This window comes from Lissotriton helveticus, chromosome 5_1, assembly GCF_964261635.1.
Source record: "Lissotriton helveticus chromosome 5_1, aLisHel1.1, whole genome shotgun sequence".
In the NCBI taxonomy this organism is placed as follows: domain Eukaryota; kingdom Metazoa; phylum Chordata; class Amphibia; order Caudata; family Salamandridae; genus Lissotriton; species Lissotriton helveticus.
In genome coordinates this window covers 131,086,156-131,230,334 of record NC_136065.1, presented here as the reverse complement: position 1 = coordinate 131,230,334, position 144,179 = coordinate 131,086,156, and the positions used below count along the sequence as shown (strand labels likewise).

Genomic DNA, 144,179 nt, shown 5'->3' with positions numbered 1-144,179 from the left:
GGAAAGAAGGGTGGTCACCTTCAACCTTGCTGACGATCTCCAACCTATGTTCTCTATTGAAAACTCCCCCCAGTCAATATATGATTTTCAATCCACCATGACGTTCATTTGTCAGTGGATGGACAACAATCACTTAAAATTAAATCCAGGCAAAACCAAACTGGTTCTGACATGTGACGCCCATAATCAATGGGGTCACAATAATGGCCAAGCAAATTAGCCCCCTTCCCCGATCCCTCACCCTCAGTGAAAAGTTTAGGGGTCACCATACGCAACAACCTTTCCCTAAAATCACATGTAGGGGGGGTGATTTCCACATGTTTCCTTCAACTGTGCTCAAAATCAGGAAGATAAAAAGACTTTTGACCCAGGCAGCTCTGGTACAGGTCCTGATAGCCTTGGTAATGTCACGTCTAGATTATGGCAATGCAACGTACCTTGGTCTACCACTCGGCCTTACAAAATGGTTACAAATGGTACAGAACCATGTGGCTAGATTGGTATACAAACAACCCAGGTGGCAACACGCCTCCCTCTTTTTATAAAGCTGCACTGGCTCCCCATCCCCGAGCGTTGCGCTTTCAAAGTTGGTTGCCTGGAGTTCAAATCCCTGAATGGCCAAAGCCCTAAAGTCATAAACAACCTCATTCCCCACTACACTCCTTCACGCAGCATCCACTCAACCCAGCTCCAACTTCTAACAGTCCCTACCTTCAAGCTGAAGCGCCAAGGGGGCTCCGGGTTTTCAACTCTAACCCCCCTCTATGGAACTCTATCCCCATGGAAATCAGGTCTAGCGATAACTTACTGAATTTTAGAAAGTCTCTCAAAACCTGGCTATTTATCCAATCTTACGAATGAACTGTTTCCGGGTCGGCAACACCCTAGTACTCAGTGCCAAGAAACCAACCAGTGTACGAGCACTTTACAAATCCTTCATAACATAACATAACTGTACTAGAGTGCAGTATACAAAAACAACAACTTCAGTTAAGACACAATCAACCCAAAGCATAAATAATAAGGATTACCCATTTTTAAAAATGGTTACCCACAATGTCCTGAATAAGGAAATACCAATTTCTCCATCCCATGTCTCCATTAACTTATGATTACATACATCTATATTATTCTTTATTTATCTCCTTTAGAAATTGGGTAAATAATTTGGAAGGGTGTCACTTCTACCAGCTTAGTGAACTCAATGTGGTTAGATCAAAACACAGTTAAGAGAGAAACCCTGCTCAACTCCTGGTAGCTATGGCACAAGCAGCAGGCAGTATCCAGGGAAATGTATATTAAGTTCAAGCAGGACCAACTATTTGCATCTGAATTCCGGGTCACAAACATTTGTCATGCCAGAAAGGGGATCCGATTTCTAAAACATTTGGGAAGCACTGAATCACAAACATCCACGTTGGTAGGCTACTTGTGCTCAAATTCATCCAATGGAAATGTGACTTTGAGTGCTTCCTTATATTTCAATAGATCAGAAAAACCAAAACCAACAAGAACATGTGATCCAAGTCAGCCAGGAGAATCCAGGTTTCTTACTGGTACCCCACAAAAATACAAATAGCAGCTCAATTAAAATACTCCAATTCCAAAGAGCAGGAAATTCTGATTTTTCAATGGATTTTGTTTCCAGCTATATCCTTGCCAATGCGAGCTAATGCAATTCGTGCATGACTAAGGGCCTGATTTAGAGTTTGGCGGCCTGAATACCCGGTTTCTGGAGAAAACCTCGAAACAAGCTGGGTGCTTTACCAAGTTCACATAGCTCAAGAGCTTGTAGACTTCTTGAGCTTAACCTCTGAAGAAAGATGGCATCTATTTTCCTTATAAAGCATTGGTAAAGACCGGTTAGACAAGAGAGTAGAAATATTGTGTTAATAGCACCATTGCTTCAGAATGTATAAAAGTTGTCAAAGCTTAACTAATATCTCCATGGCCCAATAAATTGACCTGCTTAATAGAATTCATTACCTACAATGCCTGAGCATTTTTTAGCCTGTAGGATAGAAGCTTACGAGCCCTTTCTCCAGTGGGGTCAGACACTAAATTAACCCTCACGTCTGCACTGTGCACTTTATTCAGAAGATACATACAAACTAGGAATACATCTATCCTTAAATAGAAATTGTGCACATTTGGAAAAATATGCAATCATATTTGTCATTGGGTTTTAATTGAAAGACCTAGGACACATCCAAACAGCACTACAATTGCTCTACCTCTATTGTATCTATTAACCCAGAAACGATCATTTCCTGATCTGAAAATGTCAGGTTAAAGTGTAAATATGAAATCACCCAATTGATGCTTTACAACTGTTATTCTTTGCAAAGAATCCAGCAAAATAAACAACATGGCCTGCATTGGGGCATATACAAAACCCAACACAGAAACAAGTTTTCCAACTATGTTTCGAAGCAAATATCTTCAAAAGTGCACCTTGTTTTTAATTGAGACAGACACCACTGTTTTCTTAGCGGCATAGGTACTAGAGTATTCCCTATCATAGTGGACATTTGTTAAATATTTCAAATAATTTAGCAAACTTTTGTACCTGGTGTAATATTTCATTGTGGGTGTTTCCTCTGTTCAACATACTAAATATGTTTTCCTACCTAATAAGAGCATTGAGACCTCTAACATGCCAAGAAATTACATTAAAAGGAGAATTGATACCAAAAAGATGGTATTAAAAGTAATTTTGTGTGTACATCAAATTATGCATGGCCCAAAATACCGCCATCCTTTTTAAGGAATAAGCATAAGGCAAAACATGTAAAAGTGCATGAGGAAAAAGTATAGGACGACGATAAACACAGACCTCCACCTATCACACAGAATAAACCACAAACTTGAGCTAGGGAATAAAAAAAAACAAAGTTATGCATCACATTTCCACCTTAAATGCAAAACTGTAACACAGGCCAAATGGGCAGTTCCGAAAAACAACAAATAAACATGAATGTAGACAACACCAACACCCCAGCGCATGACTACAATATGCTGACGAACTCCTCACAGCATGACATCAGTTAAAGCTAAGCATAATGGCTATGAGTGTAAACAAATGCAACGCATAAGATGTCGAGAACAAAGAGCCTCGGAGAATAACTCAGGAAATTAAAGGTACCCATTTTAAATGGTAAATGCCCTTTCTTTAACTAATCTAATACACCAAGAGCCCAGACAAAATAAAAAAAAGAGAAACTCTTGACCCATTAAGGCCAATCCCCCAAAAAACGTGAATACATAAACATATCCCAAATAATATACTATTTGCAACATAAATTTGTGCTCCATGAAATTAGGACAAAATGAGAGAGAAATGTCATGAACTTGGACTCAGCTCTTCATTTGTCAAAAAGTGCACACGTTGTGATGCTTTTCCTCCATCCTACCATCATTCTTAGGGGCATAGTGGTATCAGGCCAGTGGGATCCACACCTTCCCTGGGTGGAATGGCGCACATGGATGGACAGTGTGTGATGCTGTAGGGCACATGGGCAGATATTGTGAGGGTCTGTCCAAGTGCCACAAGCCTTTCGTGCTGTTTAGTATGTGCATCTCAAAATTTGTCTCATGGTGCCTCCAGATGTGCCTCCTCACAATGTCTAACAATATGCCCCATGAAATCACACACTGTCCATCCTGGTGCCACAAACTCCTCATGATGTCTGGCCACTTGGCCAACAGCTCTTCCTACAGTCCATCACGTGACCACGAATATCTCACCCTGTATGTCCACATGCCTTGGTCACTAGACAGTCTCTGTCCATGTAACTCAAAATATCTCACATTGTCCAAGGACCCTAAGATATCACACGCTGTTTGTACTTCAAACTCCTTGTACTGTCTTTAACCCCTTGGCCGCGGGGGTAATTCCCCCGCTGTGCTGGGGGGGGCTCGCACAACGCCCGGTGCTCATGATGAGCTCGGCTCGTCAATCATGCAGCACGGTGACGCTGTGCTCACGATGAGCTGAGCTTGTCATGACCACACCCATTTTCGTGGAACGTTCAGCACAGCAGGGGAATTATCACCGCATGTGAGCGCCACGGCGTTTATGACGAGCTCAGCTCGTCATGAGCACAGCGCAACCATGCCTCATGACGAACTGAGCTCGCCATGAGCATAGGAGGGGTTAATGTTTCCCCAAACTACCCACTATCTGTCCATGTGCAAGAAGCTTCTCATAATATGTGTCCATGAGCTCTAAACTTCACAACCTGGCCAAGAGAAAATAGTAAAAGCCCCCCATTCACAATTCACATTGGAGAGTGTTGGGTGATATGAAATAGTAACCGTAGTCCCTGAACATTCACTTATGATGCACAAGTTCTATTGACTTCAAGATATCTATTGATTTCCTCATTGTTCCTCATTTCAGACCTCTCATCAAAATCTCAAGTGCTCGGCTCTGGAATGGAAACTCAGTTGCCATTGTTGAAATCTCATCAAGCCCTCCATGAAGGTGAGGCCAGACCAGAGGATGCGCTTCACCCTCAGAGCCAAAAAGTGAAATATGCTGACAAAATTTACCCTAGTGATTTGGAAAACGTGGGGAAAACAAATCAACTGAATGAAAAGCGACTCCATGGGGATGGCAGCCAGGTTTCTACGACAAATATTAGAAAGAGAATGAAAAAGAAGAGAGCTCCCAGGGAAGACTCCGACTCTGAACAAGAGAATCGCTTGAGTAAGAAGGATCGCCACTTCAGGAGATCTGCACGTAGATCGAAGGCAAGAAATGTGAGTACGGGTGAGTATCTCAGCAGTACCTCAAAAAAGGGTCCAGGATTTTAGTAGTGCCGATACAAAGAGAACCAGTTCACGGCAGTGAAACCTGGTCTGACTTGGCTTCAATGCTCAGGAAAAAGCTTTCCCAGCTAGACATCATTGTTGGATTCAACATTGTCTTTCATCAGGCAAAGTGCTTGATGGCTCCACTTCATGGAGGGAGCATTCCTAAGTTTTATATTTAGGGTCTGGTGTTCATGTAATATTTCTGCTATGGTGAATTGGTCTTGTACCCAAGTGGAGTTCTTGCATTGCTTCGTTGAGCGATTTTTTTCTCCGCACGTGGGGACCATTAATGATTTTCCATGCCTAGATGTACCATGCCTTGTGTGGTGGTTCCAGGCAAGGAACAACTGTGCTGTAATAGTGCAAGCCATCTGATGTGTAAAATTGGAGCCGTGTGGTGGATTGACTAGCTTCTGGTGTTGAAAAAAGGCTGAGGCCAATTTGTTGTAAACCAGGCACTTGCCCCATCTCTATATGAGATGTGGGTGCCACAATTAGTGGACGGAGCATATACCGATATGTGGTTGATGCTTGATATCCACCAAACACTAAATGCCCCCCTAAGCACTCTTACGTGCAAAGTGCTTTAAGTAAAGTACTTTATAGCAACATCTTGAATTTATCTATGCAGTGATGTTTAGTATTAGCTTTTTAAGTTTGTAACAGCAAAGAAATCATTCTTATTATGCGAAAAGAAGAGGGGCACGTTATAAAGAGCTAATCGTGTATTTTCAGCGAGGGGAAGCTCAAGTTCAGATAAGATTTCAGTTAATCAAACTTACTTAGTAGTGACTAATTCATGAGCAGGAAACTTAAGAACTTTAAATCAGTTTTAAGTATAATGTAAAGGACATTCTTATGGGGTTTTCTTTTACCTAAGGTTTACTTGTTGTGTTCATTTTCATTGTCAACACTAGATAATACCAAGGACATCTCAGCAGCAGAGTCTTACCTTGAATCAGTTACAACCAGAACAACAGAGTATGACTCCACGTCCCAGAGCAGCAAAGACCCCAGTCTGCCAACCCAGACTACAGAGATTGAAAAGAGAGAAAACCCAGGCCTTTATTCAGCTACTTCCCAGGACGTGATTAATGAAGAGACTTTGCTTCCCCATGCAGATGCAGGGAAGAAGCTATCTGGAAATAACAAAGGCCACAAAACGGAAGTCCACCAAAGTGGCCAACTTCAAGGAGCCAAAACATTACTAAGAAGACACCGCCATGGTCCTATGAACACCCAACAGAGAACTGCAGAAAACATTACTTCTGAATTAAGGAGCCCATCCGATTGCGGCCGACCAAAGAATGAAGCAAGATCTCAAAGTATATCTAATGAAGGAGGAGGTAAGCCATTACTGTGTTGAGTGTGATGGGCATATTGGAAAGTGACATTTATTACAAAACGTATTGGAACCGAATCATGGGGGAGTGCTGTGCTTGGAGTTAAACAATTCCATGGGTGGATTTATTATAGTTGGACAAATACACGTTGTCAATTAATTTTTGTTTTACTTATTGTTTTAAATTGCAGTCACAAAGCCATGTAGGTGTTCCAAAGTGTTCAGGAAGTGAGGGAAGGGAGCATGTAGATGTTATAAGCAAAAGACTTTTCATCCACCTTATTAAATATTTGTGGAGCGGAATCCTTGCCATAAATTGAGACCACATCCATCTCCCCAAACCTGCGGTTCGTCTGCCTCTGATAGAGGTGGTGCGGCAACTAGGCTTTTAATGGCAGAGCTTCAGCAGGTTCTAGTGTTGGAACCCCATTCCAGGCCACCCATCTGTCAGTGGGCTCCTGGATCAGTGGTTCGAAGACTGATCCTTTTTTGCGTATTTTTCCTGCTTGGGACCGTCATGAGAGCCATGCTTCACCAGAGTATGAAAAATTATAAATGATCATTTCGCATTTGGTGACAGGCACTGAACAGCATGGGCAAAAAAATCCCCAATCTACCAGCTTAGCAGCAGTCCACCCATCATATTGAGATTTCCATACTGCTAGAGCATTTTCAGCTTAACTATAATTCGTGGCAGGCAGGTGTTTTTTAGTGTTTCTGAAACAAACCTCCAAATTTGGGCTATAATTATGAAAATAATGTTGACCTACAGGGAGGATTTTTATTCTGTGCATTAGGGACACTGCTGCATTTTTAATGTTTATAGCGGCCATGGTGGATGTAAATATGCCCGGAGATTTGGCCAATTGGTGGACGCTCTCGTTCAGTTGATCCCCTTCCAGAGCAATAAACTGTTCTGAAGGAGTGTATACCTGGCTATATACACCAGACTGGTCTACTGTGTCCTTGGTCTTGTTGTCTGTATATGGCCTGGTGCACAAAGGCCCCCAGGACTCTAACACGCACTACTTGAAATGAGATGCTTCGCTTGTCAAGATATCAAATTTTTATCCATTGAAATTATTCATAGTTCATTACATTACAATCATTAATAAAAGAAATACACTTATTGAATTTATCAAATTCATAATACAATTGGATAACATCAGTGAGTTTTTATCCATGAAAACAAAATTCGCAAAAACACCCAATGCATTTCGGGGCTTCGGCCCCTTCGTCAGGGGTCTGTAGAAAAAACAAACAAAGGAAACCTTATTACTTCTGGTGTCTAGAGGGGAAATTGACGCTAACGTATATTAGTTCCTGAACTGTGCTTACCTCGTAATTACGAATACTCAATGCTACAGTGTAGTGTGAAGCATTAAGCGAAAACTGGTCTTCATTTGAATACGCAGAGTCTGTGAAAAAAAGTCACAGGCTCTCAATATTCGGGCTCAAAGAAAGCTCAAGAAAATATAAATCATAAATCATGACTCTTAGCGTCATTGGTATTGTTTAAAGCTCACCTCTTGTTTTCTCAAGTACAACTTTATTCAGTCATATCTGCAATAGGCAAATGAACAAAACTAAATGTCTCGAATTGCGTTTTTGAAAAGAAATAACCTAGGTTTTAATGTTAAAAGAGTTCGTGTTACCTGCAAGGCTTCAATTAGAGCTGGACCTCGCTTTTTCCATGCGGACAGTACTACCTACAAAACAGTGAGGTCGAGTAAATGAATGTCCTGCTGTTGCACCAAGCTTTACAAAGCTATAACCTCCTAAACTATTTTCAAGCAGCTTACCTGCGGGTTTCCGTATTTAAAGCAGGTCCGCTTCGTATTTTGAAAGGCGCTTCGTATTTTAATGGCTCTGCGCGGAACAAAGAGATCCACGCGTCAGTTAAACGACTTTACGTGCACTCGGCGATGAGAATCGCCGTGTAAATGCCTAGGAGAAGAAGGTTTGACTTACCTAGTGAAACACTATCGCCCAACTCTCTACACTACCGGAGACTCAAACAGCATTGTTCTGTGCGTGTTGTGCTGCTAATAAAGAGACAGTACAGAAGAGAAGGGACTTTTATTAGCAGCACAACACGCACAGGGATCTTCTCCTAGGCATTTACACGGCGATTCTCATCGCCGAGTGCACGTAAAGTCGTTTGACTGACGCGTGGATCTCTTTGTTCCGCGCAGAGCCATTAAAATACGAAGCGCCTTTCAAAATACGAAGCGGACCTGCTTTAAATACGGAAACCCGCAGGTAAGCCGCTTGAAAATAGTTTAGGAGGTTATAGCTTTGTAAAGCTTGGTGCAACAGCAGGACATTCATTTACTCGACCTCACTGTTTTGTAGGTAGTACTGTCCGCATGGAAAAAGCGAGGTCAAGCTCTAATTGAAGCCTTGCAGGTAACACGAACTCTTTTAACATTAAAACCTAGGTTATTTCTTTTCAAAAACGCAATTCGAGACATTTAGTTTTGTTCATTTGCCTATTGCAGATATAACTGAATAAAGTTGTACTTGAGAAAACAACAGGTGAGCTTTAAACAATACCAATGACGCTAAGAGTCATGATTTATGATTTATATTTTCTTGAGCTTTCTTTGAGCCCGATTATTGAGAGCCTGTGACTTTTTTTCACAGACTCTGCGTATTCAAATGAAGACCAGTTTTCGCTTAATGCTTCACACTACACTGTAGCATTGAGTATTCGTAATTACGAGGTAAGCACAGTTCAGGAACTAATATACGTTAGCGTCAATTTCCCCTCTAGACACCAGAAGTAATAAGGTTTCCTTTGTTTGTTTTTTCTACAGACCCCTGACGAAGGGGCCGAAGCCCCGAAATGCATTGGGTGTTTTTGCGAATTTTGTTTTCATGGATAAAAACTCACTGATGTTATCCAATTGTATTATGAATTTGATAAATTCAATAAGTGTATTTCTTTTATTAATGATTGTAATGTAATGAACTATGAATAATTTCAATGGAAAAAAATTTGATATCTTGACAAGCGAAGCATCTCATTTCAAGTAGTGCGTGTTAGAGTCCTGGGGGCCTTTGTGCACCAGGCCATATACAGATATACGTCAGTGTGCAGACACTAGTCTAACACAGCACACACATATCGAACAAACTCATAAAAATTGATTATTTTGAGTGCTGCACCCGATCTCATACACTTGGTCTTGTTGTGGCAAATGTTCCTGCAGGACTTACGAACTCGAATGTGTCTCGTGGGCCTTACGTACTCTGGCAGACCAAAGTCCCCATGAATTTAATAACATTGCTATGGCAGAGGCACTATGTAAGGACAACTCCAGCCTCTATCTTTCCCAGTAAGGTCTTGCCCTCTCCTTCCTGACTCTTCATACTATAGAAGGGTGTCCGCTCTCTCCCATGCTGTGTTTTGTTTCTGTAGAGCCCCCACTCATTTTAAGAAGAAAGAATATCTTAGTGGGATACAGGTAGGTCAATATATAGCTAAACTATCAACGTAAACAGATGATGGCCTACTGGCTGGTTTTGTTGCCAAACTGGTGGCCTTTCTCGGGCTAAAGTTTATGCTCCCATACTGGTAATTCCACCGACCACATCATAAATTAAATGTTGGTATAATTTAACTAGCTCCTTCTTTCTTTCAGCTTTCATAGTGCTCCTGAATGCAGATATGTTTTAACTGTACCTTGTGTGGAGTGAAGGGGCACTTCCAAAGATACTAAGGACCAAGGAGACACGTTAAAATATTTAGGAATCAAGAGAATAGTCTGCCACATCATTTGCTGTCTCTACCCTCACTTCAAAATGGGCATTAGTCGTTAACACAGTTTCCTGAACTGATAATATATTTTGCTTTATTTATTTGAAGTTGTATATAGTAAAAGCCAGTCCTGAGAAGGTGATGAAGCACTTTGCACAACTTAATGCTGAGCTAAGTTTACATATTTTGCAGTCTACAGAAACAGAATGTACATTTTAGGAATAACCAGCTTTTAATAATTATATATCAAATTGAAGTTTATTTGGAGATATATCAGAGACTAATTAAGTAGCAGCTTCCAGATTCAATCACTGTTAACTTTCTTGCAATGCCCGACTTGTTTCCATGTGGGTACGTGTACAAAAGGTATTTAGTTGAAGTCTCCAAATGCTAGTCCAAACCAATCAAAAGGTTAGTCATTGTTCCAGGTGATGTTGCTCAATATTTTGAATGTGGACTATCAAAATGGGGCAAACTCATACTGGTAAGGATTTTTTTGTATAGCAAGTGTTACCCAAAGTAAAATACAAAGAATTGGTAAGACTTCAGCTCTAACTTTGTGAAGTCCAACTGAGGAAAAAAACATTTTACCAACTTTTACATAAAAAAGAAGTTCCATGAAACATAGTCAAGAATGTTTATGCATTCACAATTTATTGTTTTTTTGTACTTTTTATACTGAAGCTTTCCGCTTTTAACAGAGTGATATTGTTACACCTGTTTTAACCAGAAACCGTGTAAAGTTGAACATTTTCCAACTTTGTTCTGTCACACCTATTCATGATAGCAAGAGGTGTATATGAGTTTATACTAGTTATGGTTGCAATGATATATGTAATTTATTTTACAAAAACACATAGATAAGAGTGGTGCACTGCAAAAAACATGAGCAAAGTTAATATTAATTACAAATGCATACAATCAGCGTCATCCACACACAAAAATGCACATGTAAGCTTTTCTGGAAAGACTGGAGGTTTGAATCAAGTTTTGGTTTGATAATCAGTGAGAGAACATAATGAGATATTGTTTTGTGCTGTTGAGCAATATAATCTGTGTTGTATGTAGACCACCCGTGTTTCAATAGATCATGTGTTTCCTTTTAAACTAGAATGGTCATTTCAGGAAAAGCTGGTCACTGCTCTACATTGCAAGAATGGCACGCGATCTGATGTGGAACTCAGTGACTCAAGCGACACTAGTGACATCCGTGGAACGGCGATGGTGCCGCCAGGTCAGGATGTCAACCTTGGGCGGTCCCTGGTAGAGCCAGGTAAAATATCACAAATGTATATTCTGCACATACTGTGGCTGCTTCAATCAGGCAGGGGTGTGCAAACAAATGTCCTGATGTCTTCATGTGAAATACCAATAGGGCATATGTTCAGTATAAATTTTACCTTTTGGAACCAACTGAGGGTCATTCTTCTGAGGGTACATGGAAATCAGAACTCAGACCAACGCAAAATATCTGGTCTATTTTAAGGCTGTTAATGTGATTTTGTTTCAGCACAAAAACAGGTCAAAGGAGACCGCTCCTGAGGTTGAAGACAAAGGGTACACAAAGGATATGGGCTTTCAACATGAAATCTCCAGCAGTATTCCCCCATGTGGTTATTTTAGCAAGCTCTTAAAATACAATGCTGATGCTTCTTGAAGGGTCTGTGAAATAAAAATCAAGTGGCAAACATCTAAAAACAAAGATGATGAGCTTTAGAAAAACAACAAAGGTATGGGTTCCTTTCTGATCAATGGGGAAAAGAAAATGTTGGTAGTTTAAAGTACCAGAGGTCCTTTGTACCGAGAAGTGTGATTGGCCTTCACAGCTGCCTAGAAGCTCCCTGATCCTTGTAAAAGTAGCTTTAAAATGTCATTTAATGCTTTCTTTAACTGATCATTTATATTTTGGGAAAAATGAAACACAACTTCTACATAAATACGCACATAAAATATATCAAGCCTATGTCAAATTTACTGTAGGTAAGTTCATTGTAGAATTACATCACAAGGCTATTGTGAAACATTAAATAAGGATTCTAAGGATTGATTTACTGTAATATTACATGGTTTGGTCTCACTCCTGGCCTGCTTATATTATGTCAATAAGCTCAACTCTAAGGGCCTTATTATGATGGCGGTCAGTCAGACTGCCTACCGGCATCGTATCGGGCAGGAAACCGTCCGACATTGAGCAGCCGTTGAGTCAGCCAGCACAGCAGTTGGAAAGCGCTTTTTACAACTGTGGCATGCACTACGGCCCAGAAAAAGGGCTTCTGCACAAGCGGCAGTAGAAAAAAGTACTTTGGGCACATCCATGCACCGTGTGCCAGGCACCATGTGGTGCTGGCACTTGGTGAATGGATGTGTGGGGACACTACATGTGCCTCCAGTGCTTAGCAGTGGCACACAGGGTACAGAGGCCCTGCTTGGGAAACCCAAAGTTAGTTACCATTAAAAGGCAGCCAGAAAGGTACATACTAATTCCTACGGCCTGCCCAGGCACCGCCACAATTGTAGGGATAGAAGTCTGACCTCATTCCAATGGGACCTTAGATCCTGTCGGAGGTGGCGGTTCTACCCCCGACCTCTACGGTCCGACCGGCTGCATCGAAATGCGGCAGTCAGACCTATGCCCTGGATGTCAGGCAGACCGTCACCGACCGTCTGTCGTTGACGGTCCACCCAGCATTGTAATGAGGGCCTAAGTCGTGGTGAAATATTCCAGTCTTCAGAGCGAATAATAAAATCATTGGTAAAGAATGGAAGTGGGCCTGAAATAGTTATAATTTAGTATTAGAAAGATGCTAGGTTTCGCACAAAATCCATTTGCTGTTTAGAGAAGAAACTGCATTTTGCCTCTTTTTCTATGAATTGGAGAGTACCCACAATACAATTTGAAAAGAAGGGGGACCCCTACTAACGGTGCATTCACTACTTGTAGGGAAACATATAAGAACTTATTTGCAAAACAATAAGTAGTGAGATATATTATTAAGCCAATCAACCCAAGAAGAGAAATAAGTAACTACATAATTATTGTGACATGTCATGAAGGACTGATGAGGACAACACTTGTTATTATAGTATAAATTGATATTTTTGTTTTATTTCAATCTTTTTAAACATTTTTGTAGAACATATTTAGTTTATAAAAATATACATTTCTAAGTTAAAAAGTATGTAATAAACATTTTTGTTTTCAAAGTGAAAAAATGAAAAGAATGAAAATAAAAAGTGAACAACACAAATGACTCCAATGTTAAATAGAGCTTGAATGGAATGAGCAAAGCGGTAGATGGAACTCTACGCGCGTTTCGGCATTAGCCTTCTTCAGGAGTCCGTCATTTGCAGTGAAATATTTTAGACACAACAATAGAAAATTGAAGGCACACTATTGTTCTGTTGATACGTTTTAGACTGCTCTGTCGAGGAATATCTTTTTCTTTGCTTCTTATTATGTGGTTAACTCTAATATATTACTCGGGGGACTTGCTGGCATCGCATTGTTACTTAAAAAAGTACTGCGCACTGAGACCGATTGGAGAACGATTCTACCTTATCCTACTATACTATCTCTGCAGAAAGAGGTGTGCACTTAGTTAGAAGCTGATGCAGTCGTATTGTCCAGTAGTAGATAAAATGCAGCCTACTATTGTAAATAAATATCGAGCTTGATACGTGTCTGGGGGGTTCCAATGATGCCCAGCTTTCTAAATAACTAAAAGTAAAGAACCGGTGTACATGATATAGGTGTGTTGATAAATAGATCACAGACGCTGGTAGTCTTGTTATTTGCAAGTTGCCTTATCTAAACGGGAGTCAGAGCTAGTCCATCGTGATGGTCGTGTCGAAGGAAAATACCCACAATACACTACATATCACAAAACTGTCCCCAAGTGAAAAGGTGTTTCGGGTACATCTGGAGGTTTGTGAAATTAGACAAAGTATTATTAAAAGTCTATGAGAGGTATTTTTCACACACAATTGCACTTAAATTGACCTGCTGCTCCACACCCTTGTGAGGTGTTGAGATGCACCTTCAGGATAAAGTGAGGAGGTCTCTTATAGGGTCTTCTGGGATGCACAGGCCCACAATCAGAGCTCTTCTTTCACCTGTCTGAAACCAGAAATGGACCTGCAGTTTATGACCTCGGCTACGAGGCTCAATTCCAGCCTTGCACAAGTTTCTTCTACAGGGGATCTATAAAGGAATTAAAAAGCACAGACTACTCCTGTATATTGCTTGGAGCATATGACACATGAGAGACATGCACTACCTAGCACCAGGAGACTCCGTTAGGAGTGGCAGTTCGCGCTTTATAAATTCTCATTTCACTTCATTTCACCTTATGGCTCAGTGACCTAATGCTGAATAATGACATATGTTGTGATTTGCTGGTAGCAAGATTAAAGAAAAACAAACAGGTGATATTAGGAGTGTCTGCAAAAATTTCAGTAACAAACAATCACTCAGTGGAACATTCCAATCCATATTTTTTTGCCCACTGCAGCACTCCAGGAGGGGAGCAGCCATTTTCAAATCTGTTTGGCCCTACGTTAATATTGATATTGATATATTTTCAAGAGTGCATGAATGCCAATGGCGTCTTGGCACTGGCGTACCCTACTGACTCATGTAATCCTGCAGATGTGCGGGTTTTTTGTGTGGTTTTTATTACCTCTCGATTTTAGGACAGGTAAAAGGCAGGTTTTAAGGTGTTTTCTGAAAGTCAGACCTAGTTATTACAGTAGGTTGTTCCAGAGATAGGCTGTAGTGTGGAAGAAGTTTCCCCCCCAGTTGGATGTCCTAATTTTAGGGACATTGATTGTTCTGGAGTTAGCGGATTTTAGTGACCTGCTGGGATTGTACCATGTGAAATTTTTCTTGCAGTAGCCTGGGGCAGCTCCGTATAGAGCTTTGTGGACCAGGCAGAGGTCCTTGAATGGGACTCTTTTCTTCACCGACAACCAGTCAAGTTCTTATAAGGTTCCAGAAACTTAAGAATGAGAACAATCGGGGGAGGAGCTTAGCGCGCACCCAAGATGGTTGCGTGAGCTCAGAGCTCCCGGACCTTCGCCACCTCCACCAATCATCCTGTATCTTATCCTGATTTAGACGACGGGCTTTTGTGGCCGTGACCTGGCTGATCATTTATCCGTTTTCAGATTGCGATTTGGTCCCCGGGAACCGAAGATAAGGACTTTTGAACATTTCTGGCCTGCTCCATGGTACTGCCCCGGGCTTGCTTTCTCTGCCAGCCGGGTGGTAATCGAATAACAACGGCCCAGGCGAGGCTCCCATGCCCGGTCTTCTACTTTCAGTTTCGATTCCTGTGGTCTGGCCTCATTGACTTTGCCTTGGTTGCCCCGGTCGCTTGTTTCTCTCACTACCACGTCATCGTTTGGTGATCTGGACTTTCGCTGCTCTGATCAGTGGCTGGCCCTCCACCTATTCTCCGAATTGCTCCGGGCGTATAGAGTGTCGCCATTTTTACTAGGTCTCAGAATACCCTCCGGGGCGCACGACCTAAAATGACCACCAAGCCCGAGGCGGAGAGGCGCAAGACCAGACCGGCAACTCGGGGAGGTCCTGTGCAGTCCAACGTCATGGATCGCTATACCCTCACTAAGGGCTCTCCGAGTGGCATGACTAAACCCCCGGCCACCTTTGGGGATGACTCCCTGTTGGGTGAAGAACCGTCGTTGAAAGACGTCATGGGCGCCATTGCTGGGATGAAGGCCGCGTTGGGACAACAATATGAGGCCCTGACTCACAAGCTGGACACGGTTGCTATAGATGTTACTCTGATCAGGGCAGACCTCGGAAAGACTAACGAGAAGGTCAAATCCCTTGACCTGAAGACATCCAGTCTTGTCGCCGACGTCTCTGAGTTACAGACTCGTCGACGGATTCGTCAGCGGTAGACCTACTGGTGGAGGACCTTGTCCTGAATCACCTAGCGCCCAAGGGCCTGAGCAAGTTTTTTGCAGTGGAACGGGCCCACCGGATCCCGAGTGGCCCGCCCAAGCTGGGAGCTTCTCCACGCCCCATCATTGCGCGGATCTTTAACTTTCGTGACAGAGATGCGATCCTGCAGGCGTCCCGCACATCGGGCCCTACGAAATATGAAAACGCCGCGATCAGCTTCTACCCGGACTTCACCCAACAGGTTCAGAGGCAGCGACTGGGATTTCAAGGGGTGAAGAAGAGAATGAGAGACAGAGCCATGAAATATGCCATGCTTTTCCCGGCTCGTCTGCGTGTGGTTCACAATGATAGAACATTTTTCTTTGACCATCCTGGAGCTGCTAGTGACTGGTTGGACTCGTTGCCCCCTGGACAAGAACAATTTGATCGTTCGGAGCACTCCGGTGGAGCAGAGGGCGGCCTGATGGAGCAGGAATAGGGAGTGACTCGGCTCCTGGACCAACGTATTGACTTTCGGAAGTGGTTTGATGCTATGCTACTATTGTCCGCTACTGTGTTGTCTTAATGGGGTGTGGGAGGGGGTCGGGTGTGTCTCCCTCCTCTGGGGTTCTTTTCGTAGATTAGTTGTATGTTAGGGCGACAGGCACACTGCAAGTTGGGGTGGCTTTTGAGTCTCACGCAGGGGTGCGGGGTGGGGGGTTTGATGTTGGTTTGGGGGGTTGGGGGGTTCGAGTTTAGTTTTTTTTGTTTTACTCAAGGCATAGTACTGATGATCTCCTGTGTTGCAGTGTCGCGGCTGGTGTGGGGGGGGACCTGGGGTGGATTCTGGGATGGGGGATAGGGGACTACGCATTCTGTGTTGGAACGTAAATGGGTTGGGAGACAGAATTAAACGGGGGTGGTTTTACAGTTGCTGCGACGCTTGTCTCCTGATGTGGTTTTGCTTCAAGAAACGCACTTGCTGGGTAATACGTGCCACGCCATGAATAGGCGTGGATACCGTCTCATGGCCCACTCGGGTTTCACTTCCGGCTCCAGAGGTGTGGGCATTCTGGTTCGGACCTCCCTCCCCCTTGCTGTTGATGACGTTATACTTGATGATAGGGGGCGTTATGCCGCTATTGTAGGGCGCTGGGAAGGGAGGGTGATTACTTTACTCTCGGTTTACATACCCCCAGGCCTTCAAACTACAACCTATGCTGATTTGGGAAAAGTGATCCTGGGAGTACCCGAGGGTGTTCTTGTAGTAGGGGGGGATTTTAACTCAGTAGTGTCTGGAATGTATGATCGTTACCCTCCCCGTGTCCTCGCTAAATCTCAATCCTGGCTGGGGGATTTTCTGGAGGCAATGGGGCTAACCGATTGCTGGCGTTTACATCATCCTGGGCAACAGCAGTATACTTTTCACTCCGGGGCCCATGGCAGCCTTTCGAGATTAGATTATGTTTTGATGCCCTCCTCCCAGGCTTCCCTCATAGGGGAGGTGAAACATCTTGCCAGGGGTATTTCGGATCACTCCCCGCTGTGGTTAGTTGTGAACGCTCGTCTGGGGTCGGGAGGTCGGGTTGCCCCGATTAACCCATGGTACCTCCGTGATCCTAAGATTAGAGTGGAATTGCTTAAAGCGATCAATCGTTACTTTGCTGAAAATGTGGGTTCAGTGTCCTCTGCTGTCTCCTTGTGGGAGGCGTATAAAACTGTTATTCGGGGACAAGCCCTCTCATCGATTGGCAATGTTAAGAGATGTAAGCGGGAAGAGGTTGTCCGTCTTGAGACTGAACTTACCATCCTTGAGGGAGAGTTGGAATCTGGAGCCTCCCCTGAGAAGCTGCACTTGTTAGACCTAAAACAGCACGAATATAGAGCACTTGTGACTAACGCTGCGAAAGAGATGGGTCGTGAACAGCAAGGGCGTCTGTATTATGTGGGAGATAAGGCGGGGAAGTTGCTTGCTTGGTTGGATAGGAGAGAATGCGCGAGTCGAGTTATCCCTGTCATAGTTGATGTGAATGGTGAAAGTATCACTGACCCTGCTGGGATCGTTGCGCGGTTCGCCGATTATTTTCGAGTAGTGTACTCCCCTGTGTCCGATAGACTAGAGCAGGACTCCCGCTTGCTTCTACGCGATATCTCGCTGCCATGCTTGTCTGACCCGGAGCGGGACCTGCTGGAAGCTCCGCTCACGGTTGATGAAATTGCGACCGCTATCCGATCGATTCGCTCCGGGAAGGCCTCGGGCCCTAATGGACTCCCCATCGAGCTTTACAAGCTCCGTCCCGACGTACTGGCGCCGTATTTGCGATCGATGTTCTTGGAATCCCTAGAGAAAGGGTCTCTTCCTCCTGATCAAAGGCTGGCCTCCATAGTGGTTATCCATAAGGAGGGAAAGCCACGTGACCGCTACGAATCCTTCAGACCTATTTCCCTGATTAATGTTGAACCTAAGATCCTGGCCAAAGTTCTTGCTACTCATTTGATATCTGTTATAGGAGATCTTGTTCACCCGGACCAATCCGGCTTTATACCACACCGTAATACGGCACTTAATCTTCGGCGCCTCCATGGAGTCCTAACGCGAGCCGGGACTCTGCGGGAGTCGGCCATCTTGGCATCCCTAGACGCCACTATGGCGTTTGATACGCTTGAGTGGCCTTATCTTTGGGCGGTCCTTTCTAAATTCGGTTTTGGGCCTGCCTTTATCCGTTGGGTGCAGCTGTTTTATGCTGGCCCTTTAGCCCAGGTAGTGGTGAATGGGCGTGTTTCGGCCTCCTTTGCGCTTGGTAGGGGTACGCGCCAGGGCTGTCCTCTGTCCCCACTTCTGTTTGCTCTTGCTTTAGAGCCATTGGCGGCTTGGTTGAGATGGGAACCATCCTTGAAGGGCATTAGATGGTCTCCGGAATTTGAAGACCGTATATCTCTGTACGCGGATGATATACTCTTATACCTTACGTCGCCCCGGAAGTCGTTGATCGTCCTTTTCGACGTTTTGACTTCTTTCAGTAAAAATTCCGGTCTTGTCATCAATTGGTCAAAATCTTGCATTTATGTTCTTTCTGGCGATGCTCCCCTCTTGCCACGTGGATGTCCTATTTCGGTGGTGCTCGAGGGATTCAAATATCTGGGAATCTTTGTTACCCTAGACACTACGCTTCGTTACGAGCGCAATTTGTTGCCCCCTCTCCGACGTCTTCGAGCGGATATAGAAACGTGGAACAGACTCCCTCTCTCTCCCCTGGGACGAGCGGCGTTGTTTAAGATGATGTCGCTCCCCCGATTTCTTTATGTGCTTCAAAACACGCTTGACGTAGTACCAGCCGGGTATTTCCGGGAGATTGAATGTCTACAGCGACAGTTGATATGGGGGGGCCGTTCTCGTATTGCCCTTTCGAAGCTCACGCTCCCTTGGTATGATGGCGGCATTGCACTCCCGGACATCCGTCGCTATTATTGGGCCTCTCAGTTAGGGGCCATCAACCACGGTACCTATGCTCATTCACTAAACCCGGCCTTTGCGATGGATAAATGGTTGCTGCCCGGCGGCGATTACAACAGGGCTTTATACGCGAAGTCAGCCGGTGGATCTCTTACGGGTCCTACTAAAACAGCGGTGCAGGTGTGGTATCGGGCTACGGCGGCCACGGGATGGGCTGACAGACCGACCCGGGCTACTCCACTCTATGCCTTGGATAAACTTGGCTCCCTTTGGCAATCGAAGGGATTTGATCGGTGGGACATGATAGGGATCAGCAGGGTCGATGATGTGTGGATCAAGGGTAGGATCAAAACTTTTGAGGAATTGAAAGTTGAATATGGATTGAATGATAGGGAATCCTTTCGGTATGCGCAAGTCCGGCACGCAATCTTGTCTGTTTTTCCCCGAGGCTCGGACGTGCCGGAAGCTTCCCCGCTTGAAGATAGGATACTGGATGGGCATGTCCCTGATAGCACTATCTCGCTCATTTATAAAAAACTGATTAATACTAGGATTGACTTATTGGAAGGCCTCCGAGGGTTGTGGACCAGTGATGGTCTGGAGCTCGATGATGAAGATTGGCAGGCCGCGATCTCTTCCCCGAAAGAGGTGGCTATCCCGGCACGCCTTCGGTTTGTCCAACTCAAAATTCTACATAGGGTGTATGTGACTGGTCCGCGTCTGGTGCGAATGGGATTCTCGACGGATGGATTATGCAGACGTGGATGCGGCATGGTGGCCACGTTTCTCCATATGATTTGGGAATGTCCGGCCGTGTTGAACTATTGGAATCGCGTGCATGCGGTAATGAGTGAGGTTACGGGTGTACGGCTGATGCCTGAAGCGCGGAGGTGCTTGCTGAACGTCTGGGAACCGAATGATTACAATCTGGCGCAGCTTCGATGGGCGACCTTGGGTAACATGATCGCCAAGCGTGACATTGCCCAGCTATGGGGCGCCCAGAGGCCTCCGACAGTCCTAGTGTGGAAACAAAACATGGATTGGTGCATGTTTCGAGAAAAAACGGTTTATGTTTCCCGTGGCACACCTGGCAAATGGGGGAAAATCTGGACTCAGTGGAACACATACCGTGGTGATATATGTGCTCCCCCCATATCGGAATGTGATATTGACTTGTCTTCCTCCCAACCTGATGTTTCCTCCGCAGGATTATAGATGTTTTGTATACTTCTGGTCTCCTTTTCCCCCCCCCCTCCCCCCGATTTACTGTTTGCAACGATATCTGATTTACGTTTGTACCCCCCCACGGGCCGAATGGTGACACAATACTAATGTAATGCCTTGCCATGTTTTGTTTTTCTGTTTTCTTGTTTTTACTTTCAATAAAAAGTTTCAACAAAAAAAAAAAGAATGAGAACAATCCAGCCTGAGGTCCAGCCCAAAACAGCCAAACCCAGACCACCTTATCTTATTAGAAACAGTTCCAAAAAGACACTGTAGTAGTAGCATGATCAGAAGTACTGTATCCATTAAGCCCACGTAGAGAATTGGCCACAGAAGTAGAGACCGAGGGACTTTGATTAGATCGAAGAATGAAGAGTACCCTCTCATAAGCGAGCATCACAAGAAGTCATGCGATGACTTTGGCTTGGTATGGCTGAGGAACTCGCTGGTGGTTTGAGACAAGCATCCTAGGTGCATTGCCATGACTTTTCCCCCTATTCTTGACAATCATCTTGAGAGGTGCAATTTAAGTATGGCGAGGTACCCACCCTTTCGTGTGCTTGCTGTGTAGTAGAAGGTGCCTGTTTGCATGAGGCTGCTGAATGTGAATGTTGAGAAGTGACTACTAGATCCATTCAATTGAACTGAAGTAGAAACAACAACCGGGACAAACAGAAGCAGTCCCAACCTTGCATCTTCCTCAAAAGTTGGAGTAAGAAGTGATGCAAACACATAACACTTTCATGGACATTGTTATGCTGCATGGAAAATTAACTTTAAAATCCTTTAAAATGTGGGGTACAAATTATTTCATCTCTGCTCTTACAATCCATCGAGCTGGGAGATTATCTTCGAGTTCCCTTCGAAATTCACACGCTGCTTCATACCCAAATGTGAGGACATGTGCCGAGAGTGCCTGGTGCTGAGACCATCATTCTAGTTTTGAGAAGACCTTGGTATTGAGATGCTGTCAGACACTTAGTGGTCAAAATAGGATGCACGTTTTTCAGCTACTACAATTTCGATTTTTCTTGAGCTGTGCTACTCAGAGGAGGAGGCAAGAATCCAAAGATACCATCAAAGACCTCTACCCTTTAATGTTTGTAGAATAATTTGTGCCCCTGCTAAGAACTGGATAATCAGTGATAAGAGAGTGGGTTTCACAAGCAAAGCATGGCTTCCTGCAGGTCAAACAGGGAAGGATGTCCAGAACAGGTCTGGAAGACACCAGCATTTGAACCATCCCATGGATGTCTATAGACCTTGTCAAATCCTACAAATCACATATTGCCCACATCTCCGGGTAACATGCCTTTTGATATTTCTGGTAGCATTCTTCTTGACTGTGTACACTTTCCTCCTTTTTTCTATTTCGTTCTCTCCCTCCACCTCCATTCCTTCTTTACTGTTCTCTTCTCCACTAGGTGGGAGCAGTGGTCATTGAATTTTCCTTATTTAGGGTTACATTACAGTCAAATATAGGGGTGACATTTATGGAGTTAAACATGCAATTTCCTTTTTATCTGCTTCTGACAATTGCGTTCATGTTGTTTTGCCCAATAAACAGATTTAAAACTAAAGGATAAAGACCAAGAGGAACACATAGAAGAAAAGATAGACAAAGGATCTGCTCTGCAAACCCAGGTATAATTAAAAAAAGCTGCATATATATTGTGTATGTGTGTGTTTTAAAGACTGTGTCTATGAAATCCAGACTCATTGTGAGCTCACCTCTGTTGTTAAAATATCGATATTTCAAGAGCCCAATGCAGGTTCTCAAAAGTCTGTATATCCACATGAGATCAATTTACATAAAATGAATTTCATTAAGAATTATTCATATTGTTAGTTACATTCCAGAAAATCTGGCGTGGGTCCAGCTATTGGTTACGCAAGTTACCCAGGTTAATGCTATTGCTGCGTCATTTTCACCCAGTCTTGCGACTGCCATCATCCTGGAATAGGCGTATTTTAAGAGTTTGCTTATTTACCAGCTGTAGGAATAACACTTCTATTTGTAATCAGCAAGGTATTACCTTAATTTATGAGATTAGGTAGAGTGGTCAGTACATGAGCTTGTTTTCTGTCTACCAGCAAGTGATCCCAAACCACCAGATTCTTGAATAATGATCAAAGACAGCAAGATAATATAAAGAAGCACCTTATCCTTCCAAGACAGATAGTTATTTAACAAAATAACAAGAAACATTTTAACTGCCAGTCTACAAAATGGAAAACCTTACGCTACGACTACACAAAATGCAAAATATTAATATCAGAAACCACACAAACCATGGCGTTGCTGTCAATCATAACTTTGATTCTTTACATTCCTATATTGTATTGTAAATATCTCTAACACATCATTTAAGACAAATGTATATATATATATATATATAAATACATTAATAATGCTGTTCCTGAATATTTGCTTTCTTCGCTGAGGACTTATTATGTATACCAATAATATTGAAATTCGGTGTCTATGAATTTGTGGGACAGTTATTCTTAGAATTATGGACAAATATTTGACATACTTCCCAAATTTCTTATGGTTGTTTTAATTGCTTGGAAGCACATGTGCAAAAATAGAGTTGCCTCGTTTCACAAAAATGATTTACTAAAATTGACATCAACAAAAATTAATTTTGAACAATATTTTCTAGCATAATATTCTGCTGAAACAACATTTGGCAGGAACTGTTCCCAGCAAAATAGCAGAATTTTACTAGAGGCTAAATTAAAAAACAAAGTTCTTGAAATTTCAAATTATCAAATGCACCCTTTTCCAATAGCAGCTAAGCATTTTTGCGGTATACTAATTAAGAATGGTACTATTAAGGCACTGCCTTTTGTTCCCTATTGCCAAATAAAGGACGTCTGAGCCCTCTTTGTCTCAGCAACATCATACCCTGCTGTAGGTCCAGATGTTTGTAGTAAGACTACCACCATCCAGCACATTCGTATGTGGGTGTGTGATATGTGGATTTGTAGTTTCTTTTCTGCAATACCTATGATGGGTGATGAGTAGTGTGCTTTCTCTCCTAACAGATTGCCGACTTGCTGGCTGTCCTGCGAGAATGTGACGAGGTGGACCAGTTGGTTCTCAGGAACACTGGCATGACCGATGAATTACTGGAGGTTCTGACGAAGGCCTTGATCGAAAGCCAATCAGAAATCGAAACGATAAACCTTAATCTGAACAACCTCAGCTCAGCTGCAGCTCACGATATTGTACTACTTCTGAAAGCAAAGCCTTCACTTAAAAGACTCCTGTAAGTAAGGAAGTACTGTATAGGGTACCTCACATTCTGAAAAAGAAATGAACATAGTGGGTCAAAGAATTAATACATTAATTAAGTCTGGGAGGATAATTGCAACATAATGATGTATCGTGATTGGAAATTACAGCATTACTCCCCCAATGTCTTACCAAAAGGTACATATATTTTTTAAGTAGCCCTTGTTCCTTTAAGAGACTTACTTGGCCTGATTTAAATTTTAAAAAGTTTTTCCTGTTTGGGAATGGAAATTGAGGTAGGATGGTTTGCTGTTCCTTGCCTCAGATAGTTTTGTTATTTTGGGGGTATTGATTGCCCATGAAATCATGGACAATAAATACCCCCAAAACAGCAAAAGTATCTGAGGCTAGGGTTAAAGCTCTGAAACATCTGCAGCTGCATTGTTGCAAGCTGCGTAGTCAAAGGGTAAAACAACCAAAAATAGATTTCTTGTCCAATGGCAGGGTTGACACCCTTTTTGTGACTAGGGCCTAATTGTGTTTAATATTGAGGTGCAATAACTCTTTATACTCATACAACTACTAAACTACAGAAGGAGATAAACGCATGACGTCTTCATTTGCAGGAAACCTCAATAATGCTGCTTGTCTACAACTGTTTAAACAATGTACAACTTCATCACTTGTAGATCTATGTGCCTGTAGCAAACAAATAAATGCACTTCCTTCCTAAAACCATAAATATCTTCAAACAATGTAACTTTTTTTTCAATACCAGATAGCCCTAGTAATTATCATGAGAGGCATACTGCAGAGGTCGGAAGAGAAATCATAGAAGAAGGGCACATTATAATATAATATATATATATATATATATATATATATATATATATATATATATATATATATATATATATATACTAAATGACCGTAATTGCTACAAACTCAGCAGTGCCTTAGCAATAAAAGAGACTTTCAATTCATTTCATTTAAAACTTCTGGCCTGGAAGAGTGCTGGCCTAATTACAAAGGATGAACATTTGTACATGAAGAAGGACTATCCCATCATTCCGAACATTTACTTTATCCCTAAAGTTCACAAGGACGCTGTGCACCCCCCCGGAAGGCCCATCATTTCTGGTAGGAACAGTTTGTTGGAACATACCTCGAATTACATTGACTTTTTTTTGCAGGACTATGTCATTGGATTAGCTTCTGTGAGAAGTTGGCCTGATGTGCAGTGTTCACTATTCTAGTGATCACTATATATCAGTCCAAACAACCCTTATTGATGATTGGTTGTAAGTCAACCTTATAGACCAGCTATCCTAGTAGCATGGATACGAGCAGTCTAAGGCTAAGACTCTAGAGGGCGTGTTAAGCCAGCTGTTTTACCATCACATTACCCCTTGAACACCCAGTGAAAGGACACCACACAAGTGTTATGAAAATAAACAGTGTATTTATTAGAATCACAACAACCCTGTACTCTTTATGAGGACAGGGTGCTAGGCACACAACAAAACTCTTACGAAAATACTTAAGTTAGCACGTTATACACAAATGCCCGAGGGGCACGAAAAACCATACACTCTAAAAGTGGAATGCGAAATTACTAGCAGGTAAGTACAGTACTAATAGGCTTTGGAATCGCTAGGACTTGACTAGGGAATCGTTAGATTACTTCTAGGAGACCTAGGGGACTCGGGTGCAGAGTGTGCACTCTCACGCGGGATGCGGGACAAAGTCTATGGAAGCTAGTAAAGGCAAAGTTAGTGTTCACGGGCGAACCCGACCTGGTAGGGAGAAAACGACAGTGGATCCTGACCCTAGGATAGTGAGGCTGTGCTGGGACACCGAAGTGCCGAAGTTACCTAGCCCAGGGGCTGCAGCTGCATAGGTCTGAAAAGACGTCGGGAATCTCGTTGCCGGACCAGGAGCCTGGAAGAAGGAAGTTGCTGGCAGGCGACCAGTGAAGGAAAGTTCGATGGATCCAAGCCTGGATCAAGGAAGAAGAAAACCTGAAAGCAGAGGGGACCAAGTTCTTGAATCACTAGCCAGTGATTAAGTGGGCACCAGGATGGCACCGGGCGAAGTCACCGCAGTCAGGTGAGTGGGCGCTGCTGGGCTCTGCAGTCTCTCGGACCAGGAGGCGTTGTCGGCGACCAGGATGGAGGTGCGAGCTGTCCCACGAAGGTTCTTGCTGTCGACGTCGCTGGACCCAGGATTGGGCAACAAGTCTTGGCAAATGCAAGGCCCACGCGGTGGACCTAAAATGGCGTCTTAGCCGGGCCAGGAGGGTCCAGGGTACTTCTCCGATGGAGGGAAGCAAGGGCCAGTCTGGAGCAACCAGACTAGCAGCAGTGATGTCGTCGGGCGTCGTTCAGAAGGCCACAAGCCAGCGGGCTAGTAGCCAAACAACGCGGTGAGCAGCAAAAAGCAGAAGGGCCCCACGCAGATCGTGGAGATGCTGGGAGGCTGCACTTCGGTGCTGGAGCTGCTCAGGGTCGGGGCTTCTCGGACCCCAAAGCACTCACCAGGAAATTACTCGGCGGGCTTGCTGTGCAGAAGTCGTGCAGTCTTGAAGATGGCCGGTCCCTCGAGGTCTCGTCACACCCACGAATCTCAGCGTGACTGATGATGTAGGTAGAGGTCGGAGGTGCCAGGGAAGCCGGTTCTCGTCGAGCTGGGCAGTCTTGATCCGGAGGAGAGACTTGCAGCAGACCGCAGTGTTCTTAAGATGGTGCCTGCGGATGCAGGGTGACTACTCCTTAGTCACAAGGGAGAAATCTTAGGAAGAAGTCTTGAGTTCCTTTCGTGGAAAGTAGTTTCAGGATTGAAAGATGATCTGATCTGGAAGGGGGCGAGTTCCTACCTTTATCCTGTAAAAAGGGGCTGGCACGCGACTAAGTCCTGCCCTAGGGGTGGGACTAGGAGGGGGGTGGTTACACCCACTTCCTTGGCGGGCTTTTCCCCAGCACAGGGTCTGGAGTGACCCTGGAACTGGTTCCAGCCAGCCTATGCACAGTGAGCACCGGGGTGCCACGTGCAGTCACCTTCCTCTGAAGCCCTGCCTACCTACAATACACAAACCCTGTCTGGGACGGTGCTGGCACCGCCCCTGGCAGGAAACCCTTTGTCCTTATCTCCTGCTCTGGGAGGACTCCCAGCAGCAGGAGGGCAGACTTGTGTCTCGGTGGCAGCATCCATTTTGTGGATGCTAAGGCTCTGTCTGATTTTAACCGGGGTTAGGGGTTACATACATGTCGTGTCCCTCTAGAAGGGTGGAATGCTAACCCCGTCGCCAGAATTGGCGAGGGGTTAGTATTCCAATTCGTATGACACCTTACTCGACATGTTTTGATAAAGCGATACCAGAGTTGGCATATAACCGCGAGGATTATAATGCACCTAAGAGTATATGGTATGCGATATCATGGAAACGGCTAAGGGATAGATCCCGAAAGCCGCAGACAGGCTCAGCTCATGCCAGAGAACCATCTCACACGATTCCAAGCACTCTGCCTTCAGGATTGTTAAGGCCTGCCATAGGAGTGACTGATAGGAGATCTGTGTGTCCATTTTAGGGTTAGATATAGGTATACTATATCTAAAGCAAAGGGTGAGTACACCACCTTGCCCCAGCTGTCGTGCAGCCAGTTGTGTCAGATTTGGATGGCCAGCCAGGGGTGGCATAATACATGCTGCAGCCCCTGGTAGGCCCTGGGTACACCTATGCCCTGGGTACGTAAGGTACACTGTACAGGGACTGATAAGGTGACTCAGTATCCAATTTAGATATGTACCTAAGGTACATGGAATCCATTTTACAGAGAGAGCAGTAGGCCTGGGGCCCTGAATAGCAGGGTCCCAGGTCAACTAAGTCAGAAAACCAGCAAAACACCAGGCAAAAAGTTGGGGGTAACCATAGTCAGGGATCTACCTTCCTACATAACCCCCCCCCCCCAAACGAAAGGAGATAAGGCTAGCCTTGCCAGGTAAGCCTATATTGCCTGAGTGGCCATATAAGGAAGTACCAGCACTGGCATGGTTACCCCCTATCTCATGGTCCACTAAGCAATCCCTCACCCTAAGGGTGTCTGAGGGTCTCCACCATAGGGAATCTCTACCTGTGGTGTGTTTTGGCAAAGTAAAAGGCTGGTGCTGAAATGGAGTACTGAAGTGAGGCTCCACTAATTTTGGGCTCAGCTTCCTCCAATCATTTTCCACCATAGAGGCCTTTCTTTCCAAGACTGGGTTGTTTTGGGCTCTCAGGGTCAACCTCTGGCTACCTACAGCTGGAGGTTGGGTCCCTCTGTTTGGCTTACTGGAGGGACAGGTCAGGTCTGGGGCCCTCAGGTCCCAAGTTTGGCTGTGCCCAACAGTGTCCATCTGTGGGAGGTCCCTAACTAAATTTAAGGGGGATCCCTCAGGAGTCTGTTTTATTTTCACTTGGCTAGGATGACTAGCTTCAGTGCCCTTAATCTGCTGATTGGGGGATTCTTTTGGACAGGGGGCCCTTTGGGGTCCAACACTGGCCTCCCTGACCTCTACAGCCCTGGGCTGACTGAGGCAGGGTAGAGAGGGGCAGGTTACCTGCTCCAGACTGGGTCCCACCTTGGAAGGGTCCACTGACATCAGGGGTTCTGCCAGGCTAGGCCTGACTACCTCTGTGGCAGTTTCTTCACAAGGGGTCAGATCAGTTCCCTGAGGAGGCTGATCTTTTCCTAAAGTCTGGTGGGAGGGAGATTTCTCTTCCTCCTCAATGCTCTCTGTCTGAGTGGAGTGATCCATAGTTTCAGGCTTCACAACACTATCATCTGTCTGAGTTTGAGCTGTGGCCATCACAACTTTCCCAACCTTTTCAGGAGGGGGCTCAGTTTGGGTGTGTTATGTTATGTTATGTTATGTTATTTATTGATTTCTATAGCGCACGGCTACTCAAAAAGAGTGTCCCGGCGCTTTAATGGAGAAAGAAACAATGCTGCCACATAAAAAACATAACACCAAGATAAAAACTAACAGAAGAATAGGCCGGAAGTTAGCGGGAGACCAGCTACTGAGTAAACAGCCACGTTTTGAGGCCCTTCCTGAAAGCCAGTAGGCTGGTCGCTCCCCGTAGGGCCAGTGGTAAAGAGTTCCAGAGCTGAGATGCCAGCAGTCCGAAAGAGCGGCCTCCAAGGCGCGCTTTCTTTACCCGGGGAACAACTGCAAGGTGCAAGGCTTCCGACCTTAGAGACCTGGTCGGATGATAAAAGACCAGTCTCTTTTGGAGGTACTTGGCTCCCTCCTTGTGAAGGGCTTTATAGGCCAAGGTCAGCGCCTTAAAGGCAATCCTCTTGCGGATAGGAAGCCAGTGTAACGTTGCCAACAAACCCGAGGCCCTGGAACACCTGCTAAGGCCAAAGACTGCCCTGGCAGCGGCATTCTGTGCCACTTGTAGCCGCTGCAACAAGTACTCTGGGAGGCCCAGGTAAAGAACGTTGGAATAATCCAACCTGGACCCGATCAGAGCCTGGACAGTCAGCGTCCTATGTTCCACGGATAACAGAGGAAGAAACCTCCGCAACATCCGGAGGATGCCAAAGCACATGCCCGACACCCCCAGGATCTGGGATTTTAAGGAAAGCCTGTTATCCATCTTCACCCCCAGATTCTTAGCGACCTGAGAGGAGCAGGACGGAGGGAACATATCCCGTGGCCACCAGGTCTGCCAGTCTGGTTCTGTATCGCACCCAAAGAAAAGAACTTCGGACTTGTCGGAATTGCACTTAAGGCTGTTTAGATGGAACCAGTGAAAAACAGCCCCAAGGCAATCCCGAATGCTCTCCCCATCAAAGTCGCCTCCTCTCTTACAAGAGAAGAGGAGCTGGGTGTCATCCGCATAGGATACGATCTGGGCACCATGCGACTCCACCAGCGCCGCCAATGGGGTCATAATGATGTTAAAGAGGGTCGGGCTCAAAATAGAACCCTGAGGGACCCCGACTCCCAGAGGCGGCATCGCGGCGGAATCCGGCGGGGCCCAGATCGACTGCCGGCGGCCGGCTAGGAAAGAAGAAAACCAGTCGAGCACCGTCCCCCGTAGGCCAATCTCGAAAAGTCTGGCGAGAAGACCATCATGGGGAACGGTGTCGAACGCCGCCGACAGATCTAACATCACCAGCATGACTTTGCCCCCCCGAGTCCAGAACCCCTTTAATGGTTTCCGAGACCTCCAGGAGCGCTGTCTCAGTACTGAGATGGGGACGAAAGCCCGATTGGGTGGCGTGCAGAATCTCATGAGATTCAAGAAAGTTGGAGAGCACGCCTTGGACGTGCTTTTCCAGAATCTTCGTGAGGGCCGGCAGCAAAGAAATAGGCCTATAATTAACCGGGGCCTTCGGATCTAGGCCAGATTTTTTAAGCAATGGAATCACCATCGCCTGCTTCCAGGCCTGCGGGACCACGCCGAGCCTCAGCGAAAGATTTAAAAGCGGATTAGCCAACGGGTTGATCACCTCCGCGACTTTCGCCAGAAATTTGGCAGGGCATGGGTCAAGAGGAGAGCCCGATTTTAAATTGCCCATAAGAGCCAGAGAGTCCGGAGCAGAGATAGAAGGAAACACACTCAACGTCGCCCCTGGCCCAGCCTGTGGCAGTGTGGTAATGTCGGGTTCAGTCTGGCCCGCAGACACTGGTGCCAGGAATGACTCCTGAATGCGTTGGATCTTGCTTGTAAAAAAACAGCAAGGTCCGTGGCCCAGGAGCTAGATGGTTTTTGGTTCGAGGTGTTGGACCAAGGTGTGGTGAATTCTCTTACAATGGAGAAAATCTCCTTGCAAGAGTTGGACGCAGCATCAATCCTCCTTGCTAGATAGGCTCTTTTTTCCAAACGGATATCCCGGTGATAAGCCTTAACCACCGTTTTGTATGTCAACTTGGCGCCAGTGTCATATTGCGCCCGCCAGGCTCTTTCGGCTACCTTGCACTGCTGCCGCGTAGCCGACAGTGCAGCGGTAAACCAAGGTGCAGAGACCCGTTTCGGTGTCGGGCGAGATGTTACTTCCGGGGCAAGATCGTTTAGCCTATCCAATAGCCAGTCTTGCATGGTCTGTAGATCCCTGTCTAGATCACCCACAAGAAGGCAGGGATGGGCCTCAGCTGCCTGGGCCAACATCTCCGGGGTAACACGATGGAAAGCCCTGTGGACACGACCCTGTTGGTGTACCGGGAAAGGCACAGATTTAACTATGCCCTTGATGACAAATTTTGCGAGAAAGTGGTCCGACCACAGGACAGGAGTGATCTCTATATCCTCAAGGGGAACAGACGAGAAGACCTGGTCAAGGGTATGCCCCTTCTCATGCGTAGGCTCCTGAAAATAGGGGGTGAGCCCCAGCGGGGTCAGCGCCTCCGAAAGTTTAGCGGCTGCCGGATCGGATGAATCATCCATCCGGAAGTGTGGGCTGTTACCATGACAGCCTTGACAACCTGTTCTGGGAAAGAAGTTGTCTGAGATTGGGTTGTGACTGGCACAACCCTCCTGACCTGTTCAGGGAGGACATCTTGGACTGGGGCTGTGACTAACACTGCCCCACTAACCTTACCATGGGGGTTTACCATTCTAGAATGGGTTTCTTGCTCTACCTCAGCCCAGGCTGAGGTCTCTAAATCATTCCCCAGTAGGCAATCTACAGGCAAGTTGGTTGACACTGCCACTCTCTTGGGGCCAGTGACACTTCCCCAGCTGAGATTTACTACTGCCATGGGATGAGTTTTCTTCACTCCATCAATGTTTACCACCTGGTATGTGGCACCAGGTAAAAGTTGCCTTGAGGGGACTAGACTCTCAGTCACCATGGTGATGCTAGCCCCTGTATCTCTATAGGCCTCAACTTTCATTCCATTGATGAGGGGCTCCTGTCTGTACTTGCCCAAAGTGTTGGGACAAGTTGTGAAGTTGGCAAACCCCATGCCAGTCTCACAGACAAGAGTATCTAAGTTTGGGGACCTAGTTAGGCCAGAGTCCCCAGGAACTCCCAAAGTAAATGCACCCACATTCTTGGGGGCACTCCCACCACCTGGGGGATTACTACTAGTAGTAACAGGAGGTTTGGGAATGTTACTTGGGGGTATGTTTTCCTTATTGTTATTCTTTGGGCAACTGCTGTCAGTTTTTAAATGACCCACCTGTTTACAGGGATAACAATAAGGTTTCTTCTGGTTGTTGGAAGGATTCTGGGACCCACCCCCCTCAGAGGATTTTTGGGGCCCTGATGTGGTTTGATCTGTAGATTTATTCCCACCCTTCTCTTGAGGCTTGGTTGATTCCTTTTTCTGGTCACCACCTTGGTTCTTGGGCCTAATCCTGGTTCTGACCCATTTGTCTGCCCTCTTACCCAATTCTTGTGGAGAGGTCAGATCAGAGTCTACCAGGTGCTGGTGTAATAACTGGTTCTGACAATTATTTAAGACTTGCTCTCTCATAATAAGATTATACAATCCTGTGAAGTCAGTAACCTTGCTACCCAGTAGCCAGCCTTCCAAAGCCTTAGTGGCACAATCAACAAAGTCAGACCAGTCCTGAGACTGAGTTTTCTGGGTGTCTCTGAACAGCAACCTGTACTGCTCAGTGGTTAAACCAAACCCATCAACCAGTGCATTTTTCAGGACCTGGTAATCATTAGCATCCTCCACTCTTGTAGTGAGGAGCTTATCTCTACCTTTACCATCAAAGGAGAGCCACAGTATAGCTGCCCACTGACTCTGGGGAATGCACTGCACAGTGCAGGCCCTCTCCAGAGCAGCCATCCATTTCTGGATGTCATCCCCTTGCTTAAAGGGGGGCACTATCTTAGTCAGGTGTTTAGTATCTAAACCCTTCTCTCTATCTCTTGGGAGATTGCTGCCACCAGTGGGAGCTAACCCACTCATCTGCTGCTCTCTTGCCAGGGCAAGCTTCTCTTTGGCCAGGGCAATTTCTTCCCTTTCAATCCTTAGTTCAGCTTGTCTCATCCTAGCTTCATGCTCCCTTCTCTGAGGGGAAGTAAATCTCCTCTGTGGAGGATTCCTTCTCCCCTGAGAAGAGGCATTAGAGTGCAGAGATCTATTGGAGTCCCTAGAAAGAGATCTATCTCTCCTAACTCCAAGGTTAGGCCCACTTCGGGTTAGTACTGGGGGTCCCCCAGATCCTAGCCCAAGTAAGTCTAAGTTGGTCCTGGTTAGCCTTCTGACTACCTCAAGACCTTTGTCTACCTCATCCCCAGAGAGTTCCTCCTGATCCTCCTCCTCCTCAACTGCATTGGCAATGTTGGGGAGGTCTGGATCCCCAGAGGTACCCTCTAAGGCTGGCATATTGCCATCTAGCTGAGAAAGCTTTCTCGCATCATAAGTCTCTAAGAGACCTATTAAAAAGGGAATGGTGGGGTTAGACCCCTGCTTCAGTTTTCTGGAGACACAGATCTGTCTCATCTCCTTGAAACTGAGAGCTGCATATCTTGAAGTGACCTGTGGAGGGTCAACACTGACCAGGGGAGTCTCAGTAGATTCTCCCTGGGTAGACATGCTTTTCTAGTGAGGTGTAAGTGGTGCACTTACCTACACTATATGTTTGCCTACTGATCCCTTGCTAGAGTTGTAGTTTAGGGTGTGCTAGGCCCTAGGAGCTACAACAGCTGGTTCAGTAGAACTCAGAGTATTCTAAGCTAAGTTATATGTACCTTTAGTACTTATGTGATCTTTCACAAGATATTCTTAGGGCATGTGTGGTAAAACAACAGCAAGCTCAAATCCCAACCGCTGCTCACCAATGTGAGAAGTTGGCCTGATGTGCAGTGTTCACTATTCTAGTGATCACTATATATCAGTCCAAACAACCCTTATTGATGATTGGTTGTAAGTCAACCTTATAGACCAGCTATCCTAGTAGCATGGATACGAGCAGTCTAAGGCTAAGACTCTAGAGGGCGTGTTAAGCCTGCTGTTTTACCATCACATTACCCCTTGAACACCCAGTGAAAGGACACCACACAAGTGTTATGAAAATAAACAGTGTATTTATTAGAATCACAACAACCCTGTACTCTTTATGAGGACAGGGTGCTAGGCACACAACAAAACTCTTACGAAAATACTTAAGTTAGCACGTTATACACAAATGCCCGAGGGGCACGAAAAACCATACACTCTAAAAGTGGAATGCGAAATTACTAGCAGGTAAGTACAGTACTAATAGGCTTTGGAATCGCTAGGACTTGACTAGGGAATCGTTAGATTACTTCTAGGAGACCTAGGGGACTCGGGTGCAGAGTGTGCACTCTCACGCGGGATGCGGGACAAAGTCTATGGAAGCTAGTAAAGGCAAAGTTAGTGTTCACGGGCGAACCCGACCTGGTAGGGAGAAAACGACAGTGGATCCTGACCCTAGGATAGTGAGGCTGTGCTGGGACACCGAAGTGCCGAAGTTACCTAGCCCAGGGGCTGCAGCTGCATAGGTCTGAAAAGACGTCGGGAATCTCGTTGCCGGACCAGGAGCCTGGAAGAAGGAAGTTGCTGGCAGGCGACCAGTGAAGGAAAGTTCGATGGATCCAAGCCTGGATCAAGGAAGAAGAAAACCTGAAAGCAGAGGGGACCAAGTTCTTGAATCACTAGCCAGTGATTAAGTGGGCACCAGGATGGCACCGGGCGAAGTCACCGCAGTCAGGTGAGTGGGCGCTGCTGGGCTCTGCAGTCTCTCGGACCAGGAGGCGTTGTCGGCGACCAGGATGGAGGTGCGAGCTGTCCCATGAAGGTTCTTGCTGTCGACGTCGCTGGACCCAGGATTGGGCAACAAGTCTTGGCAAATGCAAGGCCCACGCGGTGGACCTAAAATGGCGTCTTAGCCGGACCAGGAGGGTCCAGGGTACTTCTCCGATGGAGGGAAGCAAGGGCCAGTCTGGAGCAACCAGACTAGCAGCAGTGATGTCGTCGGGCGTCGTTCAGAAGGCCACAAGCCAGCGGGCTAGTAGCCAAACAACGCGGTGAGCAGCAAAAAGCAGAAGGGCCCCACGCAGATCGTGGAGATGCTGGGAGGCTGCACTTCGGTGCTGGAGCTGCTCAGGGTCGGGGCTTCTCGGACCCCAAAGCACTCACCAGGAAATTACTCGGCGGGCTTGCTGTGCAGAAGTCGTGCAGTCTTGAAGATGGCCGGTCCCTCGAGGTCTCGTCACACCCACGAATCTCAGCGTGACTGATGATGTAGGTAGAGGTCGGAGGTGCCAGGGAAGCCGGTTCTCGTCGAGCTGGGCAGTCTTGATCCGGAGGAGAGACTTGCAGCAGACCGCAGTGTTCTTAAGATGGTGCCTGCGGATGCAGGGTGACTACTCCTTAGTCACAAGGGAGAAATCTTAGGAAGAAGTCTTGAGTTCCTTTCGTGGAAAGTAGTTTCAGGATTCAAAGATGATCTGATCTGGAAGGGGGCGAGTTCCTACCTTTATCCTGTAAAAAGGGGCTGGCACGCGACTAAGTCCTGCCCTAGGGGTGGGACTAGGAGGGGGGTGGTTACACCCACTTCCTTGGCGGGCTTTTCCCCAGCACAGGGTCTGGAGTGACCCTGGAACTGGTTCCAGCCAGCCTATGCACAGTGAGCACCGGGGTGCCACGTGCAGTCACCTTCCTCTGAAGCCCTGCCTACCTACAATACACAAACCCTGTCTGGGACGGTGCTGGCACCGCCCCTGGCAGGAAACCCTTTGTCCTTATCTCCTGCTCTGGGAGGACTCCCAGCAGCAGGAGGGCAGACTTGTGTCTCGGTGGCAGCATCCATTTTGTGGATGCTAAGGCTCTGTCTGATTTTAACCGGGGTTAGGGGTTACATACATGTCGTGTCCCTCTAGAAGGGTGGAATGCTAACCCCGTCGCCAGAATTGGCGAGGGGTTAGTATTCCAATTCGTATGACACCTTACTCGACATGTTTTGATAATGCGATACCAGAGTTGGCATATAACCGCGAGGATTATAATGCACCTAAGAGTATATGGTATGCGATATTATGGAAACGGCTAAGGGATAGATCCCGAAAGCCGCAGACAGGCTCAGCTCATGCCAGAGCACCATCTCACACGATTCCAAGCACTCTGCCTTCAGGATTGTTAAGGCCTGCCATAGGAGTGACTGATAGGAGATCTGTGTGTCCATTTTAGGGTTAGATATAGGTATACTATATCTAAAGCAAAGGGTGAGTACACCACCTTGCCCCAGCTGTCGTGCAGCCAGTTGTGTCAGATTTGGATGGCCAGCCAGGGGTGGCATAATACATGCTGCAGCCCCTGGTAGGCCCTGGGTACACCTATGCCCTGGGTACCTAAGGTACACTGTACAGGGACTGATAAGGTGACTCAGTATCCAATTTAGATATGTACCTAAGGTACATGGAATCCATTTTACAGAGAGAGCAGTAGGCCTGGGGCCCTGAATAGCAGGGTCCCAGGTCAACTAAGTCAGAAAACCAGCAAAACACCAGGCAAAAAGTTGGGGGTAACCATAGTCAGGGATCTACCTTCCTACAGCTTCCTACTTAAGAGACACTAGTGATTTTCTTGATAAAATCAAGGATTTTCTCTGGGACCCTGAATATCTACTGCTTACTCTGGATGTTTCATCTCTTTATACTTGTATAGACCACAAGGACGGTTTAAGAGCCTTAAGTTACTTTTTTTCCAAAAATAGACCAACCTCCCCCGAGCATAATCAAATGCTATTAGACATGGTGACTTTCTGTTTACATCATAATATGTTCACCTTTAACCAAGTCTATTATCAACAAATGAGGGGGGTGGCAATGGGAGCCAGCTTCTCCCCCAGTTACGCCTGTATTTTTATGGGCTGGTGGGAGGAGCTGGTTCTAAAGGGCACCTTAGGTGAACTTTACCATAAACATGTCAAAATGTATTACAGGTATATCGATGACCTTATTTTTGTTTGGAAAGGTACCGGGGAGGAGGCCCAGGAGTGGGTTAATCTTTTGAATATCAACAATGTCAACTTGGAATTTACCTGCACCATGAGCAATACCAACATTCACTTTCTAGACATAGAGATATACATTCATGATAACATACTGGAAACTAAGTTGTATAGAAAGGAGACAGCGGGTAATTCCATTTTGCATTACACCAGCTTCCATCCCAAACATCTTATTCGCAGTATCCCTTACGGGGAAATGCTGCGAATAAAACGTATCTGCAGTAATCCAACTGATTTGAAGATGGCTCAAAATGAATGTAGGGACAGATTCCTCGCTAGAGGTTATCCTACTCATATCATTCAAACAGCCATCAACAAAACTGCCGAACTGGATAGAAACCTTCTCCTAGTCCCTAAGACTAACAAATTGCCTACATCGGAATCCAGAGTAACACCAAATACTGGTACGGTTAGACTTATTGTGCCCCACAGTGCACAAAAAGGTGCCATAAACAAAATCATCAACCAAAATTGGGCCTTAATTCGTTCAGACCCGATTATAGGTCAAGTCATGCCGATTAAGCCTAGTATTACTTATAAAAGGGCTATCTCCCTTCACAATAGTCTTGTATCCAATTGTCCCGAGGTGACCCCTTCCAAGGATTGGTTAAAAAATTCTAGAGGTTTTACCAAATGCCATTCATGCAAGGCATGCACTTACGGTATCAATAAAACTAGTTACCGCACAGCCTTCAGTAGTAAAGAGTTCAAAATTACTAAGTCCCTTCACTGCAAAACTGAGTACGCTATCTACATCTTAGAGTGTACATGTCCCTTACGGTACGTGGGAAGTACCAAGTTACCAGCTAACGTTAGGATATTACAGCACATTAGGGCCATTACTAACTCTGACCCCACCTACCCTGTGGCAAGACATTTTCGCGAGATCCACAATAACAATCTAGTGGATCTCAAATATTATGTCATTGACACCATTCCGAAAACTAAACAAGGGGGTGACCGTGAACATCTTATGCGTAAGTTGGAGACGAGGTATATTTTGAACTTCAATAGTAAGAGCCCGGGAGGGCTAAACAATACTGAAGACTTACATACATGTCTATAAGTATAAAAATTGTCAGCAAACCCCAAAAGTGATGTTTTGGATTTACTTTCTTGAATGCAACTGAACCTTTGGCCATTTTTTGACTTCGTTGTCCCAGCCCCAAACTGTATAGAGAAACTGTCCCTTGTGTCCTTCCCCTTCTTGTTTTCATTGTAACCTATTGTTTATTGACTAAACCCTGAAACCCTTTTTAGTCATATCGTCACTTTAAGTGGTTTAACAACATAGTTTTTTGTAAACCACACATAGGCTTTTTTGGACTCTGTCCCTATCGGCTGCATTTCTTCTCCCTGTTCATTACCAAAATCCTCATACTGAGGTTTTTTAATCATCAAGCACACAATCACTTTATGCACTTAGTGACGGTTCTTTTTTGGATACTATCCTTCGAGTAATATTATCTATGGGTTCTGAATCAAATCTCCGTTAAGGGGAAAAGGAGGGCTTCCTCCGCAATTATGGGCACACTCAGACAAATTATCATTCAAGCATTATGCTTTAAATCATGTCATGACCAACTCGATGTTACTTAGGGCAGTATATTTGTATATTTGTGTATATATATGAAATGATTAAGTTTTTTTATACGGAACTATTTTTTGTATGATTGATAAAGCTTTTCTTAAATATACTGATGTATTCTTAAACATATGGATACATGTTTTTAAGCACTTTGCACTTTTTCCAAAATACAATAACTATTAACATTGCACACAAATGTGATGTGCGCATTTTTAATTCGATTTGCCCATGCACACATTTACTAAGATCTACGTTGGTCAAAAGCAGCAATTAATTACATATAAATTGTTGTGCTGAGTTATTTCCTAAAAAATTGCAAAAAAATGTGCATGTATTAGACAGTAAATGTACTTTTCTTTCCCAGTATTATTCTTGAACTTTTGTGAATTCATGTATATATTTCATATACTTATCTTTACTCGAAGGAGAACTTTCAAAATGTATTTCACGTTTTTCTTTTATGTCTATTGTAATCACAGTCACGTGCTTTGGGTGCTAGCTGCCTTAATGGTCCGTTCAAGGTTTGAACGTTGTCATGTGATCAAGCCACGTTTGTGGTGAAACGCGTTATGGCTGACTAGCGAGGAATAAACGCTACTTTTGCACTTACTCTGGGTTCGTGTCTGCTTTCGTGGTATGCTGAGGAACTACTATCGGCGTCCGAGTCTTTCAAGCGGCGCTTGGGATATATATATAGATATATATATATATATATATATATATATATATATATATACATATATATGTAGGATTTCAATAGATTTGACCTACATTCATAGCAAACCCATTCAAAGCCTTCTCTGACAAGCATTTAGAGAAGCACTCGATTGGGGAGAGAAAGAAGAAAACAATGTTGAAGCATGAGGTGGTAAGAGAGTGCATAGGCACAATAGTAGAATATCAGTAGTGCTAAGAACCGAGGCACCTGATGTACTAACAGACCGGTAGCAAAAAGTGGTTGCAAATTGCACAGCAACTTTGTGATCTATTTCTAATTTTGCACTTCAACTGATGTGCTAATAGATCACATCTCCAGTCGCAAGGTGTCACAGAAAAATGGGCCTATTGAATATTAATTAGGTAAGTCACTGTTTCCAATTGCCTACAGGCATGGGGCTGGGTGCCTGAAAGAAACAGCAGACCACCATCCCTGTGTTTTCAATGCCAAACTACAAACTTTTTTTAAGCAGCCCATGATCTTTAAAGAAAAGCTGCTTTAAAAACAAAATCCCATTTAGGAATACATCGGGAAGAGCAGTCAGTGGACCACTGCCTGCTATTCCTGAGGTTGCCTGGAAGTATTTACAAAGGGTCTCTCTCTGCGAATCAGTTACCTCCTCTGAATTTATCAATCATTTGCAATTGCGGTCAAAAAGGTTCGATGAATATCATGTCAACTTTCAATCAGGAAGGGATGACCCTTTCATCCCCTCCTCCTAATTATGATTTGGAATGGATCACAAAACCCATTTTGCAAAGCTTTTGCATGTTGCAAAATGGGGTTAGTAATTAGGAAAAGCCATGTTGTAGTCACAAACCCTGTACATTTTGGAAATGTAGACTTTGTAATGTTGCTTGTACATAAAATAGAGATATGAGGCACTTGGCAAAACAGGAACAGTTTGTTTAATTAAACAGTATGGCCGGGAGCACAGTCACAGGCATAGGGTCTGAGGACTGTCGCAATTTATAATTGGTCTAACATAGACTTTTATACAGTTCATAGGATGCAATAAAATGGTTCCGTCAGTCCTTTTTCGCAAAGGAATGTGGAGCGCTGTCTTTGGAACAAAAAATTAATCTTTTGGATGAGAAATCCAGGTGGGCCTCAACTTTGCATGTTCACAATTTGGCCAGTAGATAACGTGTCCAGATGTCCGGCATGTGGCGCGAGTAATCACTGCATGAGGTGTGTGCGGTACGTCCTGATTGGCTAAGTGTTCCCAACTTCATATGGCATCTGACTTTATGGTGTTTTGGGAATGTGCACACCCTTTGAACCATGTGTGCTTTAATGGGGCCAATCTTCCTGGACTATTGTGGTGTCGCTGCACACATCTGTGGGATTGATGTGGGATTGATCTGGGATTTCCTGTTCGCACGTTTGTCTGCTGGCTACATGCTACCCGACCTGTGATCTGTCAGTCAGCGACCTCGGACTTGTCTCAGGGCCTGCATAACTAAGTATTTCTGAGTTGGTGTTGACATGAAGTTCACAATAGGTGAATTCATCAATAAAGATGCAATTTTGTTTTAGTACATGAATGTATCATTATTCACATTGCCATCGACTTTTACAATGTTAACTCTAATAGCAAAATAGATTTGTACATCGGATACGAAGTATGACAAGCTCACAATAATTTAATGACTAAAAAACAATCAGAGAATCTTAAAAATATATTTATTTTCTTTCTCTTTTTTTTTCCACTTGCAGATTATTTGGAAATGAAATGGGTGATGAAGGTATCACAGAACTAATGAGTGGACTGTCAGACTTGCTTAAAAGAGATAAAGATAACAGCAAAATGCAAACCTCTCCGACAACAGAGAACAACCCATCAAAATCTTTAAATCTTATTGAATTGGATATTGGCGGCAACAAACTCACAAGCAAAGGGCTATGGAGTGTGGCCTCCTTTGTTCGAATGAACCCTCCCATCCAGTACCTTGGCTTGGCCCAAAACAACATTGAAAGCTTAGAAGGGTGGATGGAATTTTTTGACAGCATGAAGATCAACACCAATATCACCCACATGCTCTTAGATGAGAATAATCTTGGTGATGAAGGGACAAGACTTCTGGCAGACATGCTCAAAGTAAACCAGAGCCTTACCAAAATTGATCTCGACTCAAACAACATTGGAGAGGACGGAGCTGCTGCGATCATTGAAAGCCTAACCACCAACACGCATAGTTTTCTGGTTCAAGTAAGCTTAGATGAGAATCGTCTTTGCGCAGATACACGAGACAAAATTAATGAATTACTGACACAGAACTTTTGAGTGGTACAGATATTTGCAAAGAAACACTGTATTCAAACCCATCATTAGGATACATTTTTTTTTAAAGAATATTTTTTTTCTTTTTATTAATTGAGATTATTTTTTAATTTTAAGTTTGTGGTAAACATTATTTTACAATGCAAACATTTGAAGTGAATGTGTGCAATTGTAAAACAGAAAAACATGGTCTTTAACAAGAGTTCTACAGTATTCTGATGATTACTCCATCAATAGAGAAAATAAAAATGTATGATGTTCCACAATTTAGTAACTCTTTGGGTCGCTGGGAGAGGATTAATAGTCTTAAATACTTTCAACATTAACTGTGGGACCCATAATGCCTTCATTTCCAGAGTTGAGGAAATCCTGATTCAGTTGGTGACAGGAGCTGTGAAACTTGTGGGTTTACAGAAAATGCAGTAATACTGCTCTCTCGGGACATTTCTAGTGGAATATGTCTGCAGATCTTGAAATGAGTGAAAAATCAGACTAGAAACTCTGGTTTATGTAATAATTCCCTAATCATATTGGTCTTTCCCACATAAGTGTGGTAATACCACACACAGAAATTACCACACCTTGCAATGTCAAGATTGCTGGGTGAAGTATTACCACTTTGGGTGTCCGGTTGATGCATCTTAAGAAGGCCTAAGTGCTGGGAATCTCACCATTTCTTGTTGACTAGTTAAGAACATGGGTGTTGTACTGTCCAAAAATATTAACTCATTTTAGAGAATAGGAAGGAGATATTATAGGGTAAGTAAGACAGCGTTTAATACTCAGACACTGATGTACAATCACCTGTTTTCTTGTTTATGCAATCCTCCAACAGAAAGAACATTGTGGACTTCTCATCTTTGTAGGGACACCTCTGAGACTCCAGTTTGTTGGCAGAAATCCACTTAAAATGGGTTCCATATCATGTGGTTGATCACTACTCGTGTTCATCACTATGGAGAAAACCCATCAGTCGGAGCAAAGAGGAAGTATTTGAGGTTTCCACATTCAAACTGCATTTTTGAATGTGTTGTTATCTCTTCCAATGTAGCTTTCAAAAACAATACAATAATAGAAATTTCTACACAACAATGATGCCTTCTCTGTCCTTATCAGATTAATATGGAAGCAGCAGCTCCTTGATGAATAAGAACCTTTGCTTGCTGTTATGTCTGTGGATAAAAATGCTTTGAATTTGCACAGATGGCATGATGGCGCCATTTTCTAAACAGAGGGTTCTCCTGTCAATTAATTTCAGTTCCTGTCGAATGTTTAATACGTCATAGGGTTATCATATAATCAGTCAAAAAAGTCCCTACATTTTTCAAAGCCTGAATTAAAGATTTTTAAAATCTTGTCCAATAAAGACTGAAGTGTGCAGGTACAAAATATCAACCCAACAATAGGAGTCTAATTTAAACACTGCAATCAGCTGAAAGATCATGATTGCAAACAGAATTTTTGTTGTTTGCTACAGCGCTATTACTTTAAAGTTCAATTACAGGTTTAAAAAAATTGCCTGGTTCCTTTCAGAAAAAGGCCACCAGATGACTGTTCTCTTGGGGACAATTACAAAGGAAAATGTTGATACAAGAAACATTTCCTAGTATTTGACACTAAATGTAATGCCTTAGTTCTGAAACACATAGGACATTGTTTTACCGCAGGCTCAAGTAATCACTCGAGCCTCAAGTAATCAATTACAATTTTTCCATAAATAAGACATACCATGCAATTAGAGCCTCCCCTACAATACTACCATTAATGTATATTTGTTCAGAGTGCATTCATACTATTACTGAAAATATATGTGTCGTTCGCCCCGGTCTTAAAGTTGAAAGAAAAATAATTTGAAGGGAAACATGGAATATTTTGGAGCTCATAAAATGTAATCAGGTTTTATGACAGGGTGGTTGGGTCCTTTATAAATATCAAATATGTAATTTCATACTGATAGTTAATCTACTGAGGTATAATCTTATTTATGAACCACTTCAATAATTTAACAAAGAAGAAAGATTTTACCCTGCTTGTATACAGTGAATCAAAGTTCGAATTAATTACAAAGTCTGAGGTTATCCTAAAAATCTGTTGGATGTTTTAGACATATGTTGGACTCCTCTGAACAAGTCAGATTTCGTATAAACTTCATGAAGTTAATCCAGATGTGTCTCACAGGTTTCACGAAATGAGATTCATAAAATCCTCATTGTCAAACAAAGAATACTCAAAATTGTGCTCTTTTCTCAAAGTACTCGAACAAGCTCTAAGGTATGTGCACCACCCAATGTTATTCAGTTGATTATTCACACTATCAGTAAAATTACAAAAATAAACATTGACAAATGATAATTCCTGTTGGCTTGTCCTGCGGCGTGTGCAGGCAGGAGTAGTCCCACATGGCAGTAGCAGACCATCATTTAGGTAAATTAAATTATGTGCCTTTCACTACTAGTGACCTATCAATGCTTTGCAAAGGGCAAACAATAGGCATAGGGATGTCTGATCTCTTTCTAAGATTAAAAAACAAACTTCTTGCAATAGGTAAACAATACATAAAAATAAAGCAATTTGGTCTCACTTCTTGTTCTGGTATTCCTACATAGTTATGAATTCTGCTGTTCTTAATATGTACTGCATTTTCCTTTCAATTATCTTCCTAGCAAGCATCTGATTTAAAAGATAGTAATCAGTCCTCACACTCATATCATCTTAAAGTTCACTATAAGCTCTGGACAGGAATCAAGTGACACCTAGTTGAATATGCTTCTTTTTAAAGCATTATTTTTCCCCACAGGGAATTACCACGCGGTTGTTACAATGACCGCGTTGTAACTACACATACCATTACCCCGCAATAACGACTTGCAGAGGGGAGGGGGGGGGGGGGCGCTGGAGGTTGGAATAGTATAATTTACTATTCCAACTCCAGTCTGTGCGGATAGTAGGGAAGGTGTTGGATTTTAAATCCAACACCGCCTGCCCCCTCCACAATTCGTTGTTCTGACTTGTGGAGTAATGGTATACGTGGTTACAACGTTGTTGTTTGTAATGATCGTGTTGTAATTCCCTGCGGGGAAAGCTTTTTGTTGTAAACGTTGTTTGCCACCTAGTTACATGGTGATAATATTATTAATCAGTGTAGTCTGGCCAGCAAAAAGAAAAAAGATGCCCATACTGCGCAAAGAGCAATATGACTGCCTTCTCTTTAAACGGAGTCCCCCGGGTACAGCTAATAAGTACGGTAATTGATGCACATCTGTTTGTGTCTGGTTTGTCTCTTTCATAAAGTTGTACTTCTAGAATAATTACCTGACATCAAGCACATTTTGTTCTATTTATTCTGAACTAGATTTGCAGGTTCCAGAATTATATTTTGTTATGATGCCCTTGTTCACTTAAGACATTTTATGATGTATTTCTGATTTATCCCTCATTAAAATCATACAATATTTCAACTATGAATAGTTGTGCAGTTCCTGAAGGATGTGTGATGGGGGTCCACCTATTTGTCTCTGTTACAAATAGTATCTATAAATTGTACAAATCAAGGGATGCAAACAAGTCCATTGCTGGTTTATTTCCCAAATGACTGCCTTTAAGGTATCTGTTTAAAAAGGTTATAGCTGCACCTGCTCGGAGTTAATTCGGACCCAAAGGTCCAGGTAAGGACACAGTTGAATATGTGCCCTACATACAAATATTACTAAACACGAGGATTTGGTCAAAACTCTGGTTCATATTTCAGATAAAAGGGAAGACCTTTCTGGCATTTTCCTATAGTAATACAGACGTACATTCAGTTTCTACTTCGAGACCTAAAATCACTACAATGTAAGTGATCCTGATGGCAAAATGCGGCCGCCCGAGGCCACTCAGGAGGGCGGCCCTCTAGTAACATTGGGCTTTCCCCACCCAGTTACATCCCACCCGCTCTCTGTCCCGAACGGGGAGGGTGGGGGAAAGGAGGAGACATGTGAGAGGCCGCGGGCGAAGCATCACGTCCGGTGCACCAGGTAGGCAGGGCTAGGGGTACTTAAGTCCCCACCGCCATTTCTCTGTCTTTTTGTTGTACCGGACGTGCTATGGTCGCCTCGCTAGGGGACACACAATCTCCCTGCCTACCGCTTACCCAGAGTGTGGGAAATGGGGATGGCCAGAACCTTTTAATATTTTCTTTATCGTTGCAGGCGGAGTTACAGGGCGATCTGGAAGGAGATGGGTACAGAAGGGTACCTCAGCGTGGCACATAGGGGTGCCAGAGCCTAACACCGGGGGCCTGATGGGAGGTTCCTGGAACCTATGTCGGCGCCCCAGTAGTCCTTCGGGCGGATGTGGGCCTGAGCAACCGGGGGCTTGCCTAGCTACGCTCCGCCCCGTATGGGGTGTGAGGCATAAAGACCAATGGTCAGGTGATCCTTGAAGGATTACCAGAAGGGGCAGCACAGATGTGGGTCGCCACGGTGCTGCTTGGCTCCTCAGGCGGGCAGGTGGGTAGAATGCTCTTTGCCCTTTGAATCGCCCGTAAGCTAACCCACAAGGATTACATAACGTGTATGTAATAAACCTGCAGCAGCTTTTCCCAAGTTAATACTTGTGTGGTGTGTATTATTTGCGGGATGCATGCTATGAGGGATGGGGGCCTGTTGCCATGATGTTACTATGTGCACAGCATCTGCAAAAGGATCCCCGAAGGGCTGCGCTGCCAGAGTCCATGGTACATTGCACTATTCCTACAAGCCAATAAAAAACTGCAATAAGATTTTTCTAAGGACTATAGTTCATCTTTTGTCGTCACGAAGCTGCACTCATTGGCAACACATAGAATACTGCCGACAAAAAAACGGTCTGGTGACAGTGGGAGACAGGACAAGAAGCAAGTAAAGCAGACAGGACAGCATCAAGGCCACCAGAGGTTCATTATCGCTGGCCGGTCTGCAGCAGCAAAAGAAAGAATTGAGAGTAGTAGGCCTGTTAAAAACATACTGCATAAAACACAGACGCAGCTGAGTCCCAACGAACATTCAGACTCTTAACAATTGTAGGGAGCTCTCGTAGATAAGTAGCTTGTACCTGCTGGCAAAAATACGAAGCTACGAAGAGCTAAACAGGGAATTTCTTTTTGTGTGCAACACCCCCTGCTTCCAGATGCGCCTCTGGAACCAGTGATGTGCTGTAGGACCAGTGTACACATATAGGGTCAAGGTCCCCTAGAGGTGCCACCGTGGCTCAGCTGCCACAAAGGGGTGTAATGTCCCAGGCTCTGTACTTTCAGGACCCCGCTATCCTTGAGCAACATTTATAGATTTTAAATTGCAAGCATACCTGCTTTCTTAATTCATAAGCGCAGCTTGAGTGGCCACACCAGTAGATGGGGGCCATGTTTTCTCTTTCCCTGATGCACATGGGTTGTATTGTTCATCACACCTGGCTGAAACTGAAGCATCTAGGGGGCTCCACTTTTGACCCCAGGCCCTGCACTAGATTCTGACAAGCCTATTTCGGGGTGTCTGTTGCCTCGTTGTGATTTGAAGCTGTGAAACTGTCGAAGGACTATCCAGATGTAGCTAAACCTTATTTGGATATTATATTGTATTTTGAAATTGTAAGGCGCACAGCTACCCCAAGGGGTTTCCAGGCGCCGCCAGATAGGAGAGCTGAGAAGACTGGCAGAAGAACCAAGAGTTGAAGAACCAAATCTTCAGACTTTTACGGAATAAATCGTGAACGGTTTCCTCACGAAGTAAGACCGGTAAAGAGTTCCACATGGTAGGTCCTAAATAAGAAAAGGACCGACCACGCATGGGGGAGAGTTTGAATTTGGGGACAGAGAACCTCATCTGATGGGTAGACCTAAGAGACCTAAGTGGTTGGTAACGCTGAGCAAATTTCTGTAAATATTTGGGGGCCAATTCAGCTTTGATTTTAAACATGTAGCAGAGGGCCTTAAATTTAATACAAAACAATTTCTTAAGACGTGCACAATACAGCGGGATGTTCTAGTAGATGTTTGTTAAGCTAAGAACCATACATCATGCATGATGTGGCATGAAAAATTAGTAAATATAGCAAACGGTGCAGAGAAGAAAAGCAGAACTGGCTGCATAGGAGTAGGGCCCTGGTCAGGTTCATGATCAAAAACAACTGTTTAAAAAGTATCATGTTCAACGAATGGTAAGGTACAACCAGAAAAGTTGCAGCAGGTGCATTAAGAAGACAGAGGTGCTGCGATTCGTTTAGACATACTTTTGATGCAGGGATGTGGAGAGTAAAGCATAAAGCACACGCGTTGTCTGTACGTCTGAAAGAGGAGCTGCTTTCATGAGCAGCTGGGCCGCCATGTTTGCGCTGGTGCATTGCTATCATCAATCGGTTGCACGCTCTATTGAGTTCGCATGTTGCATTCTTTGCAGTTAGGAACCGAAGTTGTAATTTACTGGATTGTTGCTGCTTGCCTTGCTGGATTGAGATGACACACTCTACTTGTGTCTAGTATTGTGGCGCCAAGAAGGTCTCAATACAAAAAGTGCTAAAGGTACCCCCAGAGTATTTATTTTAGGTCTAGAGGAGGGGGAAAAACTAGAGTAAATGCTATAAAGGAACCTCTATACTGACCTATCTTATTTCACAAGATACGAGATGTGGCCACATCCAGACATCTGAGAATCCCACTGAGAAGGACCCCCAAAAGAAGGATTACTAATAAGAAATTGGGGTTGGTGCCCATGGACAATATTTGAACAATATCTCGTATCTGGGCCCATATAACTCAGTTTTGGTCTGTTGTTTCTAGATCTTTTGTCAGTAGAATGAGAGAGAGCGTGTGTATGAGTAGATTGAATGGTGAGATTGATATGAATGAGTGCATAAAGCTGTTTTTCTAGCTTTTTTTACCAATTGTGTCTGTGGGGTTTGGTTTTGAACACATAGATAAATAATATTATGTCATGTATTTTCCTGATCAATTAATTTTCTCAAATATGGAAATGATGATTTGTCAATCACTGTTTTGTATGGGAAAAATGTCAAAAAATATTTTAAAAATTGATTTTTGAAAAAATAAATATCAAGAGAAACAAAAAATAAATAAAACACAATTTAAATGAAAATTACTGCTTCCTGCACACTTGGCTATGGTTTTGCGTTGTCCCTTAAGTAAAAATGTTTTTTGAGTTACACCAACTTGTGAAATAAGATAGGTCAGTATAGAGGTTCCTTTATAGCATTTACTCTAGCCAAGAAGGTCTCTTACATATACATATTACATCTCCGTACAATAAGCTGTCTTTGTTCTGGGCTCAGTCTGCAGGGTTTTACTTGCCCCTGTCACTGTGCTTCTCTCTGACACCTCATCCCATTTTACATAAAAAAAGAAAATCATAGGGGCAAAGAGAAAAGGAAATTTAAAAAATGGAAAGTGCGTAGAATGAGAAAACGAGAGCAAGACTCAGTGCAATCTTTTTGCATTTTCTGCTGGGACGTCGCATCAATAGGTCGTTTAGATTTGTGTGATATTGTAGACAACCTGTAGAGTTCTGCTTGTTCAGCTAGTGTTGTGATATCTTCTTCCGACAATCCTGGGATCAGATCACTTTCATCCACTTCTTTAGGTTCGTTACATTCACTAGTACATTTCTTAAAGAGGGACACATTTTTGGTGATGGTGTTTCTAGACCCGTAGGCTGTTGCAATGCTGCCTTTTATTACGGTCACTTGTAATAGTTGAGCATCAAACGGCATGCCTGTCTTCCCCTTCTGTTGCTGGAACACCAGAACCCAGATCCGGTTCCTGGTTTTGATGTCACTAGCTCTATTATTGTAGTCCGCTTGCTCCACATCTTCTCCTTGCTGGCTGTATCGACATTTCAGTTCTTGGTCATCCAATCAGGGACCCCACCTTGAGATTCCTGTTTGTACATTTTATCCAAACATGAAATCTAATGGGCACTGACAATTTTCTATGTTGTGTAGTGTGATAAGTCCTCAGAACCACGTAGAGTGCCGATCCTAAGAAGGACCTTTGCGTCTCCACCTTTTGGGACGCTCGCTTGAGTGTACCCATGAAGCTCTCCACCGCGATGTTGGCTTAGGGTGATAAGAGTGCTCTTCCTATGCTTAACGTCCATGTACTCTCTAAACCTCTTGAGATCATGCCTGGTGAATGGGGGGGGGGGGGGTCAGTAGTACACCTTTAGATTCTGTGATCCCCAGACGTAGGAAATCTCTTACTGTGCTTCTTTGTTGTGATCTCTTGTAAGATGGGACCAGCCATCCATCACATCATCACTAGCAGATATTTTGCAGAAGTTAATGGTCCAAAACAATCAAATGCCACTATTTCCCATACACCTCGTCATGTCAGACATTTGCAGAGGAGCTCCTGTTTTGACTTTTTACACAGCAAACCAGAGTTTATCTCTGTATCCCCAGAGCATCAAATTAAGGGAACTGCCTTCTTTGTAGCCTCTATTTCTTTGTAACTTGCATGAGCAATGTCGACCAGCTATTGACGCAAGAGTATTAGCATGATAATGTGAGTATCCATCAGCATTACTCCCGTAGGTGCTCTGGTCATCTACCCCTGAATGTGCTTGAAACTGATCACATCATCACCATCTATTCTTAGCTTCATCGTTCTGGCATCCAATGCGTTTCTCCAGGTCTGTGCATCGATTAGATGCTCAATGGTTTTTGTCAGGCTCGGTTTCTTGAATGCTACAGCTCAGGTGCACTGCAAGTGTCTTAATCACTTGCAGGGTGGCATTCAAGGGTCCCTTGGCTCCAGATTGTTATTCATGTGCCATCTCATGTGGGTGCAGGGAGATGTCATATAATAATTTGTGTTCACTCTGTGTTTGGTGGATTATTGCCTAGTCGATCTGATGCAAATTATTTTCCCATCTCTAAAATCGTAGCATAAAATTAGCGTAGGTATTTCCAAAGATTGTTAGCAGGGCCCAGTGATCCGCGACAATCGTGAAATGCTTCCCACACCAAATTAAATGACAGTGCTCACATGCCCAAACCACTGCCATGCTTCCCTTCTCTGGTTGTGCGTATGTGCACTATATATCAGACATCTGCTGGTGTATGAGAGGATGTGTCCCGATTCTGCCGACACCAATCCGACTGGCATTTGGAAGAACGTATACAATCCCCTGGCTGTTATGGATGCAATGTGATTTTATGACAACCTGTGTAGACTGATCTAATGATAGGCTAAGGCAAATATAAATGTGGTGAAGTATTTTGCACTCTACAGCAATGCTGACATTTATGAAATGTTTGACTACAGGAATTTGTCTACTATGACGTGTTTATTGTGAGATCTCAAGACCATGCACAAGCAAATTTCCCCACTAGCATTCGTCGTCACTACAACAGGAGCCAACCATTCCATGGAGGCCACAAAACTATGACTCCTGCCTCAAATGTTGTTCACCTCCCTACTCATGCACTCATTGGTAATCTTTTCACCTGGTAGATCACCAAAACTTCCCCAACTTGATCTTATGTCCATATGATTTTAGACAACCTAACTTAGAGATAAATACCTCCAAGAAGCCTTTTTGCAAGTTGCTCGCTCACCTGATATACATATACTTGGGGTTGAGCACTCGGATCAAGATACAGCCCCAACTCAGTTTTATGAGATCAACCAATTATGTTGTCTCTTTTCCTCCACAATCACCATATTATTGAACTCTAGGACATCATGAAAATAACCTTTCACCCTGATAATCTAGCCAGTCACCTTTACGGTTTAAGTCCATCTTGCACAACTTCTCAAAATATTGTAGCTGTACACCTCCTGACACAATGGTTAAGCAAAATTCAGACATCATTTGCAGCTCTCTTCCTTCAACTTTCACCAAATTACTGGGATTCTCTTCCCATTTTCCACACAAATGTAGCACAATAACTTGATCTACCTCTTTCACATTCTGCTTGAGCTAACTCCTATAACACTTCACGTAATGCCCTCTTTTGCCATGTGTTACAAGTGACTTTAATTACCAAATTTTTGCTATGTGCCATATGACCTTGTGTGCCATAGCATTTCCCTTTAGAATTAGTTTCCTTGTTGACTCTCACTTTTTCTAGAATTCATCATATTCACATCCACTTTCATCTGACCATTTCTCCTGATCGCCCCAACGAACGACATATGTTCAACTCTCTAAGCCATGGGCAGTACTTCAGACAAGCGTGGTTCATTTATTTTAAAGAAAGCTCTTATCAGTTAGTGCTCCAAACTTCAAAATTGAAGCCAGTCCTCTGCTTTCATAAATAACCGGTCACCCTCTTGTTGTGGATTGTGGAGTGGTCCGTTGGCAGCTTACTATAGTCGCCTAAATGCAGAAGTGGCCCGACTTTGATAAATTCATGTGCCTCTGTGATTTTGTCCCTACAGTGACCTTTCTCCCCCTCCACTGTTCAATATTCTGATCACCTCTGTCTCACAGCATCTGCAGCTTACTGGTTAGAAGCTGCAAATGTCATAACATTTGGGATATATAGATAGATATACACACACACATTTTTCATTGTGGGTGCCATAATACCCTGCAAGGACACCCCTATGGTATCTCCGAAGCAAAATTGGGACTGCTGTACTGAAAAACATGTCTATTCTGAAATGTTTGACCTTTAAAAAATAATGCAATAATAATAATGAAAATAATGGAAAAAAAATCACGCAATAATAATAATGAAAATTAGGGCAGAAGAATGGCGAGTCTGTGGTAAGTGGCAAAATGCACAGAACCTTGGATACCCAAGTGGTCGCCCATCCAAGTACTAACCAGGCCTGGCCTGCTTAGCTTCTGAGATCAGGAACATTGAGGGTGGTGAGGCCGCTGCAAAGGAAGAATACCTTTTCAGGTATCTTATACCGACATATGCACCTACGCTCTGCCTACTGCATCTATCATCCTTGAGCACTCCTCTTTATCAAATGCACTTCTTTCTACACTCTTACACATCTCTCTGTCAATCAATCAATCAGGGGCTTGTAAAGCACGGCTACTCACCCGGGAGGGTCTTTCATTCTCATACAGTTACTGAGGACAGCCAAAGCCAGGGACAGCCCCTACATTGCACATGCTTTATACTTACTTTTTTTTTTTTGTAGAGTTTTATATAGCACGAACTAGACCCGAACCGAATCAGGTATCAGAGCGCTTTACATAGCACAAGTTACATTTTACATGAGGACACACACTTTCATTTTTAGGCACGGGGAGATTAAGTGATTTCCTTTGAACGTTCACATAGGCTCAGCTAGCTACATTTTTTAGGCCCTTCACTAGCAGCAGTAAATCAGCTCGATAACAGCTGCCTGCCAGCCATGCTGCCCTGTGCTTGTAACAAAAAACATAGTGACTTTCCCAAGTTACCAATAGATTCTAGGTACTCAATGCCATGACAATATGCCATTAGAGGGCTGAAGTCCCAGGAATATTCTGAAATGTTTGGCCATTAAAAAATAACGCTAAAATAATAATGAAAATTGAACTGTAAATGTGGAGGAAGGACTAGAAGTCTGCAGCAAGGTGCAAAATGCCTACAGAGTCTGGTATTCTGAGGCAGTAGCCCATCAAAGTACTAATCAGGCCCCACCATGAAAAAAGTGTTAAACATGCTAAATTTAGAATATAATCAAAACTCCCAAAAATTCAATGGAGGAAAAAAAGGTTTAAGTGACGTTATAGTTAGGTCTTGCAATTACACCAGAACTTGCTTTGAAAAAACGGAAAACCACGTACATTTGCCAGGTATCCTTCAGTATGCTAACTATAAATTGCACCCTTGTCATGTACTGCTTATGACCGCACATGTTACATCACTCATGACATGTTAAATGTCACTGATGACGACAGCTTAAATGACATCACCAATCACATCATCCAATGAATGTGACAGTGTGCTACTGGTTTTACGGACTAGATGTAGTTCGACAAACTACACTTGAGGCCAATTGCCTATCACCACTCAAGTGGAAATGTACATAACCTTTCATAATATGTAGGACACATAGCCTTTCTGTCAACTCACCCGTAATTAGTATAAGCGATACTTTGTTTACTGGTATTCAGCTGCCTAAGAAAGACAACTGCCCTATTGACACGAATGTGGTCAGCAACTTATTAAACCTGAATATCCTCCAAAAAGTTTATTATTTATCTTAAAGTGATCAGCCTGTAAAACACCTCATCCAACACACAATTCTAAGTCAATAACTTCACATTCATACAAAAGCCACTGAAAAGGCATGTACAGCCATGCCCTCTGGGCAACCCTCCGAAGTTTGTTAAAATACACTCCACACATTGATGCAAAGAGAAGAATGTACTGCAACCTAAAACCGTGCTTACAAGCATACTGTGAGATAAACCACGTATAAGCGGGTCAACCATACATTCTGCATTCTTCAACTATGTATTATGTCTCAAAATATACAGGAATTTCTGGAAATATCAGCACTTTATTGGTCTCCAATTTATATATAAATTGTCTAGAGCAAAGAATGACAACTATTTAAAACATTAAGAGAACAGTGGTTCTGCCACTTAGTGGCTTCAAGAGAGCGTACAACCTGTATTTAATTTGTGTCCCTCTATTCTGATAGGACTCACATTTAATGAAAATCTATGTATCTTAATTACATCCAAACCAAATCAAAGTCAAAAACTCATACGTTTCTCAGATATGATTTTATAATAAATTCATGTGAAACATGTATTCAAAAGGAATAGGTAAATACACACACAGATAAACACTATACAATAACATTCAAAATAAATGACAATGAGTGCAAGTGCTATCTGCAATTGTAACTGACATTGCACATCGGTTCGATAATTTGAGAGACAAAAATACCCTTGCAGACGAGCGTCTGCTCTATTAGATCAATATAGGATAATGGGGTAACCCGGTTATGTGCAGAACCTGGGGATTTGTGCATTAAGAGAACAGTGGTTCTGCCACCACAGAGTGTGAGGACAAACGTCTGATTAAGGTACAGTCCCTGCAAAGGCGCTTTTAAATTAAGTTTCTGCAGGAGTATGTCTTCTGTAGATAGGCGGTGACAGCCCCAATTTATTTATTTTTTGATAGGTCATCCTTTGTGAACAAGCTGTTGTGCTGTCATAAGAAATTCAGAAACTGAGCAGAGACACACGTCTATCCACTTCAGACCTTTTTATCCAAACGTTCTCAAAACACTAAGTACCTTTGTTTTTCCTAAAAAGGCCACACACAGACTCGTTTTAGTCCTGAGGAAGACCCCCCAACAGGCAAATACATTTTCGCATTATTTCCAGGGGTCGAACGTCGACGCTAAATATCAAGTGCAAAGGATCACCCAGACTAATACAGATTAACAAGATTTATTTCACACTGGGTTGATACATTCCCAGCAATATTTCACACTTTGTCTAAATGTGTTTCTTTCAATTTATGTTGATGTGTCTTTTATATATGGTGTTATGACATATAGATTCATAGTTTTGTGTTCAATTCATGTCATTTATTTTGAATGTTATTGTATAGTGTTTATCTGTGTGTATTTACTCATTCCTTTTGAATACGTTTCACATGAATTTATTCTAAAATCATATCTGAGAAAAGCATGAGTTTTTGACTTTGGTTTGGATGTAATTAAGATACATAGATTTTCATTAAATGTGAGTCCTATCAGAACAGAGGGACACACATTAAATACAGGATGTACGCTCTCTTGAAGCTACTAAGTGGCAGAACCACTGTTCTCTTAATGCACAAATCCAGAGGTTCTGCACATAACCAGGTGCCCCCATTATCCTATATTGAACTATTTAAAACAGGGATGTATCCAGACACTCACAAGTGGGTAACAAATTGTAAACATAAGCTTTAGCTTCTCTGACACTTTTCTAGGCTTAAGCCACATCCTACTTGAAACAAGGCTCTACAACTCACACCAGTTGCTCTTAGTCTCTACCTTGTTTAAAATGGATTGATTGGTGGCTAGCACTCAAAACTTTAAACGTGAACCATATAACTTTTGGCACACTTTTAGCACGCTGAACTAGACTTGATTCCTGGGCCACACTGTTTCATTTGCTCACATGTACACACAGTAATACTTTGCTGTAAATGATTGTAGGTCCTTCACTACCAATTTTTTTTAAAATTATTTTTAAATGATCTGTTTATGGAGTAATGTGAATTGATGCTTCATGGATGATGTCATTTAACACATCATGAGTGACTGATGTAATATTTAAGATCATAAGTGGAGCATGACAGGACGCAAGACATATACATATTCACTGAAATAAACAAAGGTTAAACAGATGTTATAGTTTGGTGAAAATGTCAGTTTAAACACAACGGTAAAAAAAACCACTGAAATCTAAGTTACAGTTATTTCAAGTAACTATAACTCATTCTCCTGCCATGCACAGTATTGTCAATGATGTCAGCTCAGATGTCATCGGTAATGTTATCAAGATTAAACACAGATCATGCAACGAGTGCTGTAATATGTGATGTCAAAAGCAGTGCATGGCGAAGGTGTAAGTTAGTAACTTGAAATATTTGTTGAATTTCAGTTTAAGTTTAAAAAAAAATATGATTAAACTAACATTTTCACACAACTATGACGTCAATTTAAACGTAGTTTTTTTTGGTGAGTTTCTATTTTTTTTTAAATTAACGCAAGTAATATTTTTATTATCTTACGTCCCAGCAACCCCACATAGACCACGGGCGTGGGGTTGATTACAGAGACTGATTCTGACTACATAGCCTGCTTCCAACTTCTGCAAGCAGCCAACCAAAATACCATGCATGGCCAACTTAGGGTTGGCAGCAGGGCCTGGCACCTGCAGGCATCCAACCTCCGCTTCAGCATGGGGGTTAGCTGGGACCTGTGTCCAACCCCCTACAAGTAGCCAACCCCCCAGGCCTGTATGGGCAGGGTGGCCCTCAGAATATGGTCTAGGGGCTTAGACTACTCATACCATGACTCATTATACTTTATTTTTATTTTAACATTTTCATGGTTAAAGATACTGAGTCCCTGTGTCCTGAAATGGCAGCCACAACATTTTTCTTCATGCTGCAGTCAGCCTATCGGAGCGCGAGCTCGCAAAGCAAAAATTGCATTTTGGTATCCTTCCCCTTTTTTGTCTACCCCCACTTGACAGATCACCCCAAAACTTTCAAGGAAGGAGCTGTAGTGAATAAACCTTCTTTTGTAAATGTTTCATGAACATTTATCAGACGGAGCCAAAACGAGGTCCCAACTACAACCTACAGGGTGGCGAACGCCACACTGTAATACATACCTACATTTATTTTATTTTCATTTTATTCACTAAAAAAAAGTTAAAGTGACGTTATAGTTGGATGAAAAGGTCAGTTAAAAATAAGATTTTATGCAAAAAAAACCACTCAAATTCACTATAGTTCATTGAGCTAACATATGCCCCCCGCCATGCATTTCTTATGATCTCAACTATCACATCAATCATGACTGATGACATCACTGATACACTGATGACATCATCCACTAATTTTCTGTTCTCCTTACTCTACAAACAAATACAGCCTTTGAAATATGTTTTTTTTAAAGTACTAAATGGTCCATATTCATGTAAAGCATGAATTACTTAAATACATGTACTTGTATAAAATATTTACATCATAGCTTACTTTAACATTGCAATTCGCTGACAGGTGGCGTCCTTCTACCTCGTTCCGCTTTGTGCCATGTGACGTCAGGACCAGTATATAAATGCAACCTGCTTACGCCAGTTTCTTTCTGTACTCTGTCAGTGCTAGCAGACATGGAGCCTTAAAAACCAGTAATATACAGTTTGCAGAACTTAAATATTGGCATCTCATTACCTATGTCCTGTATGAGTCTATTCTACAAAACAGGGAGGTGGGAGGGCAGGTGAGGAATATGAAGTTAGATAGACTTTCTATTACCAAAAGGTAAGTAGCTTGTTCTTCTTTAAACTGCAGATTCCTCACCTTTTCAAGAGATACCAAAGCAGTACCCTTCGGGCGGTGGGTCTGTGAAATGGCTCAGACCGGAAAACCCTGTAGGACCAAACAGGCAAAACGTTGATCCTGCCAGACTAAACTATTCAGGCAGTAGTGCTTAACGAGCATATGGAGGGATGCCAGGCAGCAGATGTTCAAGACTGGCACACCACATGCTACCACTGTCGTAGCAGCCTTTGCTCTGGTAGAATGAGCATACACGATTTCTGTAGGCTACTTCTTGGCAAGCTAATAATAGAACTTAATGCATAGGACAATCCATCTAGAGATGGTTCTCTTCTACACCCCTTTTTGCTCCAGGGAAACTCCAGAGAAGCTTTTTATCTTCACTGAATTGCCTGGTTCTCTTGATATAACAAGCATTTACAATGCAATGGTTTCGCCTTTGGAAAAGTTAGAGCTATTGGCATTGTAAATGACAAAATCTGTATTTATGCGTTGGTTTTGAAAACAGATAAATAAATGGCATTGTCATTTACATTGCCATTAGCTTAATCTCTGCAGTCACTCTGCAGTCCTTAGCACTCCATAGCACTCCCTAGCCCTCCCTCGTCACTCTGCACTCCCTAGCACTCTGCACTCCCTAGCACTCCCTAGTCACTCAGCCCCCCCTAGCACTCCCTAGTCACTCTGCACTCCCTAGTCACTCTGCACTCCCTCGCACTCCCTAGCACTTCCTCGCACTCCCTTGCACTCTGCACTCCCTTGCACTCTCTTGCACTCCCTTGCACTCTGCACTCCCTAGTCACTCTGCACTCCCTAGTCACTCTGCACTCCCTAGTCACTCTGCACTTCCTAGCACTCCCTAGTCACTCTGCACTCCCTAGTCACTCTGCACTCCCTAGCACGCCCCAACACTCTGCAGTCACTCTGCACTCCCTAGCACTCCCTAGTCACTCTGCACTCCCTAACACTCTGCAGTCACTCTGCACTCCCTAGTCACTATGCACTCCCTAGTCACTCTGCACTCCCTAACACTCTGCAGTCACTCTGCACTCCCTAGTCACTATGCACTCCCTAGTCACTCTGCACTCCCTAACACTCTGCAGTCACGCTGCACTCCCTAGTCACTCTGCACTCCCTAACACTCTGCAGTCACTCCGCACTCCCTAGCACTCCCTAGTCACTCTGCACTCCCTAGTCACTCTGCACTCCCTAGCACTCCCTAACACTCTGCAGTCACTCTGCACTCCCTAGTCACTCTGCACTCCCTAGCACTCCCTAACACTCTGCAGTCACTCTGCACTCCATAGTCACTCTGCACTCCCTAACACTCTGCAGTCACTCCGCACTCCCTAGCACTCCCTAGTCACTCTGCACTCCCTAGTCACTCTGCACTCCCTAACACTCTGCAGTCACTCTGCACTCCCTAGTCACTCTGCACTCCCTAGCACTCTCTAGTCACTCTGCTCTCCCTAGCACTCTGCAGTCACTCTGCACTCCCTAGTCACTCTGCACTCACTACTCTGCACTCCCGCCTTGAACAGGGCCAGCACGTACTCTCCCATGAGGGCCGCCTTACCATCTGACAAACGTTAAGAGTCAAGCAGGGTTAACCGTGACTGTTGGCCTGCTCGGAGACATTATCTCCTGTTCCCAGATACTTGCGGATGGATAACTTGGTTGACCATCTCTGCCAAACAAAAGTGTATGTTTTAGAATTAAAGACATACAGGCCTGTCAGCAGACATTTACCGGAACTGTCGTACACTCTTAGAATACCCCCTTCTTTCCCACTGAGGCAGCGTCAAGCACCCTTTGTCACAGAAGTTCTCCCTTAAACCGTGTTAGAAACCGTGTTAGAAGATGCCTGCGAGGCATAGCTTACAACATCTGTATGCCCAGGTGCTTAGATAATGCACTGACTCTCCATCCTCCTTCTGCAACACCACCACTAAGCCCCATATCTCTTTAACAAATTGAGCGAACAGTGAGCCCATCGGAGTGGTTACATCCTTTTGCCTTTTTTTCTCCCCCCCCCCTGAAAAACCTATCCTGATGCAATAGATTTCAAGCAGTTGGAATCGATCTTCATTGGCTCTAGAGCTGAGTGAGTGAATGGGAGTAGGAGTGGGGTCTTCATCCGCCAAAGGTCGATAGCATTAGTTATTTGTTTTTGTGGGAGTTTTACATAGCACAAACTCGACCTGAAGGTATCGGAGTGCTTTAGTGAGCATCAGTTGCGTTACAGGCGGACACATTCATTTTGCTAGGCACGGTAATCACGTGATTTGCCCAGAATCACAGGATGCTGAGCGTCCCTGCCAAGACTGGATCCCTGTTCCCTAGCTTCGAGGTCGATTGCTCTAGCCGTTATGCCACATCCTTGCAATCGCAATCCCATTCACTTGCCAAACAAATTAACGCAGTAATAATGTTAGCATAGTACTTATAACTGTAAAAAAAAAAAAAAAATGCCCCGAGTTCCAAAAAGGGGCTTGGTCTCTACTCTCTCCTTACCTGGATCCACTCGTGAAGGTCACTCGGCGGTCCTCTGCGGTGTAATAGTGCCCCAGGAGGAGGGTGGGGAGGGTGACAATGACCATCCACAAGAGACCGTAGCTGTTCAGCCGGGGAGCCCGGGGGCAAAAGACTCATTCCTGGAGGCTTCGTTCGGGGGTCCTGCCCCTCCCCTTAACAGTTACTTCAGGCTCTGCAGGATCGTGCGCAGCTTTCGACGAGGTGAAACCTAAAAACGGGGTGAGTTACTAGGAGGTCCCTGGTAAACGTCAACATGTTTCGAGCCTCCCCAGAGCTCTTCTTCAGGACAACACAGGGGCCAGCCCTGTGTGTACCACTCCAAAAGGTGACCTAAAGTGAGGTAAATAGTGAATATATTCAAGAAAATCAAGAAAAACGCTGCAACTAATAAGCAAGCGTTAGTAATACATAGATAAACTGTTAGTCACATAGTATTCATTATGAAGCAAAATTGTGCATCATGGTCTTGAGGGGGTGAGGGGGTTCGTGCTCGAACTTTGATATGCTCTCCTCAATGGCACACTACCTAATTGTTCCCCTCGAGACCGCAAGGCCTCTTTTATGACGTGGAAACTGGTGCCACAGCCAATACTTGAGGAAGCTTTCACCCAGTAACAGTTAAGTCCGAAAGCAAATCAGATTGAAACTTAAGACTGAATCCACTGTGTCCAAACAGAGGTATGAAATGCAATTTGCCCCAGTAATAACATTCTCACTGGTCCGATATCAAACAAGATGCCTCTTGAGATCATATTCCATGAGGAAGGAGGGCCTGGAAACTATCCTGGTAACTGACGTGAGGCTAGCTATCCTAACCAGGCAACAACAGGACAACGACAGGTTCCAGAAGGAACTGAATACCATTCTCAGCCACTATGCGTTTCGTCCTGGTGTTCGAGAGCCAGGTTGCAACTAAAGCAGATGCTACTGTATCTGAAAGAATTTTACAGTAATTGTACGATCACTAATAGTGGCTGCTAGATTGAATCACCGTACCTTCTAGGCGCCCTACTTACAAAAGAACTAAAATGTAAATGTGTTGCAGCAAAAGTACCTCAAAGATGTTTTTCCCCTGACTTCACCAACGATCTCTCTCTTTGCCATTTTGTATTAGTCAAACTTAAGGTTGACGATAAATAAATTGTATGAAGTGGCTGAAAATAGGGTGTCTTTTCCTATTTGGGTGCCAAATGGATTTGCGGGGTTTTTCTTGTATTTTCTCTACTCCACAGCAGGATGGAGTACTTGGGGCGCTCAGTAAGTAGTGTTTTTTTGTGTTCACTACTCGGTGCGATTAATGCACGTGTGCAAATCGTGTTAGAGGACAGCACACTAGGGTGCGGCAGGGACTGACTGGGAGGAAAGAGTTTACAACAGGGTATTTCCGCATGTGTACATTTGTCGAGTCTTTAACAGTAGCTGTACAAAGAATCCTCTGCAAGACAAATTTAAATGAAGTTGAGAATTGCTTTGGGCTGGCTTTAGCACTGTGGCATTTACATGAAAATCTTTTTCATTTATTGGAGCTGTGGCCTAATGGCTTGAGTTCTAATGGGGAACCAGGTGAAGTTCCGGTTTGGTTTGAACATTTTTCTGTGCAAATTACTTAATCTCCCCGTGTTTCTTAAAAATACAGATCTTGTGTAATGTATAATTCGGTGCTCATGAAGAGCGCTCCGAAGCCTTTGGGGCACGTTCGCGCTATATAAATCTGTAAAATAAAAAAAACTCACGGAATCGCATCGAGGCTGAAGAATGCCAAGCTGCCTTTTATAGTAAATACAGCGTGTTTACTTTTTGGCAGATTCTTGGAGGATGTGGGCAAAGTACAGAGAGATTCCTGGTCTGCTCTGGAAATATGCAACTTTGACAAAACATTAATGGCCCCAAACTTCGTGCATGATTTTATATCTTGGATGCACTGATCTATTTCAGTTTCGATTTTAATCTTCTGCCTTCTCTGAATACCTTTTGACGAGATTGTATAACCCTGCTGTCTTAATGTAAAGTGTTAAGGAATTGCAGTGTTGAGAGCAGTTATATATAGCTCTAACAGCATAACAGTCAAACCTTTGAAACCACCGAAGAGACAAAATAGAAACGTTTCCAAAAAGCTGTAATGTTCCTAAAGTAGAGTACGTGCTAACTTGTGGGACACCCCCGCGCCGCACGGCCACCAGCTGCTGCGTGTGCCCCTTGCATCCCTGTGCCTCGCTGCTGCCTCGTTCCTGATTGCCGCCGCTGCGGTTGTTTTGCCCTTTGTTTTCACGTGAATTTGTGCCTGCTTGTCTTAAACCCGATTTTTCCCTTGTTTTGACGAATCTTTGTGCCTGTTTTGTCTGAATTTCGTTTTCCCCGTGTTTTGCCTTCCTTCCTTGTTGCCCGCCGCCCTCCGCCCTCCCTTCCCGCCAACGCCGCTTTTCCCCGCCCTTTTTTGTATTCTGTACCCTCCCCGCTCCCGCCTCCCAGCTGCTCCGCCCACCCGCGCACTTGGCCTTAAATGGCGACCGTGCGACGCAGGTGAGTGTGACCCACTTGTGGGACACCCCCGCGCCGCACGGCCACCAGCTGCTGCGTGTGCCCCTTGCATCCCTGTGCCTCGCTGCTGCCTCGTTCCTGATTGCCGCCGCTGCGGTTGTTTTGCCCTTTGTTTTCACGTGAATTTGTGCCTGCTTGTCTTAAACCCGATTTTTCCCTTGTTTTGACAAATCTTTGTGCCTGTTTTGTCTGAATTTCGTTTTCCCCGTGTTTTGCCTTCCTTCCTTGTTGCCCGCCGCCCTCCCTTCCCGCCAACGCCGCTTTTCCCCGCCCTTTTTTGTATTCTGTACCCTCCCCGCTCCCGCCTCCCAGCTGCTCCGCCCACCCGCGCACTTGGCCTTAAATGGCGACCGTGCGACGCAGGTGAGTGTGACCCACTTGTGGGACACCCCCGCGCCGCACGGCCACCAGCTGCTGCGTGTGCCCCTTGCATCCCTGTGCCTCGCTGCTGCCTCGTTCCTGATTGCCGCCGCTGCGGTTGTTTTGCCCTTTGTTTTCACGTGAATTTGTGCCTGCTTGTCTTAAACCCGATTGTTCCCTTGTTTTGACGAATCTTTGTGCCTGTTTTGTCTGAATTTCGTTTTCCCCGTGTTTTGCCTTCCTTCCTTGTTGCCCGCCGCCCTCCGCCCTCCCTTCCCGCCAACGCCGCTTTTCCCCGCCCTTTTTTGTATTCTGTACCCTCCCCGCTCCCGCCTCCCAGCTGCTCCGCCCACCCGCGCACTTCGCCTTAAATGGCGACCGTGCGAACGCGCAGCGGGCGCGCCGATTGTGCGCCGAAGGCGCGCCAAAGGTAAGCCCGTCTGCGCCCGTCCGCGCCTGGACCGCGCCCAGGGCCAGGACCCCTGGCCCACGAAGACCCCGACCGACCCGCCTGACGTACGCCGCCGCCACCCTCACCGCTCTCAACACCGGCCGACTTCCAGACTGCCACCAAGCCACTCCACGACGTACCCACGGACCTTTCAGCTGCCACGCCTGCAAGTTCACCTGCACCCGGACCTGCCTCGCACCAGCACCCACCAAGTCGAACGCCAGCAGCACCCACCTCAAGTGCATCCTGATCAACACCCGCTCCGTCCACAGACACGCCATCGAACTCTGGAACCTCCTAGACGCCACAGCCCCTGACGTTGCCTTCCTCACGGAGACCTGGATGAACGCATCCTCAGCTCCCGACATCGCCATCGCCATCCCAGAGGGCTACAAGATCGTCCGGAGGGACCGAAACGCCAACCAGATGGGAGGAGGCATCGCCATCATCCACAGGAACACCATCCGTCTCACGACCAGCACCGACAACACCCTGACCAGCGCCGAACACCTGCATTTCCAGATCCACACCAACCCGACCACCACCCTCAGAGGCACCCTGATCTACCGACCCCCGGGTCCACGCACACAATTCAGCGAGGACATCGCCGACTTCGTCAGCCCGCATGCCCTCCCCTCCGCTGACTACATCCTCCTGGGAGACCTCAACTTCCATCTGGAAAACAACAACGACCGCAACACCACCACCCTGCTCGACAACCTCGCCAACCTTGGACTCAAGCAACTGGTGTCCACCCCCACCCACCTCGCCGGACACACACTCGACGCAGTCTTCTCGTCCAGCACAGACATCGAGTTCAGCCACGCCACAGAGCTTCAATGGACGGACCACAGCTGCGTCCACTTCACTTTCAAGAGAACGACGACCCACCAACACCAGCAACAGGCCGCCCGCAGAAGCTGGAACAAGATCACAGCAGACCAGCTCGCCACCTCCCTGAGCCAGCACCCCCCTGCCAGCTCAGCGAACCCCAGCCAGGCCGCCGACAACCTCACGAAGTGGATCAGCAACTGCGCGGACGAACTCGCCCCTCTGAGGACCCCGCCTAGCAGACCCGGCAGCAAGAAGGCCCCATGGTTCACCGACGAACTCAAGAGCTCCAAGAAGAACTGCCGAGCCCTCGAGAAAGTCTGGAAAAGGGAACCGACACTGGACAACAGGACCTCCTACAAACTGGCCACCCGGAAACACCACCAGCTGATCCGCGCCGCCAAGAAAACAGCATTTAAGGACCGGTTGGACAACAACGCACACAACTGCAAGGAACTCTTTAACATCGTGAAAGAGCTTTCCAACCCCAGCGCAGGAAACAACGACGTCACCCCATCGCAAGACCTCTGCAACTCCCTCGCTTCATACTTCCACAACAAGATCACGGACATACACAGCAGCTTCAACAACCAACCAACGCACACCGTGACCGAACAACCACCCCCCACCACCATCCTTCACGCCTGGACCCCGATCAGCACCGAAGACACCATCCGCACAATGAACTCCATCCACTCCGGATCACCGACCGACCCCTGCCCTCACCACGTCTTCAACAAGGCCGACGCTGTCATCGCACCCCACCTGCGAGACATCATCAACACATCCTTCGACACCACCATCTTCCCGGAGAGCTGGAAGCACGCCGAACTCAGCGCTCTACTCAAGAAACCAACAGCGGACCCCACCGACCTCAAGAATTACCGCCCCATCTCGCTTCTCCCGTTTCCAGCCAAAGTCATCGAGAAGACCGTCAACAAGCAGATGGCCGCCTTCCTCGAGACGAACGGATCCCTCGACCCCTCACAGTCCGGCTTCCGAGCCAACCACAGCACCGAGACCGCCCTCATCGCCGCCACCGATGACATCCGAGCCCTGATGGACAATGGAGAAACAGCGGCCCTCATCCTCCTGGACCTCTCCGCGGCATTCGACACTGTCTGCCACCGCACCCTAGTACAGCGCCTCAGCAACGTCGGAATCCAGGACAAGGCGCTGGAATGGATCATCTCCTTCCTCGACGGAAGAACACAGAGAGTCCGCCTACCACCGTACAAGTCAGAGGCCTCCGAAGTCATCTGCGGCGTCCCCCAAGGATCATCTCTGAGTCCCACCCTCTTCAACGTCTACATGAGCCCCCTCGCGGCCATCGTACGCAAACACAACCTCAGCATAATCTCCTACGCCGACGACACCCAGCTGATCCTCTCCCTGACCAACGACCCCGCCGCCGCCAGAGCCAACCTGCACGACGGGATGAAAGAGGTAGCCGAGTGGATGACGATCAGCCGCCTGAAACTGAACTCGGACAAGACGGAGATCCTCATCCTGGGCTCCTCACCCTCCGCCTGGGACGACTCCTGGTGGCCTCCCGCCCTGGGCACCGCACCCAAACCGACAGACCACGCACGCAACCTGGGCTTCATCCTGGACTCCTCCCTCTCCATGACCAGGCAAGTTAACAAAGTCTCCTCGACGTGCTTCAACATCCTACGCATGCTACGGAAGATCTTCTGGTGGATCCCCACCGAGACCAGGAAGACCGTCACCCAGGCCCTCGTCACCAGCCGTCTGGACTACGGCAACGCCCTCTACGCCGGTACCACCGCCAAGCTCCAGAAGAGACTCCAGCGGATCCAGAACGCCTCAGCCAGACTCATCCTCGACATCCCACGAACCAGCCACATCTCCGGTCCTCTGAGAGACCTTCACTGGCTCCCCGTCAACAAAAGAATCACCTTCCGCCTCCTCACCCACGCACACAAAGCTCTACACGACCGAGGCCAGAGTTACCTCAACAGCCGAGTCAACTTCTACGCTCCCAAACGCCACCTCCGCTCAGCCAACCACGCCCTCGCCGCCGTCCCCCGCATCCGAAGAGCGACTACAGGAGGAAGGTCCTTCTCCTACCTGGCCGCCAAGACCTGGAACTCCCTCCCCCCCGACCTGCGCCTGACCCAAGACCACCTCTCCTTCAGGAAGAAGCTGAAGACCTGGCTGTTCGAGCAGTAGCGGCACCCCCCCCCCCCCAGCGCCTTGAGACCCTACGGGTATGTAGCGCGCTCTACAAGTGTCATTGATTGATTGATTGATTGATTATAATCTGTCTGTGAATACTTGGCGAACAGGGCGGCTTTGGTTCTTTAGGTCTGGTGATACTGACCCTGGGGGATTACTGCGGGGCCCCAGCCATCCTAGCATGCAGGAAGTAACATGTTGCTGTTAGTATTGACTTCACATGACTGTGTGCCTTATTTAGAAGCCTGGGCTCGTGCACACGTTTACCCGGTGTCAATAAGAAGCACAAAGTTGTCTTTGAAGCAGCATAGCTTGACCCGCTGCTTCTTCACAAAGAAGGAAGTGATGCCTCGGATTGCACAGCGCCCGCCATATTTCAACGAAAAATGCAACTTCATATTTAAGCCGCACATATTACGGTTTTTGCTCTAACTCCCCGAGTGACCTGTGACCCCTGAGTAATAAAATATGCATACTTGGATATGTGACCTTTTACTATGCTGAATTCATCAGGGAGATGGATGAACAATTACAAATAATCATCGTAATTTGGAAGGGATAAATAAACAAGCACCTACGGGCACACGGACAGCGGGGGGGAGACACGAACAGCGGGAGGGGGGGCAGGAACGGGCACACGGACAGCGGGAGGGGGGCAGGAACGGGCACACGGACAGCGGGATGGGGGGCGGGAACGGAGAGCGGGACATCGCGCAACCCACCCCTGCGCAAAGGACACTTCCGAAATGGTGGAAACAAAGCTGTAAAAAAATAAATAAATAAACACCGCCCACCGCTGCATGACGATCGCAAGGAGGCGGGATGAGTAAAAATGTCCGGAACGCCCACGAATCTGCTCCGGCCATGACGGACAGATCTCTGTTCCAATGGCTAGCCTCCATTTATGGAGCTAGCCAATGGAACAGAGGGGCGGGACATGAGTACACATCTCTAGAGATAAGCTTTCGCCTTGCGCGGAAAGTCTGCTGCGCAGCCTTTCGGCAAGGCGAAACCTAAAAACGGAGAGACTTTTTAGTATCAATGTGATGTAGTCCCTCCTTCTTTGAGGAGTGAGGTGGTACATAAAAAGTTGACACGAAAGGATGTGACTACATTCGGAACAAATACTGCCTTTGTGCAGAGGACCAACTTGTCTGGAAAGGAGACGTAGGAAGGAACCACTGATAAGGCATGAAATTCACTCACTTGCCTTGTTGAGGTTATGTTCACCCTGATAGCCAACTGGGGGGTAAAATGTGATCTTCTATGCGGATGAAACCCAGTTGGTCTTCACTTTTAAAGAGCGGACCGAGGTCGCCTTTGAGAGTTTCAAGGGGTGCTTGAAAGACATTGCATTGTGGATGAACAACAAACTTAAGCTCAACGCAGGAAAGACAGAGGTGCTGTTCTTCAGGAAAGAGCCACACCAGCTCCAGATCTCTGGTGGCCTATAGAAATGGGTCCCCCGCCCTCCCCAGCAGACTGTATAAAAAACCTGGGCGTGAAGTGGGAGGCTGACCTCTCATTTTCGGCTCAGATACGTCAGGTGACAGCTACCTGCTTCTGTAAACTGAGAAATTTGAAGAAATTTCTGCATCTGCTGCCAGAGGAGTGCCGGAAAAGCATAGTACATGCCTTAGTGACATCTAGGCTGGACTATGCTAACGGGCTTTACCTGGGTCAGCCTAAGTACCTGATTAAGCGCCTGCAGTTGGTGCAAAGTGCGGCTGCGAGACTGATCAGGCGAGTGCCTTATCACAAGCATGTCTCTCCGCATCTAAATGCGCTTCATTGACTCCCAGTGGCCAAAAGAATCAAATTTAAGGCCTTGACACTGGCATTCCGAGCCATGCATGGCAAATGTCCCAGCTACCTAAAACACAGACTACGTGGATATAAGCAGTCTAGATCCTTGAGGTCCAATTCACAAAATTGACGTGACAATCCCAGTTTCAAGAAGGCTCGAATGGGGGGCAGATATTTTACGCTTGGTGCAGCAAATCTGTGGAACTCCTTGCCTAGTAACTTCCGCACCATAGAAACAGAGACCCTCTTCAGGAAAATGGTTAAAACCTTGCTCTTCAGGGCAGACTAAAGGCCCGAGGGCCTGACTTCTAGCTGTCCATCGTTGCACTACTGTCCGCTTTAGAGCCGGGACACCTCTGTTTGAGGTAACTGTTGCGCTTTACAAGTGTCTGTATTATTATTATTATGGTAATAGGGACCACTGTTTTAAGAGTAAGAAACACAAAAGAACAACTCCAAAAGGCAAGCATATTGTTAGAATTGGGGTCTCTAGCTGGCAGAGGTAGGTACCTTTGACCAAATAGGGACCCTTGAGTCTAGTCAGGGTAAGGGGGTACTCTCTTAAAATAACCCCTGCTCACCCCCTTGGTAGCTTGGCACAAGCAGACAGGCTTATCTCAGAGGCGGTGTGTAAAGCATTTGTAAACACATACAGTAATCCAGTGACAACACTACAGAAGGACACCACACCAGTTGTATATTAAAAATAAGTATTCTTTATATAGATTTAACACAAGACCACAAACGACAAAACTCCACAATACTGTAAGTAAAAAATGGTAGAATTAGCTTAGTTCTCTTAAGATGTAAAATGTGACACTTTGAGTTTAATGTACCTTAGGATGCGTAACGCTATACAACGAAATTGTTGCAGGGAAGGTGATGCGTCGGTTCCTTACACGCAAGAACGGTGACGCGTCGGGTCCCTACGGATGCGTAGGGGATGAGTCGGTTCTTCTCTGCGAGGGGAGGTGATGCGTCTGTTTCTTCTTCCGTGGCGGTGCGACCAGCCCCAGGCCCTCAGCGCCTTTTGGAACTCATCCTTCTTGGTTAGCCCGGTCATTGCAACTTTAAATTTCCTGCAGAAGTGCTTAAGCTGTTTCACGTTGTAGAATTCCAGTTTCTCCTCTTCCCAATCCAAATCAACGGATGCTATGGATGCTGCTTTACTCAGGTGGCTAAACTTGGCAGTTCTTTGCAAAAAGTAGAAATACCCAGGAAAAACAATCTACCAAAAAGTATGTAGTCGCGTTTTGGTCTGCACTCACTAGTAGTGTTCACCAATCACTGTATATGAGTCACAAATGCAAGTCCAGAATCCCACCGCTGCCACCAATGTTAGATTTGAGGGTCTCCAGTTGGCAGAGGTAGGTACCTTTGACCAAATAGGGACCCTTGCATCTAGTCAGGGTAAGGGGGTACACTCCTAAAATAACCCCTGCTCACCCCTTTGGTAGCTTGGCACTAACAGACATGCTTATCTCAGAGGCGTGTGTAAAGCATTGTGAACACATACATTAATCCAGTGACAACACTGCAGATGGACACACCAGTTGTATATTAAAAATAAGTATTCTTTATATAGATTTAACACAAGACCACAAACACCAAAAATCCACAATACTGTACTTCAAAAATGGTAGAATTGGCTTAGTTCTCTTAAGATGTAAAATGCGACACTTTGAGTTCAATGTACCTTAGGATGCATAACGATATACAACGAAAGTGTTGCAGGGAAGGTGATGCGTCGGTTCATTACACGCAAGAAACGGTGATGCGTCGGATCCCTACTGATGTGTGGGGGATGCGTTGGTTCTGCTCTGTGAGGGGAGGTGATGCGTCTGTTTCTTACTGCGCTTCCGTGGCGATGCGACCGGCAGTGCCGTGATGCGATGAAGATCCAGCGCAAAGAAACAAAGATAGCATCTTCTTCATGCGACACCAGGCGTGCGCGCCCAACGGCCATGCAGCGATTTAATGATTCTTCAGAGCCGGGACAGACCCTGCGTCATGCTTCCCGGTGATGCGGTGGCACCTGGTGCGACGTCGATCCTCTTCTCCGGCGATGCGAGGCGCTTCGGTGATGATGTAACAGCTGCAGCGACACGCTTCTCCGTTGATGCAGCGGTGTCTGATGCGACGTCGATACTCTTTTCCGGCGATGCGACGACAGCGGCAGCAACACGCTTCTTCTTCGTGAGTCACGCTTCGAGTCACGCTTCCAGCTCCTTGCGACACGCAGTCCCTCAGAAAGGCCAACACAACTGCAGGCACTTCCAAAGAACTCTTGGGGAATTGGTGGGTGAAGTCTATTGTCCCTGAGACTTCAGCAGGAGGCAAGCTCTTTCTCAAGCCCTTGGAGATCCTTCACAAGTTGATGAAAGTACACACAAAGTTCCTCTCTCCTCTCTTTGGCAGTTAGGCAACCACTGCGGGCAATGCCCCAAGCAGCACTTCAGCTTAGGGACAGTCTCTCCTCAGTCTCTCTGGTTCCTCTACTCAGCAAAGGTTTCTTCTTGTTTCCCAAAAGTGATCGAATTCTCTGGGGTATGGGTCCCCCTTTTTATACACAGTTTCTCTTTGTTCTCTGAAGCAGAGAGGCCTTTGCCTAGTCCAAACCAGTTCTGGTCAGTCCTGGAGCACTTTGCTTACTTGTCTCCTTCTTTACTTTCACAGTGCAAGGCAGAGACATCAGACGCACCACAGGAGGTGGACCCAGCATTGTGGAGGGAAGGCACACCCCTATTCAGGTCCCAGGTGCAACTCCTCCCACCCATCTACATGTAGATCTCCCTATTCAGCCCTGTGCTGACTCACACTGTCTCCTGGAATCCCCCAGCCCCTGTCACTCAAACTCCAGACAAGGAATACACAACCTAGCAGAGGCAGGCTTGGATGGTTAGACAAGAAAATATCTATTTTTATGTATTTATTTATTTGAAATGTTTTATATATCGCTGACTAGACCCAGAGGTATCAGAGCGCTTTACATGCGGAAGAACATTGTTTCAGAACATAGTTACACCGTTACATCAGTTGCTGGAGCGTAGATAAATGAGTTACAAAAGCATAGCATAGGCATAAGGATAAACAAAGCAGGCAGCGGGAGAGAGGAAAGGAATAGGGGAGGCTGACAAAGAATGAAGGAGTGAAGAGGTGGGGAGGGGGTAGGAGACACAGCGTGGAGACGAGGAATTAACAGTGTCTGACGTCCGGCTGGGTAGGTGACGGCTCCCAGCTGTAAAGGGATCATTCCCAGTCCCCCGATAAGTGTGATTCCCTTGTCGCGGTGCTCTCTCATCGGGGTCTCTTGAGACTCCAGGGCATAAATGCTGGATCCCTCCCCAATAAGGGGAGAGGAGTGCTTTGGCCACTGGCACACTCTGAAGAATGAAGGAGGGAAGGGGGGGGAGGAGGTAGGAAACCCAGCGGCAACACAGTGACCGGCTTCCGGCTGGATAGGAGACGGCTCCCAGCGGTAAGGGGATCTTTCCCAGTCCTCCGCTATGTGAGACTCCCTTGTCGCTGTGGACTCTCGCAGAGGGGTCTCTGAGACTCCGGGCATAAATGCTGGATACATCCCCAACAAGGGGAGTAGGAGTGCTTTGGACAAGGGCACACTTATGGAGGCCATTTTAGGGACAGTCGGGCTGGCAAAGAGAGACCCTCACTGTAGAAGGGGAAATGAGAGTTGGGTCATTGGTAAAGTATTTCTGCGTCATAGCTGCCAGGGGAGAGACAGCTGCCATGATAGGATCAGGCAGGGTAGCTTTGGTATCCCTCTCGGTTTCTTGTGACGCTAAACGAGGACTTCCTTTAAGGCCTGAGCTGTTGCTGCTAGTTAAAAAAATTATGCAGCCTCTAGGCTGTAGATACTAAAGGGGCCTGAATTTGGTCCGAGGGAGGAAGGGTGAATAATATGCCATCTGTACATCACTGTAGTTGATATTCTATAGTTATCTATAAATACACACAACTTGCTTTTAGCACACACCTCCATGCCATCCCAGATGTCGCAAATAGATCATCCCCAGAGATGTCATCGGGCAGGTCCTTAGGGATCTGAGCCAGTATTCCTGGAGAGGACTGCAATAGTTTGGAAGGAAAGAACAATACCTACTTTCTAAAAGTGGCATTTTCAAACACAGAATGTTAAAACAAATTTCACAAAAAGATGCATTTTATCATTCTGACTAATTCATACTAAACTCGAATTTCTACCTAGTTCCCTGAGTCAGTTAGGATTATAAGATGTAATAATCAAAGTGCCCATTTTGGCCTATGGGGAACAGGTAGCCTTGAATTAGTTAAAAAAACGAAAACGAAAAAAAACGAAAATGGCTGTAATTCACTATTAGGACATGTCACACACACCAGGGCATGTTCTACCTTTTACCTACAATGCACTTGGGCCTACCATAGAGGTGACTAATATGGAAACGTTTAGGGACTGGCAAGTGGGTGCACTTGCCCAGTCAGCATGTTATGTTATGTTAATATGTATTTATTAAGCGCTCGTACGCCCGGGGGCTTCATGGCGCTATAGAAGAGAACACAATACAACAGTTAAAAGGTGGCAGTAATAAACCTCAACAGTAGGCCTGTGAGAAGAGCCAGGTTTTGAGGGAATGTCTAAAATTAAGAAGGTTACCGCTCAGTTTCAATTGTAAAGGAAGCGAATTCCAAAAGGTGGCTGCAAGATGGTCAAAGCAGCTGCCACCAAGGCCCTTCCTTTTGTAAAATGGAACAATCAGTAAAGATTTTTGAGAAGAGCGGAGATTTAGGGATGGATTATATCTGAGAAACAGATCTTTTATGAATTTTGGGCCTGAGTCTTGTAAAGATTTAAACAGGATACACCCCGTTTTAAATGCGATTCGCTGCGCGACAGGCAACCAATGTAGATGTTTCAAGCCAGGTCTGATAGATTGCCTTTTTGGAAGTCCCAGAATCAGTCTGGCAGCCTGATTCTGGACCAGCTGAAGACGTTTTAACTCTCCCAATTGGAGCCCCAAGTAAAGACTATTGGAGAAGTCCAATCGAGATAGAACCAGGGCAATTATGACCTGGATGAGGGCGGCCTGTGAAAAAAAACAGGCTATTTTCCTTATTTTTTTTTTATTGAAAGAAGCTGGAGGACACTATCGCGCCTACCTGTCTTTTCAGAGAAAGATCCTCACTAATTAATATTCCCAAGCTTTTAACTGAGGACGATCTGGAAGGTGGTGCCCCCATGCTAGATGGCCAAAAGCATGGGCTCCAGCTAAGAACACTCTGCCCAGGCAAGACCAATTCCGTCTTGCCTGGGTTGAGTTTCAGATGGTTACAGCTCATCCAACCCTGAATGTGTGACATGGTGTTTTGAAATTCCTCCACCGCGTCCTTGGTGTTCAAAGGGAAGATGAGTTGCAGATCGTCTGCATAGTTAAAGATGGTAACTTTCGCATTTCTTAGGGAGTACAATAGCGGGCGCAGGTACAAATTAAAAAGTAAAGGTGACAGGGATGAGCCCTGAGGTACTCCACATGTGGTAGAAATAGTGGGAGCTGTAAAAGGGCCCAGTCTTACTGATTGGGTGCGGTCAGTAATAAATGAACGGATCCAACTCAACGCGGGCCCCCTAAGGCCAGCTTGTTCGACACGGTTGACCAAGATGGAAGTACCAGACTGAACACTTGCGATGGCAGACCTGAGACACACTTTACGCCCTCTTCCGTGGGTGAAAGCCCGCCAGCAGCATTTGATTTACAAGCCCCAGGCACACTTAGTGAACTATACTAGGGTCTGACACGTAAATCAAATCAGCCAATCATGAAGTCACTAATCCATACATCAATTTGCAATAGGGAGCACTGGACAGCAGTGGCATAGTGCCCAAAGCATCTATAACCAGCAAAAACACGAGTCAACAGCAAAAAATGGAAGGGAGACCCACGCCAAGGCGCCATGTCTAACACATATCAAATGTTAAGACCAAATTCAGATCATATTGTGGCATTACAAATGGGATAGGCTAGAACATGTGGATCAACCGCTTCAAGAAACACATCACAAAAGGTGATTTGAAGAGAGGTTGTTGATCTGGTAAATGTATAAAGGCTGATGAAAACTGCCTTGGGAACTCCAACAGGTGAAAGTCGTGACACTGCACCTTCTCTGCGGTGGCGTATAGCTCAATACAGGGTTCTTCCCACTATTTGAAGACCATCTGTGCCACCTTAGAGTGTAAACACCATTTGTGATTCCCCTAGGCAACGTTGGTTGGGTTAGTATGCACTAACATTTAAAGATCCCGCCAGGTATTGTACGACCAGGGTGATGACCAGAGGATTAAGCCACTTTCAGAGGTGCAGAGCTTCCTGACACAGGATCTACAATCTCGCCAAGTTGGTGGAAAACCACATGGTGCACGTGCTCGAGAACAACATGGCCACCATTTCCTTTTGATGGACTGGAGGAACTCCTTCAATGCGAAGCAATTTGCTCGCAACTCCAGAAAGTTGATGTGGAAGAGAGACTCTGCCAGAGATCAGATAACCTCACCAATCCAGTAAGGATGCATCTGTCACAATCATTAGCTCCCAGTGTGGTAGGGAGAGGGGTCTGCAGCAGGTTCAACTGTGGGTGAGCAGCCACCACTGCGTTTTTTTGCAGTCTCCTTCGACACCTGCAGGGAATTTGACAGATTTCCTTGGTTCTGAGCCATCTGAGACTTCCAGTGCAGAGCCCGCACGTGCTATCTAGCATAGTTCACAGGCAGGTACTATATCCAGGATGGCTCCAATGAAGGGGAGCTGTTGTGAATGAGTCAGGGTGTGACTTTGGCACGTTGATGAAAAAAACCAAAAATGTCAACACTTGTGCCGTGGTATGGAGATTTTTTGCGGCTGTTTGATTCAAGTCCACCTTCAGTAGCCAGTCATCGAGGTCTGGGAAGACTACTATTCCCAATCTCCACAGATGGGGGAGGTGACCACCGCCATCACCTTTGTGAACACGCATGGTGCACTGGTCAGACTAAAGGACAGCATGGAAAACATAGTGCTTCTTGCCCACCTGAAACCATATGTAGCGCCTGCGACACTCCCCGATGACAACGGGAAGTCTGCATCCAGCAAGTCCAATGCTACCATCCAGTTTTCCAGATCGAGTGCAGAGAGCACTTGGGCGAGTATCTTAAACTTATCTTTCCTTAAGAAGTTCAGAGGGAGAAGATCCAGGATTGGACAAAGACCTACGTCTTTTTTCGGAATCATAAAGTAATGGGAGTAACAACCAGTCCCGATTTCTGAAACCGGTACACTCTTTATTGCTCCCTTGGCCAAGGGACCTAGAACTTCTTGTTGTGGTATAGAGAAGTGGTCCTCCGTGAGATGTTGTGGTGTGGGTGGTATGCATTGGGTCCAAGGAAGGGTAGGGAGTGACCTTGTTTCACCATCTCTAGCCCTCAATGACCTAGAGTGAATTTCATCCATTCTGGAAGGTAAAAGGTGATTTTGCCCTCCAACCGGCCCATCGTGGATCATCAAGCCCAAATTAAATGGGCTTTGATGCGGTTGCAGCAGAAGTAGCTGAGGAATGGACTGAATGTTGTACTTGGAGACTTGAATATTTTCTGCCTGCTCCTCGACCTCTTCCTCTAAATGTTTGGGTGACCTGCTTTTGCGAAGACTAATATTGCCTCTGTCTCTGCATGAAGCTGCTTCCAAAACCTCAAAAGGGGTGTGGCGTTTGGGGGAACCGCTGAGTTTGATTACCCAAGTTCAATGAATGGGCAGTAGCTGTTCTGTTCTGAGCTGAGTCTGCCATTGCCTCGAAAAGTTTACAGCCATTAAACGGCATATCCATCAATAACTGTTGCACATCTGTGGAAAATCCCATAGAGCAAATCCAAGCATGGGTTCTTGACACACACTGGTACCAAAACAATTAGTGGTGTCTAAGCCTGAAAAAATAGTATACTTTACATAGACCAGGCACTACAATACCTACCTAACTTCTTCAGAAACGGCTGGTAGAACATCAGGCACACTATTACTAAAAGGAGCAAAGTGTTCATCGTCCTAAGAGCCAGACTGGTCAATGAAATGACCTTAGCACATGCTTTCATTTTCGACTTCCTGTCCGTATTAGTTGAAGTACATTTGAGTTGGTACGACTCGTAGAAGCCTCTACCACAAGGCTTTCCGGGGTTGGATGGTCCAACACCAAGTCTGAATCTCTGGGCCAGCCTATGGCGCCTTGAACCTGCCTAATAGCAGTGGCGGCTCCCCCGCTAAGGTGGAGGAGCGCTGCCCCATGGCAACTTTTTGTAGTGGAAAAATAAAAGGACAATAACACTATATTATCATCATTTTATTTTCCCTACATCATGCAGCTTTAGGGGGGCGGGGCTTGGCTGTCGTCCCTGTCAGCAAGGGGAGGAATGGTGGGCACTTGAGTGAGCAGCCCTCTTGGGCCGGCTAAACAGTCCTGTGCAATTTGCATGTTCCCCACCAGGCTGCATTACACAGCCTGGTGAGGAACATGCACAGGTTCCCTGTGATGTCCGAGCGCTGATCCACGGCACTGAGACCAATCACAACGCTGCATTGCAGCATTGTGATTGGCTTAGGGGAGCCCGTGCTTTCTGCTTCAGAGGACAAGGCGAGGTGTCCGGCAGAAAATTAAGTCACACTATTATTTATTTTTCACCGCCCCCCTATGTGCTACTTGGTGGCAGCCGCCACTGCCTACTAGTCAATGGCCAACATCCTGGGTTTGTTCAGGTGTCTACTAGAACATTCATTATTAACTCATTAAAGGGCATCAATGGCTTCTACGGAGAATAGGTAGGACAGGGTCTAAGACATTTGCTACCCTCCGTATCACTGAGGTGAAAAAAGATGTCTCCTCAGTGGCTACTGCAGGGTTAATGATGCCACACCAATATCACGTGAGGTACTAAACCCATTAGCATATCTTGGGTCATCCAAAAAATCACTTGGTAACAAAATGGGTTGATAATCTTAATCAATGAAAAATGTCTCCCTGCCTGTCTGGCTCGGACTGGGCCTAGACTCTTGGCCTAGGTGAAGGAGCATGTTCTGAATCTGACAAAACTACTGGATCGTCGACTGGCATCCGTGGCGTCTGTAATGGCCAAGCATGGCACAAAGGATGGAGTTAAGGGGGTCACCACCCGATCCAAATGAATCTGAAGAGGGAACGGCATCATTGCCAGTTCCGCAATGGGATAACAGATCTGTGTTCTAGGAATGCTAGATGAATCATGCAACTTTATATGTTTTTTACGGCGCTCAACTTACCCAACATGAAGGAAGTCCAGTTGTGAGAACGACCTCTGGAACGAGAGAGAGTCCTTGACCTCGACTGGGATCTTTGTGTTACAGATTTTAATATAGAACGGGTCTTTGACTTCCTCAACCCCACGATCGCCAACTTAGTCACAGATGGCTTTTTATTCATCTAAGCACACACTGAACCAACTGAGTCGAGGGCTGCAGTAAGATACCAAAGACAGATGTATGCATCTGTAACTAACATCTGTTGGTTGCATGTCATACACGGCTTAAACATCAACGGGTTGGGTGACATTGCCAAACTAACAGATTTTTCAGAGAAAATTGCCAAAACCTGTCCAGTGACAGTTGAAGCTCTGAACCCACATCGGCTAGAGTGAAAAGAAAGGTATAGACGCCAGTGTGAGCAAGTGGCGTACAGATACTGGTCCTGACATCATATCTCTGTGGGACAGAGCAGCATGAGGAAGAACAACGCCATGTGAAGCCACCGGTCATTGAATGAGGGAATTGCTAGGCAAACGTTTCCGGATCCAGTCTGACGCCTGGGACTATTCAAAAGATGAGGAACCTGCTGTTAGAAGTTTCCATAAGAAAAAGTGTTTTTGACTCAACAGTTCAAAAAGGCATTCAAGAGATTCTACCACTTAATGATACGTTCTCAATAATGAGAAAGTTAGGTCTTCCCTCACACGCATTAAAGGTAGGAAATAGAAAAAGTAACTGGTAGAACAATGGGTAATTGTTTATTCATTACAGACTCATTCACCACCAACGTGGAGAGTAAATGGTTATAAGGCAAACAGGAACATGTTCTTTATCTCCTCAAGCATAGAAAGACAATGAAATGAACAACTTGACTGTATAGGAGAAAAGGCTTATCAGATTTTATAGCAGCAAAACCACCAAACAAATTGTAACAAGTTGTTGGCTATTTTGTAAATTTTTTACTCAATCTAGCTTCCAGTTTCTATATTTTAAAACAGGCTATTCAACACTGTAAATGTGTGGAATATGCAGAAATAAAAGTCTATAACAGCACAAGAACATTTTCATTCCTGCCTCTGCTAATATGGACCCAACCATTTGTGTTCTTTTCAGGATTTCATACTGTCATTCTTTGGAAAGCTAATACAAGCACAATTCAGATATAAAACAGCAAATCAGCACCATGTTCCTGTAGGGTTCCATGTTCCACCTTGGGATAAGCATTGACAATGGACTGCAGATGTGCACTCTCACTGCTTTCTTTCTTTATTAGGGACTGTAAATAAATGTCCCACTGAGGGTGGGGAGATGTCCTGCATTTTTTCTGCCTGTTCTGGACGGTCAGAACACAATTTAGATGTCTAACTTGCGATTTAAGCCTCTTGCCTTTCATGTGCAGTTGCCCCAGCCTTTGCTCTGCATCATAAGTTACTGCATTAGCCACCCTACCTCAATTTTCAGCATCAATTATTTAGTTATAACTTCTTATTGAAAGATTTGGTTATGCTTGGCAATCTCTCAGTAATCTTATGCCTAGACCCTACCTATAATCAACACATCAGCATTGCAACCCACTGGTAATAGAAAACCTAGCTTGCCCGACTGCCATTACTGCAAAATGTTAGCATTATCGACAGTCCCTCATTACTTTTTACTTTATCGAAATTACTGCAACAAATATAAATAAATCACATCTGAACCAGAAATTATGGGAGAATGGACAAACATTTGTTGTTGCATACTCATAGATCACAATATCTAAAAAAAAGCACAAGCGTCAGCACCCGTCTTGATCTAGAGATGTGCAGAGCAATAGATCTGAAACATTAAAAAAGCCACTGACATGGAATTGACAAAAACTGCAAGAAACGACCTGCTCTGCCCCATGGATACTGACTCTATAAGAGTCATTTCAAGCTACAGAGAATTCAGGTGCTAAAACCTATAAAGCCACGTCTCCCAATCTGGAGCATCCAAAGAGCTTTTAATAAAGCAGACTGCATACAGGGTTACTCTGCTCCTTCTACTGCAACAGTAGAAATTGCCTTCACATAATAGGGACCGTCACGTATATATGCCCGCAGACGCAAGTAATGCTGGTTCCCAAATGTTTCTGCTGTTGTTGGAGAATTTACAAGAGCTTTCACCAGCTCAAATTTGGCATCTTTAGATGGCTTGTCAGGATCCACTCGTCTGTCTATAACATATTCCACAAACCCAGGACTGTTGATCATCAGCTTCTGAGCCCACAGCTGGTTTGCAATAGCCTAAGAATACAAAAAGAAATTATAGATTATACTGCATATTAACAAATAGTGCGCATGGAAAAACAACACTTGACAAACTGGTACAGTAAAATTCTGCACATTTATTATAAGACATATAGTTTATAATTAAATTAAAAGGCATTACAGATTCCCTGATGCAAAATAGCTACAGCGCATTTCATCAGGGTAGACTATTCTCTGTAGATCTTATCGAACCGTGTAAGGGATACCACAGTATTAGGCTAAGAAAAATAGTTACATTTTACAGTATCGCTGAAATAATCAAGTCTGAGAAATTTCAAAACACTGACTACCAAGGTACACAAAGCAAGGTGGCCAAAGATGACTATAGCATATTCATTAAAATATAAATCATGATTTGGGAATTAAATAGGTTCCACTGACTAAGCATGGGTGGGCCTTTACAGCCGTCTGGATGCCGAAATAATTTGGTGTACTATCATAACACCTGCAATGACTGTGTTCTCAGTGCTAGACTAAGCAAGAACATATTTGAGACTCTGCTAGGATGCCAGTGTCACACATTTGAGGCGAGTGTGACAAATATTTTTTAGCACAGTCAGAATTTTGCCTTGAATCACCAAAAAAAGTGTTAATGCTGCAGTTTCTAGATGTACCTTAACTCTAGGGAGAAAATATTGCTAAATGTGGCAGGTTGGTCTTAGATGAACATGAAAATGTTTTTTAAAAAATGCCTTTCCTTACTCTAGAGTGGACAGAGCTGGGCAACGATTCTGACATATTGCCCGCCGTTTACTCAAAATACATAGTTACATCTACTAGAAATGATCCAGGTGGGAGTCTAGTTTCCTTCAAAAAATCTAAACCAATGGTGCCAGCAATAGATGGTACAAGCGTTGACGTTGAAATCTACAAACCACATTAGGCAAATGAACATAAAAATAGCAAGACTTACTGTAAACACACGCAGAGCTCCACAGTGAAGTTCAGGGAATGGTTGGGTGCTGATGCTCTTGAGCATCTCCAGCGGCTGAGTGGACAAGGATGAAAACCAGAAGGCGGTCATTGCTAGAAGATCATCAGTGTGCTGGTCTGGCTAAGAATATAAAGCATGTTGATAAATCAGTCGGTGAAGGTTCTGTTTTTTTAAGCAACAGCAAAGCATACATATCACAAAAGACAGGCTTTTCCACTTGTCTGAATTTTCTAATGGCAAGGAAATCCAAAACCAGTCTGAAAATCATACAAGGGAGCTACTTCATCAGCAGAGATTACATTTTTCCATAGCAACTGAAAAAATATGGTACTCTTCGGTATAGGCCGAAATTACTGGAAGCACCAGTTGAATTTTATGACATGCTAGGCTGGAAATGCTTGGCCAGTGGTTTACGACCTTAAGCGCACAAGTAATATTTTACTTGTAGCACTGTAAATGTTACTCACCTGAGGATGCATACTTCCATTTAGGGCCCTGAGGCGGGGAAGGAGTCGAGACTCCAGCCACTGGTGTAACGAGTACTTGGTGGTACCAGTAAACACAACCTGGGTGCAGCTCATGCAGCATGCAGTGATCGATCCAAGGTGTTGGTCAAGAACTTTCTATAGTAAATAAATGGGCTGCCTGGTTCATTAATGCCTCCCGCCCAATCTTTAGGCAGCCTCATTAGGGAAACCAGACCATCAAGAATGAGGAAGAGGACTTGCCTAGGAATGATTGCAGGAGCCTTGTTTCAAAGTAAGTAGTGTTCATCGTCAAATAGGTCCACATTGTGCATGTTACACATGGCCTCATCGAAAACACCAGGGGAGGAGTAAAAACCCTTATGGTGAAAAAGGCAGCGAAAAGAACAAAACCCCAACAGCACAGCCAGGCCCCTCAATAAAATACCAATTACACTACCACAATCATTCCTACACATCTAACATATTAGCAGTCTTGCTCAACAACCAGCACTGCCACTCAGGGTAGCAGTCACACACTCGCAGAAGTACTCTTGCACCTCTTAGACTAATTCTTTATCCAGACCTAAAAGTGCTTAATGAGAATGAATCCAAACAGGTCTATCAGACCTTATTACTCTGAAGTAGCATTAAAGGTTCACAAGAGAGTCATATGTTGGCTTAGGCAGTAGGCATTGCTTGCATGTTAAGTTATAAGCCAGATCTATTGCCATTGCCAAAGTTGGTTTTACCACTGTGAATTAACAAGCAACATTTTAATTAATTTCCCAAAAACGCCTCTGAAGAAAACCTTGTTCATCTTTCTTAAAGTGGTATGTATACCCTTCCAATTTTTACTGAATTCACCGACTTAATGTGCCTTAACAACAATTTCGGCAACAGACAAAAATAAAAATAATTTGGAAGAGAACCCAAAATGTTTGAAGTACACCACGGTCTTTCCATTTTCGGCTCTGTGTTCCATAAACTCTGAAATTGTCACTGTTTTCTAAAACCTAATAATAAGCTGCAACCCAATTGTAAATTGGTGTTCAATCCAATTGTAATCAGTGTACCTGACCTATATTGTTCTTCAAATAGATTGTCACTATATTTCATAAAGAAATACTGATTTATACTTATGATCAGGTCAAATTCATGTTTGCAATATTTTAAACATATGTTCGCTAATATATTCAGAGGAAGTTCAAGTACAGTGCACCATTTTTTTTCCTTAAAGGTAGTTCAATACCTCCAAAAGGTTGTGGATGTGTGTGCTTGATAAATGCAGCACTCAAATAAGGCAGCAGAGTTCTAAAGGCAACCCTGAACATCATGGAAAGTATAACCTTTGTAGTATGGATAGCAGGTTCATTATCAACATTGTTAAGTTAGCATGAGCTTCACTGCCATTAGGCTGTTATTGCGCATGAACCTACATGCGTTTATTTTGCAAGACTTTGTATGTGCCCTTTTCGCATGAGAACGGTCTGCTTTTCATGTTCTCTGCTGTGCTCTGAGGTTTAGTCTGCACACGATGTACAAGGTCCATCAACCATGCCCCTTGTTATTCTGTTCTCGTCAGTCCCTCGCACCTAGACATAACATGAGACACAGTTGCACTACTGAAAATCGTATGCTTTAATATTGCAAGCTAAGCATGTTGTTCAGGCACTTGGAGAGATACCTTTCCAGAGAGAAGAGCTGTGCTTGTCCTGAGATGTAAACCTTTCATCTGGGCCTTGAGGTATGGGGTCTGCTGACAAAGAGGTGATCTTTTTATAATGAAATATATCTTAGCACAGGGAGGGTGGTTAGGCACTGTAGCCCTATTCCACTGCCTTTATAAAATGATAAACCGGTTTGTATTCTTTGGAATTGTGACAATGCTGATAATATTGTTTCTATGCATTTTGCTGCTAGTCATGGTACGTTAGCGCGTTAGTTAAAATAAACATTTTAAATTATACCGTGACTCTAATTACTCTTATTGTGGACAAGTATGAGTGAGTGAGCGAAAGAGTTGTCTTGCACCTGCGATTCCAGAGAGAGTCGGGAGTGTCGTGTTCTGGGTTGTCTAATCATTGGTAGCTTCGCTGTTAGTCGTAGAACGAATGAGACACTATTGATAGTCGGTTTTTGGGGATTTTGGGTACTGTGGGGATAGGTTGGTACACCACTATCTACTGAGGTCCTGGTTTCCTGCGCATAGTTCTGTATATGTGCAGAATCCCAGCAACACCTTGCTTCCACTTTTGATGAGGGATGAAAAGGTTAGTAAGGCAGAAAAGTTTCCTAAATACACATGGTCCCCAGTAATACAGTGCTTCTAAACCTTCCAACTTCTGTGGCACCTCACTGAATCATTACTAGAAGTCGGAGACCCTGTCTTAGCAATTTTTCGGTTTTGAAACTCAAAACAATAAGCAAAATAAAACGAGTAGCACACCCCAAACACATAATTATAGGACATTTTATTTAATTGATGAACAACAAATAAGCAAAATTAGCACATTTTATTTTAATGGGAAGGTTGCCTCTTTTCAAAATGTAGTTTTATTTCTAAAAGACAAAGGGATAAACTCGAATCTAGCATACCACTCTGCTCCCACTAAAGAACTTCATTTTTAGCTACCAATTTCAAATTCCTTCGCGTTTACATGGCATTTTTAAACACTAAGTATATGTACTATCAATCTGCCAGCATAATGCAAGTTTACAAACAGTTGCAGACCTCCTGAGTAGGTGTAGTGAACACATGTTAAAAACCAATGCTCCCACATGCTGCCAAAGTTCAGTTATTTTCAAATGTCATTAAAGTAAGGAGATGCAACTTACAGGCAGATAAAGGAGAGAAGAGAGGGCGTCCAAGCATCTAACTCTTAGTTCCGTAGAAGAACTCTGTGCGAGACTCCCCAACTTCTTGAAGATGACTTGAAATCTGCCCCCTGTAAAATAAAGAAACATATTGCACCACATGAACTACATTACCCCTTGTGAAGCTCTGTTCCTAAAGTCATAAATAGCCTAGCTTTCTAAAGTAATCTCATGGATGGTGACCAGATCTCCAACATCCCCTGAAACGCAATGAACTGCACACTCTGCTGTGACCATGGGTAACTGGGAAGGCCACAGTCACATTTGACACCTTAAGAGTTCAAATATAAATGATAATACTAGGAGTGTTATTTCAGAAATAAGATGTAAATCAAGTATTGCTGTCAATTAGGCAGAAAGGACAATAGGCAAAGTGTGAAGGGCCAGAAGAAAACGAAGTTAACAGTGTAGAACTCTCAAAGAAAGGCAAGAGTCAGAAACATAAGTTTCCAGACTACAAAATACCCTTATGTTCTACAATAATGGTGAGACTGGTGCAAAATAACTGGCCTGAAGGAGTACACAGTGGTGCTGAAACACTGCATACCTACAATTAGTACTCTGTGGTTAAAGATTCCATACTTGCGACTACTTTATGTATCATTTGAACTCGTTATGTTGATATTCTTGTAATTTCGCCAATCGAAAATGCTGTGAAGCAACCAATAGGCCGCATGTCTGCATTATATGAAAACCTTGAAATATATATGGAAAGCAGAGAAAACTACTTGTCATTTATATGGCCATTGAGCAACAATATTAAAGTAGAGAAGAGTAATGCAAGCTTACACATATTGAGGTTACTATGACAAAACGTGGGCAAGGAAATTCATTGGCTTTGAATGTCCAATGTTTTTGGTATAGAGGTCCTTAACTCCCAAAACGCTTAAAACACAGACTAGGAAAGTAGCTGATGGAAGCCATTTCACTTTCCACTGTGATAGGGTTAGTGAGTGTAGCCCCCTTTCTCCCTCAGAAGATATATACTTTGTGGCTGATTTGGGTAACAGATGGTGGGACCGCCGACCGCTACAGCGTCGGTCAAAAGACTTGCTGACCGGCATGCAGTGGTCATGTTGCTGCATTTCGATATGACAGCTGTACTGGCGGTCAGAAAGTGCTCCAGAAAGCAGGAGGTGCTCAGTATCACGGCAGCTTGTGCTACAGCCAAGAAAAAGGGCAGCAGCACAACCGCCATGGTACGGAGCACCTCCTGCACGTCAATGGGCCGTGTGCCATGCACCATGTCATGCATGGCACACAGGGCATGGAGGTGAGTGGGGGCCCTACATATGGCCCCAGGGCCACTTTACAGTGGCCCACGACGGACGGGAGATCTGTTTGGGGGCCCTATATCCTAATTCAGACAGCCTTTTCACGGCAGTCTTCCCGCCATGAAAAGGCTGTCGGAAAGAGATATTGTAATCCCAACGGCGGTGCCTACCTTGGCACCGACGCCATTCAGGGATATGATTCCAACTGCAGCCCCGTCTGGATCTCTGATCCTGGCGGAGGCAGCGGTCTTCCCTTTGACTGCCGGAATTATAATCCGGCGGTCAAACCGAAGGGCTGTAGGACCGTCTCCGACACCTTGTCGGTGGCAGTCTGACCGACATCATAATGAGGCCCTCGTTTGTTTTGTTTTTGACCTTTGCACTTTCTTTAAACGGTTTTCTAGCCATAAGCTTAGATGGCGTTCCTCTATCCATACTCGAAAACAATTGATAGGTTGTTCGAAATTAACAGTTTCTGACAAGTATCGATCACTTTGCCTGACAAAGATCCAGAGATTAAATGTAGGTGACAAACCTTTCAGCATCCACCTGACTCCAGGCAAGTTAAAGCACTACGCATCAGTTCTGAGAATACAAGAACCTACATCTCCTAGTAAAATATAGATGCAGTCTAGATTCATGCACGCACCTTGGAGCTGGATGGTTAACCTTGAATGTCTTATAAATGGCATTTGAAGACTGAAGTAAATCAGTAGCACAGTTGTCTCTTCTTTAATAGGTGCTGGTGCAACAAAAAGGTGATTTGTAAGAGATGTGCCCTCTCACTTGCTCTCCAGAGCCATACTACGTTGCACTGATTGTCTTAATAACTGATGTTGTGGAGGTGCTTCAGAGTGTCTAAGGGGAGTACCAGTAACAAGGAATATTCAAAATAAGTACTGGCAGAGAAAATTGGTCTCGCCTACTGGATTTGTCAAATTGTTTTAGCCATTTTGTACAGCAGCACAGTTGGTGTGCAGCAAGGCTGAAAGTTAGGAAAAAACATTATGACGTGTCTAGAGCTGACTGCGAGGGTCAATGATCCGTTCATAAGTATTGGATTATTCGCTGCCTTCACCAAAAAGCAAAAAAGTTTCATTATCGGAGGCCCGAGTTGAAGTTTGCCATGTTGGCCCCACATGAAGATAGAGCCAAAAATGCTATGCATAGAAGAGTGGGCAGGAATTTCTGCATCTTTGTAGAATATTGAAAGACGTTGGTGTGAGTTTTGGGCTCTACTTTCCAGGTGGGATAGAAGGGAGCAAGCAACAAGAGAAACGGGGACAGATGGATCAAGCAACAATAGGAGGAGGGGAAGACAGGACAAGCAACAAAGCAGGAAGTTTAAGTACCTCTGAAAGCAGCGAGCAGTGGAAGTACACTGAGCAAGAGAAGTGATACTTGGGCCAAGCTCCAGGCTAGAGCCAAACACAAAGAGGAAGTGAAGCCAGCACTTGCTGACCACAAAAAAAGCAAGGACATGTGACACATTATGAAGGCAAACCGTGCTAAGCAGGGGGTGAGCTTTAAGCCCCTTTTAAAGAATAATATGTGAAATAACTCATCAAGAAATCAATCAGTACTTGCCATTGCCCTGGGCTAAAGAAGAGTAAGTGAAGCCAGCACATGCTGTCCAATTAGGAGGCAGCAAATAAGAGGGACAATGAAGCCCATGAATGGTAAGCAGTGGGCGGGCTCCAAGCACCTTCTAGTAAACAGTATGCCTTGCAAGACAGGGTCCAGGCGGCAGCAGCAGTTGCGCTGTCACAGGTGAGATGTAAAAGGTGCTGGCAGAAGACTGTCTGGAAGCTGAGGAATGTAATCAAAAGAGTTTCCCACCGTCTTTGAATTGAATTTGAATTTGAAGGGATTTATATAGCGCTCGTACACCTGGCGGTTTCTTGGCGCTTAAGTGGCAACTGCTACTCGGCGGGTAGGAGAGGGGGGAGAGGTGAGCATTCAAGATGGGAAGGCTTGGGTGAAGAGGAAGGTCTTAAGGTCTCTACGAAAGAGGGGGTACTGGGTACAGGATCTGAGAGACATTGGGAGAGAGTTCCAAAAGGCTGGACCCGCGGTAGCACACTTGGAACCTCCCCACTTCTTGCGTTTGAAGCGGGGAACCACAAGAAGGTGGTGGGTGGTGGGTCTTTGATCGCTGCCTGCACTGTAATTTTGTACTTGTACAAAAGGGGAGAATTTGACTATTGTGATTAGCCATTTCAGAAGCAGGGATAGTTAAAAAATCCAGGTTCCTCTTCCTGCTCTGATGTGATTGTATCCCCTACTATAATTATTTAGAACATTAGTATAAACTTTTAACATGGAATTGTTGCAACATGTTTTGCAATAAAAATACATATTCTTGAGAGGTGATGAAATACAATGTACTTTTTTTTTGTTTGTTTTTTTTTTTTTAGATCAGAGCTAGACTATCTTTTAATTCACATCCAAATATAAAAGTTCACAGCAACTTTGGGACAGCACATTGTGAGATATTGGGTTACTAGTTGACTGGGGTGTGAGCCCCAGGCAAGCAGCAACCACATTCAAAGTCAGGGCAAGGCACTAGCAAACCCCAAATTAACCTGCGCTCACCCCCTGGTAGCTTAGCAAAGAGCAGTCATGCTTAACTTAGAAGCAAAGTGTTAAAGTATTCGCGCAACATTTCTAACAGTAATACAGAGAAAACACCACACAAAAGGTTTAAAACACCAGGTTAGAAAAACAGAGCAAGATTTTATAAATAAAATAAGACCAAAAAGACAAAACTCAAATCAGTACCGGAGTTATGATTTTTTAAAGAATAAACTGCAATATGGTGCTTAAAAGCATACATCAACAACTACGGCTTTCAGGTCACGCTTTTTATGTCCTTGAGGCTCAGATCAGGAGACTTGCAGACTAGCCATTTGAGTCACTCTGGGATACTGGGCTCAAGATGAAGTTGCAGGTTCAGTTCTTTTTTCCAGGCAAGAGGGCAGTAAGCTGCAGGTCAGTACATAAGGGCAGCAATTCCTTCAAAGCAGCAGTCCAGAAGAGTGTCAGTCCTTGTAGCAGCACATCAGTCATCCTTCTTGGCAGAGTATCCACAGGTCCAGAAGTGTACTGAAGTGGTGGTGGTGTCTGAGGTCCAGTATTTATACACAGTTGTGCCTTTGAAGTGGGGAGAAACTTCTAGAGGAATGCTTTTGAAGTGCACAGGTGTCATCCCTTCCTAGCCCCAGCTTTAGACTAACTACAGGGGGGTATGCAGTCCTTTGTGTGTGGGGGGGGGCAGGACATAGTAGGTGTAAGTGAGGCTGGGCCCAGCTCCTCCTTCACATCCTGGCAGTCATGGCTCACCCAGGCACACCTAAGCTCCCATTGTGTGTGGCTGTCTAGGAGGAATACACAAAGCCCAACTGCTAACTACACCCAGTCATGTGACCAGAGATAGACTGCAGGCACCAAATGGCTAAGGCAAGACAATGCCAACTTTCAAAAACGTAGCATTTACAGAACTGCAATTTAAAATCCAACTTCACAATAAGTCAGGATTTTAAATCGTGATTCCAGTGAAATCAAACCTGAATTGGTTATCTCTTCCCATTTGGAAATTTAATTTATAAAATAGGATAAGGTAACTCGAATTGTATCCTATGGAAGAGGAAGGCCTTGCAGTGGTGGAAGAGTTTGTCCCTTCTATGACATATAAAAAATGTTTTTAAGTACACTGCACCCTGCCTTTGGGCTGTCTAAGACCTAGCCTAATGGTGATTTATAAGAATTAAAAAGGAAGTTTTAAGGCCATGAAAAACGTTTATCTTGCAAGGGCAAATTGGCAGGGTAAACTGAACACACAGACTAGGCAATGGCATATGCAATGCCTGAGACATGTTTAAACGGCTACTTAAGTGGGTGGCACAATCAGTGCTGCAGGCCCACAAGTAATGTTTAATTTGCAGGCCCTAGGCACATGTAGTGCACTTAACTAGGGACTGATGCGTATATTAATATGTCAATTAGGTATAAGTCAACGTTCTATAACAATTAACGGTTCAAAGCCTGAGGGTCCTAGGGAGGATTTTAAGACCACACAGGATTTATTCACCAAAATCAGAGTAAAGAACAATAAGCAATCCTGAGGTCTCAAAGAAATGGTATGCAGAGTGTGGCAATGCCACTACTATCGATTTACGAATGTTGTGTATGAAATGTCAAACAAAACCAGTGACTAGGCCCAACAGAAATATCTTTGGGCATTTCCCTTTTTAGGACGAAATCCCTCACTCACCAAAGGTGACATGCTTCATCATTTGGGATTCTCCTCCCAGAGGAAAAACCTAGTTCCTCTAGGGGCTAGAACCCCCTCTCTGAGATAATAAAACGTCAGGCAAGGATTCCCAGAGGTATTTTTTATCATTCTCCTTCACCCACATCACACTGTTGCACCACACCCGCTCCGCTGTAGTCAGGCGTTAAAGCACAACCAGGTGGCACTCGGCCGCCTGGTTGGGACCCCAATGATGAAGCATGACACCAACCAGGTTGGTGTGTGAGGGGTCTTTTAACAACACCCAATGGGTCCAGTATCTAGGCCACAAACAGTAGTGACTAAAGATAAACGCATACACATAGTGGGCTAGTCCACATTGTTTCTACACCCTTCAGTTGGTTCCACCTTTTGCCTTCAAATGGGCATCTTTTTAAGAATTTTAGAACAATCTATAAGCCAGACCACTTTTTCTCTACAAACTAATTCACTATTCATAACCTCCTGCAGAAGATGTAGGAAGTATAGAAAGGTGAGCAAACATCACCCCCAAATAGAAACGTTTCGCTTTCCTCCAATGCTTTATATCTTGAATTTCTGTTTGAAACACAAAATATGATAATCTTGCTCACTCAACTGATCATGCACTATTCACATCAAAAGGTCTTGTTTTCGATTAGAACTGGACTGAGCCGGGACTATCCCTGAACTGGGAAAACAGCCATTTGGGTACCAAACTCCAAAATAAGAAAGCAGTTACTCCATTAGTACACTTTCCAGATTAATTGCAATACTAGGCTAAAGACAGGAACACTAACAAATATATCTTATTTACCATTAGTCTTTCAGGGGAGCAATAGAGTTCCCAGCACATTAAATTTCAGGGCCATATTGGGGCAGAGACATTACTGAATGTCAAGCCCAAGAATGTCTTTTTTATTTATATCTACAGCATTTACATGCTACTTAATCTTTGTAAAAATGGAGGCAGCATCACAACAAGACAAATCTGTATTGAGAAGACCTTTGGTATACTTCTATTCCAGGTAGGTATAAATGGCCATCAGTTGGCAGAGGGGTGTTGAGTGGACAGAGGATCTGATAAACAAACAGGCACATAATTTCTAAGAGTGCCATGGTCCGGACTAGATGAAAACCAACAGCTCGTTCCAAAGTCTGAATGATGTTCTAAAATTATATTTTTCCACATTGTTGTCACAGCAAAGTTGACACCTTTGAATGACACTAGAGGGTATCGCCAGGTGATGGACAATGTCTAGTTTATAAGAAATCTAGCAATGCGGAACTAGTCTACTATGACTTGGCTCATGGATTTTGGAGCTTGGAATGGTGACGATTTTAGCAGCCACGCCTGTGTGTACGGGCAAATGTTAATACCTTTGTAACTTGTCGTGTATTTCTATAGGTTCTGAATCAGTCCCCCTATTCCTGACTCTATTCTGGTTAAACTAACTATCAAGTTAACTAACAGTCAGCCCATGAGGCAAGAAAACCCCCATGATGCAGATACCGTTATCTGACGCAGTCACACTACGGCACAGGAACGTGTTATCTGATTAGGTCATAACGCTTGAGATCTAATTAGACAAGCGACATTCCTCCAGCCCCTGATAAGGCATACGACGTTCTCATAACAAATCAAACCTATGACAACCTGGATAATCCGTGCGGCCATTGTTTTGATTTCACAGAGAACTTTAGTAAAGAATGTGCTAACGAGCAAGTCGTATGACATCTTTATTGACGTATCTATGTCCATCCTTACGTCAATCTCGGCACCTTTAAGGTATAAATATTGCCGACCTTGCCCTATGCAAACACACGCGTGGTGACAAGACGGAGCAGCCATACTTGCCGAAGCCGAGAGCAGAAGCAGACCCCGCTGGCAGCAGCCCCGCCTTCCTGACGCGCTGAGAGACGCGCTGCTATCTCAAGCCGAGAGACCCAGCACCGGCGTTTCTGGGCAGCCCTCGCAGGCAGCCTGGAATATCGAGAGCAGAGAAAGAGATACTATTCCTCATCCATCCTAAATTCCAGGTACAGAACTGAATAACCCCTCACAGAGAATTCTTTAGTTATTCACTTGGCAAAAACAAACTTAACTTAAACTGTAACTTTCTATTCCCGCCCACGCATTAGACTTAGGTCAGGTACACGGGGTAGGCGTATTTAGAAACACCAGTTGAGTACGTTTAGTCAAATGTATATGTGTATGTAAATATATTTTAATCATTTTAAACATCATATGGCTCAGAAACCATATCAATGTTTTTACAGTATTATTTTATACTATTGCTTTTAATGTATGCACTTTACTTAACTATAAGTATTGCAATAATATCGATCCATTTCTCATGTATGAGAAAAGACACTGATCAATAAATAACACCTTTTTATTGAACACGCCCGTCTCTTCCTTTTCTCTACATTCTGATGAGACTAAGAATGCACGTACTGACTGAGTAAAATAATTGCCTTGTGCTCACACGACTCTCGAGATTGACTCTTGATTAGGGGAGAGCAAAGTTGTCATGTTCTATGGTTGTCAGAAACTAAATCCCTTCTTGTCTAATCAGGGGAGTTAATTCCTTCCTTGAACATTCGAGAAAGTTTCTAGCGAACTCTGAGCTTAGCTGGCAAACCCAAAAATTAAGTCTAGTATCGACAGTAGTAGACCTAGTTAACGTCTGGTCTAGGCCTTTACTGCTGTAGGTACTATTCCAATGCGCAGAGCCTATTGGGAAAATAGGAGCTACACTACATGGCGCCCAACGCGTTTGGAAAGGGCGATAAAACTAACGTAAGACATTTAGAGTAACTCAGTCGTGCTTTCTCACTCAGACCCCTTTTCCCAAATACGCCAAAGACGTCTGGAGTGGGTGAAAGGTTATATCCTCCAAATCCTCGCAGGAGGGAACTCCTATGTATGGTTCTTGGTCAAGTCAACGTTGAAGGATAAACAGTTCCAAAATATTGTGCATCTAATCTTTGTTCCATAAAGAAACCTGATCTGCAAATAGACATAATACCATCCTGTCTGTAAAATGGGAGACAGTGATGAAGAAAGAGAGGCAGTTAGATTAGCTACTGAACTCGCAGATGCTGATGCTACCATGCAAGCAGCAGACCCGAATATAACACTCATTCCGGTCATTAAAAGGAGATCTATAACCTTAAAACTTATAGAAAATGGACTGACACCTAGAGGTGGCACAGTCATTCGTAATTGAGGCACACGAATATCGGCAGACAGAGGTATACTATTCATGGATACATTTTCCGGCAGCAAATGCTGTAACAAAGTACTTCCACTATTACAAAGTAGAGGAACCTCCTGAAACATACACTCCTTTCGAGGAGGTGGAAGTACCACTCAAATTCCAAGAGCATTTGCTCTTATTTGATGGCGCCCTAATACATAACAATCACATTACAAGGCTCGGTCCTTTAGGAAGACCAGGAGCAACGTGGCCGGTCTTAGCCGGATACACACCACATCCAGACATCGAAAGAATGCCTGCAGCAGAGCTGTTAATACAGCTAAAACAACTACTAAAAATTCATAGACAATTAGTTCAGTATGTAATGCGGACTTCAACAATTCAGCCAGCGATTAAACTTCCACAGCTGACCCCTCACCAGGGGAACACAAATAAAATTACACCACAGAACATCCAATCCTGCCTAGGTAAAGTTCCAGCTAAACGGGAACAAATACCATTCTGGTTGGCACAGAAAATCACCCAAATAGAGGCGGTGTTTCCTGACACCACCCCATTAGAAAAACACAGGATTCTGACTATATGTCTCCCAATGGGAATCGCACCACACATTGAGGACTGTGACACTTGGGGTACAGTCTTTGCTTCCATCTACACAAAAACGCACGGTGTTCCATCCATTTCGGTAATACCAGATGTGCTAAAACAAATTCAAGATGAATACGGTCCAGAACCTGCTTTAACTCTTGGTATGAAATTACTAAAAGACTTCAAGCAGGTCTCGGCTATATTATTAGCCAACATAAAAGGTGAAGCAGCAAACGTGGCGATCCGCCAGAGGTTAAAAGAGACAGATATAGCAGACCAACCAGCTGAAATTGCCAGAATCATAGAAAAATCCTATGAAGAACTAGGCAGAGATAGTCTAGGTGGAATACCAGTAAAACCGCAACTGACTACAAGTCCAGAAAAAATATTTTTTAATAATAATAATTCACCAAAAAAGAACTGGGATGGAAACAAACAATCCAATCCTAAAGAAAAGAAATTCCAGTCCCGAGGAAGGTCTCCTAGGCGAAGAGAGAAATCTCCAAACCAAAGACAGAGGTCACCGCAGAGTGACCCCTCGGGGAATAGATATAACCTTAGAAATAGGGATAATATTAAAAAACCTGATAGATATCAAGACATTGATACACGTCCCTCTCAATCTTTTCAGAATTCCTCGCAGAAATCGGAAAGAAGAGGACGATCAGAAGAGCACGCCAAGTCCAAAGACAAGGAACCTGCTCAGCTAAAAAAGAAATTACAATTTCCAAAAAAGAAGGTAGCCAGTATCAAGGTAGTTAAAAATGCCGAGAATACTGAGGACACAACTGAAAAACGGAGAGTGGGCTCAGACAATGCTAGACAGCGCAGCAGAGGTGAGCATAGCTCGCAAAGTCCTTATGAATCATCTGGAGACAGTGGACACGAATGAATACCTTCAAGTGGAAACTGCAGACACCAGAGTTAGCAAGCCCCACAAGATATACGAGATAACATTACGTATAGAGGGAGATAAGACTAGGAAAATAAGGGGACTATTTTGGGATAACCTCTCCAAAGGCTATGACATCCTTCTAGCTGAAAAAGACTGGCCACCAGAGTTTGTCAGGGAGTGCCCTCATGGCGAAGAAGTAATTATGCCTGCCTTCTCGAATCAAATCCCGATTCATAAAAAATACACACTTGCTAGAAAGTGGGCAGTGGCCTTAGCACCTGCTTTATATAAAAATCATGTAGGATGGGATGAGGATTCTCCTCCTCACAAAATCCAGTTAAAATCACAACCTACTGCACAAAGGCAGTACCCAATTAAGCAAGAAGCTAAAAAACAGGTAAATGAAATACTAGATCAGCTAGAATACCAGGGGGTGATTGAAACTTGCACCTCACAAATGAACAATCCTTTGTTTCCGGTCTCCAAACCAGACAATTCATATCGTCTAGTTTTGGATTACCGATACCTTAACACATGTTGCAAAACCTTTGCAGTGCAAAACTCACACAGTGCTGCACTAATGAATAACATAGTGCGCAAAAAATACATCTCCAATGGATTCTTTTGTCAAAACATAGCACCAGAGAGCAGATATTTAACTGCATTCTCAGTAAATGGCACTCAAAAACAATTCTGTCGGTTAGCCCAGGGGTACAAGAACAGCCCGGGGGTATTCTCAGCGAGAGTAACAGAATTACTACAACTATATGATGATGAAGCATTATCTTATGTCGATGACATTTACTTAACAGATGATGACTTGGAGACTCACTTGAAAAGGGTGAACACCATAATACTTGGGTTCGCTGCAGAGGGTTACAAATTCAACTTTAAAAAATCCAGAATTGCCCATCTGACGGTCCTATTCTTAGGATATGAGTTATCAAGTGAAGGCACAAGCCTGGCAGACAATTTCCTAGAGAAATGTGCCGTAATCCAAGCTCCTAAAACACTAAAAAACCTACAGTCAATTCTAGGCTTCCTAAATTTCGGAAGAACATACATTGCAAATTACGCAGAAAGGGTCAAACCCCTTTATGATCTAATTAAACCAGACTTTAAAAGATCCAATTGGACTCAAACACACACAGAAATTTTGAGATCCTTACAAACAGACATGCTAATTAAAACAAAATTAGAAACACGTGATAACACACGCAACCTTGTGATCCGAGTCATCCCAGGGAGATGCGGATTCACATACCTGACCTCTAATGAGGGAGAAAAGGTACCAATTGCATTTAAATCACACTTGTACACTAAGGCTGAAATGAAATTTAGCCCAACGGAAAAAATTCTTACAGCAACACAGACAGCTATAGCAAAAGAACGAGCCCTGGCACAAGGTAAACGAATAGTAATCGTGACACCAATACCAGCCTTAGAGGCGGTAACAAAGGCAAGCATTCCAAATGCTAAAGCACTCCATCCGAGATGGATACAATGGGCTAACTCTCTTGCTGCAACAGACGTGGTGTACGAATTTGATCCTTACTTAAAAACACAAGAATTTCTCCAATATGAATTTGAATGTCCTCCGCCAACCGAAATTCTGCCTCTAGATCACTACGGCTGTATAATATATACAGACGGATCAGCACAACCCGCAGTAGGGGGTAAACAAGCTTACAGTGCTGCGTGCGCGATTGTTAAAGGTCGTTGGCACGAAGGGAAATTTAAACCAACCCTCACTAAAACACAATCCCTAGGAGATTGTACAGCTCAGCGAGCTGAACTACTAGCATTCAAGATGGCGCTTGAAAATACCGATCGAGAATTCCCCACACTCATAGTGTGCGATTCGTATTATTGCGTTCAATCTTATAATGAATACTTGCAGATCTGGCTTCAGAACGGATTCAGGGATGCGAAAGGTGGCACAATCAAGCATAAAATGCTCTGGGAACAAGTAGCTCTTTTACAAAAAGAACTACCAAAGACTCACGTGATACATACACTGAGTCATCAACGTGATGGCGTTCACGTTGCAGGGAATTCATTGGCTGATGAGGCCGCGAAGGCAGCTGTGCAAACGGCTTCCGTAGCTGCCGTCACCCGGTCAAAAACAAAAATAGACAGCGAAATTTTACAAGCTGTCAGCGCTTCAGAAAAGGATTCGATAGAACCACTCCCTAAAGGCTTTCCAGTAAAATACTCATACATAACTGATGCAAACAATGTTCCTTTTGCTCGAATCCCTGGAGTGGGGGATAGGGCAATTCCAAACATGGAACATAGGTTAGGACTAATAATAGCGGCACACGAAGGGCTTGCTTCTATTCATGCTGGCGTCTCAGCCACAGTATCATTATTAAAACAGAGATACTGGTGGCCACAAATGAGAAGACAAACAAGGAACTATGTTCTAGCATGTGAAATATGTCAAAAAATGAAAGTATCAACGGTGAGACGTCCAGCACAGACGCCCCTTCTAATCTCGGATAAACCATTAGCCTGTGTTTATCTAGACCACTGCGGTCCCTTACAAAGGGATGGTAACTATAAATATATCTTGGTCGCAGTGGATTCATGCACGAGATTCATATGGATGTGGCCCCAGCGAACGGCTGACGCCAGAACTGTTATAAAAGATTTGCGAGTCTTTATCGGCACATACGCAATTGGCATGCTGCATTCGGACAATGGTCCTGCTTTTAGCTCTCGGGCTTATAAGGAGGCCATGGTCAGCATGGGCGTGCAATTGCGGTACTCTTGTCCATTTCACCCTGAGGGGAACGGAATTGTTGAAAGAAAAAACCGTGACATAAAGCAATCCATAACGGCAAAGGTATTAGGTTCGGGAGCTGGGTGGGTCAAACATCTAATAAGTGTCCAACGTAGTCTAAATAACTTGCTAAGAAATTCTCTGAAGGGATTCAGTCCGTACGAATTATTATTCGGAACTAGGATGTTGATCTCTGACCTTGATAGTCAGACTTCAGTGGTAATAGAAAAAACCTTTGATGTCAAAGACCGTTTGGCTATTTTGCAGGACTTAAACAAAACAAGAAAAGACCTGAGCAACATACAGTTGAAACAACAGCCAACGACCACTGAAGAATCACCACCTGTCCCAGCAAGACCTGTCTGGATTCCAAAAGTCGGGGATCTAGTCAGGGAGAAGATCTCGGTAAAGAAGGAATTTGGGCCTTCTTACAGAAAAGCAGTTCCTGTCTTGTCTGTCAACGGGACAAGATCAGTTGTACTACCGCCACTTGCTGGAAAAAAGGAGAACCGAGTTGTATCCATCGACCTGGTAAAACCACAACATGTGGCCGATAACAAACAGTAGGCCAAGTGGACTCCCAATAAGTAGCAGAACACCAAGGTTTGCTACCAGCACAGAGGTCCTAACAAAAAGGCTCATCACATTTGAAACGCCTAAAGAAGAACAAGAAGGACTATGCAACAATGCAATAGAACTCAGACCTCTGAAAACCCAAATAAAGACATTTAGCAGAGACACACCAATCTATACTGAAGTACCAAGTGAAAATGCAAAAAACAGAAATCCTGAACCAATTGGAACAATTGACAGAACTGCATCCGGTTACTTCATCAACTTCGATGATTCCTCTGACGGCTTCAGTGAATCAAAGACACAGCCATCATCAAAATCCTTTAAAGACAAAGCTAAGGAACTTTTGAAACATCTGAAAGAAACATATCTGGTTTCTCCATGGATTGAATTTTGGGTGGGTTTTGGTGCATTTATCCTCATACTTTGGCTCATCATGGTATTTACTTTGGGACGCTTCATTGAGGGAAAATATGCTAAAATGGACACAGCAAGTCAGAACATCAACTTGATCCTCAAACCACACACATCTTCACACGTCGAGAAAAGAGAACTTTCTTCAGAACTTTCTTCAGCCAACTTCACAGCCAATCCGATACCTGGTGGGGTAGCCTGGGACAACACTGACTATGAAATTTATGGTCCGGTCGAGATCCTGAAATATCCACACCAAATCAAGATCTCATTGAGTGATTTTGCAAAACCAAACTCATTTGCTGATGATTGGGACTTCGAAAGCATTAACAACATGATGTCTGACTTAGTAATGTCTGCTAAATTTACAAAACATGATTATTTGCAAGGTTCTACAAATTATGATAGTATGTATTGCTATAACCATTATGGTAACCATTTTTTGCATAAATCTGCACAACCTAGAAATGTTTTAAATTATAATCAATGGGAACATTGTGCTACACCTCCAAAAGGAAGCTCTAGAACCGTATATGACAAATATTCATATTTTTCAGGTTTTAACATAAGTAATGCTGAAACTTTTTATTTTAAATTATCAAACAAGACAGGGATGAAAACCATGATAACCAACACAAAATTGATATATTCAGATTCATTCTTTGAAAAAATGAATACATTTGGATTTGATTATTGGGACAAAAATGTTGATTTGAAAAGTGTTTGGGGTACAAAAGAATGGCAAGTACAGGGTATAGAAGCTTTGTTAAGAGCCTGCATGATCCCAGAACAAATGATATTTTTAAATGACACTGTTCAACAAACCACCTGTCTTGGTTTAGCCAAAATCAAAGATTTAAATAAACCGTCTATTCCAAAGCCAACAATGTTTAGCAATAACTCTGATACAGATGAAGAGATAGACGTAAACCATATATTAAACCAAAACAGAACACATCCTGATTGGAAACAATGGTTGATCTGGCCCACAGATACAAATAACTGTCAAGATAGATTCCTGAATAAAACACAGGGTTTCAAAATGACCAGGCCAGACCCTAGATATCCCCAAAGACATCACCCAGGGATAATAACAACCTACAGTGTGGGCAAATTATGCCTTCAATGGCTACAGACTTCCACACTGCCTGAAATTAAGCAACACCTAACTTTACTTACTGATGGTGCTGACTTGCGTGATTTCATACTGGGACCACGCAAACAGCGTCAAAAGCGTTTCATAGCAGCCTCTGTATATGCAGCATACAATGAGGCCTGGAAGGTTACTCAAATTGAGACAGCAGAAAGAATACGGGAAATTGACAGTATTAATTTGGAAAAATCACTTTCTGTAGTGGACAATGGGTTAATGACTCTGTCCTCCAGAATTTTTTCATTGGACAGCATTGTGTCTTCAGCAATCGATATATTATCGCAAGACTTACTGTTATTACAACATGGTCAGTCACAATTGCGTTCCATTGTACAGCTTGGCTGGACGTTACAAAATCTGCGTTCAGGCTATGTGCCTTGGCGTTTAATCAACACAACGTCACTATTCCAAATCTTTAACCTTACTGATAGACAAATCGGTATGGCGCAAAAGGGTGCTGATTATACAATCTTGAGCATTGAAAAACTAGAAAGATTACCGTTGACAATGTCAGAACGACCTGTCAGTGAATGGATAATCCACGGAATCATAAATATTCCAATCTCAACCTTCAGGTTTCAATACTGCCAAAAATATATACAGGCTGGCATGTACGAGAAATTGGGAAAAGGGTACCTTAAAACAACTTGGAACCTGCCCTATTCACATGCATGTGTCAGTAATAAAGGACAGAAAGTGTTTCTTAGTGGCAACAATTGTGCTATGTCACTAAGCGGCACGCTTCTGTGTAACGGAATTAGTTTGCATGGAGCCTGTGAAGGGAATTCATACAACCTTTCATGTCACCAGCAAGGCGCACCTGCAACTGAAATAGAACCATTCTTTCAAAGACTCTATAATGGGAGTTACATTCTTATTGTAGACCGCAGATGTTGCAGTCTTATGCCCGGGACTCCTTATCTAGTAACTACAACGGCGAAGGTCAAGTGCTGTGGACGTTCTTTATTCCCCAGCTCCTTTCCAGACAGGGAGGCAAGGGCATGGCCCAGTTTGAAAATTACTTCTATTCGAATAGATACTTTAAGCAGAATGAAAACAGTGCTTCTTCAGACGCCTACAAGGCTCACGTCATCAAAAGAAACGTATGATCTACAAGTCGCAAGGACGACTGCAGAGATACATACATTATTATCGACTAATTCCCCCGTACATTTCGCGGAAATCCTGAGCGAAATCTTAAATATTTCTGATACCACTGGGGTCTCAAAGGTATTTAAGACAGTATTTTCGATGGCATTAACACCATTCAAAGCCATACTGGGTATTTTTCCAGATTTCGTCCATTCGATTTTTGGCGGACTTCCCCTGATCCTGGGACTAATTGCAGGAATCCTATTCCTAGTCCTTATTTTTCGTTATGGCAACCCATGTCACAGATCAAACTCTCGCGACAATGGAAGATACGATCCTAGCCACTGGATACCGGGACCGGATATCAAAAATCCTGGGACTCTCCCGGCTTAGAGACCTGAACATGACTTGGTTTCTATCATTTCGACCAATGTGGCAAAGGTGTGTTTTACCTGTACTAAGGTGTCTGCTATGCGGAGAAGAATGCGTGTTAGACACCTGTCTGACGCTACAATCGGATGCGCCAGTGGATGCAGATACACTGTTGGTTCCTACCAAGGTTCACGTTTTGTGCTGCCCTCAAAGGCTGCCAATCCTGATGACGGCATTCCTGGAATCTTCACCACTACGATTGAAGAGTAGTGAAGTTCAAGATGAAAGCAACATCGAACAGGTACGACCTTCTGTCAGCAATGCGAATCAGAATGTCAATGGAGACAATCATGCGCACGAATGCATGGTTACCCCTATTTCCGACTTAGTGGAACTTTCCCATGAAGCTGTTGACAGTTTTTTCGAAAGCCTGAATGATATGATGTTCTCTCCAGAACAGAAATAGAGACTTTTGAGTAAACTCACACACGGCGTTCCCTGAATTCGGCCTTCAACTTTAAAAATAAAGTTACATGAACAATTTCACTCCAGCTCACGGACAGCAATATTTTTCAGCAAGCCCCTTAAAATATTTTTCTACATATTTTTTTCCCGGGACACTGATCTTCTGCTTAAAGTAAGAAACTATTCCTAGAGAACTAAAATTTCTATTTTTAGATACTTTATAGACTTTAGCTGCTCGCTGGTATGTTCACAAATATTTTATTATGTGATGAAATGGTCTCGAACTTCCTTTCTGTATAGCCATATTAAGAGCCATTTCATGTGTATTTCTCATATACCAATAAGCAATAATGCATAAAAATGCGTGTTTACTTTTGCATTTAATTCATAGCTTAAGTGCATACAATATATATGACTGCAGTTTTTCAGTATATTTGAAAATTTCGAAATGCATTTATGTATTTTGGGGTGGTAAGGTATACACTATACTCTATAGTATGTTGTACTATGTTATACTATGCATAGATTAGTAGATATGACCATAGTTAGCGTGGAGTGGGTGTCGTGTATTTCTATAGGTTCTGAATCAGTCCCCCTATTCCTGACCCTATTCTGGTTAAACTAACTATCAAGTTAACTAACAGTCAGCCCATGAGGCAAGAAAACCCCCATGATGCAGATACCGTTATCTGACGCAGTCACACTACGGCACAGGAACGTGTTATCTGATTAGGTCATAACGCTTGAGATCTAATTAGACAAGCGACATTCCTCCAGCCCCTGATAAGGCATACGACGTTCTCATAACAAATCAAACCTATGACAACCTGGATAATCCGTGCGGCCATTGTTTTGATTTCACAGAGAACTTTAGTAAAGAATGTGCTAACGAGCAAGTCGTATGACATCTTTATTGACGTATCTATGTCCATCCTTACGTCAATCTCGGCACCTTTAAGGTATAAATATTGCCGACCTTGCCCTATGCAAACACACGCGTGGTGACAAGACGGAGCAGCCATACTTGCCGAAGCCGAGAGCAGAAGCAGACCCCGCTGGCAGCAGCCCCGCCTTCCTGATGCGCTGAGAGACGCGCTGCTATCTCAAGCCGAGAGACCCAGCACCGGCGTTTCTGGGCAGCCCTCGCAGGCAGCCTGGAATATCGAGAGCAGAGAAAGAGATACTATTCCTCATCCATCCTAAATTCCAGGTACAGAACTGAATAACCCCTCACAGAGAATTCTTTAGTTATTCACTTGGCAAAAACAAACTTAACTTAAACTGTAACTTTCTATTCCCGCCCACGCATTAGACTTAGGTCAGGTACACGGGGTAGGCGTATTTAGAAACACCAGTTGAGTACGTTTAGTCAAATGTATATGTGTATGTAAATATATTTTAATCATTTTAAACATCATATGGCTCAGAAACCATATCAATGTTTTACAGTATTATTTTATACTATTGCTTTTAATGTATGCACTTTACTTAACTATAAGTATTGCAATAATATCGATCCATTTCTCATGTATGAGAAAAGAGACTGATCAATAAATAACACCTTTTTATTGAACACGCCCGTCTCTTCCTTTTCTCTACATTCTGATGAGACTAAGAATGCACGTACTGACTGAGTAAAATAATTGCCTTGTGCTCACACGACTCTCGAGATTGACTCTTGATTAGGGGAGAGCAACGTTGTCATGTTCTATGGTTGTCAGAAACTAAATCCCTTCTTGTCTAATCAGGGGAGTTAATTCCTTCCTTGAACATTCGAGAAAGTTTCTAGCGAACTCTGAGCTTAGCTGGCAAACCCAAAAATTAAGTCTAGTATCGACAGTAGTAGACCTAGTTAACGTCTGGTCTAGGCCTTTACTGCTGTAGGTACTATTCCAATGCGCAGAGCCTATTGGGAAAATAGGAGCTACACTACAAACTCAGATAACTGCATTCATTGTAATGTCATTGCCAAAAACATTCAACAGATTTGAGACTGATGTGGAGCCCCGGACATTTGCAGGGATCTTTATCCACCATGAAACGTCTGTTTGTCCAGATGAGAGCTTTCTGGAGAAGCTTGGCACTTCATGCCTGGAGGCTTAATTCCTTAAGAACCATCTTTGACTATGTATACTTAGTTTTACCAGCTCCATCATAGCCTGAATCTCAAGGTCTTAATCTGGAAGGTATTGAGAGTACACCAGCTGTTATGTTTTCTAAAGCTTTTTCATCTCTTCCTTCGTAAGTTCATGCATTTTACCACAATTTAATAAAATCTTGCACCAGCATTACTCTTGGGGTAGGTGTGGTGTTTGATGGCTTTGGATAAAACAACTCGTAGCAAGAACCTTTCCCCATTTAGGTAAGAAATCCTGCACCCTTGCTCTAAACACAGACTTGTGACTTGATGAATAATTGGTGCATAGCGTGCTCTCTGACTTTTTGGAGACCAACGGCTTGCTGCACTCCTCCCAGTCTGGCTTCTGCCCCAACCTCAGTACTGAGACAGCGTTGTTGGAGGTGTCAGAAGTCATTAAGGAGGCTCTGGATTCAGGCGGCAAAGTCATGCTTGTTATGCTTGACTTGGCGGCTTTCGATACTGTCCCCCATGAGGGGCTCCTCGTCAGACTTTATGACATCGGTCTGAGGGGGACGGTACTCAGCTGGTTTTCGTCCTTTCTAGCGGGCCGTCGTCAAACGGTCTGGGCCTCTCCAAGCTCTGCTGAGATGCCGCCTTTGGGAGTCGGGGTTCCGCAGGGCTCTGTGTTGAGCCCGACTTTTTTTTAACATCTTTATGACTCCTTTGGCGGCACTGGCGGAGTCTTTCGGAGCCCAGATCGTTTCTTACGCCGACGATACCCAGCTCCTCTTTATGAGCAAGAGAGGTGAGGACTTTGACGGAGAAAGTATTCGAGAGTGCCTGGGGGCTGTTTTCAGGTGGTTTCATCTGAACAGCCTCAAATGTAACTCGGATAAGTCCGAGGTACTGTTTTTTGGTTGTGCCGCGGACCCTGAATGGCATGCATGGTGGCCAAAGGATATGTTCCCCCCCAGCTCATGCGTCCCAGCGGGCTAAAAACTTGGGGATTAAGATCGATAACGGTCTGACGATGAGGTCTCAGATCCTGGGTCTTGCTGGCACATGTTTTGGCATTCTCAAGATGCTCCGGAAGTTTCTTCCCCTGCTCTCGGAAGAAAATAGGAGGATCACGGTGCAGGCCTTAATTGGCTCCAGATTGGATTATTCCAACGTCCTTTATCTGGGCCTTCCAGAATATCTTGTGCAAAGGCTGCAAGTGGTGCAGAACTCTGCTGCGCGCGCTATCTTTGGCCTTCATAGGAGAGCTAGAGTGTCCGGTCTTCTGCAGTCGCTTCATTGGCTGCCTATCCGGAAACGGATAGTTTTCAAAACATTGACACTGGCTCATAAAGCACTTTTTGGTTCTGGTGCAAAATACCTTCAGCGCAGGTTGACTTTTTATCGCCCGGCCCGTGCTCTGCGCCGGAATCTTTGTTCCTCGCGACGGTTCCACGAATAAAGAAAGCCCGAATTGGTGGGCGCTCCTTTAGGCTCAGGGCCCCACAGCTCTGGAACGCCCTACCATTGGCCTTACGTTGCACCTCCAATTTTATATCTTTTAGAAAGGGCCTCAAAACGTGGCTTTTTACTCTCTAATTTTTATCTCTGATGTTTGCTTTCTGCTCCCTCTCGTTTGTAACTGTGTTATGTTTTCTTGGTTATGAGCCGCCTAATTAAAAGCGCCGGGACACTCCATCGGAGTAGCCGTGCGCTATAGAAATGATAATTAACATAACATAACATAATTGTCCAGTAACTGATTATTTTGGAGCAGGTCAGCCATTGTGAAGCATCTACCCATGCTTTTGTTTCATGAAATCAATTCGTTTGTACAGCTTCACTCATTCCAATGCTGTGAATCCCAGTGCGTGAGTTTCAAATATAAATATTTTGCTGGTCACCCAAGAGACAGTTAAGCGCAAGAAAACCTCTGTGACATGCGACTTCCTCATTTTTATAAAGTGATAAATTCCATCTTCACAGCAATCAGAGAGAAAAAAAACTTATCTTTAGAGATTAAAAACTATCAAAAAGAAAATTAAGTAAAGGGATCATGTGAGCAATAAATAAACACAACCGTGTATCTAAATGGTACGTGCAAGTTTAATATTATGGTCCAGTGCTAAGCGAAACAAACAAAAAGAGCACTAACCTGTTTTCTGCAAGACCTGCTTTCCTTCAACGTTTGAACCCAAAATCGCAAGTGTGTCCACAGCCACGCCTATCATGGTAACATCGTGACCTTCTGCCATCTCAAGGACTTTGTCAACAAAGGCAGGATATCGCTCACAAATCTGCTGGGGGCTGTCCAGGATCGCTAGGTTTCCAAAAAACTTCACCAAACCTGTTGAAAGCAATTAGTTCATGCTTAACAGAAACACGAGACAATAAGCTATGGTTTGGGAGGACTACGGGAGGGTTTTCTGTGTGTGTGGGGGGGGGAGGAAGAGTGCATGAAAAGGGAGGTTCTGAGAGAGAAAATGCACATCAATCAACATAATTAATGTTTATTACGCATCTTGGCAGGTTGCGACCATATACATCAATAAACTATCTGGTGGCAGCATTAGGTGAAGAGAGACATATTTATCCGATAGGAGATGTGAAAAGATTGCCAGGGTGGCCACACCTTCAGCTGGGGTGCATTTTAGCATCTGGGAAGATAAGCGGGTGTACAACAGGGACCATGAATATTACAGAGAGCAACACCAGGTCTACATTGATAATAAGGGCAGTCATCCAGAACATAAGAATTAACAATTTGGCTATCGTATGATGATAGATAAAGCAGCGAGGTGGCCTCTTTACTCTCATCACAGCTGAATTACAATCACTAAGTCCATATGGGGGAGGTAATACCATCGGGGGAAGACCGACTAATCAATGAGAGGAGGCATACATGTGACAACATGTTCCAGAGGAAAGAAACGACAAAAGGATGTGGGGAGGAAAGGCAAACTATGCCACAACTAGAGGTTCGAATGCTTCATCTTCTAATCGTACAACTCAACAACAAAAGCACAATAACTTCATACTACATTTCTGATCAGTCTTCGGAATATCGGTTGTCTGAATCAACAAAAACTTTACCAAATCAGCTAATCATCTGTTTCAAATCCTTCTTTCCTCTCTTCCTTCTTACACGTTACTTTTCTTTCCACTACAGCAGTTAGTAAGGTAGCATAGTTCTTTCTAACTTTGGGATACTGGCAACTGTCTTGGCATGCTAGATCGCTTTAATGTTCTTGAATTATTTAACTAATGTCTTTAGTTGCGAGGCACAAGATACCTGTCGAAAGGCGTGTGAACTGCAGTGTGACAGCTCACTCTGGTCACAGGACTAACCACCTTGGTCCTAAACACGACATACAATGCAAACCACACAGCAATCTATGATTTAGAGCAACAAGTTAGTCTGTGACATTGCGGCTTCTTTCATTCAGTCTAATGACTCTGCCTTGTGGAGTTATTAGATCCATATCCAATATGTCAGGAACCTCAGGTGCTGGCTCCAGAAGTAAGACTGACAGCAGGAGGTTTGAGACAAGACAAGGTCAAGAAGAACTACCTAAAAATCCTATAGAAGTAAATGATCTTCGAGTCTCCACCTCCCCCTTGCTTTCCCAAGTCCAGGAAGCGCTCGTTAGGAGGTTCTAATGAGTACTATTAGCTTTGGTAGGAATAAAGATAAACTTGCCATCCACTTAGATAAGGACTCCCGAGTGAGGATGTGGCAAGAACACACAACTCAGCACCTGGACAACAACATTGTGGGATCCGATGAGCCTGAGCCTGGCCCAAAGGTCTCGAAGAGTATAAGGAGTTGGGAGACATCTAACCACTGCTCTCCACCTATTTTCTTACTGAAGAGACTGTGTAAGCTCTGAGCCAGAGACGCATGGGTGCACGTTATGCTGAATGCCCAAACCCAGACACTTACAGGAAGATTACAGGGACCTCAGTGTTCTACCCCAGAATTATCAACTCCCACTCCAAATAAGCTAAGAGAACAGATGTGTTCTGGTAACCCTGCCCAGATAAGCTCTTGAACAAGACAGTCCCTCTGGTGAAGGAGCGGAGGTTCAGTCAGATATGAGAACCACACCCAAGTCCTTAATTACGCTATAGAAAACAAGGAAACACACAAGCAATTTACTATGTATCCTGGCCTGAAGCCGGTGTGTATGCCTAGGATAGGTTGGTTAATGAAAAAACAGCATTTGTAAAGCACACAGCTACCTCCGGAGAGGTGTCCCGCTGGGGGCCATCGGGAAGATTAAGCGAGCTATTAACCAGTGTCACAAGGTGCTGGGCTAACCTGTCACCCGCGCCGGAGATCGAACCGTGAGCCCCTGTGTTCCGGAGTCAGCCACCCTGGCCGCTGCACCACACCACAGGTATTCAGCTTCTAGGGGATTCAACAGGAGAGAGTTGCACACTTTAGTACCAATTTCAAAGAATGTCCGGTCTCTTGATCTTGTCCTGTATAAGAGTGGAATGTGAGCGAGGAGGAGTCCCGAGGTGAGGAGGTGGTTGGTGGAAGGAGATACGACTGCTCAGATCCGTAGGGCCTGGGAGATTGGGGAGGTGGGGGTGTGTGTGTGTGATCTGAAATGTGAGCGTGGGGTTATTGAGAAGTGGGAGGCTGAGGAGGAGTCTGGCTCCAAAGTTCTGGATGGCTTGTAGTTTTCTATGGAGATGCTTGGTTACACCAGCATAGAGGGTGTTCCCGTAGTCCAACTTTATGGTAACTAGGGCATAAGTGCAAGTTTTTCTAGTGTTGCTTGGAAGCTATTTTAAGATCTTACTCAGCATCTTCAGGGTGTGGAACCAGGATGTAGTGGCAGCTCTGACTTGTCCAGTCAGATCCAGTTTGCAGGTGATGATTATTCAGAGGTTCTTTGCGTGGATGGGGTCCTTGGATATCAATCTCATACAAGCACGCGATTTGGATGAGGTGCGAGACCGTGCCAAATGCTGCAGAGAGGTCCAGGAGAATTTGGACTGCCGTGTCTCTTCAGTAAAGGAGCATGCGGATGTCATCTGTGGCGGCGATGAGTGCGCTTTCTGGATTGTGGTTGGGCCCGAATCCGGACTCCTTAGCATTGAGGAACTAGTTGTAGCTGAGGAGTCGTTGATTAGTTTCTCTGAGACCTTTGCCATGTATGGTAGGAGGGAGATAGATCTGTAGTTGGAAAGCGTTGGATGGGTTCCTAAGCAGGGGCATGACGGTGTGTTTCCAGGTGTCTGGGAATGTGGCCGAGTCGATGGAGGTGCTGAGGATGAGGGTGTTAGTACTTCACTGATTGGTATGAGTGCTTTGCTTAATGTGAGGAGGGGGCAAGGGTACAGTCGCACACCCTCACCCCCAACCGCCGAGTGGATGGTCTTCATGGTAGCAGCAATTGCGACAGCGGTGATGTTGTTCTTCTGCTGTGATGGGAAGTTGAGTTGCGACGGTGAAGGGTAGAAGTTCCTACATAAGGAGGTGATTTTGTTACAGAAGAATTTCAAGCGCTTGTCTTATGAGGGGGTGATTCTTCTAGAGCTGGCAGGAGGCACGTTGAAATCTTTGATGTTGGCAAAAGGTTCCTTGCTGCGGTCAGTGCCGGTGTTGATGTGATCTGCAAGAGGTTTGCGCTTCGTGTTCCGTATCTGATGGTGGTAGCGTTTTAGGGCTGATTTGAAGATGTCGTTATCTTTGGCGTCTTGACATGATCTCAATTTTCACTCCAGTTGCTTGCAGTGCCGTTTCGTTAGTCTGAGTTTCTTTATGTACCAGCTGGCCTGTGTTCGGGCTCTTGCAGTTGGGTTGCACTTGAGGGGAGCCCGGGTGTTGGTGCATGCTGTGATCCAGTTGTTGAGGTTCTTGATGGCTTTCGGCAAGCTGCTGGTGTATCCAGGATGGAGTACAGAGAGGGTATAACCACACACCTCTTCTGTGATGCTGTTCCAGCTCTCTTGGTTGGTTCAACAGCTGTATGGTCTACCGGCACGTCAGGATAAAACGTATACCACTTCTACTGATCATCTTCTCTCTGGGTACTAGTGGGTGAAGCTCGGCTTAAAAGACTTATTAATAGGTCAATATTTTTCCACATCATAATTCCTACAGTTCAGTTCCCTTTTTTTACAGCCTTTCCCCTATCCCATGGTTTTAATCAACTTACTGATGCCAGTGACTGCATCTGTCAGAGCCAGAGAGATTTGCAACATTATGCGTCTGAATTACAAGATTTTCATTTAACAGGAGAAAACGGCCTAGGACACATTCAGATGGTAATAAGCCTCTTGCAACACTTGAGCTTCTTTATAAATCGAGAGAAATCCTCTGAGATCACAAGTCGCCAGATATAGTTTCAGGCATTCTCCTTCAATTGGAGCCCAGTTTTATCTTAAGCACCCTAAGATCATATGTGCCATACGGAGGAAGGTCAGTCTAACTCAAGCACAAGAGCATGTAGATGCTTAAAAGGTTCTATCAATAAAGGCTTGGTCAGAAAATCAGCTGGTGACTGAATGACATGAAGACATGGAATGGTAGAGTACTTTTGAGTCCACTGCTGGATTATGGTCATTGAAAACTTGTGGTGCTGAGTCCACCGGAGAGCATATGACCTGCTCAGGAACTGGAGACATCAACCATTTGCAACTCTTTTCAGATTCTTTATGCAAAATGCTTGCCTAGACAGTTTGGCCCTGTATCTGCTCATGGTTGGACAACATTTCAGCAGTCAGGTTGATCAATCACACAGAAATACTGAGGTCTACGGCTGTTGAATATACAGAAAAGATTTATTTTCCATTTCCAACTTTCAGTACAAATTTCATCTGAGTGGGATATCTGCCCGTGCTCACCAACGAATTAGGTATCTGAAACTGATAATACCTTGCAAACAGTCTCTGGGTGCAGCCCCTGTAATCATTCAAGGGCCGTCCATCTAAATGGGTTTGTCACACAGACTTCTTGGTCTCCAAGTCCAATACTAAAATTCCACGATGTTTCTGTCAGACATGACAAGGAGGCAGTAGGAACAGGCAATTATTGTTTGGAAGAACAGGGTTGTAATGTGCGTTTTGTTTATTATGCGTAGAGCCTTACACCAGGTGGGAGTGGACCTACTTTTGAGTTCCACAGGCCACCCCTATCCACTGGTGTTGGAGGGACACTGTCTAATAACATTGTACACTGGAGCATTTCCATAAACAAAGGGGTATCCATGCCTTTAAAAAAGGCTGCTCTGATCAGCAGGGAATTTGGGCTCCAAGAATCTGCAAGTCATACAAATCAACTCAGAACATATGGGCTGTTTTATCTGTGGAAAGGGATCTTTGGACCTTTGCAGCCCATCAGTACACATTCTGAATTTCTAATATAGTGGTTACAGAATAAGGAGTCTTTACAGATCGGTGATGTCAGCTTGCCATACTATTTGTAATACAGCTACAGAAAACTATTTGATTTACCAGTTGTTATGGAACATACAGTTCCACTTCCCCTCATAATGTTATTAATGCTAGGACAGAGTTGGTCAAGGGATTATGGTCTAATCAAGATAAAAAGAGGAGAGTTGATGTAGTCCCTGTTTAGTCCGCACTTAGCTAGAGGTTCCATGGCCACCACCATCTAGTGGAAGACCAAATGAAAACTAGGAACTCTTTTAGAGAGTCTGTGTTTTAAGAACTCAACTTTCAGTCCATCAATCAGATCGCTTTGAGAGGGACAGAAAACCTAGCATAACAATGCCTACAAAAGAATACAGATTATCTATATGAAGGCATAGGAAAGTGTACATTCTATTAAAGTTAGAGGAGAGTAAGATTAGCATTTGCTTACATATTTCACACTTAAGAGGTGGTGATTAAGTAACATAAGAATTTATTTACATAGCTCTTTGCTCACGTTCGACTAAGTTTGGTAATATAAATACCACATACATTTATGTATGTGGCCTCCATCTTTGGGAGCCTTACCAATGCCAGTCCCAAGGGTCAGAAATTTGGGAATTGTCTTTGATGAGTAGCTTAATTTTGTTGCACATGCAAATCAAACAGTGACCAACGCATTTCATAAACTTAGGCTTATAAAAACGATAATCCCCTTCCTTTCAGAAAGCGCTGGAAAAACTGTGGTGAGTACACTTGTGCTCTCCTCATTAGATTACTGCAATGGCCTATTAGCCAATGCCCAAGCCCGGGTAATCTCCAAATTACAAATGATTCAGAACGCGGCAGCAAGACTACTCTCCAGGACCCCTAAATTTAAACCGATCAGCCAAATAATCAGAAGCTACCAGTGGTTAACAATTAAAAATCGGATTAAATTTAAAACGCTTTGCTTGACTTTCAAAGCTATTCACAAACAAGGGCCGAAGTTCCTCAAAGAGCAGCTTTCCATTTACCGTCCGACCAGACAATTAAGATCTATGATGCTGCATCAACTAGCGGTACCGCGCACAAGGACGGTCACCTAGGGAGACAGACGCTTTATGGTGACAGCGGCCAGACTATGGAACTCTCTTCCATTAACGATCAGATCAAGTCAATCCCCAAATTGTTGAAGACGTGGTTGTTCAACCAGTAACAAGTCCGTTCTCTCCCATTTAATGATAGGCTGCCACTTCCTTAGAGACTCAAATTGAAATCCAGGCACCAAGACGCCCACGGGCATACGTTGCGCTTTACAAATTGCAATAATGAATAAATAAATAAATAAATACATAGCTCCCCTTGGTTCTAATTCTCTCACAGGGTAAGTGCTACCCCATCCTGAATAAAGTAGATGATTTGGCATGAGGTAGATAAAAATGATTTTTTGTAGAAAAATAAATGAATGAAAACGTTGTTGGTGCGAGGACTTGGACTAGTCAAAGTTCCTTTAGATTATTTTGTCAAGTACTTTATTATTTGTATCAACTAACACATGAACAGACTTCGGTTATCAAACATTTGCATTCATTTGGGTCAAGTCTGAAGACTTCAAAGCTGTAAAATACATTTTATTTTGCTTCATGATTTGCATTGCACGCCACAAGGGAAATATAAAAACTTAGGTTGGTTATTGTAATGAGTGAATTTATTAACTGGCCCAAGAAAACAAGTTAGCAGATGGAAAACACAAGCTTTTAAGATCCATTGTTCAGAAAAATGTAGTTCAAGAGCAGCATGACTGCAGCTGTAATTGTATTTATTAATGTGTTATATGCAGCATATACCAGGAAACAGTTCTAGTCTCAAGGCACAAGAAAAGGAGCTAAGGAAAAGTGAGAGACTGGACAAAAGCAAGCATAAATGGATTACTGAAATAAAACATCTAAAGTTTAACAGTCCATCAAGGTCTTTAGTGTTGGTGCATCAGCAGGAGGTGGGAAGATGCTGCTCTATTCCGTTTCTAGCTAGACATTTTCCACCAAGGGCCTGTTTTAGATTTCGGTGGACTGGTTATTCCGTTACAATGGTGATGGATGTCTCGTCTGCCAAAATATCAATCCCATAGGATATTATGGGATTAATATTTCCGCGGACGGGATATCAGTCAACTTTGTGACGGAGTAACTTGTCCGCCAATTCTAAATCAGGCCCCAAGTCTTTTTCTTTGCCATTTTGAGGCGATGTTATGTTACGTTATTCGCACTTGTAGAGCGCACGGTTACCCTGAGGTGTCCTGCGCTAAGCACTGGTTGCTGGAAAGGCGGTGTATGTTACTGGGAGAAGAGCCAGGTCTTCAGACCCCTTCTGAAAGTAAGGAGATCAGGGGCGTTTCTAAGATGGAAGGGGAGCTCATTCCATGTCCTAGCGGCACAGTTGATAAAACGTATTCCTCTCCAATTGACTCTTTTAAAAGGGGAGACTTGAACTAGTTTGGCTCCAGTGGAGCGTAGCATTCTTCCTGGGACGGACCACTGGAATTTACGTCTAATGAAATTGGGACCTGCTCCATTGATGGCCTTAAAAACGGTGCAGAGTGCTCTGAAACGAACTGTTGTTTCACTGGGAGCCAGTGGAGTTTCTTCAGCTCCTCTCTTACGGAGTCAAATTTTGGAGTACCGGACAGCAGTCTTGTTGCTGCGTTTTGAACCAGCTGGAGCCGATTGATGTGCTGTTTTTGGGCATTAAGGTATAGGCCATTACAATAGTCCAAGCGTGACATTATGAGGGCCGTTATCACGGTCTTGAGGCTATTTTCAGACAGGAAGAATTTTATTTTCCTTACAATTCTTGGGACAAAAAAGCAGGCTGATGCTACCATACTTATTTGGGGAGTTTATTGTCCAACAACACCCCAAGGTTTTTTGCTTTCCTAGCGGGTATAGGGCAGGCACCAAGGTCCTCAGGCCACTAGTCGGGAGTACACACACAAGGGTTATTTCCAAACTTTTGGACCTCTGTCTTACTGGAGTTTAGTTTAAGACAGTTGGCGGACATCCACGTGAAATGGCCCCCATACAGTCATGGAACCGTGCCCCAGTTTCCTTTTCCCTCTGGTCCCTCAGTGACATCACATTTTGAGTGTCGTCAGAATAGGAAGTGAGTTGGAAGCCAAATGATCTTATGATTCCAGCCAGGGGTGCCACATAGATATTAAACAAGTAGGGCTCAGTGACTAGCCCTGTGGCACCCCACATGGAAGGTAAAAATGTTTGGACTTGTTGTCATCCAGGTCCACAGTTTCTGATCTGTCTGCTAAAAAATATTGTAGGAGTTCCCATGCTCGCCCACCTACCCCTATATCAGACAAACGGTCTATCAACACTTCGTGATGGACCGTGTCAAAAGCTGCCGACAAATCCAACAGGATCAGGACAACATTACCACCCCTAACCATGGCCTCTCTAATTTCCTTCGTAGATTTTAATAGGGCCAACTCTGTGCTATGCTCTGAACCCAGACTGAGATGGGTCAAGAGAGTTGCTGAGCTGGAGAAACGCACTGAGTTGGGTGTTCATGGTTTTTTCCAATATTTTAGCAGGGAAAGGGAGCCGAGAAATCGGCCTGTAGCTATTGGGATCTGTGGGATCCAGGGTCTGTTATTTCAGCAAAGGAAGGATAGCCTTTTTCCATAGTTTAGGGAAAGCGCCTGATCTAAATATGGCATTCAGCAAGGGAGTAAGAGCAGTTCCAATGACCTCGGGAATTTGCTTTATAATCCACACTGGGCAAGGATCGGTAGGGGCTCCCGAGCGGATAGAAATCAGAATATTAATAGTTTCATGAGTCCCTAGGGGTTTAAATTGTTCTAACTCCTGTGGAAGAACAGGGGTTATCCAATCCGTCAATGCCCGGATGCGCATGTTCTTTTTGATCAGCTTGTGTAAATGAGTGTGCGATGAGCTTAGTGGTTTTGTAGCAGCCAAGGAAGAGGACAGTGAGGTACTTGGATGATTTTTTCGTAGACTTTCAGATGGTACACATGGTGTTTAGTATGATTTGTTGTTTAATAGAAAGCATGTTTAATTTAGCTTGATTATCATAAATTAAGTCATGTTTTTCCAGACCGGAGAGAAGTCTAACAGCTCTGGTTTAAAACATTTACAGTTTAGCCAATGTCTTGAGTAGGGCACCGAGAAGTACTTAGAGCAATAAAGAAATCTGGATTGCACAACTTCCTCAATGAGGATCCGCTGGAGAATGAGGAGCACTGAGGAGATTTTAGCTAGGTTATAGAGGTGGTAGTGGGCATTTCTGGTAACTGCTTGAGTTCTTGGTGCCAAATAAATGTCTGAATCGAAGAGGACACAAAGACTTCAAGGTATTTTGACTCACAAAGGAAGAGACTCCAGGTCTACTGGCCATTTGACAAGGAACACATCTGAGATTGGTATTCCAAAAATAAGGATTTTAATTTTGTTGGTGTGATGGCAGAGGAAAGTTAACAATGTCAATGTCAAAACATGAAAATGCACTCCACAACTTGGTTAAAGGGCCACAGAATTATGCTGCTGTGTGAAGGTGTGAAAAGCTGAAGATTCAGAGGGAGGCCCAAACCTGGGATTAGTTTGGTGTCGAGTCAAAGCATAAGGTGAACTAGTACGAGTGCTCTAGAGGGTTTAAATTACAGAAGTTCTCTCTCATCTGTGCCAATTTCTTATTCCACTACTATGCATACCGACCCTGTTCTGTATGCACTGTGTCAGTCCTCTACACACTGTTTGATATAGTTTGCTGTATACACCACATGCTAATGCCTTTTAAGGGCCCGTAGGGCACTGGTTAGTGCTTTCTCGCCATTTCAATGCTTTTTAGTATCTGAATCATTTGATATCTGAGTTGACTAATTCACATTAACCAGATTTAACACTTTGTAGTTTGTTGTTTTATTTTGCTTCAATGCAGGTCCAGTTAGCTATCTTTTGTATCCACATATGTATGCTAATTTAAATGCTATTCTATTAGGGCCAATTAACAGGACTTCAAGAAAAAAAAGGACACAAAAAACCTCAGCTTTTGTTTTTTGGCACTTTTAATGTTCTCATTTATACTTGTAAAAAAAAGATGCTTTTATGTTTTTTCTTTCTCCGATAACATAGCGTGGTGAAGACTAACTTAAAATAACATGGAATGTGCACTAAATGTAATTGCAAGGTATCAGCAGTGCAACGAATATAAAACGGTTCAAACATTTCAACAGGTTACTTTCATCAAGCACATGAAAAGGGTTTGCTTGCAATTCTTACCTGGTAAATAAAAGCCTGAAAAAGGGTCAGACCCCGCACTGATGATCATGTTAGAGATTTTATCAATGACCCCTTGCTCTGCAAGGTACCTTCGCCCATGAAATGTGGAGGCCAATGTGGTTACCATTTCGATACATGTGACACTGCAAGAAAAAAAACGTAGCTCCAAAAACTGGTCGGAAAATAATTACGAAAAATAAGAAAACAGATGTCTGTGCCACTATTAGATTTACAGGGTATTCATGAAGGAATAAAGCTCATTTTCATTTCAATGTCTTGGATCCACTTACCTTCACAGGCAGAGTTTAAACATTGATACTCCCTCTTACAAGATGCTGGGCTGTCTCACAATGCTACAGTCTCCTCGATTGCTTAAGACTGAAAAAGATTTACACTTTTGGAACCATATTTCTCAAGCAAATTTTCAACATGTTGAAACTACAGCGAAAGTAAGAAGTATAGAATTGAAGTCCAGCCACAGCATCATTTGCACTACTTTCTTCTCACTGGCGGAGCAGCTGGACCTAAAGTGCTGCTCCAGATGAATGTTGACCATGCAGTTAAAATTATTAAACAGCCTCCATGCAGAAGAGCGCATTAATCCAGGAAATTTGAATTCTAGAGTTAGATAAAGAAAAATAACTAATAGCCATGGCTCCAATATGATTAACATGATTTGGAAAGAGAACTGGGCATGCTGTGCATGTAAATCAAATATTGGCCGAGGGATGGACTGTATGAATAAGTCTGGGTTCCTCTAGAAATCAGTTTTGAAAGTTCAGATGGAAATGTGCTGAACACAATAGCATTTGGTGGGTGTATACAAAATGAACTTAAGTAAGCAATTACCTGCACTGTATACACTTAATAAACATTTCAAAATGTATCCTCCTGCCTGTGACTGAACTATAAGAGCAGGATGCTCAAAAAAGTGTGCAGAGAATTCCAGATGTTCCCACTACACTGATAGTCCTGTATCCTGGCAAGCCCATGTATAGCCGAGTATGATCAGCCTGAATCTGAATGCCTGCTCCAAAGATTCTCAGCACATTTCAATGGACCGAAGTAAATGTTAAACTGAGCTGGAGAGAGAAGGTGTGGGTGGTTTCGGTGATAATTGTAGCTTGATTCAGGAAAGGAGCCCCCTCAAATCCAGTAAATTTCCAGCATTTCCTGGTGCTTAATGAGAAACGGAAGATGTATGGTAAAGTGTGTCTAAATAAAATACAGAAATGAGTAGACGGAAATAATAAACCGAGGTATCTTCAAGCAGAATTCTAGAAAAGCGTAGGAACCAATGACCAGGTTTCCAGATTAAGTCAAATCAGGTCAAAGTATTGCCAACTTAAAAATAGGTCTCAGTAACTAAAATGTATTGACCGTAAGAACGCATTGGAGTTTGTTGAAAAAAGTGTATTATAGGATTGTATCAGCTTTACAAAGCCTGCACGGTCCCAACAGGAAAATAAATTAAAGTGCAGTCTAATCCAGAATTTCAGTGTGGGGTTATGGTGCAAGAATTAACTTGGTGGGGATTCATGTAATTCAATTTTGCACAGAAATTATGAAATATTCAATATTTACACAAAAATATGTATAAAGACTGAATGGAAAATAGCATATGGAAAAACCAAAATATTTATACAGACCATGTACAGAGAACGCTTAAAGAGATTGGGTGCAGAGATTTTTGGGAAAATCCACAATTTATAAATAAAACTACAGTTAAAGTAATCAAAGAGTGTTATTGGGACAGAAAGTGAGAAATATTCATTTTGATTTATAAGAGCCACCCTGTGGCTTCTGGCTATTTACTTATGAAGACTGAATTGAGATTTTACTCTTAATTGGACTGCCTGGCAGTGTGTATTTGGTTAGAAGTTGAACGTGAGCAAAGACTGGAATTGGTAACTACTCGTTGCAGGATCTTGGGCATAGAGGCTTCTAGCTGAAAATTGGCCAGGTCTTATGATCAAGAGTTTTATTAATTTTAACTGCAACAGACTTTTTTCAGAGCAGTAAGCACCACACTTTGTGGTAAACTCAGATTGCAGAGATGTGATCTTATTGGGCTGACAATTGACCCAGTATTCTCGAGGATCAAAGGAGCAGCAGCCAGCAAAACAGGAGAAGGGACAACCACAATGCATTACTTTGATCCACTAGTCTTTGTATGTTGGAAGAAAATGGAAAGAACGAGTGGAAGAGGAAGTAGTGATGCCTCCTTTGCTGTTCGATGAGCTGTGAGACAAGAGGAAGGATGGGTTTGGTCCCTTGAATGGCATTGAAAGAGGCTGGGCCACATAAAACTTGAACATTGAAAAGTTGGCTCTGTACTCAAATGACTTTAAACAATATGGAACACCTGAATCAAACACATCTTTCAAGCAGATTATCTCTTCACTTTGCATGACCTTTTTAGGTCTGCCTACACAGTGCATGTGCTGTGCTTCAAGAAGTATTGTTTAACATTCAGTGGGCTTACAACCTGCACATAATATAACACTGGCTGGTTTTATTGTCTCTCTCATTTGCAATCTTTTGATTGCTAGCTACCATAGGCTTCCCTTACTTTCTCGAGTTAGCTCCTCCCAGGAGCATGGACCAAGTACATGTATTCTTCCCCAGCTTTTTGCATTTTTTTGCAAGCTATTTGCAGCTATTCTTTTATAAGCGTCTCAGTATTATTCTTGGATATGCAAGGTGCTTTTCGACTTTTAACACAAGCATACAGATTATTTATGTTGCTTTCAGCCTATCTGCCGTCTCAAATGACACTTTAGTTACTCACACAATGTACTACTCTATGCTATTCTACTTTACAAAAGGGCATTCTGTGCCACTCCATTCTAGAATGTGTCACTTCACCCTACTCTACTGTGCGCCACTCTCATCTACTCCATTCAATGACACTCCACTCCCACCATTCTATGCCACTCTACTATGATCCCGCCACAAACCTTCAGTCATGCTAAACAGCAGCCACGCTACTGTACAACATGGCTAAAAGACATTGGCAAAGCCAATAGCTCACATAAATGAGACCTTTTGGCTTTGCCAACTCATGTTTATGTTGTTCTATTTAATCAATTTCAGAACATAGATCAGAGTACATTTGCCAATTACTTACATGATATAGCATTGTCAGATAATGTGTGCTAAAAATGTTCCAATAACAAACTGTGGTACATAACAGTGAGTATGGCTACACCAAAATAAACAAATGTGTGTGTTTATATATCTCTACTCAAAATTAAATACTATGGTTTCTATAAGAAATGCACTGTGGTTTAAAGCCACCAATCCATTATTTCTAAGAAAGCCCAGTTGGGGCAGCATTATAACTTATTAGATGCTCCACCCTTAATCTTCTGTAGTCAAGGTGAGGACTATATTTGAACAGGGGCCTCCTCTGTTGTATAAAATGTGGTTCTCAGAACAGTCTTTTGCGACTCACTTTATGTCTGAATCTCTTGCTCCTCTGGATGTCGATGGGTTTCAAACTCAAACCTTTTGGCTGGAGGGACTTCATTGGGCTACTCGGGCGAGGAGGCATTAGTAAAAATGCTTCATACCGTAGGAAATTGAATTGTCTTAGGAACTAGATTACAAGATTGGCTGACTTCATTTGTTGGTGGGCTTTCCTAATCTTTCGGTTTCTGGAAGAGCCACCCATAATCACAGCTACTCACTCGAAGTAAGCAGGGAACTCTGCCGTTCACCCATTTGCAGCTCCTACCGTTGTAGCTATTGGTACATCTGATTAATACCGGTCTGGCCTCTGTTGCTTACTCTATAAACGCGGAAAACTCTGAGGTGCACCAATTATTTACATTTTTAAAAATGATGACAATGAGAGTTTTGTTCTGTTCTTTTTTCGAAGCATAAACTTGCAGGGAGATTACTATTTATTTCAATGTGAAGGGTCCATGTCCATTTATTATCTTTTAACCTCTTGCTGGTATTCTCGTTTGTGCATGGTAGGTCTTGTGAAAGAGTATGAGATCTTTACTTCAGGGATCAGAGGTAAAAGTGTGAGTCAGCTGCTTATTTCCTTCCAAAGTCCCTACGCTGTCATTTGTGCTAGGCCATTAGCGTGTGGGCTAGTGGTCATGGAAGAGGCAGGTATGGATGTCGCTGATTTTTGCTACTCATATTGCTACTGACTGAAAAAGCCTGAAAATTTCTAAGACACACAAAAATAGAATTAATCTCTTTCTTTTTAGAAAATGCATATGGCTTTGTTGTGAGAATTTGTTGCTCCAACTGAAAATAATTGTTATATTTTTTATTGTTTGTTTGTTTTGTAACAAATTGTTGTTTTGTATGGAAGTGTTATGCTTGTTGTTTGAATGATAATAAGTTGTCATATATTGTTGTAAATAGGTTTGTGTTGTACAGAAGGTCGTAAATGATAAAATTGGTATAATTTATTTTCCAAATAAGTCAAAATTGAATAATTGATATAAAATAAACTCAAATAAAAAGTGACTATTTTGCACATAAAACATTGGTTCTAAGTCAGATGTTTTAGCCCAAAAAAATCAAGGCAAATAACTAGATAGCAGCACGTGCACTCTGTTTTGTTTAGTAGTAGCTTGTGGCAAGCTGTGCTGTTGGGTGCCCAGACCCAGTGGTGGTATTAGAGTGACTCATATTGCTACAGCAATATTTTAGGACAACGCCTGGAAGACACTGTAAAGGTCGAGGCCAAGTTAAAGCAGTATATTTGTTACCAATGCTTGGTGAGCTAAAGTTGTTTTTCTGAATCCAAAAATAAAATCAGGACAGTCCAAGGTCGGTGTCTAAAAGAACAAAGCAGTGCATCAACAGCTATTCAGGAGCTGTATACCTCGGAGGGATGGGCTGCGCATGTTCCTCTAATGCAAACACAAGATGTCACAGTAAATTAAGTTAGTCTCCATCCCTGCTGAATGGCTGCTGAGTTGGGAGAAAAAAACATTACCAAATTCCCTAAGATCCCTTGATATTTTCTTCTGTTATTCTCACTGCAAATCAACTTACCCAACTAGGACATCATCACCAGTCAGTTCTTCAAGAAGTTGTGATATAAATCCACTTTTTATGCAGTATCCCAAGGACTCTTCAGACACTGAAGAGATCTCCACGATTAACTGAAGAAGAAAATAAATTAAATAGTAATGTCAAAGAAATATAGAATCCTACAAATAAACTTGTACCCATGGAGAAATATTTTTAGTAAAGTTGGACTATGGGATAACCAAACCCATCTCAAAATAAATACATAATCCATACCATAACTCAAAGTAATGTCAAATCTACTCTATGAGAAACTCATTTTCTTTGGTATCCATGATACTGTGGGCAGTGTCGTTTTTGGCTCAATTATGTGGAATAAAGGAGCTTGAGACATTTATACACTACATTAAAACTATTCCGTTACCCTACCCCTGGGCACAGCATCACACTACATTATGCAATAAGTCTAGTGGCAAGTTCCTAGTGACAAGTTGAACAAAGGTAGTACATTTCTATTTGTCTAAAGCATTTGGAATCCCAAACTGGGAAATATCATCCCTATTGTTGTTGATAATCTCACCTTCCACAAGGCTGTTCTCATGGACAAGCAAAGTAAGATGATAGGAACGGGTTTTCAAACACAAACCCATCAGCTCCACTATCTCAAGTCCCACTCCCCTTCTTTACTTAAGCCACTGCAGTCTCTCACATTCTTTGGCAAACTGGATAACACTCCTATCACCTCATCCGCACATGCATCTATGAAAAAGAACATATGCCCATTTGCCACCAAATTTACTTCCTTCAGCGCATCCCCCAACTGCCAAGTCAAATAAGTGTGTAGATATTCTTCTTTTGTTCATCACCGCTAGCTTTACCCCTACCCTCCTACAAAACACAAATATCTCCCATCTTGCTACTCCCAACCTCCCCACCCAAATATTGACTAGCTTTGTGCCCCCTTTCTCCTGTGCAGAAGCAAATATCGAGCTGTGGGGAGCTAAGGGTATGACAAGAGATCAGTCTTGTGTTGTGTTTTGGTGGGTCAATGGTGGGTGAAGTCACTGCCTTTGGTATTCTGGCATCCATGTCTTTTTCCATAACCCATTGCTTAGAATATGCACATTGGGATGTGTATCTCCATTGCGTATCTACATTTATTTGTAATTACATCTCTTGTGTGTAGAAGAGAAAAGTAATTCTCTTCACTTGTGTTTCTCAATGTAGAAGTGATCTGTAGCTGTACAGGTGTTTAATATGGGGCTTTGTGTACATAAGTTGTGCAAGTCAACTGTGTCTGAGTTGTGAGGAAATGGATAAATGTGAAGAATGTGTGGGTGCTAGTACGTACACAATGGTTTACTGTTTTGGAGGGTGAAATTGGAGGACATGTGCCACATGCTCTCGTCCCATATTAACATACTTTCAATTTCCTGAGTATTTGCTCTACTACATTTTTTGTTGGACTTAGCCTGTTTATTGGCACAGGGCCTTCGGTGGTCATATCACTGAAAATTCAAGATTTGAAAAGAAATATGGTCTACGGGTGCTCAGGGAAGATCATTTCTATGGACTAGAATCTAGGGAGTGCAAAAATTATTCTGGTATTTTACTGACATCTGCTGGTCGTTTTCTATCAAGAAAGTTAAATAGAGGCAGTTGCCAGAATTTTCACAAAGTCCCTCAGCAGAAAGCAATTCTGTTTTTTTTTACTGACCTCTATTGGTCGTTTTCTATCAAGACTGTTAAATAGAGGCGGATGAACAAGCAGAAAGCAATTCTGGTATTTTACTGACCTCTACTGATCGTTCTCTATCAAGTTAAATAGAGGCAGTTGAACAGATAAAAAGTCTCTTGGCGTAAGCAGACAAGTCCTAGGTCTGATCTCCAGAGCCTACAAAGTAGGCTCACATATAAGTATATACTAAGGTATATAAGAGGTCTCAAATGCTCGACCTAAAAAAACAAGCATTCGTGGTGCAAAACTATGTCCATTTCCACCTGCCAGGAGTCGACGAAACTGGGAAACTGGCAACACGCATTTATACACTACCAGCGGAGATCCCGGCTAATCATAGAGCCTGCAGGGCTGGCTAATCCTGTCACTTTGGAAGATGCTGTGTTACACATCTGTTTTAGTTTTACGGCTGTCCTGCAGTGCTGTTCTGGCGCAGTGGCTAAACTCCTTTGCTGCCTGGCTGTGACCCACCAACAGTTCTGCTATGCAGTCTTGCCAGAGCAGCCAGCCACTGCCTGGGCCCAGCAACCACATCTGTGCACTGGCAGCTGGTGTATCCTGCTGTGCTACGCTGCCCAGATCCAAGTTGCACCCCCCCCCCCGAAATATGGAAAGTAAATAATTTCCCAGTAAATCATTGCCCTCTTAGGAGCATATCTAAAATCATTAAGGACAATTTAACTTCAAGATACCACATGATCACACGTGCAGCACTACATGAAAGCAATGCAGACGCCTAGGTAAACAAATCTACACAACAGTCTATAATAGACAAGTGAAAAGCATCCATGGCCTTTGGCACACACATCCATACACACAGTACTAACAAATACTATTTTTTAACAAACGCTCTTCGGTACCACGTTAAACAAACCAATTTCACGAATGATACTCAATTGAAGAAAGTCTCAGAACAGTATGGAAACAGAGCCCAGAGATTCCAACGGTGGATTAAGATTTTGAAGTGCACTAAGACACTTACAGATAACATACCTGCATGACAGAAAGTGACTAAAATGTTGCAGAATTATGTACCAAGCTTTACAACAAAGAAATGGAAAGAAGAAAGCAAATCTGTCTTACCTCAAACACTCTGTATCGAACAATGTCACTTATTGCCATGACAGTCTTCAAATCATTTAATAAAGTGCTGACAAATAATGCTTCCAGACCAGCTTTTGTCTGAGCTATTCTTGAAAGCGATTTAATTGCCTGAAAAAGTAAAACAATGCATTTAAAGTTAAATACACCGAGACATTCACAGATTTTTCCACATGCTTTTCTTTGTTAGATTATATCAGATCAGTGGTTTAATCCTGGATGGCAAGTGCAATTGGCCTCAAAATTCGTTAGTATTCCAGACAGTGAAAGCACAGAACACTGTGTTGTACTGGCAATTTCCACAACACACATTCGAGAACTGGTCTCTCATTGCTTTCATCAGCCCGGTGAATTTTGACATGGCTCTGGGAAGTAACTTCTGCATACCAGAGGTTGATTCAGCTGCAGATATTGCTGTGGGTATTACATTCTGCTGTGCCTTAGGTGTAGGATGTTGGCATTTAAGGGCAAAGGGCATTGACCACTGCCTATGCACCGTCTCTTATTTATTTATTTTGGAGTTTTATAAAGCGCATCGTTACGCGCTCCGGCGTGTCCCCGCGCTGAGAGTAGGCAAGTGAGGGAGGCGGAGGGTTACAGTAGAGCTAGGCGGAAGAGATGAGTTTTGAGAGCTCTACGAAATTTGGTCTCAGAAGGTTCGAGTCGTAGTTCGGTAGGCAGCATATTCCAATTCTTGGCTGCAAGGAGCCTAAATGATCTGCCCCCCATCCGAGCTTCACGGATTTTAGGGACAACAGCCAGACCCATGCCAGAGGATCTGAGCATCCGCTCTGGTCTATAGGGGGTGATGAGGCTGTTCAGAGAGCCGGGTGCTCTACCTCCAAAGATGCGATGGCACATGCATAAAGCTTTAAAGGTAATCCTTTCACGGATCGGAAGCCAGTGAAGGGACCTCAATGCGGCTTTGGAGGGTGCTCTCCTGGGAAGCCTCAGCACCAGCCGGGCTGTGGCATTTTGCAATACCTGGAGACGATTGAGACTTTTGGGCGTATTACCCGGATATAATAGGTTGGCGTAGTCAAGTCTCGATGTAACCAAGGCATGCACAAGCGTTTGTCTGGCACCAACAGGAAGCAGGTCAAGGACTCTGCGTAGGCTCTTAAGTATCCCGAAGCACATACCAACCACCCGACAGGGGCGGCTGGTGACATTTGAAAGTGGTGGGGCGTAAACTAATTTGCATATTGCACCGCAGCGAGCGAGCCCGAACCACCTTGCATCCATCCATACATCATTCATGCATCCACCCATCCATCCACCCACCCACCCACCCACCCATTCTGCATCCATCCTGCATCCATCATTCATTCATGCATCCACCCATCCATCCAGCATCCATCTTTCATTCATGCATTCACCCATCCATCCATCCTGCATCCATCATTCATTCATGCATCCACCCACCCATCCATCCACCCATCCATCCTGCATCCATCATTCATTCATGCATCCACCCATCAATCCACCCATCCATCCTGCATCCATCCATCCATCATTCATTCATGCATCCATCCATCCACCCATCCATCATCCATCCTGCATCCATTCCTGCATCCATTCATGTGTCCACCCATCCATCCACCCATCCTGCATCCATCATTCATTCATGCACCCATCCATCCATCCATCCATCCTGCATCCATCATTCATTCATCCACCCATCCACCCATCCAGCATCCATCCATCATTCATTCATGCATCCATCCATCCACCCACCCATCCATCATCCATTCCTGCATCCATTCCTGCATCCATTCATGCATCCACCCATCCATCCACCCATCCATCCACCCTGCATCCATCATTCATTCATGCACCCATCCATCCACCCTGCACCCATCCTGCATCCATCATTCATTCATGCACCCATCCATCCATCCATCCATCCACCCATCCATCCATCCTGCATCCATCATTCATTCATCCACCCATCCACCCATCCATCCACCCATCCAGCATCCATCCATCATTCATTCATGCATCCATCCACCCACCCACCCACCCACCCATCCATCCATCATCCATTCCTGCATCCATTCCTGCATCCATTCATGCATCCACCCATCCATCCATCCTGCATCCATCATTCATTCATCCACCCATCCTGCATCCATCATTCATTCATCCACCCATCCATTCATCCACCCATCATTCATCCATCATCCATCCATCCATCCATCCATCCATCCACCCATCCTGCATCCATCATTCATTCATGCACCCATCCATCCACCCTGCATCCATCCTGCATCCATCATTCATTCATCTACCCATCCTGCATCCATCCTGCATCCATCATTCATTCATGCATCCACCCATCCATTCATCCACCCATCATTCATCCTGCATCCATTCATGCATCCACCCATCCTGCATCCATCATTCATGTATTTTTATGACCATATAACTTGCACACAGCTTGTCAGTGTTTAATACCAGTCTCGAACCTTGTACTCCAGCACCAATGATACATGATTAATATTAATTGTTTTTAAAAACATGTATTTATTCGACACCAATTTCACACCTTAGTCGGAACATCATTTTTGTTTTTTAAAATATCTATTTATTTAACACCAAAGTAAGTCATGTATACATTTTTATGGTTCGATAAGAGGCTCGAACCTGGTTTCCCAGCACCAAAGTCGGCCGTGCTATCCGTCAGGGGTTATGTAACCGGGCTATGTAGTGACCAGCCAATCCTGCGCCAGGATTGGCTGGGGGGGCACCATGACTCCTCGCCCAGTCGCCCTGTCTAACCCCGGGGGCTGCGGCCCGCCCCCTGGTCCTCTCTCTAAGGGGGAATTCACAAGAAAACGATCTGCGCATGCGCGGGCATGTTTGTGCCCAAAAATACACTTGCGCAGCTGCAGCAGCCCGATCCTCCCCCCCCCCCCCCCTGCGCACTCCGGGAAGGTCGGGTGTCTCCCGGTTTCCCGGCCGGCAGATAGCGCGATTTTTTAAAATAATTGTGTTTGGCTTCTTGTGACGAGTGGTGGGTCCATGGGGCTTAGTGGGGCTTCGCCCATACGCCCCAATGGACGCACCGCGCCTGCCACCCGATTCACCTGAGGGGTAAAAGACAGGTCAGAGTCAAATAGAACCCCGAGATTTTTAGCCTGTTGACTCGGTACGGGGATTGAGCCCAGACAGTCAGGCCACCATGCCGAGGACCACACAGACGGGCCCCCCCCTATCACAAGCACTTCTGTTTTGGAACCATTCAACTTCAGGCAGTTGTTAGACATCCAGGAGGCAAGCTCCTGCATGCAAGCACTGAAGTTGAATGCCGCAAAAGATGACCAATTGTGTGTCGTCGGCGTACGATACCAGTTGGATGCCGTACCTCTCCACAATGGTGGCTACAGGGGAGGCATAAAGGTTGAACAGGGTGGGGCTGAGGGCAGAGCCCTGAGGAACTCCTTGATCGAGATTGAACACACAAGAGTAGTGTTCTCCCTGTCTAACCTGAAAGCCCCTTTCAGTCAGAAAGGACTGCATCCAACTGAGTGCCATCCCCTTCACTCCACCATTGTTAAGACACTGTAGCAAGGTGGAGTGTGCTACAGTGTCAAATGCGGCACATAGGTCGAGTAGGACGAGAGCCATAGTATCTCTGTGAACATGCATGACCCATGCTGCCAAAAAGTGTGTGTGTGGTGCTCTTTGGAGGGAATGCTCTTTGCTAGAGTGATAGCGGACAACATGATGTGTGTGGGCAGTGTTCAATGTATATTGAGAATTCAGTCCAAGGTGTTATGGTGGGGGGTTACTGTTGGGCATATCACGGTGGGATGTGATCTTCTGATCACAGTGATAGCCAACTATATGGCATATCCAAGTTAGATGTATTACTTGAGTTCAGTCTAATGTCTTCGGTTGACAGTTTCTGCGCAGGCCCTCTTAGTGGTCAGTGCTTCAATGAATTAAGCCAATCTTGGCTGTTCTTGATGTATTTGACATGTTTTCTCCAGTGTGTTCTACTGGGGGTTGGGATGCCAATAGGAATAGCAAAGACATTCAAACATAATTACATTGCTTTGGAGATACAGAGGTTAAGCTTCAATTAACAAAAAATAAATATAATAGATACTATACACGCCACCCCACAATGACAGACCTACAACCAACGCCTCACAACATGTCAAAGTGTTAAATCAAAATGTAAAGTCAAGAAACAAAAACAACATCTGAAATGTGGAGCCAAAGGAAAACAGGAACTGTACTGCAAGGTGCTGGAAAACACCCAGAGCAAATTTGTGTACACAATAATGCTGCAAACTTTAAGGATGGAGAAGATCAACATGCTGGGTGATAGTGGCTACGGAAACACGGAGAACGAAAGATGAAATAGTAACTGTTCAAAAGATACCAGTCATACCCAAGTCAGCGGGATTGAAAGTTAGGTCAGACATGACGAAATGGAATATGCACACGATGTATGGAAGAAAATAAATATTGTGAATAAGCAAAATAGAACAAACAGTGCAAGCAGAGAATAGATCCCAAGGGATAAGAACAGGGGAAAACAAGTACATTAGAACCAGTGGGGTTATCTTTCAGCGTTCTATCCTTGACATTACTTTTCTTTATTTTTTTATTTTACTTTTTTTTTGCAATTTTCCAAAGATAAACAGAAGGTATAATGCGCACAATGCAGAATAGGTTGACAAAATATTGATAATCAGAAATGCATGATAAATATGGCATCAAAAATAATAAAAATTAAAACAAACTTTAAAAAACTGCAGGCACATACAATAGTTAATCTTGATGAATCAGGTTGTTACAACCGGCTAGCTGATACAGCAATTATTTTTGCAAATGGGAAACACATCAGTCAGTAAGCTCAGGATGGAGCAGCAAGTAGGAGTGAAGTGGCTGCGAAATATCTTTGGGTCGGGAGGTGGGAGGTAAGAGGTAGCAAAGACACAGATATCGCTAGTGGTGTCACAATACATGCAAGGAGACCTGTCTCTTGGCCAACAGCGCAATTGCAATAAAGCATATAATCCCAACACTCAAAGGGAGAACATACCCCAGCAGTGCCACCAGCGGCAAGGGCATAGGTTCGGTCTCGACCACTCGTTCCAAAATGTTCAAAAACTGCCTCCCAAAAAGCCAGGACGGCAGGGCAATGCCATGCTAAATGAATAAAAACAGCATGTTCCATCGCACTTCTCTGGCAATTGTCTAGTTTAGTGCGACCCATCTTTGCAAGCTGCATGGGGGTGACAAACTCTATGTATATACTTAAAATATAGAAGTTTATGCTTGTGATTATTGGATACATAACGAGTCTGCTCACAGCAATAGGCCCACATCTTGTCTGTCAAATGGTGTGCTAGATCCCCCTCCCAGGCTGTCAGCGCCCCTCCGCCCACCGCTGGTCGAAGTGTATGCGCAAGATGATACAGTCTAGCAACTAGATGTGTGCTGCCGGATGATGTAATTATTGTGGTGAGGGGTAGAAACTCTGGTGGTTCCGTTGCCGGTAGCACAGAGCTGCAACCAGCGAAGCTCCCGTTCTGTGCACCAGGAAATGGTCTAGCGTGGAAATATCACAGTCTGCTGTCAGAACCGTTACCAAACGCATTTGTCAGTCTTTGAACAGGTCACCAACGGATAGGAGCTGACAACGTGGGCGTCGTGTTGTAATACTCAATAAAGTTTGTTTAAAAAAAAGAGCCTCAGTGGTAGGAGATAGCCACGGGTTATGGCAGAGGCGGAGAGTACAAATACTCAGACTTTAAATATTAGCGGAGACGTCCCCAAGCCCAGCTTGTGGTTTGCAATGTAGGAATTTCAGCTGGAGTACTCGTGAGCCCAAGCGGGAGAATAGTGTAAAGGGGATAAGGGCGGGCCGGATTGTTTTCAGGTTTTAGAAACTGCAATCGCGTATCAGGTTGATACCAAAAATAATTAAAATGTGTCTGTGCCACCAAATAATATGTTATGCATTTATGCTCCAACCTCCCCCCCCCCACCATCCCTCCTCCAGAGCCCCTCACAGTGGGAGTAACCGTATGTGATCTTACACGTCTCTGTGTTTAGATCTGAACAGCTCGCCAGTGAATGTAATAGTGACCTGCAACATACAAACAAATTCAAACTCGAACAACCTGAGATCCCAACCCACCGCCCCGCTCCCACATCAGATAACCACCCAATCTGTATCCGGTGAATCCCAACTTTTAAAAAAATAAGAAATTACAAAGAATAGGAGATCTCCCGGAAAGGGGGGGGGGGTTATAACGCCACTTAACATGATAACAATGGTACATAAATTTGCATGTAACTGTGTTCATATTCCTAGACATTACTTTGAGACAACATCTGTCACACCAGCTATCAGTAGGTTTTTTTCTAGTGTATCGTAAATTAAAATACAAGCTATTCTTGCAAAGAAAGTGTTGCTCTACTAGCATGTAATAAAAATTTGAGATGCAAGTAATTCCTACTTACCTCTTTCGCTACTGATATCTTCTCACCGCCAATACAATGAATAATTTGTCTTAGCAATTCAACATTGCTAAATATCTCTACAATGGCTTCAGAACTCGCGACAATACGTCCAACCTAAAAACAGAATTGTAACAGTTAAACAGTAATTGAGTCTGACATTTAAACAATCATGGTGTTAAAAGAGCTGAAAGCAGCCTTGCTTTTGCGGAGAGGGAATGCATCCCTACCTGCTCTCAAGTTGTGCTCGGTTATCAAAGCTGTACAAAAATAACAGTATTTTCTGGTTCCAACATGGACTAGACTTCTCTGGGGTTTCCTGCACAATAGTTTTCACCCAGCCATGGGTGACCAAGTACAGACAAACCCAGGGGCCACTAACGCTCCTTCGGGTCATCAACTCAACTTCAACATTAGAGGGCACGTCCCTTAGCATTATGCAAATATGGGAATACAAGTTGGCACCCACTACTATAAAATATGTACTTTGCACATTAATTATTAATAGTGCAGAAGAAGCGGCTTTGACTGCATAGTGTAAATACTCAGAACCTCCACAATGAAAACAAGATTTTTCAAGAGGGGGACATTTTCCAAAGCAAACAAGGATTGGGACATGCTGAAGAATAAAAAAGTAAACATTTTTGGGATTATAATGCTGCTCTCTGGGGCCCCTTGATCACCAATGCTTTCAACAGCTCTCTAAATATACACAACCACGTTCCTGGAAACTCTCAACCATCGTTTCTGTTTTCAAAAAAGGTGATTGCATGTCCCCCAAAGTGTTATAGACCAATTTCTTTAATAGACCGCACAGTTAAAACTATTGGCTGAGTGACTTACAGCTGAATGGAATCAAGAGCATGACATCCTCTCTCCCTTCCAATTTGGGTTTTGTCCAGGGCTAGGTAGCAGTGATTGAATCTGAGTTTAATAGTTAATTAGTACATCTTTGTCAAGTGCTGCCCCCTCCGCCTGGCCTTTATATACCCCTCAACAGCATTCAACTCCATTACTAGATCCAAAGTGTGGTTGAGGCTGATGGATATGGGTGTGGAGGTATCTTTGCTAAACTTCATGTACAATGTACATACTGATCTGGCAGTGAAAGTTCGGGTGAGTCTAAATGGTGAAATGTCCCCTGAATTTAGCCTTGAGCACGAGTTGGCCAAGACTGTATTTTGGTCACCTTACTTTTTATCTTATATATTAACGGTCTCTGCTCGTATCTGACATCTTCCCTGGTGGACACTCCCAGAATTGCGACACTAAGGTGCCAGCATTGCTCTATGCTGACAAAGTGGTCCTTTTGGCTCGGACCCTTATAGCTCTGCAGGTACTGGTGGACCGTTTCATCCAATTTATGGGTATTCTCTACCTGGTTACTACCTATGGCAAATCTCGGATTATGGCCTTCTGGGCTAGGCAAAACTGATATTCGTAGGCGTGTTAAGGGACAGTCTTTGTGCAATGTAAAATATTATTGTTATTGGACTGTTTTCTGGCTCATGAAAGCTTCAGTTGTCAAGTTCATGTCTCAAGCTTAGCAGGTCAGCTAGAGCAATATTTAATCTCCCTAATGCGAGAGGCAAAGGACCATTTCACTGGTTGCAAAAGTATATAAAGTACAATGTGTCCGGGCCGCTACGTACGGACGGGGATTTGGGGTTACTACAAGAACTCCCCTCTCAAGCAAGAGGAAAACTGCATACGTCAGAGGCTTTTACATCTCCAGCCGACTGCATCTAGTTACATTATCCACGCAGAGTTAAACCAGTGCCTCAATGAAGACAGGGTTCAACTTGCCCCACTTGTACTGTGGGTTAGCGTGTGGGTCAACCGGTAAACAAAACTTTGTAGGGATGTCGTCTGGATAAAGGGCGTGCTACCCCTGGTTGAGTAATATCTTTAAAACATTCAAGGCGTTGGGGTTGGCCTCTGTTCAAGTTACCCAAAAGTATAAAGAAAGAACACAAAGTCGAGATAGAGAGTCTCTTTCAGGAATTTTGTGTATAGAGAAGATTGCAAGCGAAGTTGGCGAAAAGTGAAGTGTTTGTTTATTATAGACAACTTACTAGTGTTGGGTCTGCCTTTTATCTTTCACTAGATTTGACACAATGGGAGTCGTCTCTCCTCTTATGTTTTAGAGCAGGCGCGTCATGGTGGCTATTGAGTATTGGAATCCAAACTGACCCCCCCGGGGGGTTGGGGGGGGGAGAGAGCACCTCCACTTTGCTCTTTCTACGGGGTTTCTGAGTAGTCGTTTTTGCATTAGTTGTTTTTCAGCATTCATTTTAGTTATCCTCGCAGTCTGTTCCTCATACCTCTCTTAAAATCACCTGGCCTTGTAGATGTATTGATGCTTTGTATCATCTGCAAATATTGAATACATCTGCTATTTGTTTTAGGGTGTGCTCCTTCTTTAAAGCCGCAGTTTGAGCCATGAAAACAATGGAGAGGTAATTACCCTTATTTGATTAGTGCTGATGAAACATTGACATAATGCACATTTTATACTTCGTTTTACTTTTATTTTAATTCCGTTTTAAACCAGCCTATATACATTTTTAATATGCACTCTGAAATTCATAGAAGTGTTATTAATTACAGAAATCATATGTGTACGAAATGTTTTTGGACGATTTGGTGGTTTCTAATTTTCCCTACTGAGCATCAGTGCGGAGTAAGATTTTGCTCTTATTAATTGCTGTATTGTGATTATTTTCTTTTATAATTGTATCGTATTTAAACATGTATTTTATGGCCTCATCTGGTCAGATAAAAATTCTTAGAGACGGAGGTTAAAAAAAAGTTAGCAGTTGAAGTCTAGAGGAGGGATATAAGATCCATAATGCTCTGGGCAGGTCGTATAGCATGAGAGTAAGCACAAAGAATGGTCCTGAAAGTTACTTTCAAGAATAATTTTAAATTTATAAATCCATTGAATTTGAATAACTTACCCTCACACTCCAAACAAAAAACAAACAATTAATTTCAAATGTACTAAAGAATCTATTGCATGTCAACTGGTAAGCCCCTCTGAATCAATGATTTCAGATTTGCTACAGATTGCAACGCCGCTGATTTCTTACCCAAATGCAACACGGTTTAGAGTCACTATCTGCATAATGCAAAATTGAGAAGGGATAACATTCTTTTTGCGAATTAATGTCCTCCATACCTGGGATACCGTGAGTATTTTCACTGTGTCGTCTGGATGATAAAGTCCCCTTTGAAGTTCTTCTTTAAAATTCTGTGCCACGAAAACCGGCTCCAAGGCCTCAAGGAGTCGTTCCAAAACAGACACACACAAAGCAATCTGTTCCCTGAAGACAAAAGAGAAGAGCACAGTGAAAATAAAAACAAAACAGTGAAAAAAAACATATTGTAGTACTAAAATGTGTTGTGCATTAAAGCGTGCTCAAAACAAACATTAATCTGCTTTGATTTGGAGCACATTTCATTTACGTTGTCTACAATAGGACATCTTAAATGAGGATGTCAACTTGTGGGTTTTGTCACCATTTGGGCATCGTCTACCTACATTCCCTTATAGACAGAGATAACTTAAAAACCCCTTTCTCTGCCTCACTGTTGAAAGAAAGTATCACTCGCCACCTAATTTGTAATAGTCTTGCGGTTACCTGAGTGACTGTTTTGATGATACTTGTTGTTCTTTGGTTTAAGTATCATGTACAGTGTTTTGGTGTTCAGGGATGGAAGTTTGGGAGTTGAAGGACTTTAGCACGTGAAACCTGCTACTCTTCATCATCAACTGATGTATTCTTTGCTACCCTCATTTTTTAATCTGCTTGGTTTCTTTTCTGGAACATTGTCCACCACTTCACAGCTGTCTGCAGGTGGGAGTCCACTCCACCCACACAGTTGTATTCACACTGGTGCCAGGGTCCTTGCTGAGCACTGTGGCAATGTGAGCCCCGGCAACTTCTATTCACAGCTCGTGGTGGAAGAGGAATGCAGATATTGTACAGATGCAATATGCATGGGGACAAAAATGACATTTTTAGACAGGATAATACATGTCAAACACCTCGACCCAATGGGAGCATGAATCTATACACAAATAAGTAGCTTGTGCTGTTACCTTCTAGTTGCAGGGAAATAAGGAGAGCAGTCACAAGACTAAGCAAGTAAAAAGCATGATATTTGGCAAGACCTATGCGGTACAGTGGCTCAGACTTTACTCGTAAAGGTTGAGATGGAGATGCTGACAAGTTGCAGCAGGACAGCTGCAACCCAGCGCCTTGAGACCCTCACGGGTGAGTATCACGCTTTAAAAGCCCCTGACTGATTGATTGATTGATTGATATGTAACTGGAAAATCTGCACTGGAACCTTTGCCTTTCTCCCCACTCCCCCCCCATCCCCTTCCCCCCCTATCGCCCCCCTCCTCCCCCAGCAGCACCAAGACCTCGTTGAAACAGTGTTTTGGCATTTAGAATGCAGTATCGGGGCGTTATACATTTTATTATTTGAATTGTGTTAGAGCATTTTCTTTATACCACGAATATAAACCACATCATGGGGGACGGATGCACTGACCAGTAGCTGGTAGCTGTGTTGAGATCATTAAGAGGAAATCAGGCACCGGGTTGCTGCTCTGCCTACGTTTTGGCTGAATTCTGGAGAGGCTGCCACGGAACAGGAACAGTGGAAAGGTGGTTTGAAATTCATTATTGAGAAGTTAGTTTTAAGTTGGTAAAAAGAAAGAAAGATGGTGTTGCTGACATACTGTTTCGGTGGAATGAACATCTTCTCTGTATGCAATTAACCACAGACTGGGGGAGATCTGGATTAATTTGATATAGCTACCAACATGGTAGAAGACAAGTAGTCTCATCAGAATAAAAAGCGGAGAAAGGTCAATAACAATGACTGGTCAAATAGATGCATGTTAGGTGATGGTCGTCACATGCAAATATCAAATATCAAAAGTAGGAGCAAATAACAATAGATTTATAAAACTAAATGAGAAAGGGTGAAGCTGGAGACCATGAGGCATATGAAGGTACGGAGAAAGTGGGAAATGATCACAATCGATGGATCTAAAGCACATGGGATAAACAGTACTGGTAAAAAGGTAAGGGCAAACCAGGAGACCCTATATGGTCGGTGAATATAGTCAGAATGGGTAGTAATGTCTTGTTACTTACCGGTAATATTCATAAGCCCGATTAGGGTCCTCTTCGTTCCAGTCCTTACATAGTGAGGCAGTCCTGCCTCCAACCAGCCAATCAAAACGCTTAGAAAAACAAAAACCAAAAGGTCATATAAACTTCTACCACCCACCGTCATTCCTGTTATCAACAAGTCCCAGACACAAACACAGCGGGAGGGAGGGAGGGAAGGGGCTGGGACGAGGAGGACCCTAATCGGGGTAATGACGATTACCAGTAAGTAATAAGACATTACCCCCTCATGGGTCCTCCTCGTTCCATCCTTACATAGTGGGGAACTCACAAGCAGAGAACCAGGAAGAAAAAACGCAGGACACCCGGGATCCATGCAAAAAGTACAAAACTTTAATCAAACAAATGATCAACAAACAGCAGCGTTCAGAACGTCAACAGCAAAACTTAAAGCAGATGCATTTAAAACATCAAGTCGATAATGCCGAACAAACGTGTGATGGGACTGCCAAGTGGCCACTCTACAAACCTCCTGGATAGAGACCCTGCCGCCTCAGCCCAGGAAGCGGACAAAGAACGTGTCGAACAACCCTGCACAGGGCTTGAAAAATTCGCTCTACCGCTCACATATGCGAGCTAAATTTAACGAGGCTAGCTTTTTTTTTAGGTCATACTCGCCATTTCTGGGGAGTAGGAAGACAAACTAACTTTTGTCCTCTGTCTGTGAAAACTGAGCAAATGTGACAAGATAACAAGATTTAAAGGCATTTTTATTGCTCACAAAGTTAATGAGCAATAAAGATGCTTTTAAATCTTGTTATCTTGTCACATTTGCTCCGCTATTAGAGACGGAGGTCAAGTAGATTGAGTTAGGTCGAGGACATTTTTCAAGGTACTAGTCCTGCAGGACTAGTACCATTTTTGGGATTTTTCGAGCCCTGATGCACCCGAGACGGAGGAGGCAGACCCACAGACTTAAAGAACTGGCAGACCACCAAATGCACACATCGACTGATCGTAGAACCTTCTTCCACTTAGCCACACCCCCACAGGAGACAAACAGGGCAGGAGAATGCCGAAACACCAACGAACGCTGGAGGTAAATCTGCAGAGCCCTTCGAACATCTAAAGAAGAAGGAACAAGGGAATCCCCCTCCAGCCCTTCGAACATCTAAAGAAGAAGGAACAAGGGAATCCCCCTCCGTAGGCAAATCAGGAAGTATCACCTCCAGCTGCAAATGGAACTTGGAAGAAACCTTAGGCAGAAAAGCCGGATCAACCCGCAAAACAACCCTATCCTGCAGGAACAGCAAATAAGGAAAAGAAATGAGCAACGCACCCAACCGACGAGCGGAGGTGATGGCCAGCAAAAAAGCCACCTTAGCGGACAACCACAACAAGTTGACCTCCAACAAAGGCTCAAAAGGGGGCAACTCCAGACCCCACAAAACAGTAGGCAAATCCCAAGAAGGCATGATCACAGGAGAGACCGGACAACGAAGCCTAAAGCTCAGAAGAAGCAGACTAACCAAAGGGGTAACAACCTCCAAGGAAGGCCCCGGACCCCGACACGCACGAACCGCCGCCCATTCAGCAGACAATGTGGAAGGGGAAAGGTCCTTCAAAAAACCAACCCGGAGAAAATCCAGCACAGAAGCAGGATCCCAAGCACAGGATCCACACCATGCGAAGAACACCAAGAGACAAAAGAGCCCCAATGTCGACCATAGCATTTAAGGGTCGAAGGCCGACGCAACAACTAGATGTCACGGGCCACGACAGAAGAACAGCCCGAAGACTCAAACGTCACCCGCTCAAGAGCCAGGCCGTCAGTTGCAAACGATGAAGACAAGGCAGAGACAAGAGCGGAAACTGAAGAGGAGCCGAAACCAAAGGAAGCCGGACCAACTGGCCCACTCCAACCCCAACAGGAGAGGAAACCAAAGGTGGCGAGGCCAGAAGGGCGCAATCAACAGGACCGACACCCTTTCCCCCCGAATCTTCTACAGCACCCTCGGGAGGAGGGGAATAGGAGGGAAGGCATACAGAAGGCCAGGGAATCGAAAGAGCATCCACTGCCCAAGCCTGAGGAAACAACACCTCCAAACAAAACCTGGGGAGAAGAGCGTTGTGAGGGGGGGCAAAGTGATCGATCTAGGGAGTCCTGAACGGAAGACAAAGGTTCTGGAATAGAAAAACAGAGAGATGGTACAGAACAGAGGATGGAAGGCTGCGGCTCAAAGCGTCCGCATGAAAATTTAACTGCCCCAGAATGTACACAGCTCTCAATGCCAACAGGTGAGATTCCGCCAACAGGTGAGATTTCGCCAAAGCACAAATCATGGAGGCCAGCAGATTCAGAGACACTTACTTGGTGTCCCTCCTGACGGTTCAAGTAACAACGAGCCACCTGATTGTCGGTACGAACCAACAGATTCGTTCTGTGGAGATGAACCTTAAAGAACTGCACCGCCTCCCGCCAACTCCCGCCAGTTCGAGGAACAAGAGCTGCCCCTCCGGGACCACTGACCCTTGGCGTCCAAGAACCCCAACGTGGCCCCCCAACCCCAAAGACTGGCATCTGTTGTTAACAAAAGGGGAGGACGAAGACAAAACTGCACCTCCTTCTCCAGATTGGGAGTGTAAAACCACCAGTCCAAGTCCTGAACCAGAGCAGGAGAGAGAAGAAGCAGAGTCTCGTAATCTGCCCAGGAGTAGTCCCATAAAGCCAACAGATGAGTCATCAAGGGCTTGAGATGTAGGCAAGCCAAGTAACCACAGCAGTGGTGGCAGTAATCAAACCCCTGAACCCGCAGCCAAACACGAGCAGGGGCAGGACTCAACAGATCCAGTAACAGAGTTAGCAGGGAAAGGATCCGAACAGGAGGGAGAAACATCGCCCCCAGAGAGGTGTCAAACAGACCCCTGATGAACTGAAGTCTCTGAAAAGGATCCAGATGTGACTTGGCCAGATTTAACTTGAACCCCAGAACCTGGACCATGGTCAACGTAGCCTCCACCGCCAGAAGAACCTTACGAAAGGAGGAAGCAGAGATCAAACAATCATCAATATAGGGAAACACGGAGAAACCCTGATGCTGCAAAACCCCCACAGCAGCAGCCAATACCTTGGTAAAAGTCCTGGGAGCAGTGGAGAGGCCGAACGGCAAAACTTTAAACTGGAAATGCATCCCCTGAACAGCAAACCTCAGGAACCGCTGACTGGCAGGATGGTCTGGAACATGGAAATAGGCGTCTTACAAGTCCAGTGAAGCCAAGAAAATGGCCCTCCTGGATGAGGGAAATGACGGACTGCAAGGTGACCATCCGAAAATGATCCAACCGCACCAATTGTTCAAAGTTCGGAGATTCAGAATCGGGCGGAAGGAACCATCCGGCTTTGAGACCAGAAACAGATGGGAATAGAACCCCAGGTCCACTTCCTCAACTGGAACTGGTACAATAGACCCCTTTGTCAACAACATGGTGACGTCAGACAACATGGCAGACCGGCTTACGGGGTCTCTTGACAACGGGGTAATTTGAAAGTAATCCAGGGGGGGGGGGGGGGGGCGGATGGGAATCTGATAACCCAACCTGATGACAGACAAGACCCACTGGTCGGAAATCAGAACTGACCAACGGACCAGAAACAAACTGAGCAGAGCCCCTACAACGGCATAGTCACTTATGTCACGCACCAGTGGAATGTTGCAGCTGAGGCCGGGATTTATAATGGAACGCGGCCCTCGACCACGAAAGGACTGAGAAGACAAAGCCCCCTGAAACCCCTGCTTATGAAAAAAGGATTTCTTCTTAGGCACAGGCTGAAAAGGCTTCAACATTTTCTTCTCCTCTGCAGAACGCTGCACCATTGCATTCAAATAGTCCCCAAAGAGACGGGCCCTCAAAAGGCAGCTTATGAACCAAGGCCTTCTGAGCAGCTTCAAGAGGCCAAGACTTGGTCCAGAGAGACCTCCTACCAGCCACCGCCGCCCCGGCAGCCGATGAGAAGGCCCACAAGGAATCAAGTCACATCCGCGAGGAATAGTGCCAAGACCTCCATCTGAGCCAACACAGGAGTAGGGTCCCCTTGATCCTGGAAATAGTCAAAACAACTTCTCAAAATCCTTCAGAGGGACCTGTAAGGCATAGGCAGCATAAGTGCTAGCACGCACCCCAAAATGAGTAGCCGTATTAGAACGCTTGAGAGCAGACTCCAGCTTCCGCTCCACTGGGACCGCGAAGGAAGCCTCCTCCGATGACAAAGACCAAGACGAAGTAGAAGCCATAGAGGACAAAAGAGAATTGACCTTGGGAACCGGAGGAAACTGGGTGTCAAAGTCCGCCAGACTATACAGCTTCCCCAGAAAGCGAGGAATACCCTGCTCATCAACCTCAAGCCATTCTTTAGTCATTATATCCTTCAGGACAGCTTGGAAGGGAAGGTCATCCACTACAGAGGAACTATACTGGGAGTAAAACCCCTCATCCGATAATGATTTAGGGTCAAAACCCATCCGATAATGATTTAGGGTCAAAACCGAGCACCTGCCTAATATGGACCAGCATGTCCGAAAAAACCTTGCCCTGGACGTACTTGCCCCTAGGTGAATTGTCCATATCCTCCTCATCATCATCCTTGGACTTTTTCACCGCATGCTCCAGCAGCCCAGACTGGACAGCAGAATTGATCAATTCCTGCAAATCAGCCCTAGAAATCTGCAAAATGTCATCCTATACAGGTCCGGGACATTATGCTGCTTGGACACTGCCTTTGCAGGCACCGGAGAGAAAGCACTTTCACTCATGGCCAGAGAAAAAAAGAAGTAAACCACACAAAAAACTCCAAACACACAAAAAGGAAGTGCCCAGCAACTCCCATGAGATACTGCCCCCAATTAACTAATTCTTGTGACGTGAGACTTGAACATCAGGAAAAGGGCAGCCCTGCAGACTCCACCCACAGCCACATACACACAACATGGCCGTGGGGGCCAGACGCTGCCTGAAACCCCCAGCGACGGAACAACCCGGGCCAGGACATCAGGAAAGCTACCCGCCCCAGCCCAGCCCATGCGCGGGGAGCCTCCAGACCCAGGAGCGTGGCCAACTGGAGCACCGGTATGGCCGCGCAGAGACAAATAAAGTCAGAATAAACAGTACATTTTCAAGACCAAACAGTTTTCAAAAACTCACGGCACCGCAACACATCTTGCAACAACCGGAAACAGCAACAGGATTCACAGACCGCCGTCAGAGCAAGAAAAAACAGGCATGGCAGTGGTTGGGAGGGGTTTATATGACCTTTGGTTATTGTTTCTCTTAGAGTTTTGATTGGCTGGTTGGAGGCAGGACTGCCTCACTATGTAAGGACTGGGACGAGTAGGACCCATGAGGGGATAATAGAGCAAAAAGTCTTCATCTGCTCCCATGTTTCTGGACTGCTGTCATGTTTCTGTGACACACCGTAAGGTATCAGTTTAGCCTCTACATCCTACACCAAGGTGATGTCTTGTGTATCAAAGACTTTACTTGCAATCTGATGTAGGTCAGACAAGTAAGGTAATTTTCTGTGATAACATGGTCTGGTTAAATGCCGTGCCACTTTGTGACAGGATAATTATGCAAATCAATATGTTTGAAACCTGAGAAATTCTGCCTCTTTTTGGTCAGAGAATGTTGGAAGCACCTAGCTGAACATGTAACCATGCCTCCTCCTCCATTTAACTTTGGTTGAGCTATCTCGAGGAGACTTTTGAATTGAGTATCTCATCCTCTCCCAATGATTTGTCCCCAGTGAACAGTTCATTTGTTGCCATGTGCAGCGGGGTTGACCTGGCTCTTTTACCCCAACAACTATGGTGTGCTTTCCATTAGGGGCAGCCCACTGTACATGTTGAATACTGGGCTCCTCCTCGCCCCTCCAGATTGGACTCTGCCTTATACTTGCAGAAATATCAATGGCCAAGTCGATGTGTGAGTAGCTCAACCAGTCTGACTGCTTTTTTGGCATTTGGAACTTTGAGTGCTGTTTTTATAATGGCGTATAAAGCATTATAAATTCCCAACATACAAAAAACTGGACTAGCAGAGATAGTTAAATGGAACCGGCAATCTTAAGATCTTTCCACTAGGGCTATCGCTGGGTGTAATACTTGTATGCCTTATGCACAAGGTCTGATGGTTAAGTAGTACTAGGAAGTGCCATCCCCTTCATTTCTCCTGTGTTTGGTGGTGCGTACGTAATGTAAGGTAACGTAGATTTGTAGAGCGCTGCTTGCCACCCTGGGAGTATCCAGGCGCTCTAGGAAGGTGCACGAAGAAAAGGCTACGGTGTCCTCGTCTCGTATACAGGTGCTGAGGGGCGTGTTTCGTTTTACTCTGGGTCTCAGGAAGGTCTCATACCTGTCATCCCCATTGAGCAGGTTGAACAGGCCCCTGAGCCGCAGCCCCGGCACCCGCTCTCTCAGGGTGCTCATGGGCAGCGCCAGCACCGCCGTCTTGAGCATCTTCAGTGACTCGACGGGCTCCTCCAGTAAGGGGAGCTCGGCCACCAGCCGCTCCAGCTCCAGCTCCGGTGAAGCCGCCATCTTCAGATGGGAGTCTCTCGCCTCGCATGAACTCCTGAGCCCCACCTTCGTCATGAAAAGGGATGACGGACTATAATGTTAGCCCTTGACCCGGTTCGTGCTAAATTGGCAGCCATGTTTGAAATGCAAAGATTATCATTCATTACACGAGAGCTATAGGGATAAGTTTACTTCCAGCATTTAAAGCATTACAAAACCCTTGCAAAACATTGTTGTATAAACTGGTATGGCTAGTTGATTCCCCATACGTGTATAATTTCGCTGCTGCTCTTTCATGTACATAAACCAGGGACAATGGAATTATGCGGCAGAGGAGGACCAAATTATTCAGCAGATTTGAACAAATTACGCAGCAAGAAAAGCCAAATTATGTGGCATAATGCAGCACCTTTTGTGATAGTATTATTTCATTATTTTGTCATTTTTACAACTGGCAATAGTGTCTGGGAATAGTGCTCACCTTATTGGTAACAATATAACATCAAAACACACTAATGAGCAAATTAAATAATTTAAGATGAACAAACTTTGTGAAAAGCGTTCCACTGTGCAGAAACCCAAGTCACCATATTGTTTTGTAACTTTTGATCCGAATGAACCAGAGACAACATAGTGAGAGTACTAGGGCTGCGAGCTAGCCAGACCAAATCCACAACTCTGCCGATAATATCACGCTGTGTAAATCGTTTTTTTAAGGACTTTTAAACTGTATTGTAACGATGCAGGCACACTATAAAGATGACTCTGGAGCCAGGCTGTCTTAACTCTTAACTTTATTATATGTTTCCAAAGAGCGCCGAGCCTCTGCTCCCTGCGCTGTCTCTCTCCGCTCTCCTTCGCGCCTCTCGCGCTCCTGGCACGCCCAATACGTGCGCATCCAATCCTGGCCGCCCGCACGTCACGTCGCCGACGTGCCGTGCATCAACTAGACTGTCTCTACATATCTCCCTTTTTTCCACACAACCATAATCAACTTACTGTCCGTCGCTCAAATCAAAGTCTCTGAATCTCGCTGGTCTCACCACCACTCTACCACTCCGAGTCTGTCTTACCGGGGTGGTGTTGTTCTCTTCCTCGCCGTGCCTATTCCTGTTACCGTCAGTCTCATCGGCTCTTATCTCCTGCTCAGTGTTCCTTGCTTCTCCTTGTCGTTGTTCTCCTTCTCTGAGTGTGACTTCGGTTCCCTGATGTTCCTGGTTCTCCCTCTCACTCCCATCTATTTCTCCGCCGGCTCTTCCACAGTCCCAAGCGAGTATCTTATTGCACCTGGCCATGCGGTCTTGTGACCATATGTTACCGTCACTCAGCCTGGCCGCTCTGCCCTTGATTTCCCTCACCTGCATGGGCTTGCTGTATTTGCTCTCTCCCTTTCTTTGTAAGGTGGGCAACTTCACTCTCACCCATTCTCCTTCTTTGAGTTCTGTGTCTCTCACGTTTCTCCTTGCATTGTAGTGTCTTGTGTATACTGCCTGAGCTTTCTCTATGTTGGCTCGCACCACCGCAGGGGACCATTCACTCACTATGGTCTTTTCCTTCCATACCCGGTTGTCCTGGGTGAATGGTTCTCGACCACGTAACAGCTGGAAGGGGCTATATCCTGTGCTTGTGGGAGTGATCCTGTATGCCCATAACATGTGCCATATGTCCTTCTCCCAGTCTTTGTTGTCCGAGATGGCTGCTTGGATTGACCCCATCACCACCCTGTTGAAGCGTTCAACTTGGCCGTTTCCTGCCGGGTGGTAAATGGATGTGTGCTTCGCCAAGATGCCGTTCCTTTTCAGGAAGTGGTCCCATTTTTCCGATCGGAACTGGGGCCCATTATCACTGAGGATGGATTTGGGTATGCCCTCCCTCACAAAAGTGTCTGCCAGAAACTTCACTATTGTTTCCGTGTCCATGGCTTCCTCAATCATGACTTCTGGCCATTTCGAGAATTTATCAATGAGGACACACACATACTTCTGGACTCCTTGGGTGTCTAGGATAGGGCCTAGGATGTCAACTGACAGCTCTTCCCATGGGTTCCTGGGTGTTTCAAATGTTCCCAACGCTGGACGCAGGGGTTTGATTGTCTTGTCTGCACCTTGACACCTCGCACATTCCCTTACGTGCCGTTCTGCTCTTATGTCCATTCCTGGCCACCAATAGTCTTGCTTAGATCTCAGTTTGAGTTTCCCGATGCCCAAGTGCCCTTCATGTAGCATATCCAGCAGTCTGGGTATGATGCTCGTGGGAGGAATGACTTTCTCACCTCTGTATACAAAAGTCCCTTGATTGTCCAGGGAGAGTTCCTCCCTCACTTCGAAATATGGATTGAGTTCTCTCCGGACGTGTTTCTTTTCCGGCCA

The 144,179-nt window shown here is 44.3% G+C and overlaps 2 protein-coding genes across 2 annotated transcripts; one reads left to right on the top strand and one right to left on the bottom strand.

Annotated features, from left to right (window-relative positions):
• The first annotated feature begins 20,049 nt into the window (after window positions 1-20,049).
• Window positions 20,050-41,328, top strand: LOC144752413 (ribonuclease inhibitor-like). Its single transcript, XM_078640345.1, has 4 exons — window positions 20,050-20,128; window positions 22,077-22,153; window positions 23,561-23,784; window positions 40,761-41,328. Exons 1-4 carry the CDS (start codon window positions 20,050-20,052, stop codon window positions 41,326-41,328), a joined length of 948 nt encoding a protein of 315 aa, XP_078496471.1.
• A 36,748-nt stretch (window positions 41,329-78,076) lies between these two features.
• Window positions 78,077-141,871, bottom strand: PSMD5 (proteasome 26S subunit, non-ATPase 5). The gene is made up of 10 exons (XM_078641881.1): window positions 141,647-141,871; window positions 133,270-133,414; window positions 130,092-130,205; window positions 123,588-123,716; window positions 120,791-120,900; window positions 115,766-115,908; window positions 105,244-105,435; window positions 83,868-83,977; window positions 80,545-80,685; window positions 78,077-79,607 (listed from the first exon to the last, which is right to left on the bottom strand). The coding sequence occupies exons 1-10, from the start codon at window positions 141,829-141,831 to the stop codon at window positions 79,350-79,352; spliced, it is 1,527 nt and encodes a 508-aa protein (XP_078498007.1). The 5' UTR covers window positions 141,832-141,871; the 3' UTR covers window positions 78,077-79,349.
• Window positions 141,872-144,179: the final 2,308 nt, after the last annotated feature.

Coding starts and splice junctions, on each gene's coding strand:
- PSMD5 (XM_078641881.1), bottom strand. CDS start 141,831: ATGGCGGCTTCACCGGAGCTGGAGCTGGAGCGGCTGGTGGCCGAGCTC. Junction 120,901..123,587: donor TTCGATACAGAGTGTTTGAG/GTAAGACAGATT, acceptor TTTCTTCTTCAG/TTAATCGTGGAGATCTCTTC. Junction 115,909..120,790: donor GGTGATGATGTCCTAGTTGG/GTAAGTTGATTT, acceptor TTTTTCTTGCAG/TGTCACATGTATCGAAATGG.
- LOC144752413 (XM_078640345.1), top strand. CDS start 20,050: ATGCGGCATGGTGGCCACGTTTCTCCATATGATTTGGGAATGTCCGGC. Junction 22,154..23,560: donor GATCTGCTCTGCAAACCCAG/GTATAATTAAAA, acceptor CTCTCCTAACAG/ATTGCCGACTTGCTGGCTGT. Junction 23,785..40,760: donor CCTTCACTTAAAAGACTCCT/GTAAGTAAGGAA, acceptor TTCCACTTGCAG/ATTATTTGGAAATGAAATGG.